The sequence below is a fragment of a genome, unplaced genomic scaffold (genome assembly GCF_019419815.1).
Source record: "Pyrus x bretschneideri cultivar Hongxiangsu unplaced genomic scaffold, Pyrus_bretschneideri_v1 Contig52, whole genome shotgun sequence".
Classification (NCBI taxonomy): Eukaryota; Viridiplantae; Streptophyta; class Magnoliopsida; order Rosales; family Rosaceae; genus Pyrus; species Pyrus x bretschneideri.
The window spans coordinates 2,155,296-2,296,941 of NW_025999790.1; the positions used below are offsets into that span (position 1 = coordinate 2,155,296).

The 141,646-nt window shown below is 37.6% G+C and overlaps 16 protein-coding genes, 1 non-coding gene and 6 pseudogenes across 25 annotated transcripts; 10 read left to right on the plus strand and 13 right to left on the minus strand.

Annotated features, from left to right (window-relative positions):
* The first annotated feature begins 2,199 nt into the window (after positions 1-2,199).
* On the plus strand, positions 2,200-5,316 carry LOC103945585 (F-box protein SKIP5). Of its 2 annotated transcripts, none has more exons than XM_009356179.3 (5): positions 2,200-2,395; positions 3,103-3,247; positions 3,328-3,406; positions 3,952-4,010; positions 4,810-5,316. In XM_009356179.3, exons 1-5 carry the CDS (start codon positions 2,236-2,238, stop codon positions 5,156-5,158), a joined length of 792 nt encoding a protein of 263 aa, XP_009354454.1. In that variant the 5' UTR covers positions 2,200-2,235; the 3' UTR covers positions 5,159-5,316. The 2 variants fall into 2 exon arrangements, with proteins under 2 accessions (XP_009354454.1, XP_009354455.2); XM_009356180.3 differs by having other exon boundaries at positions 2,255-2,395; positions 3,134-3,247.
* Positions 2,694-2,812, minus strand: LOC125470795. Its single transcript, XR_007253192.1, has one exon. It is a non-coding gene; the product is annotated as a U5 spliceosomal RNA (small nuclear RNA).
* A 472-nt stretch (positions 5,317-5,788) lies between the features above and the next one.
* Positions 5,789-12,940, minus strand: LOC103945586 (translation initiation factor eIF-2B subunit beta). Of its 4 annotated transcripts, none has more exons than XM_009356183.3 (11): positions 12,784-12,940; positions 12,292-12,363; positions 12,012-12,166; positions 9,979-10,266; positions 9,575-9,704; positions 8,590-8,697; positions 8,385-8,487; positions 8,159-8,284; positions 7,155-7,348; positions 6,801-6,929; positions 5,789-6,019 (listed from the first exon to the last, which is right to left on the minus strand). In XM_009356183.3, the coding sequence occupies exons 2-10, from the start codon at positions 12,342-12,344 to the stop codon at positions 6,833-6,835; spliced, it is 1,254 nt and encodes a 417-aa protein (XP_009354458.2). In that variant the 5' UTR covers positions 12,345-12,363; positions 12,784-12,940; the 3' UTR covers positions 5,789-6,019; positions 6,801-6,832. The 4 variants fall into 4 exon arrangements, with proteins under 4 accessions (XP_009354458.2, XP_009354456.2, XP_009354457.2 ...); XM_009356181.3 differs by having other exon boundaries at positions 5,789-6,025; XM_009356182.3 differs by having other exon boundaries at positions 5,789-6,112.
* A 991-nt stretch (positions 12,941-13,931) lies between these two features.
* LOC103945587 lies at positions 13,932-15,879 on the plus strand (annotated as a pseudogene).
* A 3,355-nt stretch (positions 15,880-19,234) lies between these two features.
* LOC103956523 lies at positions 19,235-20,333 on the plus strand. Its single transcript, XM_048570408.1, has 6 exons — positions 19,235-19,588; positions 19,658-19,744; positions 19,852-19,891; positions 19,983-20,036; positions 20,117-20,173; positions 20,259-20,333. The coding sequence occupies exons 1-6, from the start codon at positions 19,344-19,346 to the stop codon at positions 20,316-20,318; spliced, it is 543 nt and encodes a 180-aa protein (XP_048426365.1). The 5' UTR covers positions 19,235-19,343; the 3' UTR covers positions 20,319-20,333.
* Positions 20,334-21,663: 1,330 nt separating this feature from the next.
* Positions 21,664-25,840, plus strand: LOC103945588 (E3 ubiquitin-protein ligase DIS1). Of its 2 annotated transcripts, none has more exons than XM_048570425.1 (4): positions 21,664-21,907; positions 22,992-23,218; positions 24,718-25,104; positions 25,311-25,840. In XM_048570425.1, the coding sequence occupies exons 2-4, from the start codon at positions 23,009-23,011 to the stop codon at positions 25,629-25,631; spliced, it is 918 nt and encodes a 305-aa protein (XP_048426382.1). In that variant the 5' UTR covers positions 21,664-21,907; positions 22,992-23,008; the 3' UTR covers positions 25,632-25,840. The 2 variants fall into 2 exon arrangements, with proteins under 2 accessions (XP_048426382.1, XP_009354461.2); XM_009356186.2 differs by having other exon boundaries at positions 21,665-21,907; positions 22,987-23,218.
* A 1,757-nt stretch (positions 25,841-27,597) lies between these two features.
* Positions 27,598-32,662, plus strand: LOC103945636 (annotated as a pseudogene).
* Positions 32,663-33,830: 1,168 nt separating this feature from the next.
* On the plus strand, positions 33,831-34,581 carry LOC103945589 (40S ribosomal protein S25-2). Its single transcript, XM_009356188.3, has 2 exons — positions 33,831-33,992; positions 34,079-34,581. Exons 1-2 carry the CDS (start codon positions 33,990-33,992, stop codon positions 34,400-34,402), a joined length of 327 nt encoding a protein of 108 aa, XP_009354463.1. The 5' UTR covers positions 33,831-33,989; the 3' UTR covers positions 34,403-34,581.
* Positions 34,582-39,096: 4,515 nt separating this feature from the next.
* Positions 39,097-44,554, plus strand: LOC103945590 (probable ADP-ribosylation factor GTPase-activating protein AGD11). 2 transcript variants are annotated; one of them, XM_009356191.3, is made up of 11 exons: positions 39,097-39,526; positions 39,610-39,689; positions 39,794-39,918; positions 40,549-40,629; positions 41,227-41,311; positions 41,975-42,050; positions 42,155-42,318; positions 42,403-42,625; positions 42,908-43,024; positions 43,117-43,212; positions 43,944-44,554. In XM_009356191.3, exons 3-11 carry the CDS (start codon positions 39,870-39,872, stop codon positions 44,223-44,225), a joined length of 1,173 nt encoding a protein of 390 aa, XP_009354466.2. In that variant the 5' UTR covers positions 39,097-39,526; positions 39,610-39,689; positions 39,794-39,869; the 3' UTR covers positions 44,226-44,554. The 2 variants fall into 2 exon arrangements, with proteins under 2 accessions (XP_009354466.2, XP_009354465.2); XM_009356190.3 differs by having other exon boundaries at positions 39,097-39,510.
* Positions 44,555-45,213: 659 nt separating this feature from the next.
* On the minus strand, positions 45,214-48,176 carry LOC103945637 (annotated as a pseudogene).
* Positions 48,177-51,569: 3,393 nt separating this feature from the next.
* Positions 51,570-53,748, minus strand: LOC103945638 (subtilisin-like protease SBT4.13). The gene is given in 2 exon segments (XM_018647028.2): positions 51,570-53,132; positions 53,134-53,748. Coding segments are annotated over 2 exon segments (2,178 nt in total).
* Positions 53,749-60,338: 6,590 nt separating this feature from the next.
* LOC103945639 lies at positions 60,339-64,022 on the minus strand (annotated as a pseudogene).
* A 3,530-nt stretch (positions 64,023-67,552) lies between these two features.
* LOC103945591 (uncharacterized protein At5g39865-like) lies at positions 67,553-69,115 on the minus strand. The gene has a single exon (XM_009356194.3). It carries the CDS (start codon positions 68,750-68,752, stop codon positions 67,931-67,933), a length of 822 nt encoding a protein of 273 aa, XP_009354469.2. The 5' UTR covers positions 68,753-69,115; the 3' UTR covers positions 67,553-67,930.
* A 571-nt stretch (positions 69,116-69,686) lies between these two features.
* Positions 69,687-72,029, minus strand: LOC103945592 (annotated as a pseudogene).
* A 1,106-nt stretch (positions 72,030-73,135) lies between these two features.
* On the minus strand, positions 73,136-76,750 carry LOC103945594 (accelerated cell death 11). The gene is made up of 5 exons (XM_009356196.3): positions 76,590-76,750; positions 75,723-76,491; positions 74,486-74,658; positions 73,687-73,832; positions 73,136-73,403 (listed from the first exon to the last, which is right to left on the minus strand). The coding sequence occupies exons 2-5, from the start codon at positions 75,924-75,926 to the stop codon at positions 73,285-73,287; spliced, it is 642 nt and encodes a 213-aa protein (XP_009354471.2). The 5' UTR covers positions 75,927-76,491; positions 76,590-76,750; the 3' UTR covers positions 73,136-73,284.
* A 1,399-nt stretch (positions 76,751-78,149) lies between these two features.
* On the minus strand, positions 78,150-81,372 carry LOC103945641 (subtilisin-like protease SBT4.13). Its single transcript, XM_048570234.1, is given in 3 exon segments — positions 78,150-80,083; positions 80,086-80,250; positions 81,060-81,372. Coding segments are annotated over 3 exon segments (2,412 nt in total).
* A 4,797-nt stretch (positions 81,373-86,169) lies between these two features.
* LOC103945642 lies at positions 86,170-86,721 on the plus strand. Its single transcript, XM_009356232.2, has one exon. The coding sequence runs from the start codon at positions 86,170-86,172 to the stop codon at positions 86,719-86,721; it is 552 nt and encodes a 183-aa protein (XP_009354507.2).
* A 10,884-nt stretch (positions 86,722-97,605) lies between these two features.
* On the plus strand, positions 97,606-108,944 carry LOC103945595 (flowering time control protein FY-like). 3 transcript variants are annotated; one of them, XM_048570273.1, is made up of 19 exons: positions 97,606-97,826; positions 98,292-98,585; positions 99,004-99,095; positions 99,598-99,666; positions 99,805-99,909; positions 101,196-101,291; positions 101,664-101,746; positions 101,845-101,916; positions 101,987-102,084; positions 103,406-103,465; positions 103,556-103,616; positions 103,699-103,786; positions 103,910-103,973; positions 105,187-105,265; positions 105,877-105,966; positions 106,847-106,935; positions 107,325-107,836; positions 108,049-108,279; positions 108,376-108,944. In XM_048570273.1, exons 2-19 carry the CDS (start codon positions 98,312-98,314, stop codon positions 108,442-108,444), a joined length of 2,232 nt encoding a protein of 743 aa, XP_048426230.1. In that variant the 5' UTR covers positions 97,606-97,826; positions 98,292-98,311; the 3' UTR covers positions 108,445-108,944. The 3 variants fall into 3 exon arrangements, with proteins under 3 accessions (XP_048426230.1, XP_048426231.1, XP_048426232.1); XM_048570274.1 differs by lacking the exon at positions 97,606-97,826 and adding an exon at positions 99,298-99,497 and having other exon boundaries at positions 98,540-98,585; XM_048570275.1 differs by lacking the exon at positions 97,606-97,826 and adding an exon at positions 99,334-99,497 and having other exon boundaries at positions 98,571-98,585.
* Positions 108,945-109,554: 610 nt separating this feature from the next.
* On the minus strand, positions 109,555-111,567 carry LOC125470742 (putative disease resistance protein At3g14460). The gene has a single exon (XM_048570235.1). The coding sequence runs from the start codon at positions 111,565-111,567 to the stop codon at positions 109,555-109,557; it is 2,013 nt and encodes a 670-aa protein (XP_048426192.1).
* Positions 111,568-111,601: 34 nt separating this feature from the next.
* On the minus strand, positions 111,602-113,907 carry LOC103945643 (putative disease resistance RPP13-like protein 1). Its single transcript, XM_048570236.1, has 2 exons — positions 113,534-113,907; positions 111,602-113,450 (listed from the first exon to the last, which is right to left on the minus strand). Exons 1-2 carry the CDS (start codon positions 113,905-113,907, stop codon positions 111,602-111,604), a joined length of 2,223 nt encoding a protein of 740 aa, XP_048426193.1.
* Positions 113,908-118,399: 4,492 nt separating this feature from the next.
* Positions 118,400-124,875, plus strand: LOC103945644 (F-box protein At3g54460). Its single transcript, XM_048570303.1, is given in 10 exon segments — positions 118,400-119,155; positions 119,793-119,893; positions 119,896-122,305; positions 122,394-122,607; positions 122,703-122,984; positions 123,080-123,139; positions 123,245-123,375; positions 123,647-123,761; positions 124,044-124,193; positions 124,547-124,875. Coding segments are annotated over 9 exon segments (3,996 nt in total). The 5' UTR covers positions 118,400-118,619; the 3' UTR covers positions 124,191-124,193; positions 124,547-124,875.
* A 424-nt stretch (positions 124,876-125,299) lies between these two features.
* Positions 125,300-133,543, minus strand: LOC125470762 (PH, RCC1 and FYVE domains-containing protein 1-like). The gene is given in 11 exon segments (XM_048570304.1): positions 125,300-125,461; positions 125,555-125,763; positions 126,205-126,569; positions 127,244-127,414; positions 127,775-129,132; positions 129,135-129,846; positions 129,928-130,119; positions 130,318-130,398; positions 130,672-130,761; positions 131,909-131,995; positions 132,949-133,543. Coding segments are annotated over 10 exon segments (3,258 nt in total). The 5' UTR covers positions 133,018-133,543; the 3' UTR covers positions 125,300-125,461; positions 125,555-125,630.
* A 1,057-nt stretch (positions 133,544-134,600) lies between these two features.
* On the minus strand, positions 134,601-136,021 carry LOC125470763 (annotated as a pseudogene).
* Between the last annotated feature and the right edge of the window lie 5,625 nt (positions 136,022-141,646).

A 141,646-nucleotide genomic window follows, 5' to 3' on the forward strand; every position in this document is an offset into this window, starting at 1 on the left:
AAACTAAACTTTCATTCAATTAAGTCTCAAACGCTTTAATTAAGTTAAAAAGAACAGTCCAATTCTACCAAAACTATATGTAAAACCGAGAAAAACAGAACAAACAGTGGTGCAAAAGGTGTATAATGACACTAAATCCTCAAATTAAAAAAAAAAAAAATAGCAACTGTAAAGTAACAATTAAAAAAACGAAACGCATATAAGTTCACAACAAATTAAAACATCAAGATCAGCCAACATTAACATTAAATTAGCTACAAACCTAGATAAACCAACACTGAATTAGACTAAACTAATAACACATAAGCTTCAAATCAAATTCCAAATAAAAAAATTTGGATAAAACCAACAACAAAACCACACCTTGTTCCTGTTCTGTCTCCCTTCTCTTGCTTTTCTCTTTTGCCTACTCCCCACATTAAGCCTTTTTTTTTTCCTCATTTTTTCTCTTTTGGCTGCTCACTTAACCCCCTTTTTTTTTTTCTCGTCACTTTCCTCGATTTCTAGTCCCCCCTTTCTTCCACATCTATCGTTTTTTCCTCATCTTTTCCATCACTACTCTTGACACTAATTCTCCACTCTTTTTTTATCTCTTAATTATTTCACTCAATCAAAACATTGGATCACATTTTCTCAAGCAGCCCAAAAAAACTGACCGACCCAAAATCAGAAAAACATCCAAACTAAAACATACAATCACCATTGTGAAGCAGCAAACGATAAATTAGAAATACAAAACAAAGGAAAAAAAAAAAAAAAAAAAACCAGAAACACACTAAAACATGCCACCGGTGAACACCATACCTTGGAAAGGGTAGACACACGCAGCTATTCGAGATCGATCCCACCGAAACAAAATTTGTGCGTTTCGACAAAAGGGAAAGAAATCCAAATCTCAACTAATTGGCCCGTCGTCTGAAAATCGAGAGCGCAAACAAAATCCCAAAATAAACCAAAAGCAGGGTTTCCTTGATGGGTATTTTGTCAGAGGGAAAGCGGAAGATTTGAGTTTTTGCATCAAGATGTTTTGTTAATCGAGCCGCATTACATCTTCCGAAGGGTGTAAAAATTAATATGACGAACAAGATCTTCTGCGCATATCTCGTTTCATGAGTTTGGCTTGAAACTGGAATCATTCAGTTACTAAGATTTTGCATATGCAAGTTTTGCATATGTAACCTTTCCAGTATAACAAATATAATCAATCCGTTTCTTGGTTGACAAGAAAAGAGGAAAAGATCCAAATAAAACGTGAACAAGTAGATTAACGCTCTTCTGCAGTAGTGTTCAACGAAAGATCCACTACCACTTTAATGTATTTTTCATTAGTAGTAGTACTGCACTAACTGCAAGATTACAGTAGAATCGGAAGAAGGCGATGATCAATGAGGAGCGACCTTTAGTGTTCCCATGTTCGTTGTAGTACTCGTTGTATGTTTATAGCTCCGAATACATGAGCCTCTATCTCTCTCTTTATCTATCTGTGCATTTCTCCTTCTATATCCCTTTAGGCAAGAACGAACTCACTCGTCGTCGTGCATGAAAGATCATACTGAATGCATTTGAGGGCACTACTCTTTGCAGGACGCATGAGCAGTACTTAGGTGCCTTACCACTCTTAAACTAACATCTCCATTTCCCTTGGATAATCCATATAAAAATAGAACATTTTTATTATTATTTAAGTATTTTAAATTTACATTGTAATATTTAATTAAATTTTTAGAACCCGATCATAAGCATATAAAAAAAAAAACAAAATTGTAATGAAAGTACTACATTGATGTGCAACATCCATTTTTAGAAATTACATTGATCAGTTTTCTATTTCAAAAACCATCTTAATGGGGTAGATTAATTTCAAAAACCACATGTCATAAAAACCCAAAACCAAAGTTAACGAAAGAGAAATCAAAAGCCTAGCACATGTGATCACGCTTATATTGTTTAGTTAATTAACTTAATTTGACAACAAATTGGCATGTGAATTAGTGTTTATTGTAAATTTAATAAGTGTCGCTTCCAATTGAGAGAGCAATTTCGTGTTACTAATTGTCCCAAAAAAAAAAAAAAAATAAAAAAAAAAATTGTCCGACGAACCAAATAAAAAATGAAGTAAATTGGCACGTGTGGGGAGATAAGTGGTAAGTGTGTCGGTTTGTCGTAGTCAACAGCCTTAACATTCCACAGAGATCTCTCTTGCAAGAGTCTAGAGACGCAGAGAGGGAAGAGGCTATGGAGGACGTGGTGGAGGAGATAGAGCAAAAAAGGTGGAAGAGAAGCCTCACAACGACAAAGAGAAGCAGGAGCTCCTCAAAGTCGTCCTCATGCCTTATAAATAATCTTGATGATGGATGTCTGATGCACATCTTCAGCTTCCTCTCTCCCATTCCAGGTGCCTATCTTTTCTCTCTTATTCTCTTCTTATATTTTTCGAAAAGATTGAAACTTTTATGCAAAAACCCAATATTTAATTCCACTTATGAGTCATTGCACCATGCCAGTTTGTGGGTTTTGGTTCAATTGCACTTTCATTGATATTTTCGGTCAATTATGGCATTAGGGTTTTGCTCTGCGGTCTGTAAATTGGGTAATTGTTATTGCATAATTCTTGTGGTTTTATTGGTTTTTAGCGATTTTATGGTCTGAGATATGGTTCTTTTTTTTCCCTTTTTTAAAAAGATTTTTGTGGGGCTTCTCTAAGAAGAGAAATCCCTTGAAAAAATTGGCATATGCTGCTGGATGCGGCGTTGCACACAGTATTTTTAGTAAAAGGCGAAAGAATAGTTCGGTCTGCGTTCACCGCACGGCTGCTTAAAGCATCTGGTATTGTCAAGTTACAGAATTCGTTGTAGAATGTAGAGAATTGGAGATGTTGGCAGAGTATTTTGAATTTTCTAGCAATTTTATAATTGCGTTGTTATGATGGAAAGATGTGGTTGTTCCTGTATATATTTGGCGGGCACTAAAATGGATGTTATGGTTGTCTAAATTTGTCTATTTCAGTTGTATCAAGTTTTTGTGATAGATATTGATAGCTCAAATGCATGTTTCAAATCAATTTTTTTCAACTTCTGTCTCAAATTGCTATTGAGTTTGCAGATCGGTATAACACCGCCCTCGTTTGCCACAGATGGCTTTACTTGGCATGTCACCCTCGCTTGTGGCTGCGAGTTGACCGGTCCGCCAAAGATCTTTTGGAGCCTGGGGTTTTCCCCAACCTTGAGACAGCTGTTGAGGCTGCAAGGTTTGGAAAGTTAAATCTGTCTGTATAAGTCTTTTGTTCATGTGGAGGACTGTTAAACTGTTCATTACTTTTTCTTACAGGCCAGGCGATACTATTCTAATTTCAGCAGGCGGAAGACATCTTGCTTATAATATTCAAATAAAAAAGCGACTCTGCCTGGTATGTCTCCAAGTACCCTAAACTCAATTAGCATGCTTGCACACGCAGTGTGTGCTGTTGTCCTGGTGATGCAGGAGCCAAGTTTAAAATTTAAGAAATTAGAGGCCTTTTAGTTTCTTATGTAATAAATGCAGTTTGCACATGTACTCTGCCGGTTAATGTATCAGGTGTCATAAATTAGTCTTTAGGATTTTCAAGTAGATTAATGTGGATCTTTACAGATTTGTGTATTGTAAGATTTTAAAATGAGAGCGAGTGAAAAGAAATTATGGATCTCTTGTATCCGTGTGAGGCACAGGTTAACTTGGAGGGGTTTCAAGGCACCACCGGTGTGATGCCGAAATATTTGTAATTTCTCTATTAGAGTGGTTCGCATACACCTTTGGTGTGATGCCAAAGGCCGGAGCGCGTCTAAATATCTTCTTGCATTCCTATTGTTTCTGATTATCCTACATCACCTGGATGAAGGATACATTTATCAAAATACTAGAGGTAGATTTTTCCAACTTTTTCTCCATTCACTATCTTCAAGTTTCTTTGTTCAGATTGGTGCAGGTGAGCAACCTGATGAGACGACTATATACTGTTCTCGAGGTTCAGACAGGTATGTGTGTTTTAAGGCTATGCTTTACTTTTTATTGTTGTGCGGTGATTGTGAGAAATTTCTCTCTTCAATGTCAAATCTTTCTTGGAGCCACTTCCATGCTGCTAAATTTTACTTGCAGAAAGTTAAAATTGTGGTTGTTACGACTTTGAGGATAGAAATTTTATTGCCTGAAAAATATCTTAGTAACTTTTTCACTCTTCCTCCTTTTCTTTTTGCTTTGGATCTCTTTTTGATGGTTTATGTAAGGCAGAATGCTAGCAAAATAAGAAATTGATCTTTTGTTTTGTTTATTCTTTTCAACGTTTTGCTTCCTTAAATATCACAAAATACTAGTAGTCCTAGAGGTTTCCACTTGTGATTGTAAGACGATGTTAACTTTTTATTAAAATTAAAATCCTGCTTTTATTTCCTATATGTTTGAATTCAAGATCAGAGAAATACAATAAATTTATCTTTTATTTTTCAAAAAAATCAGCCTAAGGGATGACCTTAGCCTACATTGTATGATATTGGACCATATTGTGGTCCTCATGTTGGTTCCACTTTTCCTACTTTAACTGTTAATTGGTTTTAACGTTAAAGCGGGACTGGTTTCAATTTGAAGCAGTCAGTCCAAATGGCTATTCTTCTTCTTCAGGTTTTTTAAACGAAAAAAATATAAATCATCACGATGGTTTTTTTAGTTGTTACTGTAGCAGTCCGGAAGTGCTCCTGAAAGTATGACCGCACTGTATTTTTCTTTTGTTATTATCATGAGAAAATGGTTTGGCATGCACTGTTCATTTTGTTTGAGCAGTGCATTGGAGCTCCTGTCGACCTGCAAATTGGCGAACTTGACTGTGAAGGCAGAGCTTGGCTGTTGCTTGCTTCATAGGAGCGGAAGGGTGACGATAGAGGGGTGTGTGCTTCAATGCGAGACGAATCCTCTAGACCATCTTTCATGCCCTATTGTGAGCACAGCTAGTGCCCAGACGGTAATATCTTCCCCTGTGAAATGTTCTAATGATGGCGTTTCTGTTTTTCGAACTCGAATTGAAGGAGGTGCCAAGGCTGTCTTGACTAGCGGAGACTTGACCTTGCAGCGAGTTCGAGTTATTTATGCTCGGACGTCAATCTTTTTCTGGTTTGACGTAGAGCACCAGTAATGTCTTGATTTTGTTACCGGGCGCTTGTAAAATTGTACTATAGCATTGCAGTTTTTTCTTTTTTCTGTACGGGACTATGTTCAGTTTGTTTCAAGTGTTGTAATAATTTCCAATTTAGATATTTTTATCTTTAAAAGATACAATATAATCGTCGTTAACGAAATTAGATAATCACTAGTAATAGACTTTCAGTTTGATTGTTCAGCTCGGTAAGAAATTTAAAATGCATGACAGTACGTGATTCTCTTGGATATTGGCCAAATGGTTGTACTTACGTTTCTCTCCTAAAGTAAGGTTATTGTTTAGATTTTACTTGAAAGAAATAACCGTTATCATGAATTTTAACTTACATTATGTGAAAAACGACCTTTTGTATAAGGAACTAATTTTTGCACCACTTTTCTTCTTCTACACATCCCTGGTTTTCCGTCGCTTGATTCTAATTTGATTTATTCGATCCAAAGGTCAGAAACAAACAAGGATGTGTAGGGAAGGAAAACCGAGTGACAATTTGCAAAAATTAATTTCCTTTAGAAATTGTCACTCGGTTTTCTTTCGAGGAGCAACAAGAAGAGCAGGAGCACGAAGAACAATTTGCAAAAAGATAAAGCCTACACGCAACACATCTTGTTATGGGAAACAATATGCCTTTCCATTTGTCCTTCCACAATCGCAAAAATCACCACCGTCTATTCACTTCAGTATCAATACAGCTCTACGTTTCCTAAATGGCCACATACACAAAATTGGCTCTCCTTGTTTCTCTTATGTCCTGTGCATGATGATAACGCTCCCCATGGTTCAGCACGACGATAGTTTAATTTCATTTTCCGCTTCATCCATCCACCACCATTATACTACCTGAAGCTAGAATACAGGCAAAATGTTAGTTCCATATACAGTAAATAAACATTCATGACGGAACTTGAGGCACACGCACACCCAACGGTATATCTGTCAAGATTTAATACACTTCAGACAGTCCATATCTCGAAAATTGTCCTAATTTGATTGCATCCTTTCCTCTCAACCCAAAAAGGAATAATAAGCGAATTTTCGAACACATACAACAGAAGGCACCATTTTTTTTTTAAATAAAAACAAAAAGTTTAGATCAGGTTCCTTACATTATTGTTAGCTATTCTATTAAAATTTTTCAGTTTTCTGATTAGGATTGAAATCAAAATTCAGGAACATCTTTCCACCTGTATTAGTTGGACTAATCTACAAAAACAAAGAAAATGCGGCTTAAGGCGGATCGTGACAAAAATGGAATCAATACATATGAGGATATTAAAACGAGATTTTTTTCTTCATTGAACCCAATGCGAAGACTAACTTAAATTAGCGGAAATAACCAAAAACCATAAGAAGCCAGAAAGAGCATACAACAGATATAAACACTCAAATAAAACTTTGAACATGTCAAACTTTCAGAAGGGTAAAAACGAAAAACAGCCTTTCAAAGTTCGGCGTAGAGAATAAATTTGTGCTGTGTGAATCAATTATAACTGATCCTAGAATTTGAAAGTTCACTTTTTCTGGTACTGGATTTCAAAACGGTTGTAAAGTGATGTACTTTACGTGAATACACCAGACACATACCAATGGTTGTGAGACTAAAATTAGACTAAAAACTTACCCAAGAATATGATAAACATGTGGGAGCTGAACTCAACTGCCCATAGCAGGTCTTCGTTGGACCACCAAATCATCAGCAGAATAATAATCTGCGATGAGCCGGTACACATATGAAGGATTATGCCCTCCCCTGTGACGGAATAACAATGGTAAGTTATAAATTAGCTAGGTAGTCGGGAAATAGAAAACTAATAAGTATGAAATACTCAGAAGAGAATTTTATATGATTGCATCTGACCAAAATATTAATTTTCCTTTTCATTGGTTCCTACAAACAATAGACTAGAAATTCAATAAGTGAAATCTTTAATCTATGAATTCAGTTCCATTTGGTGCATGAAATTAGTTGACTTACGTATCAGTGATAAATAGACTGACAAGCTTTGGTGGCACATAATCAAATGTAGGATTGACAACTTGAAGAAGTGAAGAAGCAGTGCCACTTCCAAAATCCATGCAATCTGAGAACTCTCCAAAATCCAGTAGCTCAGAAGGAGATCTTAACTCATTAAGTAAAACTTCAGGATTGTGAGGATACAAAGGGCACAACTGTCATGTAAACCACCAGGAAAAGAATTGGATTAAAGAAATCGCTTTAGGGCTAAAGTTCAAGAAAAGAGCTGCAGATGAAATGACGCCCAGTTCAATGATTCAATCCAGTTAACAACAACTCCATATACAAAATCCCATAGGATCTGATCCCCAATCTAGTCTAAACAAGCAAAAACAAGGCTAATAAAATACTAGGAAGCAGCCATTAAAAACTTGAATAAGTTAACAACTAAACATTAACAGAGCCTACTTTAGAAAATAACTCAGACAGTAACATGAGTATCACGATGCCTTTTTGGATGATGTGAGAATGCCATGAATATAGAGAAAGTGAATTATTCAAGATAGTTTGAACTGGAATTATAAGAAACTATAGTGTATTGGTCGACATTTTAAACAGTATTACAAGACAAGAAAATTGTTGTATACTTTGCAATTCCATTTTTTTTGCGTGTTTTGAGTCTGAGGACACTTATCAGATAGATGGGACTGAAATTTTACTTTAGTAACTTAATTTAGGCAATACTGATTCATCACAGGTAGATCTGTTTGAGTTTAAATAGTCCTTCTAAGATGCAGATGGGAATCATGCCTTTCTAACCTGCTCTTTCATCTTTCCCTTGTGTCTCTATTTCCTAGAACCCCAAAAGATGTTTATCTCATGTTAATCTATTCATTGAAAATTCTCTAATGGTGGAACCCACTTCTTCAGCTTCGCATCTTGATTTTAAAAGAAACCCAATTTATGAATGACAGCAAGTCTATAGAATCTCCAAGGCACGCCGAACAGTGATTGAATTGACTTACCTTGTGACTGCCGGCAAGTACAACAAAAGGGACAGCATGCCTTTGTGCTGCAAGTGCTACCATATTCAACCCGACAGGTGCTATGACCCCCCCATTGGCCATGACAGCATGAGCGCCAACGATAACCTTTAACATTAAAAAATCAATATGAAGCTGAATGGGTGAACAAGGATGTAGAGTTTCATATTGGGAAAAACCGAAAAAATATACTAAGATCACATCATACCATGTTGACTCGAGATATCATGGCAAAAACAGCTGAATCAGTTATCAGCGTGGTCTGTAAACCTCTTGCAACTAGTTCTCTAGCAAGAAGATGCCCCTGATACCTAATACAAATCAATTAATAACAATGGTTACCAATAATTTATCAAAATTACATCAGTACGGATCTTATTCGCTGTAACAAATATGCAGACTTTTACACTAACCTTGGAGCTCCCTCTGCAACAAATACCCGAAACGATCTTTTTTTCTCCTTAGCGGCACATAGAAATTCCAGTACTGTTCTTGAACTACCTAAAGTTAATATAACCTCACTGCAAAAGAAAAGCAGTTAGCAGCATGATTTAAATAACCACAATGAAACATCAATTAAAATCAACCACAAGCCACTCTAGCAAAATATTCTCATTGAGGTCTCATTTTTTTTTTCATGTTTTGCAGTCTCCTATTTATCAAGATATGCGATCTTTGCAATCTTTGCCCTGTCTAATTCTTTTCTGGAGAAATATGATATTTTTTTTTTTTTTGGTATGAAGAGAATGATGTGCTTACCAGAGAGTGTCACTGGAGTGCATAAGGTTCTGGGTTTCTAAGGGTTCAGGACTTCCGATGTAGGCCTATATCCTAGATACTAATTCAATCCTAAAGATAAACACCAACTAAAGGAATAAAAATGTGCATGAATCAATAAGAAAGAGCCCTCATGATACGGAAATCTTTCCTCAAGAAAAGGTAGCTTAATTTTGCATTTCTCAAATAAATACAAATAAATACAAACAAATGAAATACAATGTGACTGTGACTCAGTCGCAAGGGTGCTTGAAAGATTGATGGACAGATGGAAGCACGTTTGGCCCTAATTAATTTATGTTTAGTAGCTAAACTCGAAAAAATTTTCTACCGCTGCTACGTCGAACACCGAAGAGTTTATCTTAGCACCTCAACCACACTGAGCCTAAAATAAAATCACCAAAAAGTCTAACCACCTCATATACGTGTTAGAAGTTAGAACAATAGCACATAGCAATCTCACGCAAAATCAAACTTAGCACCACTTACTATATTTCATACACATTTTTACATTGAAAATAAGCATATTATGACTGAAGGATGCTTTTCTAGTTGAAAGAAAAAAAATAAACTGTAACAGTGAGACAAACTTAATAGCCAAGGCTTGAGGTCAATACATACTTATGGTGAATGTGCTCTACTGCTTGCTCAGCAATCTGTTCATGGCAAGTGCCAATATCTTGTATAAGTTCATTGACTGCTTCAATAACACCATGCTTCAGCTTCCGACTTTTTGAACTTTTTTCAGCAGCTATGAAAGAAAACATATATCTATAAGTCATATGGCTGTATAATCTGCCGTTAAAAGGTACTAACTTCGATTCCACCACCACAAGCCAGACCACTAAAAAACTAGTTTTTAATTGACTAATTTCCAAACACAAATACCACATTTATGATCAGAAATAAATATCAAATGTGTATATCCTTTAACCTTTTTTTTTTTTGTTTTTTCTAATCAAAAGAGGAAAATGAAAGGTGTATCTAAAGAAGTTTCTCAATGATGCTAAGAATGAAAATCATACATTTGGTTTTTTCTTCAGAATCACCCCCAGATGAAGAAGTGCGAGGAACAGCTGCTGCATCAGGTATGTCCTCAAGCAGTGTTTGCAAAGATGGTGGACGCAGTGTGCTTCTTGCAGCAGCCGCAACAACAGCAGCAGATAGAACCGGATGGTTGTCATGGTCAACATCATCTTCATCATCACTAACAGTTGACATGTTCAACCCAGCCATAGCAGCAGTAGTGAGAGAATGTTCCTCCTCCCTAATAATGTGCAAAACACGCCTCGCAATATTACCCACAGCAAGCTCTGCGATCATATGTGCAAAACATTATTATGAAAATAAAAAAAATAAGCCTCTACGTCCATATTATAAGAAAAAGATTTTGCAGCGTATCTTAAGATAAATATATCTAAATTCAAATGCATACATCATGTAACTTTGCTCTATATGCCTGGGAGATATATCACTTGTTTTCTTTGGTTAAAAGGAGATATCATTTTGTTTCGTAATACATGAGTATTAACTAAAGATACACAAATAAAAATGGCAAAATGCTAAAGTTTTGCATGCACAATGAATTCTAGAAAATTTGATAATTAGACTTGGCTAACATAATCATTAGACCTAGCTAACAAAAGTTATAGTTTCAATAGGATTGCAAGAAAATAAACATTCACGTGCTTTGACCTAAAAATGTCCTTGACAAAAAAAATTAAATGAAGACACGCACAGATGTGCATAATAACCTCCTTCATGCTTCTCTAATATGTACATTTCAAATATCTTTCTAAGAACAAGTTGAGCAGCTAGTTCAACAGCCTGTCCAATTAACCGCTACTAAAACTCCCCTTTATGTGCTGAAAATGATCAAGTTATCCTCACTACTTATCTCTCAAACGAATCTATAAACTTTTATGTAAGTGCCACATAAGCTTCAATAAGGGTTGCCATGTCCCCTCCTTTTTTTCTTTTAAACAACAAATAAGGACTTCATATTAACAAGGAAGAAGTAGGGGTTGCGTTTACGCAAAGCTAGGTGATTATATCTCAAACTTCGTTAAGGTTTATGGGTCATATACAGTAGGAGCGACAACATAACCTAGCTTTCCCTTCTCGTGCAGAGGTATTTTTTTGGTGGGGAGGGCATGCTAGGAGGCATATAGCTCCAATAGCAGAGCACTTAACCCCGCACCCACGAGGAATTTGACACTTGCCCTTGCCAATTCTAGCCGTCCAAACTCCTTGAACAAAAACAAGGACAGAATTTTTGTATCAAAGTATTTGCTTATCTAGAAAAGAGGTTACTATTGGCTTTTCTTCAGGGGACCCACGTGAAAGCTGAAGAAACATTATCTTCCACATTTCTCCTCCTAGGAAATAAAAGTTATTATACATATTGATTGACCGTAAACAGAGAGGAACTTCTCAGCTTTGGATGATTCACTACAAATTGGTCACTGTAATCAACTAACTATCCTTCTTTTTTTTCGAAACGAAAGAAGACTGTAAACCAACTATCCTTTTAACAGGATAATCTGTAGTACACTTATATATTTATGTAATTTGACTATATTCTTCAAAGTCAAATGAGTACTCTATCAAAAGTACCAACTACAGCAACACAAAAGGTAAAAATATAACATTATCAACCCTGATACTCACTACTGCCCACTGCATTTATGCTACTTAAAAAGAAGACAGTCTGTTATTATATCTGCATTCCAAACTTGATAAAATAACAACTCCAAGTCTACTCATATCACTAACAAAGATAAAGTCCAATTTGAAAGGCGACAAAAACATGGTCGCAAAAGTGTTGAAGTTCATATTACTACAATTTGAAAGCTATATGACTCCTCCAAAATGACTGCTACAAAGAACAAATATTTTAAACAGTAACAAGTCATTGAGATGAGATGTCCATCCACAGTCCCGTGTCTTTTCAGACATTACAGACAAAGATGTCCAAGTAACATAAATGACCTTTGTACTAATGGAAAAATTTACCCATTAAAAATAGCAACATTGAACCATCTTTCAAAACACCTACCAACAGGATTTGCAGCAATCAGCTGCTCCCCAACAGCCTTCACAGCATCAATCAATGCTCCAGCTTGATTTGTGTAGGGCACCCGCTGCGCTGAAATTACCGACCGAATTAATTCAGCCGTCTGTTTTGCGGTGGCCAGCGAGCCCTCAATTTTACTGCAACAACAAAATATTCGCAATCAAATTATGAATTATGAAAGATGCCTATTAACCAGTATAGTCTCTTGAGCACGCAGCTTGTGCCAGTATAGTCTATCAAAGTGCGCCAAAGAACAACTAACCGCTTTTTAAGCTTAATAAGGAAATCATTCACAAGGGAATGCACGTCTGGCATGGCTATCACCAAATTTAACCTGCAAATGTTCAAAGATATAAACTTCAAATCATTACATTCAAACAGAACCCTTATTATCCGTCGTCTAGGGCAACCAAACAAAACCCAACAAAGCTCCTCAAATTACAAATGGGAGCTTTTTTTTTAGGTGATTTGTTGGTTTTTATTTGAAAGCCAAATCAGCTGGGAATTTGAGAAAAATAAAACCCAAAGTTAATTAAATCCAAAAACAACAACCCACAATGAAAGTGAAAAACCTGGGGAGCTGAAATACCAAAAACCCACCTAATTCAAAACCTAAGTAAAACCCTCAATTAAACCCCAACTACAAACCTGAATTAAACCTTCAATTAAACTCCAAATTAAACTATTAATAAAACCCAAAATAAATCATCAATCAGGAAAGATAAAAATACAAAAGGGGGTTTAAGAGGTGTACCTGGAGTGAGTGAGAGAGTGTGTGGGCGAGTGATGCTGCGACTGTGAGAGGCTGAGAAGAACAAGGAGATGGGTTCGAAGAAGATGAGGCCGAGAAGAAGGTGAGTTTGCGGAATCGAAGACGGGGGAGGAAAGTAAACCGGAGGAGAGGGAGAGGAGAGAGAGGGACCCCAGAGAGAGAAAACTTTGGATTAGGTGGTGGGGACAGGTTTGGGCTACTGTTGGGCCCTGTTAGGTAGTGATGGGCTGCTATCCAATCTATGAGATTTTTGGGCTACATGGTATAAAACTAAAATTACGACATCATTGATCTGACCGGGAATCGATTTCTAATTCGGTTGATTTTTTAAGAAGTTAATCTTTAAAGATTCTTTAGAGCCATTTAGTAGTGTGATCCAGTGATATTTTTCTTCATTTATAAGTAAGAAATTTTAGGTTCAATTCTCGCCAATTTCAACCACATTATTGCTAGCTCATTATGAGATTAAGTCAACCTCTCTCTTAATGTAGATAATGTCGTTTGTTAAAAAAAATATTTAGAAAATTGACCGTTCTGATTATTAAACACCATTATACACTCGTAAAATGAAATGAGAAAGTAGATGGAAAGATCATTACGCACCATCATACACCATTATATGACTTAGTCCAACAATTTTAGAAGCCAACAGTAAAGTAGAAACATAACTAAAATAAAAAATGATACTATAAAAAAATTTGGGTGCTCCAGATTACTAGGTATTTCGGATGCTTTAACAGTTGTATATATCTTAATTTTTGTGTTTTTAAAATAAAGATCTAACGGTTAAGACATTCAAAATATTAAGGACTCAGAAGCATCCAAAAAAGTCCCATGATCCACATTCTCCTTCCTTGTAAATAGGAGTCATGCCGTCATTGTGTCTTAACAAAATATACCATAATTTCACTGCAACCTAAAAAAGGGAAAAAGTTTATGAGGGAGGAAGCATGACATCAAACATTCATATTCTCTCTTTTTCTTGTGACATATTCTGATTCTCTGAAGAAGAAGAAGACCAATCAAAATTGAAATCCCTGCACCTCACCATTTTCCTCTTTCTGATGATCGACCCTCAAGTCTTAATCTTTATGTTCATAATTTTGTTCGAGAGAGAGAGAGAGAGAGAGAGAGAGAATGGGGGTGGATTATTACAGCGTATTGAAGGTGAACAAGAATGCTACAGAAGATGATATAAAGAAGAAGTATAGGAAGCTGGCCATGAAATGGCACCCGGACAAGAACCCCAATGACAAAAAAGAAGCAGAAGCCAGATTCAAGTAGATCTCTGAGGCTTATGAGGCATGCATCTCTCTCTCTCTCTCTTTTCTTGTATTTCTCGTACACATTCATTTATTTAATTATTCTATAATTTTGTTAGGAAAGAGACGTCTGTTTTTTATTATCAATATGTCATCAATAATGTGTCATATTATATTCACTAATACAATATATCGATAACATATCAGATACATGTTTTGGCAATATCGATTCATACACTCATGTGTGCATCTTCTTTCCCTTTCCCAACAACTCTGCATTTAAAACCAAATACATGGGGCCATGAGCCTAGATTGTGCTTAGTTAGATTGCACTAAATTAAAGGCAGTGATTTTCACGCACAATTTTTCCGTTTTTACACATCCCGGTTTATTTCTAGCATTCATATTGAATAAAGTAGAAAATAATCAAATGGCGTCAATAAACAAGAGTACGAAGAAGGATAAAAAAGATGAGCGGAAATTAAATGCCTCTCTCTGGATAGCATCTCACAGTCTGTGCTCCTTCATTTATATATGCAAGCAGTTAAGATTCAATTTTGTTCTAGCTAGTTGTGTGAATAAAATAACGTAATGGTTTTGTGAATCCAGGTGTTGAGTGATCCTCAGAAAAGACAAGTTTATGATCAGGATGGTGAAGAAGGTTTGAAAGATATCCCACCACCTGGAAGTGGTGGATTCTCATATGGAGGTGGATCCAAGGGATTTAATCCTAGGAACGCGGAGGACATTTTTGCGGAATTCTTCGGAAGCAGTCCTTTCGGATTTGGATCATCAGGACCTGGGAAATCCATGAGGTTTTCATCCGATGGAGGGGGGACGTTCGGGGGATTTGGTGGTGGTGGTGAAAATATTTTTCGATCATATAGTGAAGGTGTCACACCAAAGAAACCACAAGCAGTTGAGAGCAAATTGCCATGCAGCCTTGAGGAGCTGTATTCTGGATCAACAAGGAAGATGAAGATATCAAGGAGTGTGATTGATGCAAATGGGTACCCATTTTTAACACTCTCCTATTTTCTTTCTTTATTGATTCATTTCTTACTAGCTAGTTGCACATGTATAGATTTAGCCAACGTGATATAGTTTCATTCATGATCGTTTGTTGTAAACGATGATATAAAATAGTCATTATGCGCCCTCCCCTTGTTAACTTTTTCATTAAGGAAGGATTGTTGTACGACTATTTTTAAGTGCCAATATCAGCTTCCAATATAAATATCTACGTTATGTCAACCGACTTATTTTGCTTTGCAGACGCCAAGTGATGGAACAAGAAATATTGACGATTGATGTGAAGCCAGGATGGAAGAAGGGAACCAAGATTACATTCCCAGATAAAGGAAACGAGCAGCTAGGTCACCTGCCAGCAGACCTTGTGTTTGTGATTGATGAGAAAGCACACAATACTTACAAGAGAGATGGCAATGACCTCGTTGTGAACAAAAAGGTGACATTGGCCGAGGCATTGGGCGGAACCACGGTGAACTTAACCACGCTTGATGGTCGCGATTTATCAATTCCGGTGACTGACATTGTGAACCCGGGCTACGAGCTTGTCGTTGCCAGGGAAGGTATGCCAATAGCAAAGGAGCCTGGGAATAGGGGTGATTTGAAGATCATATTTGAGATCAGCTTCCCTAAAAGACTGACCCCAGACCAAAGAGCTGGACTTAAACGAACATTGGCAGGTTGAAGAGTTATATATGTTGACCTAAGTTCCATTGTAGATTGCCCAAACAGTCTTAGAGAGTCACATACAATACAAGTCTAATCTGCACTTTTTGTGTAGTGTGTATGATATGTTTGTACAGACACCGACTCCTTACATGTAAAGAGTCATTTCACGATCGTTAATTGCAAATTACAGTCTAACACTAATGCAAAAACAACTCGTTAAATTCACACAAAAAAAAATTTATGCACACATGTCAAACTGTGATTTGCTTGTCGATTATGTATTTTCTCGATATTGTAGTAAGTGATACTCTATTCTTTCATGTATATGGTTCTGTGAGTGATTGATTCTTTGATTTGAGGTTAAACTTAATTACCATGATAAACCCATCAGGATTTTTAACTTTTTATCCATGCAGAATCTTTTAGCATATTAACTAGCTCCACTAATCATTAACATAATCAACCAGGAGGCTTTTTTGGGTAAATAAATTTCAGACGGTCATACCCTCAAAAGTTAATTTCTTTTTAATTTTTCTGTGTCGACAAAGTTTAATGATACCCAATTAATTAGGTTATGTTTGGTGCGAATGATTTGCAATTTGAAAGAAAAAAAAGTTTGAGAAAACTGTTTATATACTTTTGGGAATTAAGACAAGAACAGTGAGCGGAGACCCACTCGCTTCCGTTTTTAGAGAAATTTTTTAATGTAATAGAAACACAAACGGTAAACTACGTATTTTAATAGAAATAATAATAAATTTTATTTTTTAAATTATTAATTTTTTAATACAAATATTTTATTATCTATATATATAAAGTGAGAGCCCCAGTTTGGTGAAGCTTTCAAAAATGCCAATAAAACCCCTTCGTTTTCTTCACAATCAAAGTCCAAAAAATCCCAAAATCGAGGACAAAAACGTAAAAAATAATTTAAATTATATATCAGAGAAACTGTATCTGAAGCATGTATTAAACCGACACCATCGTGCAACTTGACACGAGGAGAAAATGAACGTGGCATCAGATTTCAAACTGCTATGGGCAGTTGCCATTTGATTCCACATTTAATTGATCGCCAATCTCTCAGGTATTTGCTTCCACCCTTTTCTTCTCTTTTGTCTTCTTTGGCATTTGATTTCTATCTCCCTTTTTATCCTGCGTTTTAATTTCAGATTCTGGGATCGCTTCTATTTATCCATTATTTTTCCCAAATTTTTTCCTGTTTATTCCCGTGCAAAGTGCATTGCAGGAAGGCGGAGCATCATATGGCCATTTTTAAAGGTAACGCCCCATAATCTATTGCTTAATTTAAATTTTTCTTCAGGTAAGGTTCAGTTTTCTCTCCTTTTGCAGAAAATCGAAGCCATTGTTTACGTATTTCGTTTACACTTTGTTTCTCCAATATTCTCTTTTTCTACTATTATATCCACAAAGTGAATTGTCAGATAATTTAGAACGCAGGAACAAAGAAGGAAGGAAAACAGGAAAGCCTTCATGTTAATTTTCTTTTACAGGAAAACCCATTTCACTCGCCGTGATCAACAACTGCAGCTTCTTGAAGTAGCCTTTCACTCACCATAAACGACAAGTGCGGCTTCTTTAGCAGTATTTTTATTAGTCTCTTTTCAAATCAAATTCACTGCCATTAATTAACTGTTTCTCATTGATCATTCATTTCTGATCATATTGATGCTATTTGATTATTCATAGATCTGCCAAATACGATATATAGTATAGAGTTGTGCTATGTATTTCTAATTTGTTTTCCATGCAAGAGATTGCATATCACTGTATTAGTTTACAAAGTGTTTGCGAAAACGTCTCAAACTGTGTTTTGATTTCTGGTTTGCTTAATCTATATCTATATATATAAAGAGAGAAGCCTAAATAAGTGAAGCTTTTAATATTCCAATTATGTTCTTACTTTGATAGAGAAAATAATTAACAACTACCCAACAAAGTAGTAATATTGTACAATTTAGAAATCAAAGGCCAAATTGGTGAAGCATTTCAAAATGCCAAGAAAGTCCCTTTGTTATCTACACAATCAAACCTTTAAAAGTTCAAAAAGGTAGGACAAATTGGTAAAAAAAACCATAACCGAACAAAAAAACTGTATTGGAAAATAATAAACTTCAGAAAATAAAAAAATAAAAAAAAACATCATAATTATCCTCTAAAATTTAGCAGTATTGCGGTTTAGACAGTAAAACAAAGAAAAAAGTGCGTCCAGTTCCTCATTTTCTTTTAAGACCCTAAAATACAACATTTTAACTAAAAACAAAAATCAACACTTTAATAAAAACAAATCAATTAAAAAATAAAGTGGAGAACACCATTTTAGGAGATAAATATTAAAAATAAAGTGAAAAAATGGCCACATGGTGAATAACTGCTCTCCATTTTAGGAGAGAGATATTAAACAGAAAAATTAAAATTTGTTATGTTGGAAAAAAAAACAAAACAAGAACGGAATAACTTCTCCATTTTAGGAGAAAATATTAATATCTATATTAAAAAAATCTAATAAATTATACTAATATCTGCATATGGTCTGACTAATTTAGACGGATTAGGATGTTTCAACTAATTTCTATCCATTTTAGGAGGAGATAAAAAATCATGATAATTATCCTCTAAAAGATAGCAGTTATGGAGAGGAGGGAGAGATAAATGATAAAGGCAACAAAAACAAATTAAAAAAATAAAGTCGAGAACATCATTTTAGGAGATAAATATTAAAAAAATAAAGTTAAAAAAAGGCCACATGGTGAATAACTGCTTTCTATTTTAGGAGAGAGATATTAAACAGAGAAATTCAAAATTGTTATGTTGGGGAAAAAAACAAATAAAACAACAAGAACGGAATAACTTCTCCTCCATTTTAGGAGAAAATATTAATATCTATATTAAAAAAGTATCTAATACATTATACTAACATATGCATATGGTCCAACTAATTTAGACGGATTAGGATGTCTCCAACAAATTTCTATCCATTCTAGGAGGAGATACTAATATCTTATAAAATGATATATAGATTAAAAAAATAAATAAATAAATGAAACCAACGTGGGAGAAAGAATGGGGTAAAGGTTGCCGTGGGTTTTCAAAAAACTGTGAAGCTTGCCCACTACAAGCACTAACTTCCCCGTTCGTATAATCCCATTTTTTCTGTTCCTACTTATTTTCCCATATCCAAATTCAAATGTTAATTTTCCCCTCAGTTATACAACTGCTATCAACAGTTGTTGCTTGGTTTTACAGACTCTCACACTCCAACGTAGGATAAAACAGGTATTATGCAACGCCCGATTCATCATTCTTCTTTATTTCAATTTTTTCGCTTTTTTGCTTTGCCGTTCTTCTCCCACTCCCTCTCCCCAGGCGTAGAAAGGAAATTAATCTAGGTGTAAGCTTCTTTTTTTCACTTTTTTCCCTGCATGGTTGTACTCATTTTACACATCTTCATGTAAGCATAATATGTAATTGTATGAATATCCAGGTTTAGCTTCATATGGGTTCTTTTAACTTCTTCCTTTGAAATCTTCATTGTGTGTTTTTTAAAATTTCGGTCAGATTATGAGTTTCACTTTTGATTATCTTAATGTGCTATACGTGTGCTATGGTAATTTTAAAAATTATTTGTTTTCATTCTTAGGATATTTACAAGAATACCCACAAAAAATGAAGAAGGAACCTATTGATAAGATCTCAAACAGACGTGTCTCTATTTTTACACCTGGTTGGGAGATATCTGTCGGAGTAAAAACTACTGATCTAAGTCAACTGATTCTCAAAGAGTGGAAAAAGAAGAAGCATGAGCAGTATGTATCCTAAATTATATACAAATTTGTTACAAGAAATCTAACATTATATATACCTTCAATATATAGGTGGCGCATGAAAAAGGCTGTGGAAGAATTAAAACCTTCAACAACTCCTCAGATCATACGTATTTGGAATAAAGTCCAACAAATAAGGTACAACACCATTTCTTACCTATTTATTTTTAATGGCATTCTCTATATGATTCTACAAATTAATTATCTCAAATTATAAAATAAAATAAAACAATTTATGGGTGCAGAAAAAAGATTAACAGTGGCCAAACAACTTTTCTAAATACGGTAAGTCTTCTCTTATTTTCATACAAAAGTATACTATAAATTCAAATTGCATTCAATTTTCAAATATAAATAAAATTGCATTTTTTGTCAGTTTTACAAGCATCACACCCGTCTCAAAGTACAAAGGTTGAAGTACAAGATTAAGGTAATATTTCTTATTATTTAATTTTGTAAATATTGTTACAATTTGTTACCTCAAACTTGACAAATATATTTATCTTTCAGTATTCTACAAGTAACTGGAGTAAAAGTATTGCCATGAGAAAATTGTCAAACTTAAAGGTATTTAGGTTAAGTTGCTTACAATCTTTATAGTTGTGATTGTGCATTATAGTTAGACTTCTTATTTTATCATCATTGCTTGCAGATTAACCATGAAAATCTAAAACATCAAGTGCAAGCAAATGGGTGGCAAGCATGGCTTTGATTTCACACATAGGCGCTATGTTTACATATGTACATGTTGTCCATATTTTGCTTTGCTTCATATATTAGGAGTTCATCCCTAGCTAGCTTATAACTTTGATTGAAAACTTATGAATCTGAAACATTTTGATTTAAGGACATTAAGTGTTGTCAATATGTATTTAGAAATCAAATTACATGTCATATTTTCATATTTTTTTATTTATAAATAGTATATGTTTCCCATTTTATCTTCGTTGTTGTTTTAAAGAAAAAATAGTAAAAAATGTATGAGAGATTACTCACATATGTGCAAATTGGATGGAATATATGCTCCTAAATTATTCAACAAATGTGGCAATATGACAATATGGCATGCGATAACTCCATTATCACTTTGGAATGATGGGATGATTGTACGGTAACACTATTATCTCATCAACCTTTCTTCAACTCAAGCAATTGGAACTACGTAGCCTGGCCCATGCTCTAATGTTGAACATCTCAGTCCCAACCCAAAATGGCACACCCATAATTATGTACTCACTTCTCTAACTGCATCAACTATCCCATTCACACAACCATTGAACAAATGATCTGCCAACCTGCTCGAATGACGCCAAATATTGCCCATAATACCTTTTTGTCCACCATAATAAAAAAAATGCTGTTGTGCACCCTTCTAATACAGCCACTAATCCTCATGCTACAAAATATATTGATCATTTCATATTTTCCATACAACATTAAATAATTAAGCATATTTTTTTTATTTTTTATATGAGAGTTTAAGGAACCTAACTCTTGATCTTCTTCTGTACAATATATAAGGGTAAAATGGTACTGATGGAGATAACAAAATTCTAACTAGACTAAGTAACTTAATTACCAAAGTCATAATAATGATCAAGCATAGCTCATTTCGTGAAATCAATTTCTATCAGCCAAACAAAAAAAAAAGACACCATAATAATTAGCAAGCAAAAAAAAAAAGAAAAAAAAGGTGGATTGGTTAGTGTACAATTCATAAATTTCATTTTTGGGTACAATGGGCAAGTGCAAAAAGACTAAGTTAGATGATTGAACATAATAAAAAATTGAAAATAATAAGAAATTGTTGTGATGGACACAAACACAATTTATAACATAATCACTTAAGAAATATACGAATATCTAAAACAACACATCTTTGGGGCGCGTAGCACCCGTGATGCAAAAATGCCTCTCGCACGCACGTTAGTGCGTGCAGAGAGGCTAGTTTATATAATAGCATATGATGTAACAGTAATGTACCGATCATATTGAAAAATTTCTTCCGCTTCGACTTTGACAATTGAGCTTTCCACTTTTGTATCTCTCTCTCTCTCTGTCGCTTTCTCCTAAAAGCCACGCTCCACCGGTCCTCCTCCTTTCTTTCTTTCTCTCCCGAACGGCTTTAATTTGAAATTCCTCGAGTTCGCAAACGCGCATTTCCTCGTCTCCCTTTAATATATTACTGCAGCCTGCAGCGGACAATTCTCCATAGTCGGCCACCTACCAAACTTCTCCCTCTCTCTCTCCTTTCTATCTCTCTCTGCAATGGGCGTTTGATTCAACCACGCCATCTCAAAGGTATAAATTTTTCATTTTTCCAGCTTAAATTTGTTGGGTTTTATTTATATTGAGTTTTCTCTAATGGGTTTTTCAATTTGTGGTGACCCATTAGAAATTTATGGAATATAAGGTCGAATAGTTTGATATTATAGATCTGTCTGTGGAATTGACTTTGAATTTCATGTGGGCATGCGATCTTAGTTAGAGTCTGATTGTAGCATTTCGACGAACCCTTCTTAAGTGCTTTGTTTCTGTTCCGATCTGCATTGATCGTTTAGTTTTTTGAATTCGTTTCATGTTTTTGCGAATTTTGAAGTTTTACAATTTTGAATCCTGACGGTTTGTTGAAATTCAGACTTTACTGTACATTTCCTCCAAAACTTGATTTTTGAAAATTTGAACATTGATCTGCTTGATCGTTAATAAGTTGAATTACCCGAATGTATTCAAAATTCTGAGAACTGGGAGGTATGATAGGTTCTTGTTTTTTTTGAATCCTAAAAGTAAAACATAATTGTTATGGAGTTTTTTCACTTTTGTTTAAAAAAATAGGCGGCCAGTCCTGCTCTTTTCCCTCACTTTGTTAAATACACCGAAAGTATGGTGTTATTCGTTATATGGGAAATGCAATATACTTCTCCCCTGTCCTTCTCATGCCACTCAAGCCAAGGATGATGGATACACCATTATCTTGTAGTGTGCTACAACATAAGGGTTAATTTGAAGTTTAAAGATCGTCTTAGAAAATAAGAAGTCATGTTTTGATTATAAATTGACTTAGAATATAATGAAGGCATGTTTTGATAGCGTGTTGACAGAGTTTGAAAAGAAAACCAGATATTCTGATGGAAAAAAGTTTTTGCTTTTAAGGACATATGTGGTTCTTCTCTCTACTTGTGGTTATCCTTCATAAAATAGATATGGTTAGAAAGCTTTGCCCTTCTCTAGATTGGAGCCTTTAGAATTTGGTGCGTGAATTGAACATGGTGTTTCCTACATTAAGTAGCTGTATGTTCGGCTCAGATAAGTAGTTGTGTGTTTCCTATCAAAACATGCCTTTACCTATATATTGAGCTTCTTTTATGTGTTTGGCTTAGATTAGTAGCTGTGTGTGCCAGCATGGCATCTAGTAGTCCATTTTTTGATGACATCCGGACCAAATCTGAGGTAATTGATCCTCCACAAAGTGAAGACATGCTGGATGTTGGAGAAAGTGTCGATGATGCTACTTTAAAGACCCTAAAACCTAATGTGATGGTTTCTAGCAATGTCCGTGAGCTGCTGGAGTGCCCTGTATGCTTAAATGCTATGTACCCCCCAATTCATCAGGTTTGATTACTCATTAATTTTGCTTTATCAAATAAAGTCAAACTCACTCCCTTAGTTTTCATTCCAGTAATTGTTCTACGTCCTAATTGGAGATGCTATAACTGAAGCTAGCGTACCCTTAACTCTTGCCTATGCTAATAATTCATTCTTTTAAAGTGGCGTGAGGTTTTGACTTGTTTAATATAGTTTTGTGGGAGGGGTTCTGTTGGGAAACTGATAGACGAGGTGCTATTGTCTGCAAACTTGCAGACGGGTTTCTGTTGTGCCATATTTGCTTCATTCATTACTAACTCTTGCCAAGTACTTTTTGTTGTGCTTTTGATTATTGAGTTGGATTTTGTTTCTCCCCTCAAATCTATACTGTCTTTGGCACATGTCAGTATTTAAGCAATAAGATATCAGAAGACCCTAATTTAAGCTAAAAAAGGAATTATGTATCTTGGTCTATTTGGTGTTCCTTATCCTACTTACATAAATTCTTTATGGAGTCCTTTGTTTGATGTAAATTTGTTTTCTTTCTTTCTAAAACCGTTTCCTTTGGAAAGTTCAAATTTATTTATTCCTGTGACATGGTTTTTTTTTTTTTTTCTTTTTCAATTTTGTTAGATATTTATTAAGCAAAAAATGTAGCACTTTTTACTAGAGAAGAAAAAGGAACTAAAGGCCAAGGCCTTGGTATGGAAGGCAGTATGCAAGAACAGAACTGCTTTCTGTGCATTTAGTCCTCCGTCTCCCATTAGTTTTGCAGATAGAAACAATTAATAGTTAGATATATTTTCTTTCAATAATGTCTACTTTTGGCGATGTCAGATAAACTTCCATGCATTGTTATATGTTTGATTGTCGTTATGGTAAGTTTAGGCATCGTGGGCTGTTAAGTTTTTCCAGCTTCTCATTTTGCTTACTTTGTGGTTCATGCTTGGAAAAAGGGGTATCTTACTAGAAACCGTTCTACAACTTTGCAGTTTTAATGCTGTTTGGCCTTTTAAGACTACTTTGCTTCCAGAAGCTTCTGGACACATACCATTTGTGGAAAGTAGAATCAGATACTGTTTTCTTAAAAGTCAATTACCTGGAATTTCTTATTCCTTTAAGCTAGAGGATGCCTTCTTTGAGCAGTGAAAAGTTATGGTTCATTTGGATATTTTTGTATTTAATGATAGAGGTCATTTTTGCTCACCACTTCAATGTTTGCTATTGGATGAATCTGGCTCAAAAAAAAAATTGATCTAATGGTAAATAATGGTGGTGAGCAAATATATTATCAAAAATAATGATAAGCGTTCAGTCTTAGAAATTGCATTAGTCGAACAGGTCACTTGGTCAACAGCTTTTCCATACACGTTCACTTGCATCACTTACACAAGTGCTACTCAATGATATCGGAAAATGGTAGCGTAATGTAACAACTAGTGTTGAAAGAAGTTGAGGAAGTGAATGTGTGCGATGTTTAAATTAGATGCCTTTCGTTACTTAATTGGCCTTCTGCCTATTTGCAGTGTTCAAATGGTCACACATTATGTTCTGCTTGCAAACCAAGGGTTCACAACCGATGCCCAACTTGCCGGCATGAACTTGGTAATATCAGGTGTCTTGCATTGGAGAAGGTGGCTGCTTCTCTTGAACTTCCATGTAAATACCAGAATTTTGGTTGCATGGGCATATACCCTTATTACAGCAAGCTAAAGCATGAATCTCAGTGTCTCCATAGACCCTACAACTGCCCCTATGCTGGTTCTGAATGCACCGTCGTTGGAGATATTCCTTATCTTGTTGCCCATTTAAAAGATGATCACAAGGTTGACATGCACAATGGCAGCACTTTCAACCATCGCTATGTAAAATCAAATCCACAAGAAGTTGAAAACGCTACTTGGATGCTAACGGTATTATTTCGCTTTTTCCTTTTTCTTACTGTTCTCCTTTATCCTTCTTCGCTCCCCACCTACATTTTATTTTTTCAGCCAGCTCAAAACCATTTAGCGTAAAAGCTTTGATGAGTAACACCTACACTGGAAAACAAAGAGTGAGAAAGCTGTAAGCGACACAAACGAAGCATATTTAGACGTTTGCTATCTTTTCCAATGTGCAGGTTTTTAGTTGCTTCAACCAGTATTTTTGCCTACATTTTGAAGCTTTCCAGCTCGGAATGGCTCCTGTCTACATAGCATTCTTGCGGTTCATGGGTGATGATAATGAGGCCAAGAACTACAGCTACAGTCTAGAAGTGGGCGGGAATGGGAGGAAGATGATATGGCAGGGGGTGCCGCGTAGCATTAGGGATAGCCACCGGAAGGTTCGTGACAGTTTTGATGGTCTCATTATTCAACGCAATATGGCTCTCTTCTTCTCAGGGGTAGACCGGAAGGAATTGAAGCTTAGGGTGACCGGAAGGATATGGAAGGAACAGTGATAGCAATCTGTCACGTTAAACTCCTTCGGTCGATCTTCTTATGTAGTTAGTAGGTCAGTTGCTTTTCGTGGTTATGAGTCTTTTGTGGCCATGTAATTTTGGGAATTTTAGGAAGCAAACTCTCTTTGCTTGTTCATGCTTTAATTGCGTGAATGGGAAGGCACTCTTATAAAATTTAAAATATGGTCTATACAGATTTAGATTGTTTATGGCATGCCGCAAATGGCACCTTCTTTTTTTAGTTGATACCAATGACACATTTAACGGGTGTGACCTGTAGTCTAATATCTTAGTCGATAGATCTTGATATATCACTAACAAAGTAGAAGTCGATAAATCAATCTAGCACTCTTCTCATCTGAAAAAAGTCTGCTATTCGCAAGTAATAACCTCCCCTAATAAAATTGGTCTTATCCCATAATTATGACTATATAGATATTTTATTGTACAATGGAAATTTGGAAAACTAACCAAATTTTGGAACCTAAATAGAAATCTAGCCACCTTTTTAAATTTATGATAATTATAACCAAAAGTTGATATGAAAGTACTAATACACCCTTTAAATAAAGTTTTCTCAAAAAAACCAAAAAAAAAATGTCATCCATGGAAATTAAACAAAGCAAGATTCAATTAAGATCAGGGATTCGAGTAGTAGAATTGAATAAGTTCAAAGCCACCCATGCTCCTTGAAGTTCCTTAAACAACCCAAAACCCCAATTCAATCATAGAAGAAAACAAAATCCAAAGTTCATCCTTGGAGAAAATGAGAGAAAAAGAGAAGGGACCATCGCATTTTGGGCTTTTCACCAACAATTTGGTTCTAGAGCTGATCTTAGAAGTGGAGGTCCCAATTGAGGGGCTAGGATGTTGAGGAAGGGCAGCAGACATTGAAATGAGTGAAGGCCTCGTTGTAAGCTTGGTGGTGCAAGTGCTTGAACTCAAGGATTACATCATCGTACTTGAAAATTAGAAATTGGAGAGCAGAGGGGGAAGCTGACCAAGACCGAGAGTGAAGGTCGTCTTCATGTGGAGGAGGTCAAAAGTTTTTTGGGGATTCGGAACTAAACGAAAGTTGTGTGTGAGAGTATAAAAGAGGAAGAGGAGGAGGAAGAGAGAGGGATCATGCTGCACGCTATGGCTGGTTGTGCTTGTGTTGATTTATGTGGTTTTGGATTATTGTCTAGAAAGGACAGAGATGACGGTAAAAGACAGCCGAGCCTTTTGTTTTTAGGTTTTTTTATTTTTTTTTTTTTTTAGAAAACTTTATTTTAAGGGTGTATTAGTATTTTCATATCAAATTTTGGTTATAATTATTAAAAATTTAAAATGATGGTTAGAATTCTATTTGGGATCTGAAATTTGGTTAGTTTTCCAATTTTCTCTGTGCATATACAGTTAATTGCACACTTATGGTACCTCTCTTTAAGAAATTTATAGATATAGTAATGCCTGCCTATACAACATGTCAATACAAGGATATCAAACAGAGAACTGTTTAACAAATTAGGTCCCTCAAATGTATACTGGTATTATTGGCCCCTATTGTAGTAACAAACCCACAATTTTACTGGGTAACGTAGGAGACATCTATTTAAATCAAATTTTCCAAATCATATGATATGATTAATGATGATTGAGTTATTACTTACGTATTAATTAACGTGCTTATTTCTTATTAGCTATACATCACATAATTGATAAATTGTCTAAAAAAATTAGTTAAACAGAGAAGTGACACGTCACTTAGTATTCAAGATTTTCCAATCACATTTGTTTATCGTATATTTTACGGTCAGAAATCATTGTAAATTTTTCTATTTAAAATTGAATATAAATAATATTTGACAAAAACTAACTGTACAATGTACGATGAATAGATGTTATTGGGGCATCCAATCCTCACAAAGAGAATTTCCGAGAAAAAACGTACTCATACATACAACTACAACTCATACATACAACTACAAGTGCGGCGTCATCTTATTGGATGCAGAATGTCTCTTCAATCTATGTTATCCGGCACTGCACAGTCCACACTACACCGGATCACATCTCAAGATTGAAGAAGTTTCTAACCCCTCTTTCTCCATTGATTTAGCTCCTCCTCCTCTTCCAACCATCTCTCGTCTCCCTCGCCACCATCTCCACCTGAGCGCCAACCGGAGCTACTACTCTCCGCGCCATCTTTCTACTGTAAGTCCTTTCAATTTCTTTTCTTTTTTATATGTAGATTTTCCAGAGTTGAAATGTGAGTTCAGTTCCATTATTCATCTGATGGGGTTTCTCTTAATTCATGTAAAGAAACAATTTTTATGTGAATTTTCGCATTCCGATTACTGATTAGTAAATGAACCTTTGGATGAATTACATTGGTAATTGGTTCCTTTTGACAGACAAGTGGGATTTTAGAGAATTGTGGAGTTATCCAATCTTATAGCAAGATTGTGACCACGTTTATTTGTTGTAACGATTTTTCAGATGGAATCCATCAACATGGAGATAGGTACCGTGCGGTAAGAATTCTCAACTTTATAGATAAATTCAGTTGGTCCTCCATGTACTAGTTGAAAAATCACGAAACAAACACTGTTTTCCCATAGATGATTTGCATTGACGCTTATCGGAAACATTGATTCTGCATGATCTGCTCTTGCACTATCAATCTACTTAACAGTGCTGACAGTAATAACCAATCTCCATTAATTCACGGCATTGATTGTGTCGTTAAGCATTTATAAATTTCATTCTCTTATCATCATAGTCTTGACAGGTGTTGCCTTGACAAACAAGTCCTGTGTTTATCAAGAAAAAGCTCGAGAAAATTGGATTGGAGAAATATCCGCCCACTTCCACATAGGTGCAACTACTTGGAAACTAAAGTTGGGCTATCAGAGGCTGATAGGTTCTGAAGTTTGTACTGGGAAGCATCCCTTGAACCATGTCTTCTGGAGAATACATTCAATTCCCACTGGTTTGGAGGAATCATCATCAGTACGTGCAGAAATCTATAGCGGAAATGATGAAAATGCAACTGAAGATTCGCGGGAGGAGCCTCTTCCTCAACCTTTAAGAAGTAATGAGGTAACCCGTGCCACTAATTTGTTTAACATTGTAAATTGGGCGGTAAATGGAAAAGTCACCACCCTTAAATTCCATATTTATAATTTTCATGGTCCAAAGTCCAAACCCATATTTTTTGTTCAACTGATTAGTGAAATTAGTTTTGTAGCATAGTTTACTGATAATATCTGCATTGGATATCTACTATCGCAAATTTGCAATGGGGTTTTTATTTTTATTTTATTGATATTTTTATCACAAATCCTGGACAGCATTCCAAATTTATGAATTTCCTTTTCTAGTTGTTTAGCATTCCTGGCTACTTGTGGTTCATACTTTAAATCCTTCAGTCGCTCAGTGAAAGTAAATGAAAATAGAGAGCTTTCTTCTAAAGGAAAAATGGTTAGATTGTTCTGGAAAATACCACCACATGATTGAAAACGTGTTAACTCCAATATCTGCCTTGATTCTGATCGTTCTAAAGTATATGGTTATTGCCCACACGTGAGTGTTATGGACGGAAAGGTATAAAAGGATTTTTAATAGTATTAGAGGGAAGGTTGGGGAAAAGTAAGGTCTTGGACTTAACTTTGGGCATGGGTTTGTTTGGCATTTCCAGAAATATATTAGATATCAAGACTAACTTATCTTAAAACTCTGTATCAGTTGAAGTCACTGTTAGCTGATTCTGAAAGAACAAAGCTCGTCAAAAAACTAAGTGAAGCCAATCAACAAAATCGGTTCCTCAAACGACAGGTTTGTAAGTATCTTGTAGCAATGTCCTTTATATAATTGACACCTAATTCAATATGTCATTTAAGTTCTTCTTCATCATTTTATGAGAGTGGCCATGTTTTATGTTATTGTCATCTTTGCTGATATCCTCATTCATTTGACTGGATTGTTTTGCACTTAGTAATGCACTGTAGCAGCAGTATACATGTTAAATGAACCGAAGAGTAAAGATTCTATCACACAACAGGAAACTGGATTGATACGTTGTTGAGTCCAGCTTTTCAATGATACTCCTTTGTATCAGTAAATGCTCCATTTAAATAAATAAAAACCATATAACAGGAGGAAAATAAATCATAACTGAGCGATGAAGCATTAGTTTGAAAATAGAGTTGTTGGCATGTTTAGCATATGATATAAAGGTTCATGCATTCACAATGTTATTTTAAACTTGAAGGTAGTTGAACTGAATATACTGGAAGATAAAGATGCGCCCACGCCCCACCACTTTCATCATTTGAGTTATGAGAAAAATGTCAGAAAATATATTGCTTGGATTTTTGGTTCGGATTATTTAATCCATATGAGAGCTATTGTCTTAAGTTCATTGAGAAAACTAACATGCATCGATTATAATTCATGGATGCTGTTAAATGGAGACATCTTGGATGTGTATAAGGTTATCTTGTTTGAATTATACATCTCTTCAGTCCGTCAGTATAGATAGTTCTATCATGTGTAATTGATTTGACATCTGATTTTGATTTGTTATTTACACAGTTGCATATAAAGGAGGATGTGTTGGTTAACTTCAAATGTGAACTTGCTGTCTTGGAACTTGAAATTCAGGTTACGTATTTTACTAGTGGTGGTTGTCTGCACGTCTTGCATGAACATATGTCGCCACTAGTGACTTATTAAGTCTCTGTTGATCAGGATTTTTATCACATGTGAGTAATCTAAGTTCCAAGGGAGAGACTCTTTTCATGTTTGGTCTCTTCAGCATTCTACAAATCCTTTTAGTAGTACAAAAATGGTTGTAGGTCGAACACTCTTTGGAAGAGCAAGTAATTCCAGTCCCGATTTTTATATGTTGTTGGGGTCTTATCTGCTGCCAAAATGTGTTTAGTTAGATGTTTATAGTTGCTTGGTTTCAAAAGCCATCTTGATTGAATTTTGTTAAAATAAGTTAAACATTAAGAATGTCAAACATCAAACCATAGGATCTATATATCATAAACCTTGAACTTTTACGACAACCACATTAGCACGTTACTAATAACATACCTACCAGCACCATTTGAACATGGTGTTATCATGCATTACGGGTTCACCTGATTCAATAAAGTTGAAGACTTGTGATGTCATCATTCCTTTAGTTGTTCTAATGGGCAGGCTTTGGTGAAATTAGCAGAAGAAAACACTAAATCTGTTATTCCTGAAGGTTCAAGAAAGATTAATGGGAAATACATTCAATCCCACTTCTTTCCAGTTTAGAAGGTAACTTGCTGATCTGGATTTATTTATTTATTCCTCGTACTCACTCTCATTACTGTTGCTGCTAAATTTTTTATTCTCTCCTGATTACTGAGAAAGTTTGTTAAAAAGCATCATACAACACAACACAAATGATTGTGCACAAAGATAATAAAGTATATATTTTCTTCTCTTTCAATAGCACGATGTTTCCTAAGGTGCATCTTCTCCACAAAATACAGTTGAGCATAGCATGGATAGGTGCCTTGAAATGTGAATTAATATCCAGTTCCCTCTCTCTATCTCTCTGATTTTCCATTTTTCCCAAAAATACATTTCAAATCAAAATTTAAATCCGTTTTCAGATAATCTTTATTTGAATAATCAAAATAAGTCATCTATGGGCTACAATCATCTAGTGAAGAGTAATAAGAAACATAATGTAGGAACAAAGACCACTCGAGTGAGGAGTGACAACTGGAGAAAGGACCACTTAGGAGTTGGTGATTCAGAGCGGAAGCCTAAGGAAGAAGATTGGTTGGCTCTTGGCATTTGGGGATTGAAATAGGTTGTACATGGTAAATGTTGGCAGTGATTACCTCAAGTACATAAAACTCCTGGGCATCTGTCCCTTGGAGTCAACACGATTTTCGTGCAAATGACTGGGATTCTTGAGTTGAGAGAGATTATTTCTGATATCCTGTACGTGGGTTATTCCTTATGTTCTCATCTTTGAGCTTTGGTATTTGGAATTGGGATAAACATTGGCAAGATATTTGGGTGGGGACCCCTGTTTAATTTCAAAATTGTTGTTTCCCAATTTATATTGAAGTTCTTTGAATTGTAACGCGGTTATGTTGATGTTTCCTTGCTTGTAAACTTTCCTTATGTTCTGACAAAAGTACTGTTATATGTGTGAAGCTGTACATGAAAAGTTGAAGGAACAAATAAAGGATGTTGGTGCTGCACAATCCAAGGAGGTTCCCCTATTCTGGTGTGGCATGGCTGAGGTACTTAAAAACCAGATACTGGTGTAATTCCTTTTCCTCTACTAAGGGAGTGTGGTAATGATTAGCGACTCTGGAATACGATAATACGGTTCACTTTGTTGCAAAGAAAATGATGACGGAGTATTTTTGTCTTAATAACAGTGTGTACAAGTTATGGGCACTTTTGATGGATGGAGTCAAGGAGAGGATTTATCTCCGGAGTACACTGGTTCTTTCACCACATTCTCGACAACATTAATGCTGAGACCTGGAAAGTATGTATCCGATCACTCAACTATTCCTCCTCTTCCTCCCTTTCTTCACTCTGACTCGTAGGTTTATATTTGAAGGTACGAAATCAAGTTCTTGGTTGATGGGGAATGGAAGCTATCACCAGAATTTCCTACAGTTGGTGAGGGATTAACGAAAAATAACTTGTTGATCGTGGAGTAGGTCAAGGTCTGCAGTCATGGGATAATATATGTATCAAACAACTGGAATTACTGATTTAGTATGCTAGTCTCTCATTAGCCTTTTTTAAGGTCCTTAATTGTGCTTCTGATGTAGAGAAAAACCTAGCATTTTAACTGCTAGAACAGAGGAAAAAAAAAAAACCAAGGGAAAAAAGAACCGAGCATTTTAATCTAAAACGTCCGCGAAACTGTTTGCTCTGTATTTTTGTGAGTACATAATCAGTATGATGTGTATCGTGCTTGTTACTATTGTATGTTTGGTACTGTATCAGATCAAGAGCTTGGATAAGTTGCATGTTTGGTCTTCTACAAGATAAAGAGGTTACTGAATGAAACCACCAAGGCTGTCGTGATTTCTTTCGGGTAGTGATTTTCACACTTTAGTTTTATTCATTTAATTCAACCGCAATCGTTGTTGGACTAGAACGATTGAATAAACACAAAGAGAATTAGAACATAAACACTGAAAGGAGAGTAAACGAACAAACTGAATGTGGAAAGTTGATGCAAGAAGAAGCTTTAACAAAACAAAGTAAAAGCATGGAAGGGACTGAGTGTTCCCAAGGACTCCAAAATGCTTCCGATTCCTGAAGATGTACGACGAAATTAATCAGTGAAATATACTGTCATGATCGATCTTACAAGAACTTTTGTGCTGCAACGTTCGCCTTCCAGTAAACATTCCAACTTGCTTGATTCTTCTTCAAATCTTCTTCTTCTCCGCCTCCAAAACAGCGCATGGATGCGCTACTCTTCCTCCCGCTGAGCTGGTACTGGTCATTCATCGCTACGGAGGCTGTGGCGACCTTGTTAGGGATGTAGGAAGGCCCCCCGGCATACACAGGGAGCAAGCTATAGCGGGACGGCACGTCCGGGAGGCAGTAACGCGGTATGTTGTTCTCCAATTGCTCGTCCGGAGTGGGCGTGCTGGATGGACCACGCACGACTTTCTCTGCATGAATTGTGAACTCAGTTGTTAGTTTAAAGGTGACTTGATCCCTTGAGTAGGCCTTTAGACTCTTCTAAACAATTTGGTTCTTTTCGCGTGTCACTATTAGCCAAGACCAACATATTGATTGATTGTTTTCGTGAGCGATAATAAATTAGAGCTCGTTTGGATATCTTTTTAAAATGACTGAAAGTGCTTTTAGTAAAAATGTTTTTAGAACTAATCCTTAGTAAAAATATAAGTAAATCCTGAAAAATCACTTAAAGTGTTTTATGCAAGAAACACCAATATGTGCTTCTTCCAGGAAGCACTTTAAGTGCTTTTGGAACCTAAAAACATTTTCTCTAAAGCACTTTGATTTATTTTAAAAGGATATTCAAACGAGTCCTTAGTTGCAATTCAGTTCCCTCAATTACATTTCTATGTATAAAAAAAGTTACAGTTCTGGGCCTAAATATGTTGAACTTTCAGAAATGGGCTGTCACTCAATCAAGGAGACCTCACGAGCCCACAACACACATCAAAACGACGTCGTCAGGATACAACCCAGTGAAACCCTAGGTCATAAAAGCCCCACTCACATCGCTTCCTCATTCAGTCTCTCCTTTTCCCCAGCCGCTGTAATCCGAACCCTCCTCTCTCCTCCCCTTCCCCGTAGCTGTAATCCAATCCCATGGTACGTCCGTATCCAATCATCTTCCAGTTTTCCTACCATCCGTTTGCGTTAATGCCTCTGACAATCTTCCGTTTTTGATATTTCAGGCGCCGAAGAAGGACAAGGCACCGCCGCCGTCGTCGAAGCCGGCGAAGTCCGGCGGAGGCAAGCAGAAGAAGAAGAAGTGGAGCAAGGGAAAGCAGAAGGAGAAGGTGAACAACATGGTGCTCTTCGACCAGGGAACCTACGACAAGCTCCTCACTGAGGCACCCAAGTACAAGCTCATCACACCGTCCATTCTCTCCGACCGTCTCAGGATCAACGGCTCGCTGGCAAGGAGGGCCATCAGGGAATTGATGGCCAGAGGCTCGATCAGGATGGTCTCTGCCCACGCCAGCCAGCAGATCTACACCAGGGCTACCAACACCTAGGTCTCATGCTTTTCTTTTGATGAATTGTCGTTTCGGGTATTGTTACATGTCGTTTTAGACTATTGGCGTCGATTTTGTTTAATCTAGTCTTATGGAAACCTAGAGATTTTCTTGGCTTGATGAATTACTTTCTAGTTTCTACCTAATATAAGCATCAACCAATGCTCGCTTCTTTTTTATTTAGATTGATCTTTTACTTGAATTTCATTGCTATATATGCTTACTTTTCACTTGAATCATGATGAATGGTAATGCTTTTTGGGCAGTCTCAATCGAAAATGTCATATGTTTTCTTGGTTGGTAGGCTTAATTCAACCCCTAACTTCATATTGCTAACAGCAACAATAAAGCCTTTTTCCCAGGGTTGGCTATATGAATCCTAGAAAGCCATTGGTTCGGTTTTGTGTCACGTCTTCCGGTAGATCCAAGTAGTCTAAGTATTTTCTTAAGAGTCTTCTTCCAAAGTCCTTCTAGGTCTTCCTCTACCTTTTCAGCCTTGAACCTCTGTCCCGTAATCACATTTTTTAACCGGAGCATCTGTAGGCTTTCGTTTCATATGTTCAAACAATCGTAACCGATTTTCTCTCAACTTTCCTTCAATTTCGGCTACTCCTTACTTTACCTCGGATATCCTCGTTCTTAATCTTATCCTTTCTTGTTTGCCCATACATTTAACGAAGTATTCTCATATCCGCTACACCTATTTGTGTACGTGTTGATTCTTCATATTCCTAACAAATGAACAAATTTCCCTGCTTCGTCTGCATAGGATCCTCTACTGCCCGTTTGCTTTGTTTTCCGGTTGCTACTGCCCGTTTGCTTTGTTTTCCGGTTGTTCTTATATTTGTAATGGTTTGGGTTCGAGGCTTGAAACAGCATTGCTTTTTGTTTTGAGAAAAAATGTCGTTCTGGCAAGTAATGTAAAGAATCCCATATCCGTTGAAATGATCATCTGCGGATGGTGTTCTTTTTGTTTTTGTATGCCGTCCTGGGGTTGTGGTTGCATATAATGTTTCCCACTTTTCGACTTTGACACGAGCTTAATGCCAACACTAATTAGAGCGTCTGGACCGGGTGTCTTGTTTAATCTAGTTGTTATCGCTGTACGGATTCTTATGAGTTGAATATGGATGGGTAGTAGAAGTGGGGTAGAATACTAATTCAAGTGCAGGTGTCCTTGTAAGAGGTATCGGAAGCAGTTTTTGGTGCTAATTCGCGCTGTAGATTTCTTGTAGAGTTGAACATGGCAGAAAATGTGATCAGTATTATATTATATCCGTACAGGATTGTTATTTAAGTGTTGATTAACGTGCTTATTTCTTATTAGTAACAAATCGTTTGGTTGAAAAATTTAGTCTACGTAGCTTTACTCGTATTTATATATCCTGTCTAAAATCTATTTTCTGTTCCTCATCAATTTACATTTTGTAGAAGACCTTCACTTTAATATGCATTTGGTTTTACAAAAAACAAACTATGATATATTTATTTTTTTCTGGACTACATACTAGAAATCGTATAATGATAGCATTTTCCTGTAGTCTACTTGTAAACGAGATTGGTTAGAAATTATAGGCTCTTAATTAAGATATTTATCGGTAACCCTAACTTGTTTACACGGCCTTTAAAGGTCTAGCAGTCAGGTCCTTGATTTGCTCCCAAGCTCTCTGTGGGTGAGAGTTGCTCCCAAGCCTCTGGGGTTCGACTCTCACCCACGGTACCAATCTAGCAAATGTTGTGGGGTCAAGCAGGGGGGTAAAACTTTAAAAACATTAGTGAACAAAGTTTGCTTGTCGAAGGTATTTGAGTTGAGGGAAATTAACAACATAAGGCGATGGAACGCAATTACGTGAACATCGGTTCATAGGGGACACACTAGAATGAAACTTCATATAAAGCTTTGGGATGACTTCGGAGCAATCACACAGAATACGTGCTTATCTTCACGGTTGATAGGTGCTCGTAACAAGGGTCAAAATAATAACATATTAATTGCATTTTTAATATATTAATAATAAAATAATATTATCATATTGGCTAGATTATTGTCACTTTTATAAATTCCTTCGGCTTTTGGATTGTCAAGCTTTCAAATTTTTATGTAGATGTTTGTACATACTTGTCAGAGATTACTCAGTCTAGGATGTGCCTTGAATCTTCTCGACAAATTGTGCATGACTTCTTCTGCATATGCTGCACCCTCATCTCATTTTCAGTGATCGGGTCATGAGTAACAAGCACCCAAGCCTCAAGCAAAGCAACATCTTCTGCGATCGATCAAATTGCCTTTTCACCTGTTTTTTGGAAAAAAAGAAAAGAATTTGAAAAGTGGAAAACATATATAGAAGATTGTAGTAAAAATATATATAAAGTTGTGATAGGGATATGGAGAAGATGGTTGGGTATTTATAAAATAATAATATAAAAAAATTTCTAGTTTTTTTTTATATATTTTTTTGAATTTTTAAAATTTTTTAACGTTGGAATAATCTTGTCCGTTGATTTTCGAATTGATTTGAAATCGATGGCCAGAGCGTGCCACGTGTCAAACGGTAATATTTTATTTATTTTTATTGTTAGAAATCCACTATTAGAAATCCAACGGTCCAGATCATCTGGTTGTTGGAAATCCAACGACCCTTCATTCGCTACATGTCCAAGTCGTTGATAAGCAGTCAGTGCTCTGCTGTAGCGGGGCCCTCCACTGCAATTTTGTCGGCCCACTCTCCCTTGTGAATTACATGTGGCTGACAAAAAAAAAAAGTTGTGGCTAAGGTCAACACAGGTTTTTGGGGCGGACAGTGGTTGGGCCATCACTTGCCCTTGCTTTATTGGATTGCTGGGGAGAGTTTTGGGCTGGAGGGCAACGTTGTTGTCTTTGTCCTTGTCTTCCACCAACGGATGAACATGCTCTAAGTTCCTATACAACTTATTTATTTTGATCATTAGATTAAATAAATCAAAACAAAAAACGAACATAATTAAACCTAGATGTATAAAAGGCTAGAAAGGTGTTTTTTATCATTTTCATTTTGGTGATTTGCCCATTTTGCATGGCCTTGGTGGAAATGGTTGGCAAGCCAAGAGTCGGGCCTTATTAAGGTCAGTAGGGCTCGTACAAAGTTTACCGCGGGAAGGATAAGAATAAGTCTGAAAAGTATGTAATGGGTTGACTTGGTATAAGATTCTCATAGACTTATGGGAAATGTTAGAGGCTATTAATACCGTCGATAATATTTATTTTTGTACTTGAGGTCTTAAATTTGATTACTTCATTCTATTCTCTTCTTTCTTCTTTAATCTATTTTGCTATGAAAAAATGAAAAAGATTATACATGCATTGGAAGCATAGGAGATTGAAGAGTAGGATAAATTTTTTATTATGCGGGGAACATGGTTTGACATAAATATGGTCTTGCATACTAAGTGTAATTAAGGCTGGAAAAAAATCCCAAAAATCCCAAACCAAACCGAAAAAATCCCGATCCCAAACCAAAAAAATCCCAAACCAAACCGAAAAAATCCCGATCCCAAACCAAAAAAATCCCAAACCAAAATTCCCGAAATTTTCGGTATGTTATCCCGAACCAAACCGAAATTTTCGGTACGGGATTCGGTATTGCATCTCCATTTTTTCTGTATTCCCATACCGAACCGAAATAAATATTATATATATATTATTATTTTTTAATTATAAGAGAATTATTTCAACCGTTCATTGTTTTAGATTTAATCTGTGCCATTCATTTGTTTTTAGGTTAGATCCCCATTTCAATTTTCACTTCTGTTCCATCAAGAGCTTGAAGCGCAGCCACTGTGCCACCAGCCTTCCTTCACCAAAATCACCACCCAGCTTGGCTTATAACTATTATTTTTGCTTTTGAGTTTGTTACTTTATTTATTTTAAAACCTTGGCTTGTAACTATTATTTTTGCTTTTGGGTTTCGTACCTAATTTATTTTTATTGCATGCATGATGCATGTGTAGTGGGCAGATTGAAACTTTGTGCACAAATGGGCAGTGGGTAGATTGAAACTTAATTTATGAAACTATGTCAAATTTGTGCAGTGCGCAGTGGGCAGATTAGTAGTAACAAATTGGCAGTTTGGGCCCAAAAGCATAATATGTCAAATTTTAGCCCAAAAGCATAATATGTCAAATTTTAGTCCAAAAGCCCAAAAGCATTTCGGGATTCCCGATTTGTCCCGAAATCCCGAAATTATTTCGGGATTCCCGAAAATTGGGATTCCCGAAAATTTGGTTTGGGATTGGTATTGAATTTGGGATTCCCGAAAATTTCGGTTTGGGACTCGGGACAAGGGTTTCGGTATGGGATCCCATACCGAACCACCCCTAAGTGTAATAATATAATTGATTAACCACTTATATTGTTATATTTAGTGTTATTGGACCGTATTCTCTGCACACTAAAAAAATATCTCGAGGAGTTGGTGAATCGGTCTTTATCCTAGACGTGTTGTTTCATTTATTTTTTTCTTTATTTATGGTATGAGACTTCATATCTTGTTTTTGGTAAGACTAAACATAAACACGTTTGAATGCTTCTTGAATGGATAATCAACCACCCAACTACCACGAAATGCTTCATTCCCTAGACTTTTTTTTTTTTTTTTTTTTTTTTTGAACAATGCTTGATTTTCTTTTTGCTAAGTGACTATTTATTTTTATTTTATTTCTTTTTGGTAGAAGATACGCCAAACTCTGAATTTATGTGTTTTCCATGGACTATATAGAGGGTCCATTCTCACAGAAAAAATAAGTGTGTCTGATTTACCAAGAGGAAAAAAACCAAAAAAACAAAAACAGAAACCTGTATCTTTGAAATGTAGTTATTATTATTATACAAAATTAAAGAGAGAAAATAAAAGGATTGAGAAAAATATGACATAGCCACATGCAGATCATAGTTTCTATCCTCTTACCCTGAATCTCTGCTTTGGCTTCTTCCCAAATTCCACCAAAAAAATTATTGTTCTTCACATTCTTGGCCTCCCCCCCATTTCTTCCCCCATTTCTCCTGTGTTTTCCCTCCAATATGCCAAAGTTTTGAGCTTCAACTGTTTAATGTCAAGGATTTCTCTCAATCTGTGAGAACCCGTCTGGGTAGATTTTGTTTGGTGGATTGTTTATGAAATATGTATTTTAATGATCTACCAATTTGTCTAACTTGGCTGTGTTTGATGCAGGGAAGAAATTGAAAAGAACCCCTTTTTGTTTCAGATTAAAACATATTCTACTGTTCCTTTGCTGCCCTATATTTCAATCTGTAAGAACTAATTTGAATTATTTATTTCATTATCTGTTTTAATTTTTCCTTTAGTTTTTTTATTAAATGGATATATTTTTAATTTAATGTGGAATTGGATGCAGAGGAACTGCTGATTGATTAAATGGGTGTCCTCAGAAGGTAGCACTTTTTCATGATTTGGGTCTGAATCATTGGAGGATGGAGATGTCTACCCAGCAAGATAATTCTGTTCCCAACAAAGTCTCAGGTATAAATTTTATTTTTGGAATAAAAGAGCGACCCTAAGCCAACAAGGCTCCCTGCTTTGCGAGGGTTGGGAAATGTCTATTGTACGCAACTTTACCTTTGCTTTGCAAAGAGGTCATTTCCACTACTTTGAACTTGTGACCCTTCGGTTACCAAGGAGCATTGCGCCAAGGCTTGTCCTCAAATTTTATTTTTGGAATGATTTTTAATATTTGAGAAGATTTGTCCTGTAAATTCGTTTATTGCTTTCATAAAAATTGAATTAGTTGGAAGGGAATAACATGATTCATGCTCCTAAAGAGGAGAATGTGTGTAAGGTTGAAGAGGATTTATGTGTTTAAATTTTAATGATCACTTGAGTGATTTCAACTGTAATTGTTAAAGAAAAGTAACTTTAGGATAATTTTTCTTGAATGAAACAGTTGGTTTCGGTAAGGTCAACATCTTATTTGGGAAAATTTGCTTCTATTCCTCAGCATCTTGACGCTTATATATGGTTTTGATTTTCTTAATGTCAGCAGTTGTTGATATCAACATTTCTACGATACAAAACTTGATGAATTTATTGCACTGTGTTGCACAAATGAATTATACCGGGGTTCATTAATGAAAGAATATGTTTCATTTGTAGGCTCAGGTTCTTGCCTCTATGATCTCTTATGTTCAGACACACCGGTTTGGAGATGCCCTAGTGATCGACGTACATTATCTGGTACTTTTTACTCTTTACATCAAATACTTGTTTAGGAATCTGTTTGTGTTCTGACTTTGCCAATATTTTCCTCGTCTTGACATGCTGTAGTTAGCTATTAGCGGCGTGTCACAATTCACTCAATCCATTTGAAGATGTTTTTGTAAACAACATGAGTTGCTCCAAGAAACATGTCAAATCTTTCCCATGGATCAGTATAATTGAAAAAAATGACATATAGATATAGTATATAGATAGCTTATGGAAGATCCAATACCTCCACTTGATCTTGTTGCCTTGCCTCTAGTTTACCTTCATGGAGATTGGTCAAATGAAAGTGTCAACATGAAGTTCAAATAGAAGGTTTACGATGTAAAAAGTGTTAGTGGGAATGTGGGGGATACGTCCAGAGAACCCAAGGTGGGATTATAAATATCTAAAAATCATGTACCAATTGAATTAAATCCCAAAAAATGAGTTCTGCATTACCGAGCTCTCTAGTCTGTCTGATATAAGCATTATTTTCCGGGTGTTTTTCCTTTGTTTGTTGTGGTCTCCCTGTGATATTCTAATAAGAGCACATCCTATATTTTGTAACTTCTATAGTTCAATGAACAGGTCCACAAGAAAGGCTGGAGATTTTGTTGCATCAATCTGCCAACAGGTCCTGTGCAGATTGTGGAGCTCTAGATCCAAAATGGGTGTGAGTATCATATTTTCATGAAGAGAAAGTTTTGACATCAATCCTTCTCCAATTTTAATAAAACTGAAGCGAAAGTTATATGAAGTTATTCCAACCTAATAGAACTTGTTTTATTATCTTACCTTGTCTTTTTTCTGTTCACCGTTAATTATGTTAATATCTTTTACAATCTTCTTTTCATCCTATTTAGCTCAATTTTGAGTTAAGTATATATCACAATGTGGACGGTGCAAATTTCATACATGTTCACGGTTTGAGAGTGGGTCCTGCACAGAGGTGGATTGAAGCAAAATTTGTGATATGAGTAATGAGTAATGACACATTTTTAGAGAATGATGCTTAATGAGTAGTAGTTGTGAATTTGATGATTGATCTTACAATTGTTGGTAATATTGATTATCTTTTGCTCAATAATTTGACTATGAGTTTTTCACAACTTATGAGTTCGATGTTACAACAAGAAACTGTAGGTTTTCAGGGTTGCATAATACTGACCATGCGCACAATTATTTGATGTTTTTCAACATGATATTGATGACTAGTAAATGAAATAACTTCATATTTAGAATTTTTGCATCAACCACCTCTTCTTAGATTTACGTAAGTTATGACTGTTTTTGTTGCTTACATTGTATTTTGACTGTACCAATTCGTTCATATCAGATCTTTAACGTTCGGAGTATTTATTTGTATAAAGTGTTCTGGTGTACATAGAAGCCTTGGAGTGCATATTTCGAAGGTGTGGATTATGCAACCTTGTTCAGGATTTACCCAAAAATTGTATGACACAGAAGTTTGAGTATTGGAATTTGGATATTCTAATCTGATCTGGACATATGATAGGTTGTATCAGTGAAGCTAGATGAATGGACAGATGATGAAGTTGAGATCTTGGCAAGTATGGGAGGAAATACTACTGTAAACAAGAAGTACGAGGCTCACTTGCCGGAAAATGTCAGCAAACCAAAACCAGATTCTTCTATAGAGGAGCGCTTTTATTTTATTAGGTAGTTCAAGTACAGATTTTTTTCATTACTTTGTTTTCAAACCTATACGATTCTAATTCTGAGATTTACTTCTTGAATATGCAGGAGAAAATATGAGCAGCTAGACTTCTTGAACTCTGATGAACAGATGTCATGTCCTTTCCCACCTAATAAGAAATCAAGCAATTCAACTGTTAGTTCTACCCAAGATAAGAAACAGTATGAGAAACAACCAACGAAACACCGTATTGGTCAGGCATTTCGTAACAGCTGGGGAAGAAAAGACTCTGAACATAAGACCGCAAAGAAGGGCTACTCAATGCCGATGGTAATGGCCTTTCTGTTTGTTTACTGTGTTGTTTTATCTTGTTATTTCTGAATTGTTTTTATACCCTTAGTCCCTTTGGAGCGAGGGTCTATTCTACATTACCATGCCTATGTTTTCATTATTTGAAAAAAAAAGATAGTTCTTTTTGAAATGCGAACCAGAAATAGTTGTGCCATAGTTTTAACTCATGACAACCACAAAGGATAAAATAAAGTAGGTTGAATAAATTTGAAATTTTTGTTGGTATGGGTAGAATCTCACTGCTTAATGCGTACGTTATAGGCAGGTATGGTCGAATTTGTTGGACTAATTAAGGTGAATGTGGTTAGAGGAACCAACCTAGTTGTACGGGATATGGTGACAAGTGACCCTTACGTCATCCTTGCATTGGGTCACCAAGTAAGTTTCTTCTACTTAAGCTATTATTTATGAAATGAATTCAACATAGTCAATAAACTTAAAATGCAGTTTTCCCTATATATTTGTTGCAGTCGGTGAAGACCCGTGTCATAAAGAACAACCTTAATCCAGTATGGAATGAGAGCCTGATGCTGTCAATTCCTGATCACATACCTCCTCTAAAAGTGGTAAGTTTTACTCGGTTCCTGTGAAAATACTATGACATCAAGTCCGCAATGCACTGTGTGTTACATTGAAATTCAAACTGCGTATTATAATATCTGCAATTTCATGTGTATCGTGTTGAGATTGCTATTTAATGCAAGATGGTTAATTACGTATGGATGCTAAAGATGTGCTCTCTTCATTGTGCAGTGACCTGTTTTATATTTTTGTTTGTGTTTTAAGCAGTAAGTTATGCAGACGCAATTTTGTGCATCATCAGGACCATTTGGCCTATGTTGATAACGTAGGTCATTAGTTGCTCAGATTTGTGAAGTTTTTAACAGGATAACATTTTCTGGTATTACAGTTGATAAACTGAAAATGAGTGAAGAAATCCAGTGGATTTGTTCTCCTACAGTGTGCGTACAGAAATTAATCGTTTATTGAGCACTAATGTCAAAGGAAGCGTTTAACAAATATTTGAAACTCTTTTACCCTTTAGTTTGGGACGGTTGATTGAATCCCCCAGTGCATGCAATTTCCTCTAAATTACAGGAAAGTGTGTAAAACTCATAGCCTACCGTAAGAAACTGATAATGATTCTCTGCTTTTGTTTTTTACTTGATTTATCATTGTTATATGGGCATAATCTATAGTCATATACAAGCATTCCCTTAGTTCGATGAAGATGTTTATGCTTTACATCTCTGTCTTCGATAAAGTTTTCTAGTAATGTTTCTATCGTTACATTCAGCTGGTATATGACAAGGATACGTTCAAAGCTGATGATTTTATGGGTGAGGCTGAGATTGACATTCAACCTTTGGTGAGTGCTGCCATAGCATATGAGAAGTCCTCAATCAATGAGCCGATGCAGCTTGGAAAGTGGGTAGCCAGCAAAGAAAATACACTTGTAAAAGATGGTGTCATCAACCTAGTAGACGGGAGAGTGAGACAGCAGATCACTCTCAGGCTGCAGAATGTTGAGAGGGGTATACTGGAGATCGAGCTTGAATGTGTGCCTCTTAATCAATAGCCCGCATTGGCCTAGAAAGTTAGAAGGAAATGAAATTATGTGACCTTTATGATGCCGAGGTTTGCAACTCACCACGAGAGATGTATGTATGTTATACTGTAGAAGTCATTATATCGATAGCTCTGTCAAGCGAGTCTTGGTTGTATGTTGCTGTAGTTTTTTGCTTTCTAATCTGTGGATAAAAATTTTAGCTAGGTTTTCACTTCATGGTACGCAGATGGATTTGATTTTTTTTTTTTTGGTTCTTTTTTATTCTGGATGGAACTTTTTAAACATTGTCCAGTTTGGGAAATTTGGAAATTCATGAATCGACATCTACTTGACTTAAATTTAGCAAATCAAGATTTGGGATTTTATCATTGTTCTGGTATTTGGTAATCTTCTTTTAAGAACTAAGCACTCAAGTTACGAGACGTACTACTTTGGATATCTGCACACCGTCCCTCTTTTCAAGGCATTGGACTGAACATATCAGAAGAGAATCGAGGCCCACAATTAAGAGGTGTGTGTAGAAAGTAAAAATTGATGTTGGATGTCATTCTCCAACAAAATGATGAAACTTTGTTGCTAATCTAAGCACATTCCTACTTGTAGGCACAGAACTATCCTCTCACCTAACATATTTCCTTTACCCTTCTTAATTTTCCTAAAGACTTCTACAAATTAAACCCTCCAGCTCCTGGGAAACCAGAGAGCAAACGAATGTTGGAAATAATATATAGGCAATACTTTTTATTTTGACAAGACGATGTTTTGATCCAAGTAAAGAGGGATACGAACTTGTGTGCAAGGGCGAGCACACTACCTTGGCTAGACGTTAGTTTCTCTTCAAACAACCATCAAGATAGAGTAGAGAAATCTCAGCAATTCAGAAGGACACCGCTTAAAAATCTAGAGTGTATAACGGATGAAATACAATCAGAAAAGATGTTTTTATTTGTAACAACGAAGCCCCATGGATGAAATTCAGATCAAGCGTAATGGCTGCTTACAAGAATTGGACTTCGAACGCTGTGAGTACCATCCGTCTACACCAGCGATGCAGATATGTGTGATCCATATGGTATACCTCTTCTGGAAACTGTCACGTTGAAGGTCTTTTCCTCATTCAAGGACTTGAAGGAAAGAACTTGAGGCACCACCTTGATGTTAACTCCCGGCTTTGAGATGATCTTTGCCTTGTATGTGGAGTTCACAAGGCCAACATTTGTAACTGCTTTTTGAAACGAAATCCAAAACGAAGAAGTCCCCGCTACAACGTTACCAGCCATTGAAGGGTAGTTGAGATCCTTGGCCAATTTGTTGCCAGTTGCAGAGCAAGGGTGTTCATCTCCTGATATAAGTCGGACACTGTCCTCATGCAAGATCGAGCAGAGCAACTTAATGTAATCATCCTTAGAAGTTTCGTACACAAGCCCCGGATTTAAAGCTTTTAGACGATTGATATACCCAGAACCATATGAAAATACACCAGGTGAGGTGGAATTGTTGGTGCCATTCACAGGTCCAGCCGTAGTCATGATAGATGATTTGATGGCTGCTGGAGACCAGTTGGGGTGGAATGTCTTGATATACGCAGCGACACCAGCAGCTTGCGGGCAAGACATGGAGGTTCCTGATAGTATACTGTATTTTACATGCCTATGGTCTTCCGACCTATCTGTCAGAGAAGCAAGCGTGCGGGCAAGACATGGAGGTTCCAGATAGTATACTGTATTTTACATGCCTATGGTCTTCAGAGCTATCTGTCAGAGAAGCAACAGGTGAAAATGCAGCCAAAATATCAACCCCCGGGCAGTTATGTCCGGCTTGATAATATCACGTAAAATATTATTGAGCCCTCGTGAAGAGAAGGAAGCAACAGTAGGTGCAGCGAGATCGTTTATGACTTCACTTTTTAGTATCTTCGCTTGAGGTTTGTTTGTGGAGTTGAGGTAGGATTGCACCACTTCATAATCTTTTCTGCTAATAGTTGCTGCAGGTAGCGGGACAATGAAAGCAGCATCGGGTTCGGGTTCACTGGCTTCATGAGCCACAATATTAGCAACAGAACGAAGACGTACATAACAAAATCTTTCCCTAACAAAATTAGGGTTCAGGCAGCCTACGTTACAATCCCAGCATTGACTTGAAACATTTTTTCCTTCTATCAAAGGAAAACTTGCTCCATTTAATTTGAAAGCATTCACTGAACTTCCGACAAGCGTCCTTCCATTTCCAAGAACAACCTTGTCAATTATCCGACGATCAGTGCTACTTGCTGCAACTGTAAGAATCCATGGTGCTACACTTGCTATAGAAGTCTCTACAGCACCGTTATTGCCTGCAGAGTTTGAGGTAAGTATCCCTTTCTCCATTGCATGAAAAGCACCGATTGCAACAGGATCGTTCTCAAAAGGCACTCCATAGTCGCCTCCAATTGAAATTGTGATTATGTCAACTCCGTCGCCAATGGCGTCATCAAAAGCAGCCAAGATCCCATCTGAAGTGCACCCTTGAGAACCGCAAACTTTATATGCAGCAATTCTCGCAGAGGGAACTCCTCCTCTTGCAGTCCCTTGCCCTAGTCCATAAAAGCTCACACCCTTTACGGGGTTACCTGCTGCGGTTGAAGCAGTATGAGTCCCATGACCAATCTCATCTCTAGCCGTAGAATCAATATAAGACCGAGCTCGAGTGAGCTTGTTGTTGCAAGTGAAATTATTGCCACCTTTGCAAACACCTTTCCACTTCTTGGAAGCTGGACCAAACCTTCGTCTTTAAAGCTCTCCGATTCAGGCCAGATTCCACCGTCTATCACACCAATAACAACATCACTTTGGACAGTAGGGTTTCGTTTGATCGTCTCATTGAGTCCGATGAAGTCCCAAGATCTTGTTGCTTGAAGGTGGTAAATTGTGCGCGGAAACACAGAGACAACTCCCTTCATGTTAGCAAGCCTTTCTCTTTCTCCGTCAGTGAACTTGGCAGCGAATCCGTTGAAGCTTCTTTTGTAGCTTCTTACCAAGAGATTCGAAGCACAAGCGTTCTGGTTCTCTGGGAGGCTTTTACGGAAATTGAATCACACTCATTTGGTGCTAATTCCTAAAGTACCTAGTCCGAGGAAGATGACCCAGTTAAGACCGATATCGTTATGTAATGTGGTTTACAAACTGATTGCCAAACTGCTGACGAACCGGATGAAGATCGCTATGCCGCAGCTCATTAGTCAAAACCAATCGGCATTTGTGGCTGGGAGACAGATCAGGATAATATTTTGGTGGTGCATGAGGTGTTGCATTCTCTTAATCACCCACATGAAGATGAGGAGGTCTCGTTGGCAATGAAGTTAGACATGACAAAGGCTTATGATCGTGTAGAATGGAGTTTTTTATTGTCAATGATGAATGCTATAGGGTTTCCACCGGAGTTTTGTCAGCGTGTTGCATAGTGTATTACTACGATGTCCAATAGCGTTTTAATTAATGGAGTGTCCACTGGGTTTATTCAACCTCAGAGAGGGTTGCGGCAAGGGGACCCCATGTCACATCCCGGTCCGGGGTCCACCACATCCCGAGCCCGTTCCACCATCGTAGCACAATATTGTCCGTTTTGGGCCCCGACCACGCCCTCATGGTTTTGTTTCTGGGAACTCACATGAGAACTTCCCAGTGAGTCAGTCATCCTGGGATTGTTCTCGTTCGAAATCGCTTAACTTAGAAGTTTCAATGGAACCCGAAGCCAGTGAGTTCCTAAAAGACTTCGTGCTATAGGGAGGGAAGTATGTACATATAAGACACATCACCCCCTCTCTGTTGGTCGATGTGGGATGTTACAATCCACCCCCTTAGGGGCCCGACATCCTCGTCAGCATACTCGCACCACACAGCAGAATGACTCTGATACCATTCTATCACATCTCAGTCTCGACTCCGCAGTAGCACGATATTGTCCACTTTGGACCCTGGCCATACCCTTACGGTTTTGTTTTTGGGAACTCACACGAGAACTTCCCAATGAGTCACCCATCCTGGGATTGCTCTCGTCCGAACTCGCTTAACTTCAGAGTTCCGATGGAACCTGAAGCTAGTGAGTTCCCAAAAGGCATCGTGCTATAGGAAGGGAAGTATGTACATATAAGGCACATGACCTCCTCTCTGTTGGTCGATGTGGAATGTTACACAACAGGATGGCCATGTGTTGGCCAACACTCAAGGGTGACGAAGCCCATTTAATTATGCAAATGTCGAGAACATGTAAAACATGCATATAAAATTTGCGCCGAAACCACGCAACATAAAAAAAAAAAATAATAATAATAATCCATTTAATTATGCATATGTCGAGAACATGTAAAACATGCATATAAAATTTGCGCCGAAACCACGCAACATAAAAAAAAAAAAAAAAAAAAATAATAATAATAACAATAACAACAACAACAACAACAACATCACCCCCTCTTTGTTGGTCAATGTGGAATGTTAGCACAGGTGATAATTTTCCTCCGTAGCTGCCGCAAACACTGCGCCCCAAAATAAAAAGAACTTTTCTCTTGATTAATAACATGTCCGGATGCTTCTGCATAACACTGTAACACTGCCATCACCTTCTGAACCTCATCCTCCTAAGCCTTACAAAAAATAACCGCATCGTCTGCAAAAAAATAAATGCGATATAGGCATTGCACTAGGTGCTACTCGCACCACATGTAAGGATCCCTGTTCCTCCCGTCTACGTAATAAAGCCCAAAACCCCTCAGCACAAATTAAAAATAGAAACGGGGACAAGGGGACATCCCCCAGGGGAGTGATCCTTATATGTATATTCTCATCCCTACCTAGCACGAGGCCTTTTGGGAACTCACTGGCTTCAGAGTTCATTGGAACTCCGAAGTTAAGTGAGTAGTGCGCGAGAGCAATCCCATGATGGGTGACCCACTGGGAAGTTCTTGTGTGAGTTCCCAGAAACAAAACCGTGAGGGCGTGATCGGGGCCCAAAGTGGATAATATCGTGCTACGGTGGTGGAGCGGGCCTAGGATGTGACAATTTGGTATCAGAGCCTAACCTTGGTGGTGGTGTGCTGACGAAGACATCGGGCCCCTAAGGGGGGTGGATTGTAAGATCCCACATCACCTAGGGGAGTGATCCTTATATGTATATTCTCATTCCTACCTAGCACGAGATCTTTTGGGAACTCACACAAGAACTTCCCAATGGGTCACCCATCATGGGATTACTCTCGCGTGCTACTCGCTTAACTTCGGAGTTCCGATGAACTCTGAAGCCAATCCCATGATGAGTGACCTACTGGGAAGTTCTCATGTGAGTTCCCAGAAACAAAACTGTGAGGGCATGCTCGACTCTACCATAGCACGATATTGTCCGCTTTGGGCCCCGACCACACCCTCATGGTTTTGTTTATGGGAACTCACACGAGAACTTCCCAGTGGGTCACCCATCCTAGGATTGCTCTTGTACGAACTAGCTTAATTTCAGACTTCCGATGAAACCCGAAGCCAGTGAGCTCCCAAAAAGCCTCGTGCTAGGTAGAGATGGGAATATAAGGCTTATAGGATCCACTCCCCTGGGCGATGTGGGATGTTACAATCCACCCCCCTTAGGGGCTCAACGTTCTCGTGGGCACGCTCGGCTAGGGATTGGCTCTGATACCAAATTGTCACATCCCGGGCTCGACTCCACCGTAGCACGATATTGTTCGCTTTGGGCCCCGACCACACCCTCACGGTTTTGTTTCTGGAAACTCACACGAGAACTTCCTAGTGGGTCACCCATCCTGGGATTGCTCTCGCACGAACTCGCTTAACTTCGGAGTTCCGATGGAACCCGAAGCCAGTGAGCTCCCAAAAGGCCTCGTGATAGGTAGAGATGAGAATATACATATAAGGCTTACAGGATCCACTCCCCTGGACGATATGAGATGTTACATAATGGGCCCCCAAAAAATTGTAGGTGTTCGAAATCTTGGGAATGTCCTAAATTAATTTTAGGAAACATGTGGTGGAGTAGAATGACTCTAACTTTGGCTTATAATAAATGTTGTAAAAGTTCTCAAAATTGATTAGAAAATTGGGGGTTAAACTCATAGTTTTTGTGAAAAAATTGAAATTTTTAGCTTTATGAAATATTTTATGTCGGAGTTAAGGAAATATTACAAGACCTTTTGGATGTGATCCTACCATTTATTAGGTCCTAAAACTATTTTTTATTGATTTTTAAAGTTGAAAATAGAAAAATATCTTTAAATTTATGGTTTAAATCGTTGATTTCAAATGTTAAACTATGAATTATAATAGATTTTGCACGGAAAATATATTTGAAGAACATCAATATAATAATTTGTTGTTATTGTAAGAGAAATAAAAGAAATAAGGAAGGAAAAAAATTGAAAAGATGGGATCGGTATGAAACTAGCGACTGAATGGGAATAGTCGCTAGTTTTTTAGTTACTCTCTTCAAGGATAATCGTTAAAAAAGTACCGATTGTACTCTTTTCTATTTTTTTAAAAAACATTTCTCCTTTTTTTTTTTTTTTTTTTTTTTTCTTTCCCCATTAGTTCTTTTTTTTTTCCAACTTTACTTTATTTAGATTCAAAATACCCAAAGATTTAGATTTATATCCTTGTTTCGAATTTTTTGATAGATTATAAGAAAACTTTCACCGAATATATATTTTGTATGAAGATGATAGTTTGGAGTTACAGTATGAGAAAAACAAAAATTTAACAAAAATAAAAAATAAAACATAAAATAAATAAAATTAAGGGTTTAGGTGCAGGGAGACGCATCCCAAACCCATGCCTTAATGGTCTTTTTGACTAACTCTGTTAGAATTTTCGTCTAAAATAAAAGGTTTAAAGGGACAAAAAATGCGTTCAGAAATTTTGATGCCCAGTGAAAGATAATGTAACAAAGATTGTGATCTCAACTCAATGAAATTAGCGAATCTACTATTCAATTCCATTTTAATTGGACCCCAAATCTTCACCTATTGATTTTCAAGATCCTTTCAAAATAAAATCTTGGTGTCCAGTGATGAGAGAATTATGCTTGATTGTACACCGGAAATAAGTAAACAAGAACAAATGCACTTATGCTACCATGTGTGGATGTTTCAGAACGTCCAATAACAGTAGAAGAACACTTGTTAGAATTTTTAAAAGTAGCTAAACAAGGAGCTCCACAAATGAGAAATTATATATTACAAACAGATTTTCAAGACATGGTGCTCAAAACTCTGGCCATATATATTTCAACAACTTAAACAGAATGAAGAATGGAAAGATATACAATCACTAAATACGTTTTATTTGCAGCAATGAAGGCCCATTGATGAATTCATGATCAAGCCGAGAAGCTGGTTACAAGAATTGGACTTCGAACGCTGTGAGTGCCATCCGTCCACACCAATGACGCGGATACATACGAACCATATGGCATACCTCTTCCAGAAACTGTCACATTAAAGGTCTTTTTCTCATTCAAAGACTTGAAGGAAAGAACTTGAGGCGCCACCTTGATGTTAACTCCCAGCTTTGAGATGATCTTTGCCTTGTATGTGGAGTTTGCAACGCCAACATTTTTTACTGTTCTTGGAAACTTAATCGAAAATGAAGTTCCCGGAGAAACATTACCTGCCAGCGAAGGGTAGTTGAGATCCTTGGCCGACTTATTGCCAGTACTTGCAGAGCAAGGGCCTTTGTCTCCAGAAATAAGTCGAACTTTGGACTCATCCAAGATAGAGCATAGCAACTTAATGTAATCATTCTTAGAAGTTTCGTACACAAGCCCCGGATTTACAGCCTTTATAGGATTGATATGCCCAGATCCATACGAAAATTCGCCCGGTGAGGTGGAATTGTTGGTGCCATTCACAGGCCCAGCTGTAGTAAGAATAGATGATTTGATAGCAGATGGAGACCAGTTGGGGTGGAATGTCTTGATATACGCAGCGACACCAGCAGCATGCGGGCAAGACATGGAGGTTCCAGATAAGATACTGTATTTTACATGCCTCTGGTCTTCAGAGCTCTCTGTGAGAGGAGCAACAGGTGAATATGCAGCCAAAATATCAACCCCCGGGGCAGTTATGTCCGGCTTGATAATTTCAGGTAAAATAGAATTAGGCCCGCGTGAAGAGAAGGAAGCGATAGTAGGTGCAGCAAGATCTTTTATGACTTCACTTTTTAGTATCTTTGCTCGAGGGTTGGCTGTGGAGCTGAGATATGACTCGACGGCGCCAAAATCTATACTGCCAAAACTTGCTGCAGGTAGTGGGACAATGAAAGAAACATCGGGTTTGGTAGTGCTAGTTAGCGCACCTATTGCGCCGACTCGATGAGCTTCAATACTGCCCCTAGGATCAGAACATACCACAATCTTTCCCTTAGCTAAATTAGGGTCCATGCAACCTAATTCACAATCCAAGCATTGACCTGCATCTTTGCCTTCTATCAACGGAAAACTTGTTCCATTTAATTTGAAAGCATTCACTGAACTACCGACAAGCGTCCTGTTTCCAAGAATAACCTTGTCAATAATGCGACGATCTGTGCTACTTGCTGCAACTGCAAGAATCCATGGTGCTACACTTGATACAGAACCTCCGTCAGGGCCACTATTTCCTGCGGATTGCAAGGTTAGTATCCCTTTCTCAATTGCATGAAGAGCACCGATTGCTATAGGATCCTGATCCAAAGGGGCTGCAGTTTCGGCTCCAATTGAAATTGTAATGATGTCAACTCCATCATGAATAGCGTCATCAAAAGCACCCAAGAGCCCTTCTGAAGAGCAACCTTTAGAATTGCAAACTTTATATGCAGCAATCCTCGCAGAGGGAACGCCTCCTCTTGCAGTTCCCTCCCCCAGTCCATAAAAGCTCACACCCTTTACCGGATTTCCTGCTGCAGGTCGAGGCAGTATGAGTTCCATGACCATTCTCATCTCTAGCTGAGGAATCAGTGTAAAACCGAGCTCCAATGATCTTGTTGTTGCAAGTGAAATTTTTGCCTCCTTTGCAAACTCCTTTCCACTTCTTTGGAGCTGGACCAAAACCTTCATCGCTAAAACTTTTAGATTCAGGCCATATCCCAGCATCGATGACACCAATAATAACATTGCTCTCGACAGTAGGATTTCGTTTGTGCTTCTCATTGAAGCCCAAGAATTCCCAGGATCTTGTTGTTTGGAGTTTGTAAGTTTTGCTCGGAAACACAGAGACAACTTCCTTCATCTTAGCAAGCTTTTCTCCTTCTCGGTCAGTGAGCTTTGCAGCGAATCCGTTGAAGCTTTTTTTGTAGCTTCTGACCAAGAGATTCGAAGCAGAGCTGCTTTCGGTAACTCCTTCGAGAATACCAATGTGGTGAGACAATGGCGAGAACAGCTCATCCTTAGGAAGTGATCCCAAGTAGATAATATACGTCTTTCTTTCTTCCTGATCAGCGGCTTCAGACGGTAAACTCAAAGTGAGCAACAGAATAATGGAGAAAGCATAAGAAAACAGGAGAGCTCCGTGCTTTGCCATTGTTTCTGTTTTGATGATGATAATTGTAACCAGTGACGAGTACTTTATAGTTGGATGAAGGACCACAAAAATCTTGTGTGCATTAACATCCAGATTTTGCTTCCTTCAACGTTGGATATTTTGGAATCAATTTTATTCCTCGACCACAATTTCCATGGACATGAAAATTAATTTATTTCCATACAGGATGAGCCAAATCCAAAGGTCTAATGCAATTCATAGTGTAATAAATTTTGGTTTGGCAACTGTACCATCACCAAGAAGGTCAGATTACAACTATTGTTTGAAATCTTTCCTTTTATTCTTGTCTTCCAAAAGCCATAAATCCATGAATAAATTTTCCATTTCAATTCCATTTTAATTAGACTCACATATGATCATAACCTAGTCTGCCAAATCGTATCCTATCGTATTGATTGTCACGATCCTTTGTATTTGTTATGCAAATATTTCCTTATATTCGAATCTGCATCATTCCCGCAAACATGGTCATATTGGTTAAAATAGATGTACTCTCCCTATATATGCATGCATAAAAGTTCGAATTTCTCACTTATTATTTAAATAGTTAAAATACAATTTCATCATTTATAAAAACATATAATACATCATTCCCCACTTCTGTGCATACAATTATTTTTTCACTAGCAACATTAAAAACCGAAATTTAATCAAAAGACGCATACCCTAGACCTACAAAACTTAAACCGCGGCCCCTATATCGACGTCATTGCATATGATCCTTTAGTTTTGTAAATTAACAAATGCTTTTCTTTGCACAATTTTTTTGCAGCGGATAATCACATATTTAACACAAGATTTGATGGATGAATCTGATATGACATTTAGTTTGATTTTTAATTATTTACGCAAGAATTTTTATTACAAATGATCATTGATATTTATGCAAGCGAGCACGATATTTTATTATTATTCATATTATCAGATAGAGCTCACACATTGTGTGTGGATAATTATAAGAAAATAAAACAATAAAGAAAACTTACATAAAAATTGGTTTAAAATTGATGGAAGGAGAAAAAGTATGGAAACCGAAAAGGTGCCGGCCAAAGGCCTCCGACCATCAAGTTAGTAGGCAACATTTGAGAGTCAAGCAATAAGTAAGAGAATAAGGTATATGCGATAATTATGTTATTAGAGATGAACCCTAAAAGTATGTATTTATAATAGTCGAGATAGAGTCTTTTTAAGATATAGAATCCATGTCAAATCGGGAGAATCCCAGTGGATATTCAATAGTAGATATTACATCCTCTTAAAAAATGTGGTTACATGCGCTGCACTCTAAATCCCTAGATTGTGGGAAATTTTAAGAAGTGTGAATACATGCGGCACGCGCTGTTCTTGTTCTTATCAAGATTCCTGGTGATCGAAATTCAAATGACGAGGCTCCATTCAATGTGGTCATGCAGTGTCCAAGGCCTTGGTGTCTCGTAGGAGTGGTCCCATTGGAAATTTCTAGACCATTCATCCATTTTTTTATGTTTGCGAAGTTTGCTTGGTTTTTTTTACCGAGAACACGTGTGGGTCTTCTATAGTTTATCAACTGAAGTGTTGATTTTTAACAAAGTCTCCTAAATATGACCCATAGTGGGAGGGAGTCCAGTTGCAGGAGCTTCATCATTTCCTGGGATGGTTGTAGCATCAGGGTTTGGTTACCCCTACCAAGAGCAATGAAGATGTCATGAAGCGGTTTTCTCGGCAGGGTGAGGGATGCGTCGGTGAGTGGATTGTTTCCCATTACTGTGTTAACATTAGCATTAACTGAACTTTCTTCACCAGTCATGGTTGTGGTAGTAGAGTGATTTGGTCAGGAAGATCTTGAGTTCAACTCTCAATGAAAGCACCAATTGTTGGAACCAAATTCGCTAAACACCGTGTGTGAGGAAATGCACAAAGTCGTTTAGCCTGTAAAATAACAAAAAACCATAAACAGCCAAGGATTGGAGGTGCTGGCTAAAGGCTCTCAGACAGTTAAGTTAGTAAGAAATATTATGAGACTTAAGCAATAGGTAAGAGATCAATAATTGCACTACTATAGATGAACACTAGAAGTGACACGCCCTAACCCCGATATCCCCACATGATACGCCCCAATCTCGATGTCCCACGGACATCGGGATGGTCACGTACCCGAAGGTGACGCAAGCCATTTATGAATGCAAATGCTGAGAACATGTGAAACATGCATATAAATTTCGGTGGAAATACTAATATAATAAAATAATATTCAACTGCCAACAATGAAAAGATCAGAGCATATTCTAATTCAGAATACAAGTGGAAGGTACTATTACAATGATGTCAAAGCAGAAGAGATGGCACGATGTCATTAGTAAAGGAATGCCTTGTAGCTCAGGTCGTAATCCTCCTTTTTATGTCATGAGGGGACGCAAAACAAACATGAGTGGTCCAAGTTGATATATATATATATATATATATATATATATATAATACTGAAACAGTTAATCAACATACTAACCCCCAAAGTTTTATGAAAACATATAGCATAATAAGTAATAGGTTTTCCAAAAACCCTAGCATGCCATAAAACCTTTCATGAAACATATCCCGTATATAGTGTGCAAACTAGTGGTATTACTATCAATATTTCTCGGCCCGAAACCAATACATATATCTCTCGGCCCAAAGCCATCAACATATATCTCCCTTGCCTGTAGGCCGAACAGTGACCACTAGATACACACAAAATCATTTAACATAGTCTTTCCAAACATAGGTACATATATCTCAAAACATCTTCATAGCATATAGTCATCCATCATATATACTACAAAGAAGTGTGTAAAAGCATGTTCATAAATAGTATATAGTCATCCATCATGTATACTACAAAGAACATCAATTCGATAAAATATGACATATCAAAATATTCTCAGTAAGCATAATATCTCGTAAAACATTTGATAAAACGTAATCATTAAATTATGCTTTTCATGTATGCATTTCTACCATTAAAACATGCATTTTAGAAGGGGTCCACTCAAAGATACTCTGTCGTTGAAGAGCCGTACAAAAAAAGAATGACGGAATCGCTGCTAATAATTGCACCTAGGCACATATAGGGTACAATTAACAAAACTATACTCAAACGATTGAATTTCGAAAAACAGACGTCATAAACTGGTTCAAGATGTCGAAAAACATAAAAAGGGACCTCGGGTATGGTCATGTGTCGCCCCACAGCACTGCTATGGGTGGTCGAAAAATTTGATGGCGTCGCCTTGGACAATGGCCTGTGAGCTTCACACGTCGGCATCGATGACCCTTCACGCATAGGTCTACGCGCTTGGGGTTCCTAGGTTCTTTGGGTTGGGCCGGATTGGGCTTAGGCTTAGGTTCGGTGGGCCTGGGCTTCACAACTGGGCTAGGTTCTAAGGCCCAAAGGCCTAGGGTCCAAGGGTTTTGGGTCAAAAGGCCTTGGCTTGAAAGCCCTGCCCAAGTGTTTTTGGGTTTTAAAAGAAAATAAATAAAATAATTAAAACTAAATGGGTTTGGGTTTGGGGTTAACGGGCCTAAGGCCCGAGTCCTATATGGCCTAAAGGCCTAAACTAGCAAGGCTTTTGGTTTAGGTTACGAAAGCGTTTGGGCTCGGGGTTTCACAAGCCTTGGGCTTGGAAGCCCAGCCCAAAGGTTCTAGGCCCGAAGGCTTGGGTTGGTTTTTCGCTGGGGAAAGAGGCTGGAGCCTTCCATGCTTCGGTCGACGCCAAAACTCCACCTTACCCTACGATTTAACTATGAAATTGAAGGTGGAGGTGAGAGGAAGGGTTTCTTACTTTTGGATCGTTGAGGAATGGCTGGAGATGGCCAGAATCTTACTCAAAAGTCTAGGGATTTGCCGAGGTTCTTTGTGCTCTACAAAAGTGAAGAGGAAGAGAGAAAGAGAGAGAGTTAGCACGGTAATGGTGGTGGTGCTGTCGTCGTCGATGGATCTCCTTGGGTGTGGGGGTGTCGTCGCCTGGAGAGAGAGGGAGGGTGAGTTGAGAGAGATCCGTGAGAGTGAAAAAGAGTGAAAGTGAAAGAGAGAGAGAGAGAGAGAGAGAGAGAGAAGAGTGAGTTGAGAGAGACTCGGGAAAGAGAGATAAGGGTGAGTTAGTGGGCTGCCATATGGTAGTCAAGGAGAGGGAGATAATCTAGAAAGAGGATCCAGATTGGGTAAGAAGTGAGGGACTAAATTGTAAATTCAATAAACCTTTAGGGAAATTGTGAAAATTTAGGGTGGGGTTTAACAATCTACCTCCTTAAAAGAAATTTCGTCCCCGAAATTACAACCTTAACTAAACAAATATGGGTACTGGTTCCTTATCAAATCCTCCGTTTCCCATGTTGCTTCTTCGATGGCATGGTTTCTCCACAACACTTTTACTAATGGGATGACTTTGTTTCTCAGAGTTTCTCTTGTCGGTCGACGATCACCACATGCTTCTTGACATAGCTTGCATCCTAATTTACTTCCAGCAGTTTTGGCTAAATAACATGAGAGGGATTTGGCACATACTTTTGAAGCATAGAAACATGAAAAACATTGTGAATCTGCGCCAACTCTGGTTGTAGCTCCAACTTATAAGCAACTACACCAATCCTCTTTGTAATCTGGTAGGGACCAACATATTGAGGGCTCAATTTCCCTCGCTTACCAAATCGAACCACACCTTTCCAGGGAACTTCAAGAAGACAAAGTCACCGATCTTATACTTACAATCCCTGGAATGTCGGTCCGCAATACTCTTCTGTCAGTCTTGTGCTGCCTTCAGATTTCTCTTAATCAGTTGGATGTTAGCATTAGTGGTATCAACAATTTTTGGCCCCACTAACACCCATTCACCAACCTCTATCCAACACAACGGTGTCCGACTCGTATTCCCATATAGTGCCTCAAAAGGTACCATGCCGATACTGGAGTGATAGCTGTTGTTGGAGGCAAACTCAACCAACGACAGATAACTATCCTAGCTACCCTTCCAGTGGAGAATAGACACTCTCAACATGTCCTCCAAGGTTTGAATTGTCCCCTCGAACTGAGCACCTGACCACAAATCCCTATACCCGTAGTTTAAATTAGTTAAAATAGAATATTTCTTATGTTCAAAATTATGTCTTTCCCACAAGCTTAAGCATAGACATATTGGCTGGAGTGGATGTGCTCCCTTTATGCACCACTTGAGCACAAATCGCTCTACCTGTAGTTTAAATTAGTTAAAGTAAAATATTACCCTTTCCTACAAAAAGTTAAAAAAATACATCATTCCTCGCTTCCATGCATCCAATTGATTTTTTCATTGTCATCCCTAAATACTGAAACTTAAGCAAAAGATGTTTAAACCTAAACATAAAAAACTCAAACTGCCCACATCTAAAAATTCATCATTCACAGATCACGCTTGCCAAAAATTTGACAAATCCAAAATCACTTAGGCGCTAACCAATTGGCAACTTAATATGGCACTAACTACTCTTTTAGGCTTGTTAGATCTCTGTAAAAATTCATATAATTGAATAAACTTGAATGGTTGTACAGGAAATATGTGGAGATACTGATCATACTTTACCCAGTTTCATAAGTGCTACTGTTTGCTGAAGTTAAAAGCAGTGGAAGTGCAAACCCGATGAATTTTTAAATTCCTAACTAAAAATTAAGAACTACTCAAACTAATCTTGCTAAACTGTACTTGGTATGATTAAGGTCTCGTGAAATGTTGCATTAGCTCTACTCTTATCTAACTCTATTTGAGCTTTTGCATAAACTCTTTGTTAAATTCGGTTGTCCAAAGCTTTATCGTTAACATCTTGCTCAAACGCATGTGTGTGTGTGTGGTGAAGTAGAACAACCATGAGTTCCTTATGAAGCAAAAGAAATCAAGCAGAAGGTGGTTCATTAGAAATCTCACCAATTTAGGGTGGAACTCATCATTTGATGCGAGAGCAAGATCCACCTTTCCAATGATATTCATTTTATTTGCACCAAAAGGAAATATTACCAATTAGGATGTGTGGAAATGGAAAAATGTGATGATATATAGCTGGCATGATCTATTCAGCAACTATAATTGCCAAATTCAGATTTCGTAGACAACCTTAAAGAAGTTGGGGCATGTTTGGTGGGCTGGCTTGGATCCCCTGGCCAAGTTGCACCATAAACGGAAGTAAGATCAAGATTTGGAATGTGCTCTTGAGTTCATTATGTTTGTTGTAGAGGAGAGACCATGATACATGAGCTTAGATTCCCTTGAATTACACATAATGTCTTTCATTTCTAAGTTGTATAGCAAAGTAAAAATCCAAGGTCCATTTCAATCAATGAGTTAATAAAATTCTGAAATTTGGATATGAATTGTTACAATAAACTCGTTGGTTAACTGGACTTCAGAAACATAATTTCTAACAAAATAGACATACAATTTTCATATGTTGTTTCAAATTTAATTAAGCTCTCTCATTTTCTTATTGGTAAATTCCTCATTGTTTGGCTTTATTTTATGAACTTGACTGGTATGAAGAATGTCTTGCGTACAATCAGAAATTTTGCTTAAGGCAAAGATTGTGCTACACTACATTCCATGTACAGTAATTGGACTTGTAACCGGGTGATTTCCATAAGACCAGGTCAGCGATGTAGTCACAATTCCTGCCACGAAAGCCTGTTCAGCAATGGTCACAACGGAACTTTTCACCTCGTTTAAGGATTTGAAGTTAAGAACTTCAGGCACCGCTTTGATGTCAACATTTTCAGAATTTTTGGAGACACTCTCCCTCACGTGTAACCCCATTTAGTGGTTCACACGTGGAGATCCACATATCGGCAATTGAAACTCAGAGGTCGGTTCTATGTTAAGAGTCCAGTTAGAGGTCGGATCTATGTTAACAGCCTAGATTCGTTTCCAATGGAACTCAAAGGCTGACTTTCTGTTAAGAGTCTTGGCTTGTTTCCTTCTTGGTGACAAACTCATTGGCTAGCACAGGCCCAAGCCTTAGCTCTGATACCATGTTGGATTTTTGGATCGGTGGGTTCATGGGTCCCCACTATAAGTACACTGATTATGTTCCCAGCTTTACCACCTACCCAATCTGTCAGATGTGAGGTTTTACCACAAAAAACCTCGGTATTAGTTAGAATGGGGTAATCATATTTAAACCCATGGTTTTCTTTTTTACCCACCGATATGGGATTTTAACAAGCAACAGCGTGGGGGTAAGCCATAGAGGTTCCAGATAGTACACTGTACTTTACATGCCTCTCATCGTAAGGGCTTGCTGAAACAGAAGCATTTGGGGAATCTGCAGCCAAATAGCAATCCCTAGGGCAAAAATATCTGGCTTCAAAATTTCTGGTAAAATTATATTAGCACCGTGCAAAGAGAAGGAAGTGACATTAGGTGTAATAGGATCTCTTACAAGTTACGACTCACTTTCTAATATATTTGCTCACTTTCTAATGTCATTTCCTTCTCTTCACATGGTCTGTTAATACAATTTCAACTTTTTTGTTTTCATTAAGTTTAGTGAATTGGTTTAGTTGAGATAATTTATCACCATGGAATAAAAGAGATTACTTGTTTCAATTTTTGTTGAATTTTTTTTTTTTTTAATCTAAAGGTATAACCTTATGCATATTTTGAAGAAGAATTGGTACTCAAAAATTTTACAGGAAATTAATGTAGATTTTTTAGTTTTTCCAGTCAAATGAAAATCAATGAACCAAATATCGAGGGTTTAGAATTCAAGGACACTTTTGAATAGAGTAATATAAAATTGAGTTTAGAGTTCTAATAATTCTTGTTATTCTTCTCCTGTTGGGAGGTAATACATATACAACTCCAAACCTTGTGATGCAAGGAATATTAAAGGAATTACAACCAAAGTAGGAAACACACCTATATTCCTAACTCTCCTAGGATGTTGACTCACACCAACACTCTCCCTCAAGTTGGTGCATAGATATCTCCTAAGCCCAAGCCGTCGAGTGAGTCCTGAAATTTTCTAGCCGAAACTGCATGTGTCAAAACATCTGCTAGTTGTTCATCTGTCTTTATAGACGAAACATCAACCAGCTTAACCTCCAATTTTTCTTTTATAAAATGCTTATCCACCTTAACATGTTTAGTCATATCATGCTACACCGGATTATTAGCTATCTCTTGTGCTGCTTTATTATCACAATGCAACAGCATAGGTCCTTTAGGCTTAAAGCCTATTTTAGTAAGTAGTTACCGAAGCCACAAAAGCTCATAAATACTATGTGCCATTCCTCTGTACTTAGCCTTTGCTAAAGACCTTGCCACCACATTTTGCTTCTTGCTTCTCCAGGTCACAAGGATTACCAGCTACAAATGTAAAGTAGTCTATAGGACAAGAGCAGCTAGAGAAGGATAGTTGAGATCTTTCGCTGATCCCTTGTCAAAGCCTATAGGACAAGAGCTGTTATCTCCCGATACAAGTCTAACTTTGGCCTCATCCAAGGTTGAGCTGAGCAGAGCACCTTTATGTAATCAGCTTCAGATGTTTCGTACACAAGGCCCGGATTTATAGCTTTTACAGGATCGATATGTCCAGAACCATGAGCAAATTCACCTGGAGTCATAAGAGATGATTTGATGGCTGCTGCAGACCAATCAGGGTGGAATGCTCGTATATAGGCAGCTGCACCAGCAGCATGGGGGCAAGACATGGAGGTTCCAAATAATATGCTGTATTTTACTCGCCGCTTATCTCCAGGGGTATCTGTTACAAGAGCAACTGGCGAAAATGCAGCTAAAATATCCACTCCCGGGGCACTTAAATCTGGCTTGATAATTTTTCAGGTAAAATTAAATTTGGTCCCCGTGAGGAGCAGGAACCAACAATTGGTGCAGAAAGATCTTTTGCGCCTTCACTATCTAATATCTTGGCTCGAGCATTGTCTGTGGAGCTGACGTACAACCTGACCACTTCATAATCTTTGGATCTCAATCTGGTTGCAGGCAATGGGACAATAAACGCAACATCATTTCTCAGAACATTGCTTATAATTGAACCTTCTGCACCAGCTCGATGTGTCTCTTTATGTCCATTGAACTGATCACATAAAACAATCTTTCCCTTAACTAAATCACTGTCTAGGCATCCTTCTTCACACATCGTAGCAAGCGATTCCTCACATTTACTTGACGCATTTTTTCCGTATACCAAAGAATAACTTGTTCTGTTAGATGTGAAAGAGTTCACCGAACTCCCAATTAGTGTCCTTCCATTTCCAAGGACAACCTTGTCAATTATTTGGCGATCTGTGCTACTTGCTGCAACTGAAAGTATCCAAGGTGCTACACTTGATACAATACCCAGGGAAGGACCTTGGTTGCCTGCAGATTGTGCGACTAGTATCCCTTTCTGCATTGCATGAAAAGATCCAATTGCTAAGCGTCCCGGTCAAAATCAGAGGCGGCATTGCTTCCAACTGAAATTTTAATGATGTCAACTCCATCGGCAATAGTGTCATCAAAAGCAGCCAAGATCCCGTCCATAGCACACCCATCAGAACCGCAAACTTTATATGCAGCAATTCTCGCTGAGGGAATGCCTCCTCTTGCAGTGCCTTGCGCCATTCCATAAAAACTCACACCCTTTACAGGGTTCCCTGCTGCGGTTGAGGCAGTCTGAGTTCCATGACCAACCTCATCGCTAGCTGTGGACTCAATGTAAAATCGAGCTCCAATGATCTTGTTGTTGCATGTGAATTTTTTGCCTCCTTAGCAAACTCCTTTCCACTTCTTGGGAGCAGGACCAAAACCTTCATTTTTAAAGCTCTCCGTTTCAGGCCAGATTCCACTGTCGATCACACCAATAACAACATCACTTTCAACAGAAAATTTTCGTTTGATCTTCTCATTGGGCCCGATGAAATTCCAAGATCTTGTTGTTTGAAGCTTGTAAGTTGTGCTTGGAAACACAGAGACTACTCCCTTCGTGTTAGCAAGCCTTTTTCTTTCTTGGTCAGTGAGCTTGGCAGCGAATCCATTGAAGCTCCTTTTGTAGCTTCTTATCAAGAAATTTGTAGCAGAGCTGCTCTCTACAACGCTTTCAAGAATACCAATGTGGTGAGACAATGGTGAAAACACCTCATTGTTAGGAAGTGATCCCAGATATACAATATATGGCTTTCTATCTTCCTGATCAACGGCTTCACATGCCGAGTTCCTAGCAAGTAAGAGAATAATGAAGAAAGCATACGAATACAGGAGAGCTCCGTGATTTGCCATTGTTTTTGTTTTGATGATGAAATTCGTAAACGGTGACAACTACTTTATATTGAAATTAGATAGATAATACCTTCTCGTAAGACACTTCTGATACCAGTTTATTCAATGTATGTATTTACTATTTAGTCAATCAATGTATAAATGTATATATTGATTCAATCTATTACATGTATCCAATGTACCTAGTTATTCAATGCACACTACAATTGTATAATATGTATTACATGTATTTTTTATTTATTTATTCTGAATGCATCTTTGTAATTACTAATTACATACACACATCATTTAATTGCCCAAACCTTGTTTTCAAGTTCATGTAGCATGCATTTTGCGATATGTTCGAAGTTCATAGGACAAGACAAAGCTTCCAAATTATAACATCAATAATTTCTACCGTTGCAAGTTCTTTGAATTTGGTATGTTATTTTCAGGCTAATTAACTACACAGAAGTGTACAAAGGTACCAAATAAGGAGAAGAGAAAGCAGATATACTAGCTCTCATCATGACAATAATACTAGAGGGGATCCTATTTCAATATACTAGCTCTCATCATGACAATGGAGAAAGAATAAAAAACCAGGTGAGCTCCGTGCCTTGGCATTGTTTCGATGCTGAAACCACAGCTATTGACGAGTACCTTACAGCAAAATGAAGGACAGAAAATTTTCATCTGCATTAATTTGTATGCAGATTTTACTTCCTTCTACGTTCATATACTAATTTAGCCTTGATCCTGGCCCTAATCATTATTAAAAACGTTGCAAAAAGCCTAGATTTGACTTCTCTTGGTGGCATAAATCTAATCTCCATTAAAGCTGCAGATTTGGTAAGTTATTTCTGTCTGCTAAGTAAAATAAGTGTACAATTTTCTCCCCGTTGATAAAAAAATAAAAACAATAAAAATGAGCAAGGGGACGCAAGGCTTAAAACTATAGTATCTCATATCAACAATTTCGTTTTATTTAATTGACGCATAAAATCTTGTATTTCAAATGCCTTGTAGACAGCTCGAAACAGCTTGAACTTGCACCAAGTTCGACCTATATTCGTATTTCCGACTCGTGAAAGAAACAAACCAAGCAAGACAAGCTTGAACATTCATATTTCCGACTGGTCATGTTCGTGAGATACCAATATAGTCGCCCTATCGTAAGAAGTAAATTGGCTTTCTTTTCTAATACGTGCTATAAACTTCATCTTTGTCGACCTAGCCTCCCACTAAGTTACAAGCATAATAACGAATAAAAAATAAATAATTATGTGATCATTTCAAAAAACTATGGTTGTACTTTTTGCGAATTTTATAGTAAATAGCTCGAAACACCTTTATCTTGGTATCGAGCTTGAATGTTTTAAGCTCACTTGAGCTCGGGTCATACGAGGCTAATTTTATCTAATCTTGAATGAGGATATTTTAGGAAGTTCGGTTAGGTCTAGATAAGAAATGTTTATTTCATTTAAATAAGATGTTCATTGGCTCACTAAGCTTACACTAGTCATTCAAATGTATAGAATAAATCGAAGTTGTACGTACCAAATAACATATTTATAATGAACCATCCATTTATTGATATGTTTGGATAATAACACGATCTTCAATTAGATTGATTCTTATAAGAGTGATCTTCAAATGAAGACTAACAAATTGAACGATTCCGATCGTTGATTTATTCAATCACGATGCATTACTTGCAAATGGGGATATGTTCATCCCCATCATAGGGGATGCAAGTATTATTCATCTCAAAATACTCTTGTTCTTTTGTAAATTCTTCCAAGGAATTTACAAAAGAACAAAAGGGAAACCTAAAATACAAGAAAGGCATTTTCTTGGCTTTTGCAATTCTCATGGAAGCTTCTACAAATGATGCAACATTTTGTAATGTTTGTGTACAAAATCTCACAATAGAACACCCAAGATAAAACCAAGAATTGTTAATCATGTGCTCATCAAACGCCAGAAAGAAATGTTGTCCACATACATCTACCTTAAATCCATAAATCACCGTATGTGACTTATAGCTCAAGCAGTTACGAACATTCACATTTGTAATTGCATGTATAACCTGTATAGAAACCTAGGGTTCTAACTTCTACGGCATCAATTAGAATTATAAGTGTCAACATCAATATTTTCTAGAATTTGGCTGGGCTGTGAAAATAAGTTCGGGAAGAAAAGGGCACGGTGGAAGAGACTAGCCTAAATCGAGACCATGAGCACAGAAAAATTATCTTTTAACTCCGAAAACGTAGCGGTAAATTTTAGGATGCCGGCAAGGTCACCGTCCTTCGCTTTGGTTCCGCTGGAGGAGGGAGGGAGAGAGTAGGAGAAGGAAGGAGGGAAAGGAAAGGAATGAGAGGTAAAGGAGTTCGAGGATCCAAAAGTAGAGATGAGAAAGGGGTAAAGGTTATGTTCAATGTAAAAAGTCACAAGTTCGTCGGCAAGCAAAGTTTGGATGTCCAAAAGCTATATTCTAAATGCCAGCCGACCGAAGAACATAAGGTAAGATGAACTACTCCCATAATTTACAGTTGCACACAGGTCATGAACAAACCTAAAATATAAATGACAATTATGGAATCCAACGAACGAAAAGTAATCATACCTCGGCCAGAAATATATGCAGCAAGAAGCAAACGGGTAAAGAGATTACATAACTAAGACTCCAACAAGCACAATTTTGAAATCAGCATGTCCTAAACAACACAGCAAACACTGACGACAATTAACATGAACCCAACAGAGGAACAAGAACACAAGATCAAGCTCATGATTGAAAAAGGATAGAACGCAACCCTGTTACGAGAGCTCTTATTTAAAATGCAGAGGAAATGAAATGAAAAAAATGCACCAGATCATTCAATTCTCACAGAGATCAGTGAGAACAGATAAGAACCCTCTGTTTGGTATCTTAATATTATCCAGTCTTTCATTGACAGTCTAAGAACAATACTATAGTACTCGTATATCTGCGAGAGTACTGTATACATTTATACAATTTCAAACTCATTCTGTAGCACAACCGAAAATAAGTATGAATTCCTTGTAACTGCATTTCTCCTTTTCTATGGTCTTTCCAATTAGGCAATTACCTACCAATCAGAGACTGCCAAATTAGATATGGCAAATCACAACTTTTATTTCACACCACCCAATATTGATCCCCGCCAAGTACTAAGGAACAGAGGTTCAAATTCCATCAGACATATTCAGGTCAACATATTGATACAACCCTCAAAGATCAGCACATTAAACTACAGATAACACCAAATCATAGAAGTCCTATATATATATCAAGCAATACAAAGAAACACGTATGAACTAGATGAATGTTGTCGAATTCCAAGCAGCAACTTGACTGTAATCACTCACAAAGACCATTACACCAATTCCATACAAGTGAATAAAATGGGAATCCGAACACAAACGCCAAATCCTAATTCTATTTATGTCTAGATCATCATATCAGCAACACATCCACCAAGAAAAATACCCACATAAACATGTAAGCGAAACTCATGGAATGCAAAAGAAATTCAAGAGTGGATAATTAACACATAAATAAATCCAATCTCAATACATTTCATAGTTTTGCAACCCTTTGCAGTGATAGTGGAATACTAATTATTTACATTAGCATTAGGGAGGGCAGAAAGACCTCTCCCCACTGTATAATACAATCAGACGTACCCATACTAATTTGCATTTCGATAATAACCCTATTATTCAAAATGCAGTTCAACGAGTGAATGAACATCCATTCCCTAAAGATGCACAATCAGCCAACCGAAAAAAAAAAAAAAAAAACCACAAATCATTAAGCATTACCATCAACTATTCTCGAGTATTTATTTATGAACAGCGGAGCGTCTAGAGTATGCAGCAAACTGGCATTTGACAATTCAGCAACTGCAATCAGGACATCGAATCAAACCGTTTTCATTGCATTCGGAGCACCTCTTGAGCATTCCTTCATCTTCATCAAACACCTTCCTACTCCCACTGCAATTCACACAAGGCGCGAACCGCGCATCCCCGCAACCTTCGCACACATACCCGGGTTTCCGAGTGGGAATCCCTTGAAGTATTTTCGCCAATTCACCGGTTTCAAACAGCTGTTTGATCACCTCAGCACCTCCCACATACTTTCCCCTTATAAATACTTGTGGCAAACTCACACTCTTCTCACCCAGAACGCTCTGCAACTCTTTTCGATACGCCGAATCCATTGATATGTCTCTCTCATCAACCCAAACCCCAAACCCTCTGAATATCATCCTCACAGCATAACAATCCTCGTATGTCCTCCGAACTCCTCTCAAACTCGTGAAATACACCACTATCCGATCATCGGTGCCTGGCAACCGTATTGACAGGATCCGAAAATCGGGCGCCATGGATTTCGACAAGGCCATTGATTTCGACGGTCGTAGCTTGACCGTCAGGGATTTAGACTCGTCGGGGTTTCGTGACACGGGTTTCTCCGTCTCGAAAAAACTGCAGAGCTTTTTGACCTTCCCTTTGAAGGAGCTGCTGGCGGACCGCACCGTCTCGATGGAATTGTAGAATTTCTTGAAAGAATTGGCCTGGTAATCGATGGAGGCCTGGAAACGGGGCTTTTGGGGGGCATCCATGGGGGTTGGGTACATGCTAAGTGATCGATTGAAGAAGTAGGTGGGTTTGGGCTTACCCGCCAATTCGACCTTATTTTGGAGATCCGCCATCGACCCAGATGAAAACTCGCCGGGATTTGAATCCTTTGATATCTTTACGGGGGGTATTGCAACACTAGGGTTTGAATTCAATTCAAATTCGAATTCGATCGAGAAATGGGCAGAATTGACCGCACAAGTTAGGGCTAATTAGAAATGTCAAAGAAGGAATTGATTATTTTCTGCCAACCGAAGAATCAATGGGTCGATCTGAGGAAAAAAAATATGACCTTGCGGAGGAGGGCGATGGAGGAAAGAGGCGTGTGACGGTGGCGAATGGGAGAGATATAGGTAGGCAGGTAGGAAGAACTAGAAGACGAGGGAAACGGGCGTTTGTTCGGATGTGGGTAATTTGTTGTGTTGTCAAAAGCGACTGTTTCTTTCGTTTATCCTGTTGTGTTTGTTTGTGAGAGAGAAAATGGCTTTTGAAAGAGGGAGAGAGAGAGAAGGGGGGGGGGGGTGGTTGTCTTCAAAGGTAGGCATTTTTATTTTATTATTTTGGTCTTTTATTTATTTTATTTATTTTTTGGTTTTGATTATAACAATGCTAGGCATTTTGATTATGTCTGTTTGGTTAAAAAATATAAAGATTTTATATTTTATAAGATAGAGAGAGGTCCGAAATCATTTGGGTGTCTATGATTTGTTTTAGGGTTCACTTATATATATATATATATATATATATCATGTAAAATCTAATAAATAAAGCGTATTTATACTTTTCATGACATATTTGTTCAACTAAAAATTATTGGTTGGTATAATGACGGTGAGGAAGAGGGTGAAATGCCTTAATGAGTTTTTTAGTCCCAAAAAAGGTAGATTGCAACAACGAAACCATCCAGCTAGTTCCTTTTTGAAAAAGCTAAAAAAATAAAAAAGAAAAAATTATTGGCCACACATTAACAAACAACCGTTAAAAGGTTCGGTTTCTTTCTTTGAAAATTATAGGAAAATAATAAATTACAAACAGATTTTCAAGACACAGTGTTCAAAAGTCTGGCTATATTTATTACAACTAAACTAGAATGGAGAACATGGAAAGATATATAATCAGAAAATACGTTTTATTTGCAGCAATGAAGCCCCATTGATGAACTCCTGATCAAACGAGGACGAGTCTTAGAAGAATTGGACTTCGAACGATGTGAGTACCATCCGTCCACACCAACGACGCAGATACATACGTACGTGATGGTATATCTCTTCCGGAAACTGTCACGTTGAAGGTCTTTTTCTCATTCAAAGACTTGAAGGAAAGAACTTGAGGAACCACCTTGATGTTAACTCCCGGCTTCGAGATGGTCTTTGCCTTGTATGTAGAGTTTGCAAGGCCAACATTTTTAACTGTTCTTTGAAACTGAATCGAAAACGAAGACTCTGTTACAACTTTACCAGCCAGTGAAGGGTAGTTGAGATCCTTGACCTATTTTTTGCCAGTCCTTGCAGGGCAAGGGCGTTTGTCTCCGGAAATAAGTTGAACTTTGGACTCATCCAAGATCGAACAGAGCAACTTAATGTAATCATCCTTAGAAGTTTCGTACACAAGGCCCGGATTTAAAGCTTTTAGAGGATTGATATGCCCAGAACCATATGAAAATACACCGGGCCAGTAGGAACCGTCGGTGCTATTCGCAGGCCCAGCCGTAGTCATGATAGATGATTTGATGGCAGCTGGAGACCAGTTGGGGTGGAATGTCTTGATATACGCAGCGACACCAGCAGCATGCGGGCAAGACATGGAGGTTCCAGATAGGAAACTGTATTTCACATGCCTCCGGTCTTCAACACTCTCTGTGAGAGGAGCAACAGGTGAATATGCAGCCAAAATATCAACCCCCGGGGCAGTTATGTCCGGCTTGATAATTTCAGGTAAAATAAAATTAGGCCCCCGAGAAGAGAAGGAAGCAACAGTAGGTGCGGCAAGATCTTTTATGACCTCACTTTTTAGTAGTTTTGCTCGTGGTTTGCCTGTGGAGTTGACGTAGGACTTGACAACGTCAAAATCTTTGCTGTTAAAACTTGCTGCAGGTAGTGGGACAATGCCAGAAACATCAGGGATGATACTCTCACTTAGTGCACCTATAGCGCCGACTCGACGAACCTCGATACTACCAAAAGCCCATCGACATACCACAATCTTTCCCTTAACTAAATTAGGATCTAGGCAACCTGCATCACAATCCCCGCATTCACTTGACGCATCTTTGGCTTCTATCAACGGAAAACTTGTTCCATTTAATTCAAAAGGGTTCAAAGAATTCCCGACAAGCGTCCTTCCGTTTCCAAGAACCACCTTGTCAATGATGCGACGATCTGTGCTACTTGCTGCAACTGTAAGAATCCATGGTGCTACACTTGATACAGAGCCCTCATAAGGGCCACTATTACCTGCAGACTGTGAGGTTAGTATCCCTTTCTCCAGTGCATGGAAAGCACCGATTGCTATAGCATCCCGATCGAAAGGAGCTGCACTTGTACTTCCAATTGAAATTGTAATGATGTCAACTCCATCAGCAATAGCATCATCAAAAGCAGCCAATATCTTGTTTGTAGCGCACACTTTAGAACCGCAAACTTTATATGTAGCAATTCTAGCGGAGGGAACGCCTCCTGTTGCAGTCCCCGAGCTAGTCCGTAAAAGCTCACACCCTTTACGGGATTTCCTGCTGCGGTTGAGGCAGTATGAGTTCCATGACCAACATCATCTCTAGCTGAGGAACCAACGTAAAACCGAGCTCCAATGATCTTCTTGTTGCAAGTGAAATTTTTGCCTCCTTTGCAAACTCCTTTCCACTTCCTTGGAGCTGGACCAAAGCCTTCATCGCTAAAACTTTCGGATTCAGGCCATATCCCAGTATCGATGACACCAACAATAACATTGCTCTCAACAGTAGGATTTCGTTTGAGCTTCTCATTGAAACCCAAGAATTCCCAAGATCTTGTTGTTTGGAGTTTGTAAGATGTGCTCGGAAACACAGAGACAACTTCCTTCATCTTAGCAAGCCTTTCTCTTTCTCGGTCAGTGAGCTTTGCCGCGAATCCGTTGAAGCTTCTTTTATAGCTTCTTACTAAGAGGTTCGAAGCAGAGCTACTCTCGATAACCTCTTTCGAGAATACCAGTGTGATGAGACAATGGCGAGAACACATCATCCTTAGGAAGTGATCCTAAGTATACAATATATGTCTTTCTATCTCCATGATTGACGGCTTCACACGATAAGCTCACGAGGAGTATGAAAATAATGGACATAGCATAAGAAACCAGGAGATCCCCGTGCTTTGCCATTGTTTTGTTTCGATGCTGAAGATCGTAACAACTGACGAGTCTTATGTATCAAGGATGAAGGTCAACAAAAATCTTATCTTCATTGGTATCCAGATTTTCTTTCCTTTAAGGATGAATATTTTTCAAACGATTTTATTCCTTGGCCACAATTTCCATGGCATGAAATTAATTTCTTTCCATGCAGGATGAACGAATTCCAAATGTTTAATGCATTTAATTAAGCTTCTATACAATTTTGATTTGTCAACTATGACCAAGAAGAAAGTCAGATTCAACCAATTCTTCGAAATGTTTCATTTTATTGTTGTTTCCAAAAGCCGTATCAATGAATAAATATTCCATTTTAATTAGAATCACATATGATCATATCGTAGGCTTCCAACATGAACAAACTTATCTGAATTGGAGTTGTATGAATTCACGCTCCTCCAAATCCTGTCGTATTGATTGTCAAGATTCTTTTGGTTAAAACTCAAAGTTTTCAAACCCTTTTTCATTAATTTTCCTTACAAAAATTTGATTTATAAATTTGGTCTCCCTACTTTTTTTTTTTTTTTATGTTAGAAACTTCATCATTCCTGCAAACATGGTCATAGTGACTAGCGCAGGTGTACCATAAACGACTGTTGGTAGTCGTGATCAAATGATCTTGCCATAAAATCACACGGGTGCGACCAAAAGGATGGAGAGATCGAGGTAATGGGTGAAAGACATCAAAACAATGTCCTCGGTGAAAGACATCAAAACAATGTCGCATCGATCTCTGCTGGGTTCTTGGCCTAGGTGTTGCCTAGGAGCTAAACGGTAGAATGACACCACAGTTTAGGCCAAAAAGATCAAATGATATTGCCGTAAAATCTCATAGGTGCGATGAAAAGGACGAAGAGACCAAGGTACGGGGTGAACGACATTAAAACGATGTCGTTCTGATCTCTGCTTGGTTCTCGGACTTTGGCTCGGCTCGGCTTAATTGCACAGCTCAAGCGGTGGGGTTTAGTAGCTTACTAGTGGCGCATCTTTTGAGTTTTTACCGCGCTTCAAACTCTCCAGACCTTCTAGTTCAAAAAAGTTTACCAACAGTACAGGAAGCATAGAATGGCAGGCAATGGAAAAAGGAAAATTATCATAACTATAACCAAATCGAATAACAATCCTTATAAGGTTCACACTGATATTCGATCATACAACACATGAAACACGGAAATCAAAGCAAATTTGTAAAAATGCATGCGTACGTGCGAAAGATGGAAATCAATCAAATCAAGCGTAGAAACTCTTGAGTTGACTCCCTTGAATGGAATAAGTTGTCCATGTAGCGTATCAGAAGATCCAATGCAGTAACTGTCCTTTGCATCAAAACAAAAGTCGATGCCTCTGATAAAATAGAATACCAAACAAACTGTGTAACCATCAAATCCAACCCTAAAATACCCATGTACATATAGCATTCATAGTAAATTCATGTTAATTATATATGCTCAATATCTGAACGTAAGAACCTGCAACCGGCCACGGTAGCTACCGCTACCATGAGCAGTCAAACCTATCAATCCCAAATCTCTAGCCTAATGTCAATAGATATGAGCTAGTCTGCTAGAAGCCTGGTTTGGAAGCAGATAATATGACAATGATGAGTTACATACAAGAATAGTCTTACCATCTAATTTTAGCCTTTTCAAGAACAGTGACTTTGTAGGAAGGGTGTGCAGTGCACCCGCAACAGCCTTTCTGGTGGCCCATCCGTGGTAGGGGTAAAAAACTTGTTTATATGCTGTCTTAACCGGATCCATGATTGAATTTCCGCTGCCCACGTAAAAAAGAAATTCAAGTTATAAGTAATTGAATCTGCGATAGTAAAATAACAGCTAGCTGCAAAATTATAGAGACATTAAAAAATTAGAGATAGCAGTCATTGATTTAGGGTTTGTTCTTTTGTGAATAATTAATTCAAAGATTAGTCAATAAATAATTATGTGCCCTAAGTAGAATATTTAAATCATGGTACAATGGATATCACGAGTTTAGAACGAGGAGTTTATGAGCTCGTTTGGAAGTAATTTTAAAATGACTAAAAATGAGTTTGTTGAGAGTACTTTTGAAACCATCCTTAGTAAAAATACAAGTAAATCCCGAAAAAGCATTTGAAGTGCTCCCTACAAATATCACATAATTGATACTTCTTGCAAGAAGCAGTTTAAGTGCTCTTGAAACCCAAAAAAACTTTCATTAAAAGTGATTTCAGTCCATTTTAAAAACTCTTAATTAATATTAAATATTAAAAAAAATTCATGATGAACAGAAATATAAATTAAGTGGATATGAGAAAATAGAACATATGAGTGGACATAGAAGCACACTTAAGATGAAAGTGCATTTGCAAACGAAAATTATTTTAGACATGTTAACGAAACAGTGAATTCAGAGAAGATCGAGGCTAGGTTTGAGATAAGTAAAACCTTGAGGCCATAGTTTGCTCGAATATTATCTTAAACATCTCAAGTGAACGCTTCACTCTGATGAGAATTCTCGAACCACTACTGTGGCGCTTAATGGTATTCTGTTGTATTTCCCGGTCAAGCAAATCTTCTAGGGTATTAACTGACATTCCTGCCTTTTCAATCCCACTAACCTGGCAACCACCACATTAATCAAAATTTAATTAGAAAAAAAAAAAAAAAAAAAAACCAAAGAAACACTCACATCAAAGGGAAGTATATATGAACAAAATCAAAAGAAAAATATAAATAATTAAGATCATCTTTGAAATATGTAAAATGTCTTAGAATGCGTATTATGTAACTTAAAAATATATTTGAAATTCAGTGCAGCTGAATTTCAATATCAAAATTACTCACCCTCACCAGAAGATGTAAAAAAAAAAAAAAATAAGTAATTTTTAGATCTCATGCATAAGAATAATAAGAAATATTTAGGAAGTTATATAATTGAGTTTTTTATTTAGTATTTTTGCCTTCCTTTTATTATTTTAACGCAATGAATAAAAATTCATCACATTAAATTTAAAAAAAAAAATCAATAACAAAAAAAGTTAGATGCATTTCATTTTCATCATGAAATTTATATTCTCCTACTACAGCAAAACATGTCTAGAGTTATAAAATGTTCATTTACATTCTCAATTTTACATCCTTGCACAGGAAGTTGCTCTAAGAAATTAAATTAGCTGAAACCATTAAATCAGCATGTGGTTCAATATCTTAGTGTATATGGTGTTGGGTTTCCACCCATTCTCTCCCTCTCCTAAATTATTGTAATAGTTTAAAACCCTCTCCCTCCCATTAATAATAATAATTTTTTATAAAAAAAATCCATTAAATCAAAAGGAAATATGAGCAAATCAATTATATAGTTGAGGAACACTGAATAAACAATAAGGATGTATATAAAATAAAATTTGGTCCCCTTTTATTGTCGTTATAGTATCTTCTAATTTTATTATTTATTTAAAAATGAGTAACTGATTTAATCATGCGTATATTTCCCATGAGTGAAATGCACCTAAGAAATCAAAGCACTCATCAATCACAATCCACCGAACCCTAAGGAACACCCAAGTTTTACATCAAACTTTTGAAATTTAATTCAAATGTAGAAGACAATGACAAGTTTGCAACCTAAATCTTTCCATCACCAAAAAGCATCAAACTCTCAAGTTTAAGAGATGAATAATACCATATCAGAGTACTCTATGTCGGCGAACTTCATAGCGACGCCTAAGTGTCGAATGAGAGGAGAAACGAGACGACAGGCTTGGGTGAACTTGCCAATTTCCATGGTGATCGGTGCCGGAGAGTTCAGCTGAGCGGCCAGTTGTTCGAACTCATCTGCCAGCCTTGTCAGAATTCTCTCATCTTTCCTTTTCACTACCGTTGCCATTCTATAGCTTCTTTTCACCAAGTCTCTGCCCCTCTCTCAGACACTTTTATTTTATAGCAAAATTTGGAAAACTAACCAAAATTTGGACCCCAAATAAAATTATAACCACCACTTTAAAACCTTAAATTTATGATAATTATAATTAAAAGTTGATACGAAAATATTAATATACCCTTAATCACTAAATTCTACTCTTTTTCTAAAATTATAGCTCGAAAACGGAATAAATTTTAGGAATATATGCTCCTCATATTCTCTTCTTCAAAGAAATTCCTCGTGTCCTTATTTGCAGTGGCAATCCAAAAGAGGAGCCTGGTGCAAATGTTTGCAGGGTTTCTCCATCCTCAGTTAAAATCAAATTAACTTGCCGAAAAGAGAAGTACCTTCTTCATCCGGGTTTTGATTTCGGATTTCCGGATTTTGTTGTAAGTCCTCCTCTTTTCGGCCTGCCGAGCTCTCTTCACAGCAGAGTCGGGCTTCTTCGTGGCGACCTCACAAACAACGGAATGTCGAACCGGCCTCTGAAGTGGGCTCACAGCCACATACCTTGAAAATAGTCAAGAACCTGCACCAACGATTAAAAACAGACGAACACAACATGATTGAAGAACACTGATCGGATTTGGAAACGATCTAATTTTGGGAAAACCGTATAGAAGTTACCTGAGGCACTGAGGAATCGTTTTTTACCAGCTTCGACACGGCCTTCGCCAGAATCGTAGCAAAAAAATTCGGAAAGCGGAGGAACGTAACAGGAATGTAATGCCGAGAAAAGGGAGAGATGGGGGGATTCGATGAAGGGAAAGAAAAGGGCATGGAAACAGAAGGAAAAGCAGTCGAAGCAATCCACGATGATCAACGCGTGTGCGCCTTCACTGTGCAAAGCGGTGATATTTTTCAAAATATCCCACTCTACATTTCAAACTTTTTATATTAAAAAAAAAATACACTTATGAAGAATGTAGAATGAGATTTTTTGGTGTGTGCGCCCTTCCACTGTGCAAAGCGGTGACATTTTTCAAAATATCTCATTCTACACTTCAAACTTTCTATATTAGAAAAGAAAAATACACTTATGAAGAATGTAGAATGAGATTTTTTGGATTATGCGCCCTTCCACTGTGAAAAGCGGTGACATTTTTCAAAATATCTCATTCTACACTTAAACTTTCTATATTAGAAAAGAAAAATACATTTTCGAAGAATGTAGAATGAGATTTTTTTACGTATGCACCCTTCCACTGTGCAAAGCGGTAACATTTTTCAAAATATCTCATTCTGCATTTTAAAATTTTTATATTAGAAAATAAAAATACACTTATGAAAGATGTAGAATGAGATTTTAGGAATGCCAATAATATTTTCATTTCGTAAATAAATTAAAATTTCCAATCTGAACGGCAATGAAGAGGCTGTGGCAATTTTGTAAATAACTCAATATCCACCCCAAGTCAGTGTTCACTTGAACAGTGCAATTGGAATCCATACTTTAGACTAAAGTAATTGCACGGCAGACATGTTGACAGTGTTTTAAAAATAAGTAACGCTAATTACATCAAATTTATAGATCAAATATGCAAATTAAATAATATGTTGTCAATAACAAATAAGCGCGTTAATCAACATTTAAGTTTTTTCAAATGGGATGTCATTTATTTTAAAACTAAAAAATATATAATACAAATTTCTTTTCACAGAGTATAAGGTCCCAAACTCCTTTTACTTGTATCATCCAAGAACGCTTAGTATGTTCAGAATTATTTGTTGATTTTCCATAACACTCATGCCTAGGGACAACCCGACAAATATGTCTTTCAGTTAAGAATTATTTGCCGCACGTTAACATCCAACTTGGTTAAAAAGTGCTGGGGGCTCCATGTTTGCTCTAGTGCTATAGTTTTTGCAGCAAGAGCAATCTGTTTGCCCTACATATCAATTGTGATATATGCCTTAGGCCTCATTCTGTAGTGCGACCCTCGATTCAGTTTTTATTAGTTCTATATTAGGAAGAAGTTGTATTAGGTTGATGTTGTGGATAATGGGGCTGGACTTTTGATCTTTGCATTAAAACAAGAAGCTCCACAAATAAGAAATGCTTCGCATAAATTAATAAAATGTGGTGAGATACTTGCATGTAAGGGAAAATGTGATGCTGAAAATTTAGTAGAATATGAAGCCCCATTATTTTCAGTAGAGTATGAAGCCCCATTGATGAACTCGTGATCAAGAGCTATAGTTGGTGGCGCTTACAAGAATTGGACTTCGAACGCTGTGAGTACCATCCGTCCACACCAACGACGCAGATACACGCGTAAGTAATGGTATACTTCTTCCGAAAACTGTCAGATTGAAGGTCTTTTTCTCATTCAAAGACTTGAAGGAAAGAACTTGAGGCACCACCTTTATGTTAATTCCTGGTTTTGAGATGGTCTTTGCCTTGTAAATGGAGTTTGCATGGCCAACATTTTTAACTGTTCTTTGAAACTGAATCGAAAACGAAGTCTCTGCAAGAATGTTAACAGCCATTGAAGGGTAGTTGAGATCTTTGGCCGATATTTTGTCATTCTTTGCAGGGCAAGGGCGTTTGTCTCCAGAAATAAGTCGAACTTTGGACTCGTCCAAGATCGAGCAGAGCAACTTAATGTAATCATCCTTAGAAGTTTCATACACAAGGCCCGGATTTAAAGCTTTTAGAGGATTGATCTGGCCAGAACCATACGAAAATACACCGGGCGTGTAGGAATCGTCAGTGCCATTCGCAGGCCCAGCCGTAGTCATGATAGATGATTTGATGGCAGCTGGAGACCAGTTGGGGTGGAATGTTTTGATATACGCAGCGACACCAGCAGCATGCGGGCAAGCCATGGAAGTTCCAGATAGGAAACTGTATTTCACGTGCCTCCGGTCTTCAAAGCTCTCTGTGACAGGAGCAACAGGTGAATATGCAGCCAAAATATCAACCCCCGGGGCAGTTATGTCCGGCTTGATAATCTCAAATAAAATACGATTGGGCCCCCGTGAAGAGAAGGAAGCGACAGTAGGTGCGGCAAGATCTTTTATGACTTCACTTTTTAGTAGTTTCGCTCGAGGTTTGCCTGTGGAGTTGACGTAGGACTTGACAACGTCAAAATCCTTGCTTCTAAAACATGCTGCAGGTAGTGGGACAATGGGAGAAACATCGGGTATGGTACTGTCAGTTACAGCACCTATTGCTCCAACTCGACGAGCCTCGATAATGCCTATAGGCCAACGACATACCACAATCTTTCCCTTAACTAAGTTAGGGTCTAGACAACCTTCATAACAATCGCCGCATTCACTCGACGAGTCTTTGCCTTCTATCAAGGGAAAACTTGTTCCATTTAAATCAAAAGCGTTCACAGAATTCCCGACAAGTGTCCTTCCGTTTCCAAGAACAACCTTGTCAATGATGTGACGGTCTATGCTACTTGCTGCAACTGTAAGAATCCATGGTGCTACACTTGATACAGTACCCATATAAGGGCCGTCGTTCCCTGCAGACTGAGAGGTTAGTATCCCTTTCTCCAGTGCATGAAAAGCACCGATTGCTATAGGATCCTGATCGAAAGGGACTGCAATTGAGTCTCCAATTGAAATTGTGATGATGTCAACTCCATCAGCAATTGCATCATCAAAAGCAGCCAATATCTTGTCTGTAGCGCACTCGTTAGAACCGCAAACTTTATATTCAGCAATTCTCGCAGAGGGAACGCCTCCTGTTGCAGTTCCGTGCGCCAGTCCGTAAAAGCTCACACCCTTTACGGGAATTCCTGCTACGGTTGAGGCAGTATGACTTCCATGACCAATCTCATCTCTAGCTGAGGAACCAACGTAAAACCGAGCTCCAATGATCTTCTTGTTGCAAGTGAAATTTTTGCCTCCTTTGCAAACTCCTTTCCACTTCTTTGGAGCTGGACCAAAACCTTCATCGCTAAAACTTTCCGATTCAGGCCATATCCCAGTATCGATGACACCAACAATAACATTGCTCTCGACAGTAGGATTACGCTTGAGTTTCTCATTGAAACGCAAAAACTCCCAAGATCTTGTTGTTTGGAGCTTGTAAGTTGTGCTCGGAAACACAGAGACAACTTCCTTCATCTTAGCAAGCCTTTCTCTTTCTCGGTCGGTGAGTTTGCAGCGAATCCGTTGAAGCTTCTTTTGTAGCTTCTTACCAAGAGATTCGAAGCAGAGCTACTCTCGGTAACCCTTTCGAGAATACCAATGTGATGAGACAATGGCGAGAACACGTCATCCTTAGGAAGTGATCCCAAGTACACAATATATGTCTTTCTATGAGAAACTCAAGCCACAAATCAATGAATAAATATTCCATTTCAATTCCATTTTAATTAGAATCACATATGAACAAACTTATCTGAATTGGAGCTGTACGAATTCACGCTCATCCAAATCATAAGGTAGGCTGCCAACATGATCTGTGTAATTTGTTATGATATTATTTCCTTATATCCGAAATTGCATCGTTCCGGCAAAAATGGTCGGATTGATTTAAACATATGTACTCTCCCTATATATGCATACAAGTTCAAATTTCGCGCCCCAACATTCCCCGCTTCTATACATGCAATTATTTTTTCACTGGCAACCTTAAACATTGAAATTTAATCAAAGGGTTAATCTCAGTTTACTACCCTAAAGTTTCTTGGTTTTCAACATTTAGTACATGAAGTTGTTTTCGTCCCAATTTGATACCTTAAGTCATAATTATAAGACACTTTCATACATCTGTTGAGTTTTCCGTCAGAACCTTCGTTAGCTGATGATGTGGCACCCGCGTGGACAGTGATTGGGACGCCACGTATCATTATGGGCCCATGTAAATATTAAAAAATTGAAAAAAAAATTAAATTGTTTTCGTCCCAATTTGATTAGGCCGCCATGTGTCATTATGGGCCCATGTAAATATTATCAGGCCCAAAAACATTTTTTTTTTTTAAATTTTGGCTACTCCTCACCCCCACGACCCCTTCCTCCCTCCCTTATCTCCTTTCTCTCCTCTGCACCCACCTCTACTACCTCACCTTACCCCTCACGTTAATCTCCTACCTCACCCCACCCTTCCCGGCAACCAATTGAGCAAATGCTTACTCGATGGTGCATCCCCAATTTGCTCAAAATTCGGGATCAATTTTCGTTGCTTGATCACTAGAAATCGAGGCAACGGCTGTGCAAACGGGATCTCCTCAGCCGAACCTACATACTCCACAATGCCTCTTACAATCCCGAACTCTGCAAGACAATGACCCATCTCTGCCGCACCCAAAAACCCTTGCGATGACTCCAAATCCTCCAGCACCCTAATAATATCAAACATATTGGACTTGGTTCTTCCCGCCAAATTGGCGTAAAAACTCGACATCTTCCCTAAGTCACAGAGGTATCGGATGGCAATGTTGGCCATGGCGTCCATCATAGACTCTTTGAAGCTCTGAAACCCAAAGCTCTCGCATATCTATGCAACTGCAACTGTCGACACTGCCCGACCAAACTCATTGGCTCCTCCTCCAGCTGCTCTCCTCAGCACATCACTATTGGGTTGATTCCTGTTTCTGCTACTGTCTACATCTCCATGGCTCATATTCAAACCCTCACATCACTCAGCTTTTTCTTCAGCTCTCATATTAATTGACCCGTGAGCGCATTCCGGCAAGAACCCACAATTTCCCCTCCTTTTCCCTCGTTTTCTCGACGGTCAAACAGAAACATATAAACAGTGTTCTAAAAAACACCCTACGCAGCGGCCTAGGCAGTGCCTTGGAACCGAGGCGATTTTGTGCAAAACAGCTGGAAAAATCGGGGTGGTTCTAAGCGGCCGCCTATGCGGCTAGGTGGGTTTTTTTTTTTTTTTTTTTGTGAAATTTATTTAAGTCTAAGTTCTAATTATACCTTGAAAATTTGTTAATTTTATAGAATAGGTGTCTTGTGTATCAACTTAAATTCCGATATGCTAAAGATAAGTAGCTTACATTACTAAATTCCCTTATTTTCCTCCTATTTTCCATTTTATGTTGTTTTAAATTGTGAACTTGTTGTACATGTGTCATCTTACAATACTCCTCACTATGGTTATATGGCATATATGCTTAATGTGTTTTTAAATTTTGGACTTGTTGGATACCCTTTTTGCATTTGATCATTCTTTTATTATATTATTCATGAATTTCATACAAGTATAATTTTTTGTAAGTGTCAATATGCACTATTTACAAGATATACAAGAAATTTACCTAAATCCGCCTAGGCGCTAGGCGCTAGCCCGCCGCCTGACTAGCGCCTAACACTTTTTAGAACCTTGCATATAAAGGGGGAAAGAAAAATCAAGTTGGGCACTCAGAAACCCTAGAAAAAACCCAGAACGCAAAACTCAAAGATATTAAAAAATTGAATAGGAGAGGTGGGTGTGCGGAGAGGGTGGGTGCAGAGGAGAGAAATGAGAGAAGGGAAGGAGGAAGGGGGTTGTGGGTGTAAGTAGCAGCCTAGAAAAAAATTATAAAAAAAAAACAGTTTTTGGGCCTAATAGCTAGGGTTAGAAGATGAGATAAAAAAAAAAGGAAGTTTTAACGAAAAGCTCACGGTACTGTTCACTTTAACGAAAAACCATATTTTTACACTAAAAAGTCAATCCTGGTACTATTCACTTACCCTTTATTTTATCCTTATCATTAAAACTCAAAGTTTTCAAGCCATTTTTCATTAGTTTTCTTATTAAAAAAAATTAGATTTTTTTTTAATTTTTTATATTTACATGGGCCCATAATGACACGTGACACCCAGTAATTGTCCACGTGGATGTCACGTCATCAGTTAACGGAGGTTCTGACGGAAAACTTAACGGATGTATAAAAGTGTTTCATAATTATAACTTTAGGTACCAAACTGGGACAAAAAAAACTTCATGTACCAAATGTTGAAAACCAAGAAACTTCAGAGAAGTAAACTAAGATTAACCCTTAATCCAAAGACGCATAACCCCTTACCTGCGAAACTTAACCCCCTGCCCTATATCAACGCCATTGCACATGATCCTTAGTTTTGAAAATAAACAAATGCTTTTCTTAATTTGTATAATCATTTTGCAGTGAATCACCACATTTTTTACATAAGATTTGATATATGAAATTTGGCACGACATATAACTTGATTTATCAAATATTTAAACAAGTTATTATTATAGATTATCATTGATATGCCCATATATTAACCATAAATGACTCGATTGCATAAGGGATGAAATGATATTGCCGTAAAATCAACAGATGCAACGAAAATAATAGAAAGGTCAATGTATGGGGTGTGTTTAGACCCAAACTAGACATTGGGCCTGGAGCGCAGCCTAAGCCTATGTGAAGCCCCAGGAAGGCACTAGACTTTTGAAGCAAGGAAAGCTGAAGACGGAAACTCAGCCCAATCAAGATATTAAGCAATGTGACAAGATTGGGCGGCAAACCTATGCAACTGGACATGCATAGGGCTTATTACGATAGGTTTTGTAGAGGGCAAAAACACATTTTTAAGGCTAAAACCTTGTAATTTCAAGGAGGTTGAGTGTGAAATCACCACTTGTCTGTCATATCAAGCAGGGGGACTTAACTTAGAAGGAATGAGGTTGCTATAAAAGCTACAAAAGAACATGAAGAAAAGGACACTCAACTCATCTCTCAGAAAAACACTTAAAAGCTTTGTTATTTCCTTTACATTCTATTTGCACCCCCATCCATTCACTTTAGTTATAACTTTGTTGTAGCCTTCCCGCATTATCGATTTAAATTGTAGTCATTATCGAACTCTTTTCCATCCCAAAGATTACCCATATTCTTTAAATTTGTATGAGTGCCCAAGAGGCAGGGACTTGAGCCCAATGACTTTTAGAATGTGTCTAAACTCATTTGTTTACTTTCTATTTCATAGTAGAATGATTTTGAAAATTTTTGGTGTTTTTATTCCCTAACTGTAATCACTTAGCTTTAGCATCTGATTTCCTGATTCCTTAGGGATTGATGAGTTGTTTAGAAGTACCGTTCTAAAAATCCCCCCTAGGGCCTAGGTGCCAGGTTGTTGGCCGCCGCTTCAATTAATCCCTAGGTGTTTGAAAATCTTGAAAACGCGTCTAGACCTGCTTAGGCGCCTGCCTAGCACGCCTAGATCAGCATAGGCACCCGCCTATGTCACGATTCTCACGTATACAGAAAATAGATAACTTTCCTTTTGCAATTTATTTTTTCAATAAAATGAAAGAGAATTGTTGAATACTCAAAGAAACACTTATTATATGTTTGTTCCTCTTGTTTTCAATATGTTTTAATACTATATAATTTATATGCTATTTTATTTGCAATCTATGTGTTCTTTGAAGTATAAATAGATATTTATTTATACGATATATAATAAATCTACTTAAATCCGCCTAGGCGCTAGGCCCCAGTCCACCGACCGACTAACACCTAGTATCTTTTAGAACCTTGTTTAGAAGTACTCTTTTCCTCCTCAGATGTTAAGGTTTAGGGTTGACAACCATTCTTTTAGATTTAGCATCAACCAAGTTATCCTGCAAGTTTCTTAATTTCAAAGTAATGTTCTAAACACTTGTTTGTTCCAAACACTAATCAAATGCTTAAATGTACCAGCACAAACTCTGAATTGATCATTAGGATTGCTATCAAATGACAGACCAAAGCCTTTTTAACCGTATCTTGAAACTTAGAGTGTTGAAGCCACATAGCCTCAAACTTAAAAAGTGAACCTTCTTTTAGGGCAAGTTTTATACAAGGTTAAGCAAATAAGGTTGTGATCCGATCCAAAAATAGGGAGGTTATGCAAATTAAAATTAGGAAATAATTTAACCAACTAGGATTAGCAAGAGATCTATCAAGTCTTTCAAAGATCACAATATGATTCTTATGACAATTAGACCAAGTAAAAGGGACATCAGAAGCATGCAAAGGAATAGAATTTTCATCTCTAAAAAAATTTGAAAAATCAATCATATAATTTGTTCACACTTTGAGTTCTGCCAATCTTTTCCTCTAAAGAAAATATTGCATTGAAGTCACCAATTAGCATCCAAGTTTGTCAATGGGAGTAAAAAAAGAATTCAAGCCACGATTGTAGTTATTTTAGTGGGTAAGAATAAACAAAAGTATCATACTGTTGTAAACAATGAGATTGTATGCCCACATGCCAATAGTATGTCTATCATAGGCCTAATAGTGTAGTTTTGTAAGCTTTCAATGAAGTTGCTCTATATATAGAGCACTACGAGTGATCAAAACACACAGTAAGAAAAGAAAAGTTGGAATAATATAAGTACCCTTCCATTTCTCTTTCATCTGCAATCATTTTGTGTTATAGTTACGAAACAAAATATGTGTGATATATTGCACCCGTTTCACCCTTGCACTTAGCAAAAGTTATTTCTCTAACTTTTGCCTATTTATAACACGTTATCAGCACGACTATCTAACCATTTCTCATTTCCCTTCGCTGAAAGAAAAAAAAATGTTACCTCCAAGGATTTTACTATTCTTCTTCTTCATCTGCCTCACCTGCTGGATATACCCTCACGAAGAACTGCTAGCTCCATGCCTGCTTTTAGTTCTCAACATAACAATTACTTATATCTTTGATTTCTTGTTTGGTGTAGTTCTTAATTACTAACCCAGTATTTATTTATGTTAATTTTATTGTGATTGAAGATGGTGCGGTATCATCGCCCATCTTGAATTGCAAATTTAATTTTATTGCAATTTTAGGTGGTGTGGTATAATCGCCCACCCTGCCTTGCATATTTAATTTTTTCTATTGCTTGAGTGTTGCGGAATAATCTCTCATCTTATGTTATTTTATTTCAATGAGAGGTGTTGTACAATCGCCCTCCTCATTAATCATTTAAATCTCGATCTTGAAGTTTCAAGTGCTTATCATTTTGACCTGAAGATCAAAATGAAAAATTTGTAAGAACCAAAAGTTTTAACAATATATTCCTCCAGAATACGTATTATTGCAAGTTCTTACATACCTCATTTTTCTTTCAGAAAAGAAAATGGCGAACTTGGCAAAACTTGATTTTGTTGCCCAGGATATTATTGAGAAGAACTACTTTACCTGGGTAATGGATGCCAAGATCCATCTGGAGGTAGGAAATCTTGGAGAAACCATAAAGGAGGATAACAGTGCATCCTCTCAAGATCGGGCATAGGCCATGATCTTTATCCGTTGCCACCTTGATGAAGGACTGAATAGCGAGTACCTCACGATTAAAGATCCATTAATTCTCTGGAAGGCACTGAAAAATAGATACAATCACCAGAAAATGGTTATTCTTCTAAGGGCTCATTATGAGTGGACTCACCTAAGGATCCAGGATTTCAAGACAATTGCTGAGTACAATTCTGCAATGTTCAGAATTAGCTCCCAGTTGAAGCTCTGTGGAGAAGCAATCATTGAAAAAGATATGCTAGTAAAAATTTTCAGCACCTTTTATGCCTCCAACGTGCTTCTGCAGCAACAGTATAGAGAAAGAGCCTTTATTGAGTACAACCAGCCGATATCTGTACTCCTTTTAGTTGAACAAAATAATGAGCTTTTAATGAAGAATCATCAGTCCCGACCTACTGGATCAGCACCATTACCAGAAATGAATGATGTTTGCCTTGATGGGAATACCACATCCTCTCGTGGCAATAATTACAAACGAGGACGTGGCCACAAGCGAGGCTGCTGGAACGGGAAAGGCAAGAACGATAGTGTCTAGTTTCACAACCAGGCTCCAAGGCATAATTCAAGCCCGAGCTTCAAGAATGCAAATCACCAGAAAAGCATAGCTCATATGAACACTCCTAGAAATCCTGAAGAAGTTTGCTACAGGTGTGGTGGCAATGGGCACTAGGCGTGTACCTGTTGTTAGTGTTCTAAAAAACGCCCTAGGCGGCCGCCTAAGCGCCTTGGAACCAAGGCGATTTTGTGCAAAATGGCTAGAAAAAACGGGGTGGCTCTAGGCTGTGCTAGGCAGCTAAGTGGTATTTTTTTTTTTTTTTTTTTTTTGTGAAATTTGTTTAAAGTCTAAGTTCTAATTATATCTTGAAATTTTGTTAATTTTATAGAATATATGTGTTATGTATCAACTTAAATTCCAAGATGCTAAAGATAAGTATCTTACATTACTAAATTTCCTTATTTTCCTCTTATTTTCCATTTTATGTTGTTTTAAATTGTGAACTTGTTGTACATGTGTCATCCTACAATACTCCTCACTATGGTTATATGACATATATGCTTAATGTCTTTTTTTTTAATTTTGGACTTGTTGGATACTCTTTTTGCATTTTAACATTCTTTTATTATCTTATCCATGAATTTCATACAAGTATAATTTTTTTGTAAGTGTCAATATGCACTTGTTTACAAGATATACAAGAAATTTACCTAAATCCTCCTCGGCGCTAAGCGCTAGCCCGCTGCCCGACTAGCACCTAGCATTTTTTAGAACCTTGCTAATGTAAGACAAGCTTTGAATAAATTTAATTGATGACTTCACTTGGGGCACCCATTTGTGACACGCCCCGATCCCAATATTCCCCGGATACCAGGATAGGCACGCGCTGGCCGACATCCGAGGGTGACGAAAGCCATTTATTGTACAAATGTTGAAAACAAGGGGTAGATAAGACTTATAAATATAAATAATAATGAATATGCAATTAAGGAACGTGTTCAGAGTATACAACTAACTAGAACACTAAAGGAAATAATATAAAATTGAATGAAACAAATGATGGATCCTACACTGAGAGAACTTGAAGATGTCGATGTAGAAATGCCTGGACGCCGGGATTGTATGCCTCAATTCTAAGTTTTGAAGGGGGCGCAAAACAAACATGAGTGAACCAAGTTGAACATACATATATTGAAAAACAACTACATAGTATAAAGTCATCCATCATCTATACTATAAAGAGGTGTTCTAAATATGTTCTAAATATCATATCGTCAACCATCAGATATTCTATAAGAACACAGGTTATAGGAAAATAGTAATAGTTCAAACTTGCCTCAATAAGCATGTTATCTCATAAAACATAGTCAGCAAATCATGCTTTTCATGTATGCATTTCGACTATCAAAACATGCATTTTTAGAAGGTGTCTACTCATAATACTTAGCTGTCAAAGAGTCACGCAACTAGCGAAGACGGAAACGCCACAATTAATTGCCCCTAAGCACATAAAGGGTACATTTAGTCAAACTCTACTCAAACTATTGAATTTGGAAAAAAGGACATTGAAAACGGGTTCAGGATGTCGAAATTAGCCTAGAAGAGGTCCCGCACGAAACTCGACAAGTCAACGTTGACCTTTGACTAGTTAAAGTTAACGTAGACCTTTGACTATTCAAAGTCAACGTCAACGGGTTCGGGTCGATCAACGGGTGAGGTTAACCCAAGTCAAAGGTCAACCGGGTTTGGGCTTAGAATAAAGGGTTTAGGTTAGGGGATTAGGCCCTAGGATAATTGGTTAATAGGTTTAGGCTAAAGGCTAAGGGGTTTAGGTTTGAAACTGGGTTGGGATCATAGGCCGCCCCAAAGGCCCCTAGGAAATTAAAATGGGAAGTTGGGTTTGGGTTTAGGGCCTTCATAGGTAAGGCCCAAGGCCTTTAATTTAACACACCAAGAATAAAAACAAAAGAAAATAAGGGTTGGGTTAGTTTTCAACGGGTCAAAGACCCTAATTTTTTTTGCCCAAGGGCCTGGTTCGAAGGGGTTTTGGGGCTTGAAAGCCCGGCCTAAGTTCCAATTGTGGGTCGCCAGACCCATTCGAAAGAGAAGGTCGGAATTTGGCCGGAAATTAGACAAACTTTAAACGCTCATAACTTTGTCAATACTCAACGAAATCAAGTGATTCAAAAATGAAAATCGTAGCTCTCGAAGAGATGAAGAGAACACAAGACGTTTAACTGGCCGTGGTTTGGCCAGAAAACGCCTCAAAAGCCTCAAAGGTCGTCGGAAACTGGGTAAGATTCAAATGTATATAACTTCTTCAATACTCAATGAAATTGGGTGAAATAAAAAAGGAAAGTTATAGTACTCAGTGAGATGAAGAGATTGCTACCTTGCATGCCAGCCAACTCGCAGTGGTTTGGCTGGAAAGTGTCTCGAAAAGGGCAGTGCTCCTCACCAAAAAATCTGGAAAACGTTTTCCCGAGTTACTTTGGTGTTTAAACTTTACCACAACAACTCAAATACTATCTAACACAATCACAAGCATGATCTAAGGAGATTTAGGTGTGCTCTGCACTTACCTCGTCGGAGATCTCATGCATAGTGATTGTGCATAGTGCCGAGATAGATATTAAAGGTGAGGGAAAGAAAAGTGAAGCTCAGATGATGAAGATGATGGTGAAGTCCTCCTGATGGCTGTGTGTATGTATGTTTGGGTGTGTGTCTGCATGTTCTTGTAGGAGAGAAGAGCGCCGAGAGTGGGGAGTAACAGAGGGAGAAAGAACAGGTAAAGAAGAAAGAGTGAGGGAGAAGAGAGAGACTTTTTAGAAAAAATAAAAGAAAAGGGAAAAGGAACCAGGGGACAAACAAATCAGGGGTGGGCCCCTTGGTGAAAAATACAAAAATACCCTTTTTGTTCTGTAAATCCTCGGACGGGTTGTTACAATCTGGATTGTAACATCTCACATCGCCCAGGGGAATGGATTTTGTAAGCTCACTGGCTTCGGAGTTCCGATGAACTCCGAAGTTAAGCGAGTTCGGGACAAGAGCATTCCCATGATGGGTGACCTACTGGATGTTCTCGTGTGAGTTCTCAGAAATAAAACCGTGAGGGTGTGATCGGGGCCCAAAGCAGGCAATATCGTGGTATGGTAGAGTCGAGCTTGGGATGTGGTGGGGGCCCGGACCGAGATGTGACAATTTGCATGGTCATGGTGTAGTCAAGTGAGCGGGACATCGTTTTTTTTTTTTTTTTTTTTTTTTTTTTTTTAAACCTTAGACTAAAATATAATAATTTTTTTATATGCCCAATGAAACTCAACTTCAATCTCATTTTCTGTTCGGAACAAAATCGCGTAATTTTGCATTCTGAAACTTAAGATTTGTTCTAGATTCCTGAGATTCTATTGATTTTCTAAAATGAGATAGAATGTGTTTACATGGAAGGGTAAAAAGATAATTTTGAGTTTCATAGTATAATTCTGTAAAAAAGAAACTTATAAATGCTAGTTATAATAAAATTACCATTTTACCCTTTCACATCAATACATTCATCTCTTTTTTAACATTGACAAATTCCCATTTGCATTTCAACTAACTTGTCCTCCTACCTCATCAACTATAATAAGTAGACTGATAGTTCATAAATTTATAACCAACTAAAAAACAACAAATAATCTACAATTTTTTTATGAACTAAGATTATCTCTCATCCTCTTTCCATCTCCTTCCATCCCCTATTCTTACATTTTCCATTTTGTCTTTCTCTTTGTATAAAAAATTAATATAAGATGTTGACGTATCTTAACTGTGACCGTTCAAATAGAAGGGGATGAAAGGGGAGAGAAAAAAAGAAGAGAGAGAATCGTACTCTTTTTTTTATTTCAAACAAATAATCTGCAATTAATATTGTCTTTAATTTACATAGAAGCAATGTTCTAAAACACGGTCTAGGCAGCCGCCTAGGTGCTAGGCGACGGTGCTCAGCCACAATTAACCCGAAATCATTTATTAAATCAGCAAGGACATTAAGCAGTGTAAGGCGGCTGCCTAGGTGAGCTCGGCGGACCCTAGGCGGTCTGGGAAAAAACTTCTATCATGAGACTCACAACCTTCTCTCGTTGTCTGCCTCTCTATTTGCTAAAAGAGAAGTCGAATATAGTGTGAGAGAGAGAAAGAGAGAGGTAGATGAGATTTTTTCAATCGCAAGGATGGGTGCTGGTCGTCTGCCTCTCTATTTGCTAGAAGAAGAGTCGAATATGGTGAGAAAGAGAGGTAAAAGAGATTTTTGCAATCGCAAGGATGGGTGATGGTGACGGATTGTTGAAGGTAAGTCTGCAATTGCAGAAATGGGTGAGGCGGCAGGTTGTAGAAGATAATTTGAAATTGCAGAAAGGTGCGACTGCTTTAGGGTTTTAAGCACTTAGTAACTTTAGCTAGCATTTGTTGCATAGCCAACCTTTTATTTTATTGAGAAGCCCAACAATATGGGCTTACAAAATGATAAAACTTTGGAACTTTACATGTATACCTATATATATTCTTTTTCTTTTTTCTTTTTTTTTTTAAATAACATAGTATCAATGTTTATTTATATATATTATGTGGTAAACTTAATTAATTTATATGATGTTTTACTTAAATATATCTAGTCCGCCTAGCCGCCTAGGCGCTAGGCCCTAGCTCACCATCTGACTAGCGTATAACGGTTTTTAAAACCTTGCTTGTTGTACCCCAAAACATCTGATGGATGTGTATCAAGCCTTCCTCAAAGAGAAGGGTGTTGAGGCCAATTTTCTCAACCAGGCTAAACCAATAGATATACCTGATCCAGTGTTCGATTGATCAAGACAATTGAACAAAACCTACCTGGATGTTTCGAACTTCATTATTGAAAGAGGGAATCCGACTGAATCATTTATGTTTAATGTACTCTTGCTATTTGTACTTGTAGTACAATGCTCGCATTTTCAATTCAATAAAAGTGGTATTCCAGTATGTATAAATTGTTTTTAACTATAATTTCATTACTCTTAGAGCATGGATAGGAATTATGGTTATTCTCAAAACAAGAGTAATGGCAGAGATATTTGTCTTGCAGATAGTGCAACCAGGCATACAATACTTCAAGATCGAAATTATTTCTCAAGCTTGATACTTACAAAAGTAAAGGTAACAACAATATCATGGCAATTAGATGTAGTTAAAGGCTCAGGAAAAGCCTAGATCATGTTTCCAAATGGAACAATAGTGTCCATACAAAATGCGTTGTACGTTACTTGATTTACTCAAAATTTGTTTCGTTTTAAAGATATACGTCTAAATGGATACCACATTGAAACGAAAAGTGCAGAAAATGTGGAATATCAATACATTACCTCCAATTATACCCAGAAGCATATATTGGAGAAGTTGCATGATTTATTAAGTGGATTGTATTATACATACATAAATACAATTGAAGCACATACTGTAATGAACCAGAAGTTCATTGATTCAAAAGTTTACATGCTTTGGCATGACCATTTGGGTCATCCAGAATCCACCATGATGCGTAGGATCATTACCAACTCTAATGGACATCCATTATTGAGTAGACACATTGTCATTTTAAAAGATAACCCTTGCAAGGCTTGTTCTTAAAGGAAGTTGGTAGCTAAATCATCACAACTAAAGGTTGATGTTGAATCCTCGTCATTTTTGCAAAGAATTCAAGGGGATATTTGTGGCCCTATTCAACCACCTTGTGGACCATTTCGATTTTTTGTGGTTTTGGTTGATGCATCTACGTGATGGTCACATGTTTGCCTATTGTCTACCCGAAATGTAGCTTTTGCGAGATTTCTTGCTCAGATAATTAAGTTACAAGCACAATTCCTAGATTACCTTATTAAGTCAATCCAACTTGATAACGCTGGTGAATTTACATCTCACACGTTTAATGATTACTGCACAACACTAGGCATTGATGTTGAACACCATGTTCCTCATGTCCATACTTAAAATGGTTTAGCATAGGCATTTATAAAGCAGCTTCAATTAATAGCTCACATTTTTCTCATGAAAACAAAATTGCCAGTTTTTGCATGGGGACATGCCATCTTACATGCTGCATCATTGGTTCAATTGAGACCCATAGCTAACCACCAATACTCATCAATACAACTCATGTTTGGGCATTAGCAAAATATTTCACATTTATGAGTTTTGGTTGTGCTATTTATATGTTTATTGCACCGCCACAACGCATTAAAATAAGGCCTAAGAGTAGACTGGGAATTTATATGAGTTTTGATTCATCATCTATCATTAGATATTTGGAACCCTTGACAGATGATATGCTTACAGCTCAATTTGCGGATTGTCATTTTGATGAGACAGTCTTCCCGTCATTAGGGGGATAAAAGAAAATTCCAAAAGAACAGCAAGAGCTGACATAGGTTGTATCTACCTTATCTCATTTTGATCCACGAAGTAGTCAATGCGAAAATGGAGTGAAAATGATTATTCATCTTCAAAGTATTGCTAATTAAATGCCAGATGCATTTATGAATCTTCGAAAGTGACAAAGTCACATATACTAGCTACAAATGTGCCTGCAAGAATTGATGTCAATGTTGGACAAAATAAAGTGGCAGTGAATGATTCATCCAGTGCAAGCCTGAAGCGTGGTAGACCTTCAGGTTCAAAAGATTCAACCCCTTGAAAGAGAAAGATAAGGGCACAACTCAATCCAAATGAAATCATTTAGGAAAAGAAAATGAATGACAAATCCACAATTTATGATTCTGAACTTTCTAAAAAAGAAAATGTCCTTGATGAGACACATGTCCCTGAAAAGACAGAGGTACATGAAAGCAAAGAAATCTTCATAAATTATGCATGTACTAACGAATTATGAGATCAAAATGAAATAATCATTGACAACATGTTCACTTTCCCAATAGCCACTGAAGTATATCAAGTGATGATATTGAGCCCCTCTATGTTGATGAATGCAAACAAATACATAATTGGCCTAAGTGGAAGGATAAAATCCAGGTAGAATTAAATTCCTTGGAAATGCGAAGTGTTTTTGGATAGGTAGTCCAAACCCCACTTGGTGTAAACCCCATGGGTTACAAATGGGTATTCACAAGGAAACGCAACGAGATTGCAAGATATATAAAGCACGACTCATTGCACAGGTTTTTCACAAAGACCTAGAATTGATTATGAAGAGACATACTTTCCCGTAATGGACGCAATTACTTTCCGTTACTTAATAAGTTTGGTGGTTTCAAAAAAACTTGACATGCAACTTATGGATGTCATCACTGCTTATCTATATGGAGAATTAGATACTAACATATATATGAAAGTCCCAGAAGGACTTTAAGTTGCCTAAAAAGACTAACAAACCATGAGATATGTTCTCAATTAAATTAAGACGATCATTATATGGGCTGAAACAATCTGGACGAATGTGGTATAATTATCTTAGTGAGTATTTGATCAAAGAAAGATATACCAACGATGTCATATGCCCTTGTATGTTCATTAAGAAATCAAATAATGGATTTGCTATAGTGGCAGTATACGTCGATGATATGAACCTAGTTGGAACTCTTGAAGAGCTCAATAAAACTGTTGAATATCTAAAAAACAAATTTGAAATGAAAGACCTCGGGAAAACAAAATATTGTCTCAGCCTGCAGATCGAGTATTGTGCTAATGGAATTTTGGTCCATCAATCAGCTTACATTGAAAAATACTGAAGTGATTTGGCATGGACAAGGCTTATCCACTTAGCACCCCAATGGTCATTCATTCTTTGAACATTAAGAAAGATCTATTTTGTCCAAAAGTAGATGATGAAATCGTCTTTGGCCCAAAAGTACCATATTTGAGTGCAATATGTGCTTTATTGTATTTAGCACAATGTACTAGACCAGATATAGCTTTTTCAGTCAACTTGTTAGTAAGGTATAACTCTGCTCCAAAAATTCATCATTGGAAGGGAGTCAAAGTTGCATTACAATACCTTCGTGGGACAATAGACATGGGTCTCAAATTCACAAATGACCAGATCCTTGTTGGATATACATATGCTGGTTTTATCTCTGATCTGCACAAAGCCCGTTCACAAACTGGACATGTGTCCACTAATGGAGATACAAGAATTTCATAGCGCTTAACAAGGCAAACATTAGTTGCTACATCTTCCTATCACTCGGAAATACTTGCTTTACATGAAGCAAGTCGTGAATATTCTTAGTTAAGATCAATGATCCATCACATCCGGAATTCATGAAGTCTATCTTTAAAGACAGACATTCTAACTGTCATCCATGAAGATAATGCAGCCTGTGTTGCCCAAATGAAGGAATGATTCATCAAGGGCGATAAGACTAAACATATATCTCCAAGGTTTTTCAATGCACATGAGCTTGAAAAGGCTATAGTTATTGAAGTCAAACAGATCCGTTCCAATGAAAATCTGGCATAGTTGTTCACCAAAGTGCACGTTTCAAGCTAATGCAGGGAATTACGTCAGCTTACCAATCAACTAAAATTTGAAGAATGCGGAATCAATGGGAGATACAATTCAATGGGAGCATTCATGATACATGCATGTTGTACTCTTTTTCCTTCGATTAGGATTTTTCCCACTGGGTTTTTCCTATCAAGGTTTTAACGAGGCAACATAAGCATGTTTAACGCTCTATCAACAGTTCGGGTAAAGTTGTACTCTTTTTCCTTCACTATAGGTTTTACCCAATGGGTTTTTCCAAGCAATGTTTTAATGAGGCAACTGATGTTGATATGTGGGCATCCAAGGGGGAATGTTGTAAATAATAGGATTGTATGCCCACATGCCAATAATATCTCTATCATATGCCTAATATTGTAGTTTTGTAAGCTTTCAATGAAGTTGCTCTATATATAGAGCACTATGAGTGAATCAAAATACACAGCAAGAAAAGAAAAGTTGGAATAATTTAAGTACCCTTCCATTTCTCTTTCATCTGTAATCATTTTGTGTTATAGTTACGAAACAAAACATCGTGATATATTGCACCCACTTCGTCCTTGTACTTAGCAAAAGTTATTTCTCTAACTTTTGCCTATTTATAACACATACAACTCTACATCCTACTTTAAGTCTTTTAAGGTACAATGAATGAATCTACATTGAAAAGCAAAAACATTAACAAAAATAACATAAGAGTTCCAAAGTAGGCAAAGGTCTCCAGATTGGCCAACATTTAGTGCAACAAAATACTTATAAAAAAAAACCATTATAAATACCCCTAGGCACCTTTGTAAAGCACGATTTGGGTTATGTTAAACAACACAGATCTACACGAGGGTCTTAGAGGATCTTCACGTACATACTTTTAGGCCTCCAGTGGTCATGGGACTACCTCAATGTACATCTGTTTGTTTTACTTTCTACATACTATTTGTTAATTTGTGTCTTTTTATGTTCTTTAATTTATTCGATTTAGCTGTGAAAAATTGAGAGAAAATGTGTGGATGTAAAACAAAAGTGTGTGAATAGTACCACCCTTAAAAAAGTGCAATTTAAATGATTAAGAAGGTAAAATATACCGAATTAACTTTTAAAACGGTAATATTAAGAAGACCAAAATTTTAAACATAAATAATGTGTTACCAAAATTTGATCCTTGTATTCTTCTTTTTAAAAATTCGTAAACGGGCGAATTTACTCTCTTAAGACTATCTCCAATGGTTGGGCTAAAAGCCAAATTTTTTAAGCCCGGAAACAGCTTTTCTGTTCCAACCATTATGGGCTAAAATTTTAGCACATAATTATTAAATAATGAAATTAGGCTATTTTTTTCTTAAATTAAATTTAAAATAAAAAAATAAATATGTATACTATCGTAAATTAATTTTATGAACATTTTAATCTAAAATATATTTAAATTCTGATAAATATTGAAAAATCACTAAATTTTCCACAAAGCAAGCCTTCGACTTTCACCAATCTTTCAACCCTGAGCTAACTTTCAATTCATGTTCAACTTATTTTGATTTGTGCCAACTGCACCATCTTCGCTAACAGAAACTCATGCCAAGCATAAAGCAACATCTTCCTCACAGGTCCAATTACAACCTCTAATATGCTCTCTTGCCATATTGAACAATTTGGAAATGGAAAGAAATGGTAGAAAGATAAATTGGAAGAATTGTAGGAGAAAATTGAGTCTTGTGTAGTTGTTTGAACAATACATAGGTATTTATAGAATTTTTGGGTGAATTTTGAGTTAAATATTTTTTTTAATTATTTTAGTCGTTGGATTTAAATTTAGGTTGTTAGATCTTTTTTTTTTTTTTTTACCATTAGATTTGATTATATTTGATCTCAACCATTGGATTCAATGTATTTTAAAATAACATATTCTAAAAAAAATAAATTTGAATTTAGACCGTTAGATCAACCAACGGCCCTTAAACCCCAGCCATTGGATGTCAATTATAGCCGTTGGGATGATGATGTTGGCCAACAACCAGCTAACTGCGGGGCCCACCCCTGTCGGGAAAGCATTGCAGGCCCAGTGCGTGGGGCGTATACGTGTGTGGGCAGGCCGAGAGTGGCCCAAGTTCCAGCGAGTCCACTCGCATGCAGGGGAATTTGGGGGGTATTTGGGAGGTATTTGGCCTAGCTTCGGCATTTGGCTTTTAGCCCAAAAAATTGAATTGGGTTGGAGTGGGTTGGGGGGGGGGGTGAATTGGGGGAAATTTGGCTTTTAGCTCATTGTTGGAGATGATTTTTAAGTGTTAGCTGCGGAGTTGTAATTTCGACCGTTGGATGGAACCAACGGCGTCGATGTACGTAAGCGCAAAACTCAGCCGAATTTGACTGAACATGAACCCCGCTCGAAAAGAGAGAGACCCAACTGAAAAATCAGGGACTGCCCTTACCCCGCTTGAAGAGCACAAGCTCTCGCTTTCGTATTCGGATTCCAGAATGCTCAAATTTCTCAGGTTCCTACTTCAAATTTAATCCCTCTCGGATTCATACTTTCCGTCTCCACTCTCCTTCCTCAAGAAACGAATCCGCTTCTGGCATTCTGCATACATCCTACTGCAGTTCTCAGAACTAAATTCTGGGTTGAGAAAGTTATCAAATCCCAGTAAGTCTCTTTTTTTATAGTTTGGTTTTTATTTATTAATTTTTATTAAATTCCATTATTCAGTATGGTATACTGGTTCAATTCCATTATTCAATTTATGGTTGTGAATTTTTATGTCTTTTTTGCTGTATTTGTAGATTTTTTATTTGTTAATTTATTTTAAACAGATTAAATTTTCGCTCTTTACATGCTTTGTTACGCTCTAGTTGTTCAAGTCTGTCGATTGTTTGATGGGTTTTCTCTCAATTCATGAAAAGAAACCATATCTATGAGAAGGCCATGCTGTGTTAAAACTCTAAATTTCCACCCCTTAGGCCTTCATTGCCTTGAATTCATAGCCAGTCTGACTGCTAATCCCAATTGAATTCGATTTCAGCTCAGCGGAAGGCGTTTAAATTGGTGCAACTTTCCACTTCTCTGTTCTCTAATCCTGGCGTTTTGGTTTTTGTTTTCTTTTCCCTTTAGTACTTTGATTTGGGGCTACAATGATGTACCCTGATGCACAACAGCAACAGCACCCACAACATCAGCAGGAACATCCTCAACATCAGCAGCAGCATTTGCAACAACATCAGCAGCAGCATCTGCAACAACACCAGCAACAGCATTTGCAACTACACCAGCAACATCAGCAGCAAGGTGGAGAATTTCATAGAGGCCCGCCGCCACCGGCCCTAATGATGCGTCAGCCGTCGGCTTCTTCAACTAATATGCCCCCAGAGTATCACAACCAACCTGGGCTCGCTCCTCCTTATGATGGTTCGTACCAAATTATGCCTTTGTCTTTGCTATTTTGTTCTGGTTCTTTTGGGTTGGAAATTAATGGAAAAAAAATAAAAATAAAAGAATTTTAAGTGTAGGGAGGTACCTAAACAAGAATTTGGTTGCAATTTACTTCTTTTTTCTGACTGGGATTTTCAACTTTGGATTTACAGTTTTAAAGCGCCACGGCTTTGAATAAAGAATCTGTAAATTAAACACTTAGAACTGGTTTTGGATCTTGAAGTTCTTTAGATATGCAATTTAAAAGGGTATGCCAGTGAGGCGGAAGGTGTAAACAATATTTGAAAATAGTGGTTTAATTTTTCTAAGAGGTTTAGTGCAGAATTTAATGAATTTTCCTTTTCTTTTTAATTTTTTTATTTATAATGAGTGACAAATGGTTTGTTTGTTGCAGCTCATGCTGACAGTTTTCCTGGAAAAAGGATGAAAAAGCTTACACACAGGAGGGCAGTTGATTATACTAGCACTGTAGTGCGATATATGCAGGTAAAGTTTTCATTATTTTGCATGATACTTTTGTTCATGTTTCTTTGACTTTCCTACAGTCATCATTTCAGCAAGAAGTCATCCTTTGATTTGATGGGTACATGTAATTTGGGAGTGCATTGATTTGTTAATTTTTTTATGTTATTTAAACCCATGTATCTTAAAAGTTATGTCCTGCAATATGGTCTTATCTATGCTTAAGGAAGGGACCAGGGTTTTAACATCTCTTCCGGGCCAGAAAACAGTCCAACAGACATCCCTGCAACAACCCAACCACCCCTGCGAAGCACAGATCAGAACAGAAACCACCACACTAAAATTAAAAATAAACTCCCACCCAGAGGTTAAACTCACAAAAGATCACTACGTTATGTCCATCGGATATTTCTGTGTCATTTTCAGGTGAACATAGCCTTTAAGGATTCTGGTTGTCATTGTCTTGTAAACTTGCAAATTTATATTAGTGATCAAGTATCCTAAAATCATTCATTATTGTGTTCAGATTCGAATGTGGCAGCGCGATGCAAGGGATAGAACGGTATTGCAACCCACACCTGCAGCAGCAATTGATGTCAGTAGTCCTTGTTATTTCTATTTCATTTTTTCTTTGTGTTCAAGAAATTCTTAATTGGAAGCATGATGGTAGTCCAATTGTTGTCTGAACTTGGTTATATGTTCATTTTGCATGAATATTGTGTTTTCAATGTAGATGTTGCCGTCAGTTGCCTACTTAGATAATCCATCCACTAGCTTTGCTGCAAAGTTTGTACACACTTCTTTAAACAAGAATCGTTGTCCGATTAATCGGGTTTTGGTAAGTTTCACTACAATTCAGATTTGGTCAAAAGAAAATCTAAATCCTCTTTCTCTATGTGTTTTTTATGTTTTTCTGTGCATCCTTCATTGAGCATGTTGATGTTTTCTTTTTGAGTTTGGAGTTATGTTGTTTGGAGGGAGATTTGAACTTGGGATCCCTATTTTGGAGGGAGGTGTGACTACCGGCTGGCATATTTCCAAAAACTTTTCAATAATGAATAATCTTATTGTTCAACTATCATTTCTGTAGTATTGTTGTTTGATTGACACCTGACATCAATGACATGTAGACGCTGTTGAGAATAACCTCCCTCTTAAGTGGAGGTGCATGGCTTTTGAAATTCCCATGAATTTACTCATGGTAAATGGATGTGGTTGGACATGTATTGACAGAAAGACATGCATTATTCGCATACTGGGTTCTTGGTATTGTATTGAAATTAATATAGTGGTTATTTAGCTGGTGTATTGACGGATAATTATGGCTGGCTCAAGAGAGTTCCATTAGTGGAACAACTGGGTTAAATTTTGTGTATTTAATGCAAGTCGGTGCATTGGTACAAGGAAGTGGCTACTGATTTCTAGCTGCTTCTCGTAAGCCCTATACAAAGGTGGAGGCCTTGGTCGTTTGAAGTATGACTCAGATGGGAATTATCTGAGTGCATGGGATACAAAAGTGGATTTACTCTTGGGTGTGTTACAGGAGTGGGTTTACTGTTGGGTTACTAGAGAGGATATTTCTCTAGGTTGAGAGAGTGATCCGCACGGTTTTAGGGAGGGTGTACAAGGGGTGTATCCTATTGGATATGAGCTCTGGTGTTAAACACTTGAGCGGTTTTACTTTTACGGTTGTATTTTCTCACTGGTCGGCGCGTAATAGAAGAGTTTTGAAGGATTATAATGGAGTGGGGGTAGCAGAACTATGGGGTAGAGTAAGACACTGGGCAGCCCTCTGGGCATCAGTTTTGAATAAGTTCAGGGATTATTCTCTTTCTCATATAGTGTGGTATATGTTAGCAGCCGTAAAATGATTTTGGTTGAGGTTATGTTACTTGTAAATAGATCTACTTGAGAGGTCTTAGCTAGTTTTGCTAGATGGTGGATTTCTTATCCACTATTTTGTAATTCATGTTATTATTTTAATAAAGTGTTATCATTTCTTCTCAAAAAAAAAAAAAAAAACAAAACAAAAAAGGGAATTTTTTGTGTCATTTTATTGGTTTTGTTGTTGAGCTATCCTTCTAATTTTCGCTGTCCTCATCCTCTCTCTTTTTCTTTTTACAGTGGACTCCTACAGGAAGACGTCTTATTACTGGCTCTCAAAGTGGGGAATTCACTCTTTGGAATGGACAATCATTTAACTTTGAAATGATTCTTCAGGTTAGTAGAAGAATTTTGAGGATTATAAGGGAGTGAGAGTAGAGGAACTATGGGTAGAGTAAGATACTGGGCAGCCCTCTGGGCATCAGTTTCGAATGAGTTTAGGGATTATTCTCTTTCTTATTTTGTGATGGATGTGTTAGCAGCCGTAAATGAATTTGGTACAGCTTTAGTTACTTGTAAAGTAGTCCTACTGGAGAGGTCTTAGCTAGTTGGTGGATTTCTTAGCCACTAGTTGTAATTTCTTCTGTTGTTATAATAACTTTCTATAGTTTCTTCTTGAAAAAAAAAAAAATTTAGACGTCCATTTCTTTTAATTACTGTCCAATGGATGTCAGAATGAGAGCTGATTATTTTTTCTTCAATTTCTAGGCTCATGATCAAGCAATCAGGTCTATGGTGTGGAGTCATAATGACAATTGGATGGTCTCTGGTGATGATGGCGGTGCAATAAAGTAATTACAGATATGATTTTTTTTAATTTTTAATAAGTTCTATTAAATGAAAAGTTATGATAGTTTAACTTGTTCATACATATGGGTGTATTTGTTAGGTATTGGCAAAACAACATGAATAATGTAAAGGCAAATAAATCTGCTCATAAAGAATCTGTTCGCGACTTAAGGTAAATTCTCCTGTTTGCATAATATTATTCATTCTGCTTCAGACATTTGTTAACTGGGCTGTTGTAACAGCTTCTGCAAGACTGACTTGAAATTCTGTTCCTGCTCCGATGATAATACTGTTAAAGTTTGGGACTTTGCACGGTGCCAAGAAGAGCGCACACTGACTGGTAAAGTGCTTTGACTACACAATGGATATAGCCTGAGCTTGTTGAGCATGGGTTGCTAGTTCAATCCAAGTACTTCTATATGATGTTATTGATATGTTGTTATCTGTACAATAAAAGAAATGCATACCCTTCATCCAAAGCTCTAAACACATAGACATCCATTTTCTATGTGAAATTGAATTCATCTTAATATTATATTTTCTCTCTTTATTTATTATTTTAAATACGTTTCCCATTCAGATTTGTAAGGGAAAACCTTAGGATCTAGATTCCTTTTCAATGTAGCTTTCATAATTGGTAACCCTGGTTGCCTACCAGAAATTTTCTGGTTTTGGCAATGGATTGGAATGTTGTGACAGAAATATACTTTATTTCGAAGTGTTAGATTGTTTCTGGGGATTTCTTGTTTTCTACAACAACAACCACCACCACCAAGCCCTATCCCACTAATTGGTCGGCTATATGAATCTTAGAACGCTACTGCGCTTGGTTTAGCACCAAGTTTTCTGTTAGCTCCAAGTACTCCATATCTTTTCTTAAAGTCTCTTTCAAGCTCTCTTTCCAAATACTCCAATTTCTTGTTTTCTGCATTACGTATTTTGACACCCAGTAAACTGGTGTTTATTGGGACCTGTTTGTTTATTTACATTTTGTTGTATTGAGAAGTGGGAGTTGCTATATATTTAGTTAATTTGGGTTAGTATGACTTGAGATACATCACATCAACCAAGTTAAACATATACTATGGCTGGTTGAAAATCACAAGTTTGTGAAATGAAGAGTCCATTTCCTCAAATTTTTGTTAATGGAGAGTATGTTTACCCATTTCAGCATGTGCTTTGAGTATGCGTATGAGAAAAGCTTCTAAGTGGGATCTCGCATTGTGGGACCCCTAGCTGTTTGAACAGCCAATATAGTTGTTTCCCTCCCTCCTTAAATGTCAGGAAGTATTACCAGGGTGTAAAGTTGGGTTAGCTAGACCATAAGACCAAAAGGGGTTTTGACTAAAATTTAACTTCGAATGGCACAAAATCTTGTTTAAAAAGTGATCCCTAGTCTGTAAGTTTGGGACTGCTTTGATGCTTCATCTAAATGCATAGAGCATGTAGCATTCTCAGTACTCGGGATATGTTGTTGATCTATTGTTGGAATACTTTATTGGGTGCAAAGCAGAAAATCCATGAACAGATTATCTTAGATTCACAACTGCATTAAGTTTCTTTGTTTATAAAGTTTTTGACGTCATGTTCTTGGGATTTGCATGCTTAAGAAGTGCATGGAGTAACCTTAGAATTTCTCTATGTGGTTTGAACTCAGGCAGGCCATGGTTGGGATGTGAAGAGTGTTGACTGGCACCCTACTAAATCTCTACTAGTTTCAGGTATTTGCAAAAATTCTCTTCCAAGTTGATATCGAGATCTTATTGTAAGTCAATGTTTGATTACTTCAATATGGTTGGGTTACACTGTAGGTGGGAAAGACAGTCTTGTTAAACTTTGGGATGCTAAGTCAGGGCGAGAACTCTGTTCGTTGTAAGTAGAGAGATATTGCAGTTAAACCTGTAAGTTATTTATTATTTAAATTTCTATTAAAATGTTATGCATGTCTTTGCAGTCATGGCCATAAAAATATGGTGCTCTCGGTTAAATGGAACCAAAATGGTAACTGGGTGCTAACTGCTTCGAAGGATCAACTCATCAAGGTTGGTGGCCAATTTTTTTTTTCTTCTGAACTGTCACTTAAATTGATAATGGATCTCTTTGTTCATTGAAAATTTATAGTTTCCTCCTGTGGCTGATGATATTGTTGCACCCCATACTCTCAGGTTTATGACATAAGGGCCATGAAAGAACTTGCATCCTTCCGCGGGCATCGAAAGGATGTGACTGGTCAGTGAAGTTTCTTCTGATATCACCTTAGTATTTCTCTTATCTTGTCACTAATAGGTGCCACCTTCGATGTTTCCTTAATGCCTTGGTGTTTGGACTTACCTTTTTTGGTTATCCTGATCAATCCATCTTAATATTCTTATCTCTGTGTACATTTTTTTTTTTTTTTGGATAGGAAACACAATGACATTAAAGAGAGAGAAATAGTTTTCACAAAAAATAAAGAGAAAGAATTAGCATAAAACAGTGTAAAAGATGTTCACCAGATCAAAGATCTGGAGAGCTCTAAAACAAAACAAAAAAAAAAAAATTAGCACAGAAACAATGGACACTTATTACAGCTGCATTCCTATTTGAAAGCTTGCAAAGAAAGAACTCTCTCGCAAAAATACTCTACCTGCCCACCCACTCACATTGTCAAATACCCTACTTTGACACTCCACTCATAGAATATCTCTGAGCAAACCCTGATAGAATTGCTCAAAAGAGAACCCTCTCCGACAAATACTCCACCTCACCACCCACTCACATTGTCAAATGTCCTTCTTTTACTCTCCACTCATATTACATGAAAAGCAGCCATCACACGGCGCATCTTCCTAGAACCATAGCCTTCTTCCTCTTGCCATAAAGCTAATGAATCTCCCAAAATAAAGCCTCTCTCATGTTTGATAACCCAACTTAGATGGCCTCACTGAACAGCTTTAACCAGAACCATTGTCTCTGCTACATTCATACATTACCCTTGCTTTTATTAAAAGTAATATTGGCCCCATAAAGAATAGCTAACCTAATGACAGTTCTTTTCAAATGATTTTGTGTTTTTTCTTTCACAAAAGGATACCTCCATTTCGTCCATCAAACTCTTATCATCTATTTTCTCGAAATTTTGCCTTATTGGTCCCAAGTATCCCATTTTGTTCATCCCTGTTGGATTGTTTTTATTATTTCTGGTACTGTTTGGCATTATTGTTGACTCTTATTAAATTTCTCATGGATGAGCGTCATTATGATTATTGTTTGTTGTAACTTGTATTATTAGTATTGCAAAATATTTCTGTTTGGAAAACTTCCTCCCATTTCCCTTGCATCTTTATTATGCACATGCCTCATCGATGGAGCGCCAAAGTTAATGTGCTCAAGATATTAATCAACATTTTATATGTATATATTGTATAATATTTATGGTTGTCATTCTTTGACATTTTGTCAGCTCTGGCTTGGCATCCGTTTCATGAAGAATATTTTGTTAGTGGGAGTTTTGATGGATCCATTTACCATTGGATTGTTGGGTAAATTCTATTCTCAATCCTAGTACCTCCTATGATCTTCAGTTTCCTTTATGATTTACTCTTAATTAAGTGCACATATGTATTTTCTAAACCTTTTAATTTTACATACTTGTCTTTGTTGCAACACGTATGTATTTTCTAGAAAGAAATGAATGGTTTAGAAAGTAAGGAAACCCATATTTTAATTCTATTAGATTATAAGGCAACCCTTTGAACCAAATTAGTCATATAGATATGGAAAGTGTAATCTGTTATCAGGAAGCATATATGTAACTGATCCATCTTGAGGGGAGAAGGGACAGTATCAGTGCTTCTTGGAACTTAAGTATCACAGAAAATGCTGGAAATAATTAAGTGAGGAAAAATAATAGTAAGATATCTTATGAATTAATAATAGTGAAATATAAATTGCTTTATTGCAAAGATGTATTATTGACAAAAAAAAAAAAAAAAAAAAAGACGTATTACATATTTACAATTTATGCCCTTTTAGATGACTGGAGAAAATGACGATATCTTCAAGTTTTCAGTACGAATTACTATTATTATGTTCATATGGATCTTCATTATAACCTGGAAGTTTCTGAAAGCTAAAATATCCTGATGCACAGGCATGAAACTCCCCAGGTTGAAATTCCCAATGCACATGATCACAGTGTGTGGGATCTTGCATGGCATCCTATCGGTTATCTTCTCTGCAGGTATGTATTACTTGTCTTCATAACGTGTTTTCTGTCTTTTTTTTATTAATATCTTCCCCCTTTCAAACTTTTATGTTATAGATGTGAATTGTGAAAATTGCCAAAACTGGAATGCTCCCAAAACCAATTCACTTTATCATTAAGTTTACTTGTAAAATGATCTCCTAAGATGGCCTACCTTTGATTTTCCATTTGTGAATGCAGATGCCTCAAAAGCTATGTCATTAAAGCATTCAATTTTTGACAGAGCACTTTGTCCTAGGATTTAGTGGCAATTCCAAGATGCTCTGATGATTTTTTCTTTTCTTTTTTCCTTTTCCTGTGTTAATGAATCTCAAGGGAACTAACATATAGGAAACTGGATGAAGAATAGAAACTATGTTGGGTTTGTCCTTAATCACTTTGCTGGCTGTGAGGTTGCTGTTATAAATTTTTATGTGAAAGTGGAGCATAACACGTCATAACGTGAGTTTGCTTCTTGACCGTAATGCAATTTCGTACAAAAATTGCTAGAAGTTTAGATCAACGGGAACCACCTATTTTAAAACCTTGTGATTTGTCAGAGGAGGCATGTCTCTGGAATAAGAACATTCTTTGTGCCCTGAGTTGTTTCCCTTAACTTATGGATTGGATCTTATTTGTTTAATACGAGTTGTGTATTTGTCTACTACCTTTACCAAAATCCAAATTCCGTAGTGATTGGACTTCGTTTAGATGTGTCTAATGTTCGGCCAAGGATCAATGAGCATATGGTATTGATGTTTTGGATTTTTTGTTATGGAATAATATTGGTGTACTCTCAACAAGCTAGTGTCACAATTCTCTGAAATACTGTTTTGGTTTGGCAGTGGCTTCATTTACTTTTATTGTTCTTCTGCAGTGGTAGCAATGATCACACTACGAAGTTTTGGTGCAGAAATAGGCCAGGAGATACTGGTCGTGATAAATCTAACACCAGCCAAAATCAAGGTAGTACTTTGCCACCCCCAAATCAAAATGGTAAACTATATAGCCCATTATCTTATCAAATAGATGTCATATTTTAAGCATTTTACGTTTGACTTGTGCAACACCAAGCATGACTCAACATTTCCCTTTAAGGGTATATTTTTATTTAAAAAATAACTAATGTCGTCAGCATTTAGGATATTTTGTTTTCAAGTTTGTGTATGACATGGTCTTAATACTCGATATGCTACGTACAGGGGGTCATATTATAGAGAAAAATGCGCATATAAGTGTGTGCGCGGCGCACACAAAAACCCACCCTCCCACACCCTGCATATGAATTTGTAGTTTAATTAAGGTAAATGTGTCCTGAATTGATCAGCGCATCATGTTATTTTTATTTTTCTCAGGTTATGGTGAGCAAAACCCTGCTTTTGGTGGTCGCATGACTGGTAATTTTCCAGTACCTGAAGGACCACCAACTCCTGGACCCTTTGTTCCTGGGTTGACTCGAAATGAAGGAACTATTCCAGGTGTTGGAGTTGCTATGCCGTTATCTCTTGATGCATCAAATCAGGGGGAGCAACAGCAGCCTCATGCACTTTCGATGGCGTTAGGTGCTCCACCTCTCCCGCCTGGTCCACACCCGTCTCTTCTTGCTGTGAATCAGCAGCAACAATATCAGCAAATTCCTCAACAGATGCCACAACACCAACACCAACACCAAGGTCACCCGCAACAAATGCCCCCTATGTCTATGGCACCTCCAAATATGCCACATTTGCAGCCTCCATCCCATTTACCCTTGCTGCCACATCCTCATTTACATCGACCGCCACCCCAAATGCCACCACTTGGTATGCCATCTTCAGGGCCTGTATCTATGCCTTCATCTGTTCCTACCTCACATTCAATGCCAATGGTATGCCATCTTTTTTCACAGAATTATTTATTACATTTATTCACGTCTTATTTTTATAAATTGGATCCCCCTGGAATATTGTTTTATAAGTTAGATATTCTTACTTCAAGAAATAGTGAAGATTGCATTCGGTTTTAGAACGATCCTTGTTGCCTATGTACTCCTGGAAAATCTCATAGTTGGTGGTAATTAACATTAGTTTGGTTCCTTAGGGAATTCAAGGTACAATGAATCAGATGGGTCACCCATTGCCACAAGGTCATTTTATGGGCATGAACCCAATGCACTCGGGATCTCTGCCTACAAGTGGAGGTTTTCCAAATGGTATGCCAAACATGCAGGGCGCAACAAATGCAAGTGGAGCTCAAATGTATCCTCAGGGTGGCGCCTTCAATCGGGGTCAGCCTGGGCAAATGTCCATGCATCCGGGGTATCCTTATCAGGTAAGACAAAAATTTGTACTTGGTGGTACAGAAATTTTCATAAATCTCAACATTAACTCGGGAAAAGCTAATTTGACCTTGTCTTGCATATTGCAGTCTAGGGGTCAATCTGGTATGCCCCAACCTCCACCGGGGCCACCACTGCACGGGCAAACACCTCAGTAGACCATTTTATATCGGCCTTGACTTTAATCCTCCCGATCTCCTCTCTCCTTTCTCCCCACCCTCTCTTCAGGCCAGCTTGTTTACATGTAAATCCTGTCATACGGCTTGGTAGGTTTTTCCTTCGGCATAGAATTTAATCATTGAGATAACTTGGTCGAGCAAACAGAAATGTTGCACTTGGCGTTGTGCGTCTGCAGGTGGTTTTCTAGTCTGCCATCAAATCCCAGGTTAAACCCGGACAGAGTGGAAGCTCCTCCTAAGATCTACGTCTTCTGTTCGTTTTTTTGTTTATGTACTGCGGCCTAGAATCGACTCAATTGAGATAGCTTGCTTGAGCAAACAAGAGATTTTATTTAAATTGTCTTTAAGGCAATTTTTGGCCTCAAAGTGGCGGCGCTAAGAGAGATTCCGGACACTGTAGAATGTGCCATCCAAATTTTGGCAAGTATTTGCTATGTTGTGACCTTGCTCCAAGTACCCCAATGAACTCCTTTCTGAGTGCTTTTTTGTCCCTCCACCAAAACCTTGATAGTAGTCTTTCTTTTTCCTTGCATAGATTGACCGGCAGTTTCAAGCTTGACATTGCAGAATCGGGTAATGCCGAGGCCACAGCTTTCAGTAGAACCTCTTTACCCGCCGGAGATAAGAAATGTTCCGCCTAGCCATGAACCCTCACCTCCACCATTCCAGACATCGTCAGTACCTTCTTCGAAGCACCGTCCGCCTGCAATCCAAGATGATCTTCATCACTTCCATCAATTGCTTCTTAGGTCTTTTTGTGTGCTCTCCCACAGTCAGACTATTTGCCGAGATTTGAAAGCCATGTAGACAACCATCTTCCTTCCTCCTATTAAGTGCAGATAAACCCTCCCGCATTTTAAAAACAAGACTGGAGAGACTGGATCACCTTGTCTTAATCCCCGACTTGGTTGAATAAGTCCTGAAGGTTCCCATTGACCAGAATGCTATATGTCACAGATGCAACACAGATGGAAAACTAGATTTTTAAACGACATATATCGACTGGTATGAAATTGAAGTGAATGGATCTTTTGCATTGATGAACATAGAATTATAATCAATTTACACAAAACCACTAGTGAGAGTGGATCACAGAATTTCAAAATTTTGAAGCATCTTCGGTTGCTCCTCTTCAAACAAGGTTTGAGGTATGTCACATTCCGATATTTCCAGATTATCGAGAGAGGTGAGATTGTGAAATCTGTTGGGTAGGAACTTGAGATTTGGCAGTCGCTGAAGCTGAAGAGAGGATAAACTGATAGGCAACAGCCAATCCTCTGGGAATGACACCAGTCCTTGACAACCACCAAAGGCGAGGTTGGTGAGACAAGTGAGTCTGTGCAGCCCCCACTCGAACGAAGGCTTGAAGTTTTCACAATCCATGATCGACAATGAAGATAGATTAGTTGGCAATCCACCATCTGGAAATGAGACGAGACTAGGGCAACTTTCTATGCATAGTTCTTGAAGAGACGTGAGGTTGTGCATACGTTTTGGTAGGGACTTGAGGCTTCTACAATCAGAAACTTTAATTGCTTTCAGCATGGAGTTGGGTAGGTCAAATTCCGCGATAGACTCGACAAGTGGACACTCAGTAATTGCCAAATTATTGAGATGTACAAGGTTGTGCAGACCTTCAGGTAAGAACTGGAGGTTGGTGCAGTCATTGATGATGAGCTGTTTAAGGTTCATGACTACGCCGGATGTTACTGCAGGGAGACCAAAAGTACCTCTCGGAAAGGATGTAACAGAAGGACACCCGGAAATCTTAAGAAATTCAAGAGAACTATTATTGTGAATCATGTCCTTTGGAAGGGATTCCAAATTTTTGCAGTTTTGGATTTCAAGTTCTTTGAGTGTGCTGGGAAGCTCACCTTTCGGAAACGACTTCAGAGAAGAACAGCCTTCAATTACCAAGTACTCAAGCGGAAAACACAAGTCATTACTGTTCTGCATCTTCCATTCTGGTAGGAGTTGGAGAGCATCACAACCCTTGATCTCAAGGCCTCTAAGCGTGGAAGGAAAACCTGTTTCCGGAAAGCATACAAGTGAAGGACATCTCCAAACTTTAAACTCCTTAAGAGATGAGAGTTGGTGCAAGCATTGTGGCAACTCCTGTAAGAATGGACATCCTGAAATTTCCAAGCGTTGGAGGTGCATGAGATTTCGCAATCCAATCTCATTAGACAAAGTGACCATCTCGCTGAGATGCACAATCTTCAACTCTTCAAGAGCTGTCAAGTGTTGTAGAAACCCTTCAAGTAGACGTGTTGGCCCGGGAATTTGATGCAAATGCAAGTAGGTCAGCGAGGAAAGTCCAACTATACTTCGTAGTATCTCCTCATTGCACTTTTTAAGTTCCAACTCCCTGATCAAAGGGAGCTTGGGCAGCTCTGTTAGTTCTTGACATCCATTTATCTCGAGGACTTGCAGAGACGGAAATATGCTAGGTAATTCCCTTAGGTTGGGACATGTCCATATAAAAAGCTCAAGGAGGTTAGGGAATTCTCCGCGTTGCTCTAAACGATTATCTGTCTTTGAAAGGCTTGGAAGAGCAATCAATTCCTCACACCACTTAATTCTCATTTTTCTCAAGGCTGAGAAGTTCTGAGAGAACTTTTTGAGCTTTGGACAGTTTAGAATTTCAATCTTTTTCAGGCAACAGAAATCTTCCCGTCCTTCAACCCCAGAAGAAGACCACTCCTCCCAGTTTATCATGTAGTCAAATTTTAGGGTCTCCAACGACGGAAATGGAAGGACAGATGAATGGTAATCCCCATAGAACTCGGCGCCTATACTTGTTATGCCCTCCATCCCTTCAACAATGAGGTCTTTTAGTGAAGGAAGTTGCCCGAGTGCCGGCAGTCGTGTACACTTCCTGCAGTTGATGAGCTTTAAATATAGAATATTGGAGAACAATGGGGACGCAATCCAACTGGGGAATTTTGTGCCTCCATAGTCTTCAATCGTAACTTTTTTTATATTTTTATGAGGTTGCAGCATCTCGAATACAACCATCTCAGATCTTTCATTTCTTGAACCATCCATACTGTTTCTCCTTTTCAACCTTAACTCATTGGCCTCTTGTTCATAAGCATCCATGGTTTCCTTAAAACTCGGAAATCTCGTAACACTACTAACCTCTGATGTTGAGATCGTCTAGGATTCTGTGAACTTGTGGCATGTCAGAAACATCCTCTTCATCTGTATCAGCGAGCGAATCATCAGAACTGTCACTCCATTGGAACACCAAGTGATCAAGTCCTTCCTTGCCCTTCAGATTAGCCTCCATTGCATCTACAAAATTCACAACATTCTGCAGTCCTGAAATGATAAGGGATCCCTTAAGTTGCAGCATGTCGCTCAAGTCTTTAATTCCACAGCCATTCTCCCTACCTACCATAAAATTAGACAAGGATTGGAGATTCTTCAGTCTACACATTTGCAGTGGCATCTCTTTTAATCTGCTTCCGTCAATATGAAGATGGCGTAGGCTTGTCAGGTTCCCCATTTCTGCTGGCAACTTAGTGAGAGAGCGACATTCTACTAATAACAATGTTTGTAAATTGCAAAGCATACTCGTAGAATCAGGCAACCTTTTAATTGCAGTGCGAGAGAGGTCCAGATAGCGTAGATGCTTTAAATTGCCTATTGTGTCTGGCAGTTCAGTAATACGACAAGCATTGAAAGATAGCACTCGCAGATATCGCAACTTTGGAAGTAGATCACGAGGGACTTTGTTAGCCAAATAGCTAAATCCAGTTCCGTCTGTTGGATCCAAATCATCCAGCGGAAGGAAGGTGCGTAAGCACTCAAGTCTGCTGAAGGAGTCAAACCTTGTAGTGAACTCACGTTGGCGGCGAATATATGAAGAATGGCGAGCCTTCTCATATGCTTTGTATTGATTGCTGTCGTCGACTTTATCCTCCAATCTGAAACAGAACTCTCCAGAAACAAATTGAGCTAGCTCTTTCATGAGGTTGTGCATTACAAATCTTGATCGATTGTGAAGTGATTGTTGAAAGAATGATCTGGATACCAGCTCCTGAAAATACTCACTGCCGACATCTTCCAAAGTTTTATTTCCTTTTGGTTGCTCAAGCAAACCTTCCGCCATCCACAACAGAACAAGTGAATCTTTGTTAAATTCAAATTCCGTTGGGAACAAGGAACAGTATGCGAAACACGGCTTCAAATGTGCAGGAAGGTGATGGTAGCTTAATCTTAAAGTCTGAAGGATGTTACTTTCATCATCTGGTAGATCCCATATTTTCCTACTGAACATATCCTTCCATTCATCTTCTTCCCTTCTAGAGTGCAATAGGATTCCAAATCTTTTCACTGCCATGGGCAAACCATCACACCTGTTGACAATCTCCTTACCAATGGCTTCGAGATTAGCATCAATGATTCGATTCTCAAATGCTTGGCTCTTGAACAATAACCAAGAATCTTCAAATGATAAACCTGTCAAATGATAAGCTGGAACCGTACCCATGCTTGATGCAACATCGCTGTTTTGCGTTGTTACAATTATCTTGCTTCCGCTTCTCCCTGCTCTGAAAGGAATCCATGAGAGATCCCAATCATCATTCCTCTTGTTCCAAACATCATCCAAAACAATCAAGAATCTCTTTCCAGCCAATTTTTCTTTCAAACAAACTTGAAGTAGATTCAAGTCATCAAGATCAACATTTTTCATATTGACTGACTCGAGAATTGTTTTCGTCACCCTCACTGCATCAAAATGATCAGACACAAACATCCAAATTTTTAAATCGAAATGCTTGTCCACTCTTTCATCATTGTAAATCAGTTGTGCAAGAGTCGTCTTTCCAATTCCAGCCATGCCAATGACAGGAACTACACCAACCTTTCTACTAGTTGGTTCATCACATAACAAAACTCGAATTATCTCCTCTTTGTCACAGCTCCTGCCGTAAACACATGATTCATCTACCAACGAAGTTGTTGGTGATCTATGTCTAAAGGCTAGAACATTGTCTTTCAACCCAAGAACATTTTTATATTGGGCAATCAATTCCAACCTCTCAATTATCTTACCAACTTATGTTCGATCCCTCTACTAGATGGACTGAGAGAGGTAGAAATACGGTTCCAATTCCATACCTGTTTAGTGGTGGCCGGAGATTCAGCTGCCATCTTACAAGCCAAGGCTTCGCTAGCAAGATCATCTAGTAAGTCCTCGGCATCATAGAGCGCATCTTTAGTCATGTGCAACCACTTCTTCACAGCAACGTTGTAAAACTGCTTCTCCTCGGCATCATTAAGCAGCGTCGTAACAGTCAGAAGAGTGACCTTCAACTTGTCCAGCAAGTCATCGTACTTCCTCCCGCACAGTAAGCCTACAAACTCATTGGAAGCCAATCTGTCAAACAAAACTTGAAGAAAGGCAGAAAGAAAGGCCTCTCCGATGGCCATTGTTCCTTTCCAGGTAAGAAAAGTGAAGAGAGAAACAAAAAGCACTTCTAGAGGTTGATTTCTAACAGTGAATACTTTTGGCTTATGCTTATGCAACTTCATAAGAAATGCTTCTTCTTTTTTTTTTTTTAAGCTTCCTGGAAGTTGCGTTTGCAGCTGCCAGGCCAGGCCAAGTCAACACAATACTTCTATGTACTGATGTTTTTTCTAGATGGTCAAGTCTGTCGGCAAAGAGTCAATACAACACAAATTGTTACAGGGTCATTAAATTAAATTCCCAGAGTATCCCTATTTCTTTGATTTCCCCTCTTAACCTTCATCATCGTATCCTAGTGTGATCGTAATCAAATGGACGCAGTCAGATTGTAACATTCTGTGTAAACGATATTTACTGTATAAATGAACAAACTATATCGTAACGAATGAGTTTCTCTTGGCATCCTTTACATTTCTAGTGATTTTCTATCATTTGAATTGCGGAAGTTTACTGTACGGAAGATTTTATGTTTGTAGTCGACGATCAAATTTTACAGTGATATGAAACTTTCCGATGACATTTTGATGGGGAGTTGAGTTCTAATGGATAGAGTCACCCGAAACGCTGCATGGATTGAGTTCTAATGTTTGTAGTTTTTATATTTTTGGAAATTGTTATTGGCTTTCCAAAAATCTCATTCTGCATTCTAAACTTTCTATATTTGAAAAGAAAAATTGAATAAGATTTTTGGAATGCCAATAACATTTCCCATATTTTTATTTTTTTTATTATTTTGGTTAACTGGAATTTATAAACAGGGCAAAGATGCCAAAGATTACAACGAAAGCCCACAACAAGGCAAACAAGCAAATAACAAAGCTAGAAGTGCAAGGGGAAGAAAGCCGACACTACCAGGAAGCAACTAGCGTCACTCCTTGCACCACCAAAGAAAATTAATGTGGGCAAGGCAGTCCATCTTTATTAAGTACATGAACAAGTGAAGATGGGTGTCTGTCAACCCAAGTAAAGTCACACATCTCCACACAACTGCATTAAAGGAATTGCCAACTTTCTTACACCTTGTTAAGATGGGGGTTTGTAGTTTGACTCCATTAAAGCTTCATGTTTTAATTTGACGAGCACAAAGCTGGGGTTTGACATTAGCATTACACGCTGGCAAACCATCGCACCTTATTGTTCTTTGTACACGAATTACAAAGATTACATATAGAGAATCACAATTTGTTCAAGAAAAAAAATATCAAATTAACCCAGAGAATTAAATTTGGTAAAAAAAAAATTCAAATATTAATAATTTCTTTATGATAACGGGAATATGAACAGTGGTTTTCCAGAACAATAATGAGTTTAAGAAGAAATTTAAAAAAAAAAAAAAAAACTAATGAAAAAAGGTTTTAAATTAATCTTTGCATTTAATAAAAAAAATCATCAACTAACTTTATTTAATGATTATTACCAAAGGCGAATTTGAATTATATTATTGCTAGCTCATTGCTAAACTCATCATCATCCTCTTATTATAGATAATATCGATTGTTCAAATAAAAAATCATTTACTAACTTCCGCCCACCTCCCCTCGTCCTCCTTTCCTTCTTTCCACTCTTTTTTTTTTTCCGTTGTCTTCAGAGTTTGTTTGTTTTTTCTTTTTTCTTTTTAGAATAAGAGAAAGACTTCAAATTGATTACATTTCCCAATTTTATTTTTGTTGTGGTGTTTCCCAATAGTAGTTAAGATGATGAGAGATTTTTCAATGTACTCGGAACACAAGGTGGTACACCAAGTGTCTCTATACAAGTGGTGAGATTCTTGTGTTAAAAAATTAATAACATAAAAAATAAAATTTCCCACCATTTACATAATAACACATGTTGTACCACTTGTGTTACGAGCAGAAGGACAATTTTCTCCAACCCAAGCTAAAGAAATTGGATGGAGAGCTACATTTAATTATTGTAGGTATGTACAAAATGTGAGGGAATTTTAATTTGGTAATTGAAAACAACTTTTTAAATATAATTACTGAAGACATAATCGGTAAGATCTCACATTGACCAAGCCGCCCCTCCCTATAGCACGAGGCTTTTTGAGAACTCACTGGCTTCGGATCACATAAAAACTTCAAAGTTAAGTGAGTTTGGGCGAGAGTAGTCCTAGGATGGGTGACACCCCTGGGAAGTTCTCGTGCTGAAACCCAAAAACAAAACCGTGAAGGAATGGTAAGCCAAGAGCGGATAATATCGTACTACGGCAAAGTCGAGCTGGGATGTGACAATTTGGTATCATAGTCACTCTGCCGTTCGATGCAGATGCGCTGGCGAGGACGCTAGGTTCCCCTTAAGTGGGGTGGATTGTAAGATCCCACATCAACCAACGGAGAAGGGGGTGATGTGTCTTATATGTACATAGTCCCCTCCCTATAGCACGAGGCCTTTTGGAAACTCACTAGCTCCGGATCCCATAAGAACTCCGAAGTTAAGTGAGTTTGGATGAGAGCAGTCCTATGATGGGTGATCCCCCCTCAGGGAAGTTCTTGTGCCGAAACCTAAAAATAAAACTGTGAGGGAATGGTAAGCTCAGAGCGGACAATATCGTGCTAGGTGGAGTCAAGCTGGGATGTGACATAATCTTCTCAAGATTTTGATCTAAATGGTTCATCGTTTTAGGTGTAATAGGTGTTTTTACAAGACCAAAAAGGGTCTAAATTTCAAACCTTATGAAACTGAACTAAGAATTAGACACTATTTATAAAACTTAACCAATAAGTAGACACTATTCATGAAACTAGACCAACAAGTAGACATTATTTATGAAACTAGACTAATAAGTACACACTATTTATCAAACGAAACCCAAGAATTAGGCACCATTTCTAAAACTAAACCAATAGGTGGAAACTATTTATGAAATTGGACCAAGAATTAGATGCTATTTATGAAACATGACAAAGAACTAGGCACTATTTATGAAAGTGGATCAATGACTAGACACTATTTATGAAACCATACCAAGAAAGAGACATTTATGAAATTGTACTAATTATTATACATTATTTATGAAACTGGACCCGATTAATAGACACTATTTATGAAACATGACCAAGAACTAGGCACTATATATAAAATTGGGCCAATAAATAGTGTAGTACCATTCAATTTCGTAAATAGTGTTCAGTTTCATAAATAATGTTCAATTTTGTAAATAGTGTTTCAGTTTCATAAATAGTTTAGTTTCATAAATAGTATTCAATTTCATAAACAGCGTCTTTGATGGACGCACAAGTCCCACGCGTCTAGTCTTTTTTTTATAATTTTTTTATATTAAAATTATGTCATTTTCATGAAAAATTAAGTTCTTTTATTAAAATATAAGGGTTTTTCATTAATATTTAATTCTTTAAAATCCCAAAATAAAAAACCCTACCAACAATCTAAACACCAATATATATATATATATATATATATGAATTTTCATAATGTATTTGGAAGCGGATTTACGATTTATTGAGCAACAAACTATCATATTCTTGTTCTTCAAAATATATTCTTCCGTGCATGGAGCTCAACTTATCTTCTTAGCACCTAGGAGTTTGCCTCGTTCTACGTGCACGAAGGCCACCTTGTCTTGTATGCCTCAATATCCCTCTCTTCCTCTTTTTACTTGCAATCCTTTTGTGTTAGAGTTACAAACTAAATAGTGTGATAAATTGCACCCGCTTCACTCCTGTCCTGGGTAAAAGTTACCTCTTCAACGTTTGTCTATTTATAACAAAAGGCTCCTTTTTTTTTTTTTTTGGTCGAAACCAAAAGGCTTTTTGGGTCTTTGAAAATGGCAAATCCTAAAATTTATCCACACATTTGGAACCAAAAAGCAAGGATTGTTGTGGCTTATTTTAATCTAACAGGGGAGATAGGAACACAACAGAGAGAGTAGAGAGAAATGTGTTTCTAGAGTTGTGTAGATAATGTTATTCCCCTACACAGTGCCTTTATTTATAGTAATAAAGGAGGGAATAATCATTCTCCTCTAAGGAATACAAGTCCTGATAGGAAAAAAATAACTAGTATAAAATCTAATCTAGGATTTACACAATCACACTCAAATACAATGTTTATAACAGGGACCAAATTTTTCTTTATTTGATCTAGACTTTTTTTTTTTTTAATAAACAATATTATCTGCAATAATGTAGTTCAAATTCGTTTTTGACAAAAGTGTAGTACTAATTGGCAATTCATCTAGAATTAAAATTTTCTTCTTTAATTTACTGTACTTCAAATTTAAATTATTTATCCTTCATTTAATTTAATTTAAAATATAATATCGTTTGTTTTTTTTTATTCTTAAATGGATACATATAATAAAAATTTGGGTGCCAATAAAAGGCCAAAAACAAAAATTTGGGTAACCACAGCGCAGCACGGAGTCGTAAGTGCCAAGTAAAAATCGAAACCACGTGCGTTCTTATTTTCTGGGGAGTAAAAAGTCGGCCAAGTAACTGAACAAACCTCCAAAGCGGGCCACCAGGAAAACCAAAAAACCAAACCTCCGCCCGCAGTTCCAGTCCTCATCAAATCATCGCATCCCCCTCCTCTTCGATTCCTAATTCCCTTCCAATTCGAAATTCAAAACCCTAATTTATCACTCAATGTCCCCTTAATTCCATGCCCTAATCCTCTTTTTTTTTTTTCTCACTGCGATCCCCAATTCAGTTCCATGGAGGACTACACGTCGTCCTTCTCCGACCACAAGCTCTGCGGCTTCCTCTGCGCCGTTCTCACTGTCACTTCCTCCCCGGTCCGCCGCCAAACCCCATCTTTCGGCACCCGCTTCCGAATTTCCCAATCCGACGTCAATTTCACTTCCCAAAACGGCTTCGTCCTTTCCCCCATTGACCCAGTTCCCCGCGCCGATGTCTCGGCTGAGGAGCCTAAGCAATGCGAGGTTCCGGTGCGGGAATTGGGAAGGAAGAGGAAGGTCCCGGTGGTGGCGGAGAGGAAGATTGGGATGAGGAGGAGCGGGAGGAGCATAGGGCTGGTGCACGGGAGCATTAGCGTGGTGCACCAGCTCCACGCGTTGGTTGTGAACAAGTGCTTGAGGATCGATGCTCGATTGGTTCGGGTCGAGGCCGGAGACAGTGGAGAGGTCAGGGCTGTGGTGCTGGTCGATGTCTATCTCCCTATTGCAATGCTGGCTGGTTGGCAGTTCCCGAGATCAGGCTCCGTTGCCGGAGCTCTGTTTCGACATTTGAGGTAAATGTGTATATCCATTTGGTTTTGATTAGCTATTTCCCAATTGTTAAACCGAAGAGGGAGAGGGCTGAGAACTAAGAAGGGTAGAAATGAACATTATCGTATCAAGTATCTACATTTTTGTTTCGTAATTTTGTTATTTGCTGGTATAGAATTGGCTTGCATTTCTACAATGTTGGTTCTGGTTCCAACGCTATGCAGCGAATATTTGGACTTTTTATACGCAGCATGATTACACACACTTCTTTGTGGATTCATGTGCACCCTCTCATGCTTCTTTCAACAGAACTATCACTTGTAAATAAAAAGCATATACATGTCATCATTCTTTTTTAAAGATTTCCACTTTTCTGTTCTCCGGTTTCTATGTTTTGTCTTTTCTGATATTTAGATGCTGGTACAGAACACTGGCTGGTATGTGTAGAGTTAAAAAATTTCATGTTATGCCTTGTTATGAATCCTGGTTATTTTTGTATGTTGCAGTATTCCCAGGGTACACTTTCATTTTCTTAACTAAGAAAATGGTTGTTGCCGCTTTGAATTTTGTTTTCTTTCTTGTTATTTATCTGTGTGGTTAGTATTACACAGGCATCTATCATCCGTCTCACCCTAACAACTTCAAAAACATCAATTGCAGTTCTGACTGGGAAGAGAGAAGTGCAATGCTCATCAACGGAGATTATCTTGAAAGTACTCTAGGAGCTGACAGAAGCATATGGAATCTTTCAGATTGTCATGTTTTGGTTGCAAGCTGCATCATGACTTCACTGATTCTTCGAAGAAAAGGCTCTTTGAGCTTCATGAAATTTTTAAGGGCTTACCTAGTGTTGCAAAGACAAGAATACCTGTTTCTTCTAGAATACAATCATGTGACGACTCTTTCAGCTCTGGTATTTGGGAGATATCTGATGACATTTTACTTAATATTCTAGCTGCACTAAACCCAAGTGACCTTGTTGGGGTGTCTGCAACCTGCCGCCATCTTAGACTGTTAGCCATCTCAATCATGCCATGCATGAAACTTAAACTTTTTCCTCATCAGCAGGCAGCCGTAGAGTGGATGCTACAGCGTGAGAGAAATGCTGGCATCCTGCCACATCCTTTGTACTTGTCTTTCTCAACTGAAGATGGATTTTCTTTCTACATAAATGCCATCTCTGGGAAAATAGTCACTGGGGTTGCTCCCACTGTGAATGATTTTCGTGGGGGAATGTTCTGTGATGAGCCTGGATTAGGCAAGACTATAACTGCTCTTTCCCTTATTCTAAAGACACAAGGAACACTGGCAAATCCACCAGACGGGGTATGTGTTAACTGGTGTACACATAATGGAGAGAAAAGAAGTGGTTATTATGAGCTTAATGGTGATTATGTTGCTGACCGGAGAATGCTCATGGAAAAGAGGGACACTGGTCAGAATTCTCAAAATTACATTTGGGATTCCAGCTACCAACGATCCAAAAGAGCTAGGCTAGTTCTTCATGATGAGAAAATGGCAGGATTTATCAATTCATGTCCTGGACCTACTGGTAAAGGAATGGAAACACCAGCAGCTGCATATTCTGATCCAACAGTGGGTGGGATTCGATGCACCAGGAGCTTGAGCAGCATCAGTAAAAATCTTTTTCCCACATTTGAAGGTGCATCTAACGAGGCAAGCAAAAGCTCTAGTAAAAAGAGGCCTAGGAAGGTTAAGGCAGATAAGCATGATTATAACGACTCCTGGGTTCAGTGTGATGCTTGCCACAAGTGGCGGAAGCTTCCAGTTAGTATTGCTGATGCTAGTGAAGCATGGTTTTGTAGCATGAATGCTGATCCTTTCTACCAGAGTTGTAGCGTTCCTGAAGAAGCCTGGGATAATTGTCTTCCAATAACACATTTACTGGGATTTTGCACAAAAGGAACCGTTGGAGGAGAGGAACAAAACGTTCGTTTCTTCGTTAGTGTGCTTAAAGAGCATTATCCCTTGATAAATTACATAACAAAGAAATCCCTAATTTGGTTGACTAACCTTTCTCCTGACAAGCTCTCAGCAATGGAGACAAATGGTTTGCGAAGTCCTTTCATAAGCACTTGCACGGCTCCTGGTGAAAATGCTCATGGGTTTCAAAAAATATTTCAAGCATTTGGTCTCAAAAGAAGAGAAAAGGGTGTTAGTAGGTGGTTTTACCCACGAAATCTTGATAATATGAGTTTTGATGTTGCTGCTCTCAGAATTGCTCTTTGTTCACCATTGGATTCAGTCAGGCTGTATCTTTCTAGGGCAACCCTAATTGTTGTTCCATCAAATTTAGTTGATCATTGGAACACTCAAATCCAGAAGCATGTAAGGCCTGGTCAGCTACGAGTTTATGTTTGGAATGATCATAGGAAGCCTAATGCACACAGTCTGGCTTGGGACTATGATGTTGTCATAACCACATTCAACCGCTTAAGTGCAGAGTGGGGTCCTCGGAAGAAAAGTGCGATGATGCAAGTGCATTGGCTTAGAGTCATGCTAGATGAGGGTCACACCCTTGGCTCAAGTCTTAGCTTGACCAACAAAATGCAGATGGCAGTTTCTTTGATGGCTTCAAACCGTTGGATATTGACTGGAACTCCAACTCCTAATACACCCAACAGTCAACTCTCACATCTTCAACCATTGCTCAAGTTCCTTCACGAGGAAGCTTATGGGCAGAATCATAAATCATGGGAAGCTGGGATTCTTAGGCCTTTTGAAGCAAAGATGGAAGAAGGACAATCACGTTTGTTGCATTTACTGCAAAGGTGTATGATTAGTGCAAGAAAGGTAGATTTGCAGGCTATTCCACCCTGTATCAAGAAAGTTACTTATCTTGATTTTACTGAGGAACATGCAAGAAGTTACAACGAATTGGTAGTTACAGTGCAGCGCAATATATTAATGGCTGACTGGAGAGATCCTTCTCATGTGGAGAGTCTTTTGAATCCAAAGCAGTGGAAGTCTAGAAGTACAACTATTGGAAATGTCAGGCTATCGTGCTGCGTAGCTGGGCATATAAAAGTAACAGAAGCTGGTGAAGATATTCAGGAGACAATGGATATTTTAGTTCAGAATGGTCTAGATTCCGTGTCGGAGGAGTATGCTTATATAAAATATTATCTTGTTTACGGTGGCAACTGTGTTAGGTAATCTAGTTGTTGACACCCCCCACACCCACACCTTTGGGAGATGAAATATGTCTACTGATTAGAGATCATGTTTTCATTTTATCAGGTGCAAGGAATGGTGTCGGTTACCTGTCATTACACCATGTAGGCATCTTTTGTGCCTCGACTGTGTTGCTTTGGACAGCAAACAGTGTACATCTCCTGGCTGTGGCAATTTATATGAGATGCAAACTCCTGATGAATTAGCCCGACCAGAAAATCCCAATCCTAAATGGCCTGTTCCCAAAGATCTTATTGAGCTACAACCCTCATATAAACAGGCAAGCATGGCTCTCAAGACAAGTTGAACTATTTTCATTTTTTAGTTTCTTTTGTTTTACTATTTTACTGATGTAGGGCCTTTGGCTTTATGCAGGATAACTGGGATCCTGATTGGCAGTCAACATCTAGCAGTAAAGTCGCCTATATTGTAGAGAAATTGAAAGCATTGCAGGAAGCTAACAGCAAAGTTCACTGCCCTCCAGATGGCAATAATAATTCCTTGCACACTGAAAATTTACTGTCTGAGATAACCGATTCAAAAGGATCGGTGCAAGTCCATGACTTTAAAATGAGTACCAAGACCCATGATACAAACTTGGAAAAAGTGTTGGTATTTTCTCAATTTCTTGAGCATATACATGTCATTGAACAGCAGGTGACTATTAAATACTAAATTATTTCATGAATTTTTGCTGCTATATGATTCTGGCTGTACAAGTAATGGATTTGAACTAAATACTTTTTTGTCAGTTGGCGATTGCTGGTATTAAATATGCTGGGATGTATAGTCCAATGCACGCTAGCAACAAGGTACATATTTTCCCTCTCATATTATATATTCTCTTGTTTGTTGTGTGCTCTTAGTTAATTTGCTTTTCTTTTTGTGTGCAAAATTAATATCCTTTCCTTGTTCAGATGAAGTCATTGGCCATGTTCCAGCATGATCCAAGTTACACAGTTCTTTTGATGGATGGAAGTGCTGCATTGGGTCTCGATTTGAGCTTTGTGACCCATGTATTTTTAATGGAACCAATATGGGACAGGAGGTTATTATTCTCAAATCCCTATTATCATGTTCTCTTCTTTTTTCTTTTTTTCTTTTTTGAATCGAATGTATATATGAAAATAAAAAATAAAAGTCTGACTGCTTTACTCAACTCTGTTTTGGAAAAGAACGTTACTTTCTGTTCTAATGCGGTTTTTCAAAAATCAAAGCTTTTTGTTACATAATGGCTTCAATAATTCACAATACAGTAATCAATAAATTTATATTTCCATATGATATTTAATCTATTCTGTTCATTTAAATGTTATTAGCATGGAGGAGCAAGTTGTTAGTCGTGCTCATCGGATGGGTGCTACTCGTCCAATTCATGTGGAAACTCTAGCAATGCGTGGTACAATTGAAGAGCAAATGCTGGAGTTCTTACAGGTAAACTCATAGCAGTGGTTTCGGTTCATAGTGTTCTAGCAGTCGTTTAGAAGACTTAGCACGTGTTTGATTAATTCTCATAGATGATTGTTAAGAGTATAAAGTGCAACTACAAAATAAATATCGTATATTTCATCCACATACATGTTTTAGCTGAAATTTATAACTTTGGGGAATATAGGTAAATGTGTGGATAATGTATTTGTGAGGAAACAGTTTCTCTCTCTTTCTCTCTCTCTGTGGCTAGTTCTCGTGTAATATGCTTCCTTCATGTTGCTTCAGGATGCTGATGAGTGCAGAAGATTTTTAAAGGAAGAGGCTGGGAAATCTGAGCCTACAGGGGCACGAACTCAGCGTTCATTACACGATTTTGCTGAGAGCAATTATCTGTCCCACCTTAGCTTTGTGCGGACAAATTCTAAGATGTAAAAGGTTGGTGCATGATTTATCTTGATCAGGGTAGTTTTGACTTTAACTTAATTTTTCATTTTCCCAAGGGTGTTAATCTGGATATGGGCTTTTCATCAATCGTACTTGCTCTCTCTTTTATTAAAGTTTGCATTTCATTCCCCCACCAAAAAAATTCCCTCAATAGTCTTTGCAATTCCACCACTTAGTGGGAAAAGCTTTGTTGTTGTTGTTGTTGTATTCTTTGCGATTCCTCTTTCACATATGAACTATCAACTGTCGAGTGAAATGTCTTTCAATGCAGAATGTTTTGTTTTCCTGGTTTTTATTCTTTTTAATGGTTTGGTTTTCTCATACATTTTGTTTTTCGCGTGCAGGAATGTAGGAATGTGACCATCTTGTACATGTCATCAATGGTATTTTTGACAATTTTAGCATTTGAATTGCGATACCATTTTTGCTGGCATCGGCTTGCCAACGCTGGTTTCTTTGGAGCAGTACAAAAATTGAACTGACTTACAGATCTAAGGACCAGGTTATGCGGGCACATTAGGAACAACTGGTTTTTTTTTTTTAATTTTTTTTTCCGCAACAAATGCCGACTTGGCGTGGGAGCATCCTATCATTTTTTATTTCAATTGGAGCATTGTATAACTAATATGTCCGAGAGAAAGTAAATTATTTCTAATAATTAGATTTAAATTTATTTTATGGCCCTAACAAATACTTCGTAGCTCGATTACGTTTTTACTCTTTCCTGAATTGCGTATGCTTTGTCATGCGAAGAAGTGATTCTCTTGTAACCAATTCATTGTTTTAGTGGCGTCGCCTGACAAAAAACTGGTGGTGATAAAATGGGGCATATTAACAGAAAATTGCATCTTTCATATGAACAGAACCCTTTCAGTACATATTTTGGCTGTTGACACCCATTACGCCAGCTGCCGAGACATTTTATTTTATTTGGTTCTATAATTGAAGATGTCATCGACACTCCAAAAATCAAGCTATATGAACAAAAAGATTAAGCGACCGCAATAGTTCAAAGATGAGTCGGCGATCAGAAACTTTCTTCGTTTCAATTCACGGTAACCAGGCACAAGAAAGGAGATTGCCGAAACCTGTTAAACTGTAACTGAATTTTCTGAGCTTTTTATGTAAATAGTTCTCGAGTAAAGGATTTACAAGGAAAGCTATTTCGGAATTTGAATCCAGCAATCAACGTACTTACAAAGAATTTACACAAGCCTGACTGACCTACTCTGACCGCTTCCCCTCCGGAAAACAAATATCTGCGATGAGTTGACGATACATTTCTCAGGGGAAAAAGAATAAGAAGGATAAGAGCCAAAATTCAAGGGAAGAGAAGAAATTACCGCATTTACCTCCTTAAAATGAAAAACTAAAGGGTCAATGCGGGTAAAAACCCTTCTCGCTTGTGTTTTGACTGACATTAGCAGCTCAATGAGCTAACCCTTCTCTCCCCATCGGAATACTGGATTTTTCAACCACCGGAACATTGTACTGCTGATATACTCTACCCCTATTTGCCGCCCACCACTGTTCTGCTTGTTTCTCGCTGAACCGCTTTCGACTGAGAGAATTGAGGCACTTGAAAGTTAGTCATCGTCAATTAAATATGATTGACAGTGTACGTTAAATTATAGTTTGGAACATGCAGGCCTCGTAAGCGAAGGACATAACATTTAGGATCCCTTGAAAGTAACGTTACTATTAGGAGAAGTAGAAAAATGAATAAAAGATTAACATGACATGTGAAATACGTATCGACATTCAGACTTAGATATCAGCACGAATCCGTACTAAAATTTGGACATAATATGTGCAATATGGAAACCCTTTCATTAGTTTCCTGGACTAGATTAGACAGCTCCTCATTTGTGATATGCAACTAAGATGCACGTGATGACACCATTCAATCCACCTTCGAAAACACAAACACATTTATTTTCGATACCTCAGGACCTTTTTTTCAAATTTGGGTGCATGAAGTAATCTGAAAAAAGGGGCATACCTGAAACGAACACGCTTGAGATCTTTGACACCTCCAGGCAAGGAAACAAGGGTAATATATACACCAGGCTCATCTTGCTCAACCCACTCGTCCCCTTGTGCTATTTCAGTCTTTGTTCCTCTGTTTTTATGCCTAGCTGTTGCTTCTGAATGTGTCACTTCTGTGTGATTCGAAGTGGCCCGTGGCACATCAGAAATCATTACACTGTCCGATACAACTGAATAAGGTTCATGGAAATTCAATGGACTGCTTGTTTTCTCAACGGCTGTAGTAGAAACTTCATGAGTGGGACTGGAAGAGTCTAACGGACGAGTATCCATGTTTCTTGCCATTCCAATTGGTAACCTTTCAGCCATTTCCTTTAACTAACATAAATGAAACAAGGTACTAATTCAGACTTTTTTATCGAACAGTATTATTTCAGCTACTGTGATGCTTTCTTGCATAATGGGGTTTCGAAATGTCACGACAAAGAACTTAAAATGTTAAAAGTCTATCCTTAGATTAAACAAGTTTGAAACAATCAATGCATAATATGAGATTAGGACTGTAATGCACTTCTGAAAGGGATAAAGTATGCATTTTTTCAGTAGTAGACATGAAACCGACATAATAAATCTAACTTCCATGACCGATCCTGCATTTATATTTCCATATTAGACACGTCACCCTCAAAACTTGAATTTCAGTACAGCAGTCCTAAATAGGATAATCTACCTGAGGACCTAAATATACTTAAAAAGTGTAAATTGTTAGTTATATATCTATTAGCTGTTTATCATTATTTCCGTATTATTGATGAAGAACTGTAAACTTGATCATATGCACATAGCACCTAAGTAAGGTTGCTGTTTGTTACGAAGTTCCATACATCCTCACTGATACAAAAAACGCATTGATTTCATCATAACATTCTTTTCTTTTGCATTTCCCACGGTATGTTAATATCCAGATAAATTACTGCATGCTCTTGAAAAATCAAACCGACCACAACTCTATTTCGAATACTAAACTGTTTAAATTCAGAATGCATACTCACTGTAAACATAAGAATGAAACCTACTTGGGCTGTGAGCGACTTAATTACTTCCTTCGCTGCTTTGCATTTCAGAGTTTCTTCCCCTGCTACTTTCAGAGCCTCCTTCAACTGTTGGGTAGTTTTATCCATCTCAATGTCTTGAAGTTGAGCCTTAAGAGTAAGATCTTCAACCTACACCAAAAAAAAATAAAGAATAAAAAGGTAATCACCATGGTAAACTAGAATGAAGGAGATGAAGAAAACATAAGAGAAATATTTCAGCACTGCTCATTGCCCTAAAATTATTGTATACAAAGTACTGACACACAAAGTAGAGAAAATGCCATCGACATCTAGCAGTCCTTGTCCCTCTTAGACACTGAGATATTGCAGAGTTGCATACAGAATCAAATTGTTACTCAAACAGAAAGGCAAGTTATCCTCGGGAAAAAGTAAATTTGCTTTGACCGAAATGCAGGGAAAACTAGATATTGAACAGAAAAGTGAATTTTCATACAGTTATTGACATTCAAAAAAAGACCAGCAACATACCTGAGCTTTTAATTTTAGAACTTCTTCACTCAGATTGACATTTATCCTTTTAGCATCATCCCCAACTTTTGGAAAAGTAAGCCCTGAAAGAGCTGGGGTTGGTGTTGTGGAACGAGGTGGACTAGATCGTCTCGATGTTGGTGATGTTGCTCGAGATGCAATTCTGGATCCAGGAAGCGAAGCAGAGAAAAACTTTTTGGATGATCCAGGGTTGAAAGATTTAGTCCCATTGAGTGCGCGACGCTCATAAACTCCATTTGCAATGGGAGTAACACAATTGCTGCTGAAATCCATTTTCTTGTTGCTTTTGGAAGATCCATTTTCCATTTCTTTAACATTGTTTTCAATCAGTTCGTTGAATCCCTGATTCATACTTCCCCTTCTACTGATAGCAGACCCAGATGAAGAGTTGGTTTCAGTGGCCTTCCTAAGTCTTGCAAAACAGTTATCACAGACACGATAAGGTTTGTTTGGGTTTGGTGCCATGGAAGCCTTGAGACACTTGTTGCTGCTGCATGAATGGCATAACACAAGTCCACAATTATAACAATTGTGTCTTTTTCTTTTAAAATTAAATGGAAGGCGACAGCCAGAACACATTGATTGATCAATACCAGAGACCCATTTGTGAAGACAGATAGCAGCAGTAAAGTTAGCGCCACAGACAATACTCTTGACTTGTTTGTCTTTTAAAGCTTCAACTAATGTTGGTGAAAATTTGTCTTCTGTATCCCCAAGACCTAATCGACCATTTGCACCCTTTCCCCAAGTGTAAACTTCAGTTCTTGAAGTTAAAACTGCAACATGATTAGCACCACAAGCAATTTCTTCAACAAAACTCTTCATTAGCTTTCCCTCTACACGTCTTGGAAGTTTCCCATCAGCTTTAGGGACCCCTAATTGACCAAAAACAGGGCTTCCCATAGTGTAAACATGGCCCGTAGTTGTAAGTGCAACAGTCATGCTTTGTCCGCAGGCAACTTTACAGAAGTTGGGTTCAACCAAAGCAGCAACACAAGTGGGCACAAGTCTTGCTTCCTTATCACCATGTCCAAGTCGACCTTTATCTCCATCTCCCCATGTAAAAAGCTTTCCAGAAGAGCAATTGCTGGAACTTGATGACCCCACCATAACTTCAATTACTGCTGCAGTGTGCCAAACACCACAAGCTACTCGCACAGTGCGGAGACCTTTAAGGGAATCAACCTCCCTGGGCACCGAAGTGCTCTTTCGATCCCCATGACCTAGAACACCAAATGTGCCATCGCCAAAAGTAAACAATTGCCCAGCAGAGGTCACAACAGCTGTGTGCCATGGTCCACATGAAACCGATGAGACATGAATTCCTCTAAAGGTCCATTTAGCTTTTTTGGGACCCATTGACTTGATTGAGACCCATGACCAAGGAGTGCAAAATTGGAATTACTGCCACCCCATGTGTACATGTCACCAGAAAGTGTGACAGCACAAGAATGGTATTCCCCACATGCTAATAATTCAATATTCATGTTTTTCAGAGCATCTATGAGTTTTGGATGTGAAACATCAGCATCCACACCGTGTCCAAGTCTGCCTCCTAATTCTTCACCCCAAGAAAATACCTCCCCTTGCTTGGTTACAAAAGCAGCATGCCGTCCACCACAAGCTATGCTTTGGACATCAAGCACTACGGCAGATTCCAAGACTTTAGGCACAAAAGAATCCATCTTACAACCAGAAGAACTTCCAACTCTATGTGATCCTCCACCCAGAAAGCAATCACCAACACCTTCCCCCCAAATGAAAACATCCCCTAAGGCTAAAGCATCACCTTCATCATGACCAGAGCCTTGACTTGATGAGCTAACAGCACTTGATAAACTTACTCTAAATGCATCCACACCTGCACCCCTTGTTCGTCCGTTCATTCCATCTGAGCCTCCTGAAGAGGGGACTGAGCCACAAGAAGCATCTGAAGGGAAGGGAATTTTTGGAGGCAGGGCATACAACATGACATCCGATAAAACCTTCTCTAAACCAATTTTAGGAGGGCTTTCAAATGCAGCATGAAGATGAAACGGTTCCACGCCATCCTGCAGCAGTGACAAGAAGACTATTTACTTCTATATCACAGTTTAGGGACGGCAATAACAAGAGAAACAAAAATAGATCACCTTCTGAGAACTATCACCACTACAAAATGGAGAGCTCAATGGAGAAATTTGTTGGGTGTGTGATCTAGGACTATTTGCCTCAGATGTAACTCCACTTCTTGATTCTGCTCTCCGCTTCTGGTGAAGGCCACGTGATATTAATGCTTTTAGACCAGTAAACCAAACTTCAGCTTCATCTTTATCCTTGCATATCTGGCATAAGCAAGTGACATTAAAAAAGGTAAATGAAATTTATGGAAGAGAACAAGGGGTACGATACATAACTAATATATAGAAAAGTTAAAAGTAAATAAGTAAATGGATTGGATAAAAGAAAAGAAAGTTGAGCATGGAGAACAAAATATCTAAGAATCAGATGCATCAGAAATCAACAACGAAGAAGATGCTTACCAAATCCAAAGACCTATCATTATATATAAGAGAAAATGACTGATATTCCTTTTCAGGCCGAGGATACCTCTGAAAGGTTTGCTGCAATAATATCAAAACAGAATGTTCAGTTACATTCATAACTGAGAAATAAATGACAAAGAGAATTAAACAAGCCAACATTAAAAATCCTTATCAACAGGAAACCAAATATAATCTGGAGGAAATATAGTTCTAGAAAGAACTAAAGATATATCTACAGGAAAACAAATAAGTGATTTATACTATTTGTATGTTCTGGTCATCTATAACTAGCATACTATTGAAGTATTCACCATTGAAGAGGTGTAGGAGACCACAACATTAGAAACTTACAGTGCGCTGACCAGGTACAATTCTCGAGACTTGGCTTAGTTTAACATATTTCTCCTCTTTCCCTGAGTACCATATTAGAACAGATTCATCCTGAAAGAAGAAACATGGAATAACATTCAAAATCCAAGAAAAAAATGGAATCGACGGCAATATTTCTTTGCCCAATACATCACTCGAAACTGCGATAAATGACTCATAAAAATCATGTTATTAGATCTCATAAAGCTTAACAAAATTATCATAAAGGAATAATAGTATTTTAAGGCTGTGTAACAGTAGAACTTCAGATAAAGAATTTACTGCAACATCAAGAAGGTTAGAACTAGACATAAGCAAGCACCCAAACCTTATTACTAATGATGATAATCCTATATTCAACTGAAAACAAGCACCACGTAGCAGATGTAGTAGAATGTGAATACTGAGCAGTATGAAAAATATGTTCCACACTGTCTAAACCCTCTGAGTGAACCAGTTGTTCAGGATTTTTACTTTATTAATCATATCAAAAGCATATATGATGGTTTTCATGGTGTTTGTCTATATGTAGCCTTGGGATCATATTAAAAAGTAAGCCATGGATGCCCTGGAGACCAGTCTTTCTCTGAACCCAGCGAAATTACTTTAAGGAGAGGTACTAGCAAATCTGATAGCCATTTCTTGGTTAGTTCTCATAGGGGTATCCTTCTCGCTACATTCCAGTTAACTGCAACCATTTTTCTTTAAAATGAAATTTTTTTGAGTTGTTTCACCCTATGAGCCCTGCCTAGCTCACTCTTACCAAATTGTTCTGGAATATGAAAGATAATGCCTAAGGCATATAGAAACTGTAGATATTTTGCTTCACTTACTGTGCCCTGCCTACTTTACTCTACCAAGTAATTTTTTCTTGCTAGACTATCAATCCGGACCCAAGTCACCATCTAGAGGCATAACATGCCAAACATATGATATAACTAGAGATTATTGCTCTATAGTCTATATACAATTCTAAAACATTATAAAGCCATCATATACTTCACTGCAAATCCCTTTTGACATACCGACGAAACATAAACTTAGTGAAGCAAGAAATAGATAATCAATATAAACAAGCATGAATGCAAGACCAGTCATTCGTAAAAACTCTGATTCACATTTCAAAACTCCAAGAAAGAACAATAAGCAATTTAGAAAAAACAAACATGCAAAATAGATAAAAGAATGCATGTTGCTCTTCAAATACAGTTGGACATACATTGGACAGCCTGAAAGGACAAAATTTGGGTTTCCCTCTGCGTCCATACTTGAGCAATTGTGCCCCCTTTTTCAGAGCAGTGATGGCCTGTTTTGGAATAAGCAGAACATGAATTAAAAAAAACTACACATGTTCTCCAAACTGATAACTGTATGGAAAAGAACAATATTAATAGCACTGCAGAACAAGATGAATCAGTGTGGATTAGAAAACAGCGCACAGTTAATTACAAGAACATCCAACTAAATGTATGAATATTAAACATATTTAGCACATCTGAGATGCATTCCCTGCCTTCTGCAAAAGGCATATGTTACCACATCTATCTATGTTACGTCAGAAAATTTATTCTCTTGAGCAAAAACTTATCAAGTCACTTCTAATACAGCATCTGTGTATCGAGGCATATGACATAGCTATTCGTCCAGTTTAATTTTGTCAAAGCACCAAGCTACACCTCTTAAGTTCATCAAATATTAACGAAGATCTTTATTTGTGGCAAAATGGTTGCGGCAATAAACTATCGTTGTTCTCATTCATTCTTTCTCATTTCTTTCAAGTGCACACACACACACACACACAAAAACATGTGTGCATAAGCATAGGAAATAATCAATACAACTGTCTATGTAACACGGCAATGTAGACACGAACAGTGAGTGATCTCCTAAGTGCACACACAACTTCTTACATATTCAATAAGGCAATTCAACAACAAATGCGGCATGAGATTATGTTGCAGAATAACAGTTGCTTCGGTGACTATAAGTATTGTCATATTTAAGTTTCTTTGCATTGCATTTTCTCACCAACACAGCTAAGCTTACAAACTATAAGAGCTTGCAAATTTTAATAACAAATTATTGGAAAAAACTTATCAAAACCACGAAACACTAATGAAATGAATAATTAACAAAAAATAGTCACTAATGACGCTTCTAATTCATTCATCAACTGCAATTTCAACTTCAAATAAAAATAAATAAATTTAATCAAAACAAATAAAAATAAAATAAATTCCAAAGCGAATGAAAGCTCACCAAGTCAATGTCCCTTTCGAGTGGGCCCGCCTTTGCCTGATCCGCAGTCATCCTGTCCATACGCAGCATCAACGATTCAATCCCCCTTTCCCTTCCGAAACCCTAACCTCCACCGCCACCACTGCACCTCCCATTGCCTCCTTCCGCAACTCCAATACTCTCGCCCTCTCCCTCGCCGGAGACTCAATCAGAGCCGTCGATTGAACTTCTCGATGGAGATCACTGATTCGGATTGAAGTTCATTCACTTCTGAATTCGAGGCAGCTCGGAGAAGAGGAACGAATAACAAGAACGGCGGCGGAAAAGCACCAAGTTTGTCCCTAAACGACGAGGCAATGCGGCCAAAAGTGGTGGTGGCAGCGGTAGTGATTTCCAAGATTCTCGGCGTCGTTTACTTCGAGGCACAGTGTTTGTATGGGAGATTAATTCGGGCAGTGCGCCACAAGGAAAGGGACCGAATATGCGGGGAAAATAGTGAGAGAGAGAGAGAGAGAGAGAGAATCTGAGTAGTGAAGGTGTCGAAAGTGATTGATTGATCCGGTGGGACTGTGGACACCGGCTTTGGCTGCTTTTTTTTTTTTTTTTTTTTTAATTTATAATCATATTTTGGTGTTTCTATTTTGTAGCTATGAAGTCAACTACTGACTATTGTGGTCAACAGCCATTCACAAATTGCCACGACTGAATGGGACAGAGGGGAACACTACTTTTTTTTTTCTTTTTTGGTTTTGTTTTTCTTGTTACCTTTTTTATTACCTTGTGTTTGGACGCTTGGATGGGAAATTTTGTGGATTTAATTTTTTAGAATTTGTGAAATTTTTTGGTTGTTTAATTTAAAAGTATAATGAGATTTAAATAAGAATTTGATAAGAATGTAGAGTTGCTAATATATAAATGAGACAATAGTTTTTAGTTAGCAAATGTGCTAGTGGTGATACTGGTGGGTGGTGGTGGTGACAACAGTAGTAAGAGTGGTGACGGTGATCGTAGAGATGGTTGCAACGATCATATAGGTGATGGCGGCCGCTCTCGAACCAATTGATAGGGAAAATTGTCTCATTAAACCTGTTTATATTATGATTAAATAAGTAAATACGTCTTAACCTCTAATAAATGCAAAGTAAATCCCCTCAAGGGATCTAATGGCATAAAAACATAGATAGATTGTTGGTGTTAAAACTCAGTTAGAGCCCAACTAGGCTCAACACATGATACGCCCCGGGTGTTGTTTTCGGTCCTAGTGTCACAAGGTGGCTTGGGCGAGAGAATATATAATTTTTTTTCTCCAACAACCCACTTAAATGGATTTCCCTACATGGCTACACATTCAAGTTTACAAACAAAAGTTGTCCATGTTTGCACAATCTCCAATAGCACTACAAATCTAAATGATCCTGAAAATGAATGGTTAAGATTGAAAGTAAAAAAAATAAATTTTTTTTCCTCATTTCAACTGTTAGTAGTCAAAATAGAAGAATCTCTCAGGAAGGAACTCTAGAGATCAAGTTTTTTCTTTCTGCTATTAATAACTGATTTACGTCATAGCATGTAATGTGAAACCCACATATATTAATGTTTGACAATCCATCCACCATCGTTCCTACTCGATACTTCCACAAAAAAAGGAAAAAAAAAAACTGATGAAATGCTCATGAAGTGATCAAGTCATTATATTTTGTTCTTGTTCTCTCTTATTGAAGTTGGATTGGTCCTCCATATCCATACTGCTTCTGCCCTTCAATATGTGAGGTCTAAGCTTGTTCACATCTGATAATTGCATTGGTTTAACAAAAAACTTTTCTGCTCCTTCCTCCAAGCATCTGATCAATAATAACTCATCAACCCACATGTCAGATCATGATCATATATATAATTATATACAGATATATATATATGTGTGTGTGTGTGTGTGTGTGTGTAATGAATTAAGTGTATACGGAGAAATATTAAAATATTCTCCTAATTACCTGTTGATCCTTGATGGCTCATTCTCTGAGGACATAATAACAACCGGTATGTCTTTAAACACATTAGATCCCTGCAAATCAAATCAATTTTTATTAGTTTTCTGAGGAAAAACTATCACCTTCGATGGATCTGCTAATTGCCTTAGGATTTGGAACAATCAAGAATTATTTGGAATTCAATTTACAAGATTTGAAGATCAATATTTCTCTACACTATAGATGCACCAAATTTAATCATTCAATCATAGAAAATGAAAGATTCTCCAAAAGTGGGATCTAAATTAGGGTTTTGAATTTGCATGCAGAGCGAGAGGATTCTCCCAAAGGGGGAGCATAGCAAAATTTTCATCTAAAATATTTGGATTTTAATTTTAATTTAAATCATAATGATTCGCTGAAGATTTCGGTCCTGTGTTTTACCTTAATCTTTCTGAGGAGATCATAGCCAGTCATACCTGGCATGCAGTAATCTGTAATGATCAAATTTACATCAACATCTTGGTGATCATTATCTGGAGAAAGAGAGTGAATATCTGCAGCACTTTGATCACCTTGTTCATGCAAACGTAAAAATTCCAAAGCCTTGCTTCCAGAATCAACAGCTGTAACTGCAAAATAATTAATGCAACAAGAGATAAGCCCTAAAGATTTAGCAATCAATTAAACAAAAGTAAATAAACATAATCATATTTTACATAAAATAAATCAAAATCTTATTTGTTTTTAGGTAAAACGATAGTGGTTTAATAAAAATTTAAAGAAAAGTACAAACTTTCTTATTTCTAAGGTACAAACTTCAAAAAAAGGGTGCCCTGGTTAAAATCCGAAAGGTTCTCAAACTAAAAAGATAAAAGCGAAAAACAAAGCCAGTTTGGCCATTCTAATAACATATCATACTGACGTATCGATAAGCATGACAAGCATGCAAAGCAACAAAGTAACGCATCCAAACTTTGAAATCATCGTGCTTATTGATCAAATTATATGTTTACCTTGGTAAGAAGAAGTCTTGAGAAGTCTCTCAATTAACTTTCTGTCAATAAGAGGCTCTAATCATCAACAGCAAGAACATGAAACTGTTGAGCCTCTGCAGCTGCCAAACCCATAATTCCAATCTTGTAATCTCAAAAGCAACACAAAAAACACAGAAGGAAGAAGAACGAGATGAATGTTATGGCGATGGTGAAAGGAGAGAAAGGGTGGGTGGGATTTAAATGGGAACCTCAGTAGAGAGAAGCCATCGGTAGTAAGAGAGAGATAACTCCTCTTGGAAATCTGTGTTGAAGAAAGACCGACACGGATTTCGTTCAGCGTCTCGGGACCTAATCGGTTTATTTTTTTGTGAACAAGCAAAGAAGGTTTATTTTTTTCTTTTCTTTCTCTATTTGAACTCCTTCGCGTCCTTATTCCGCTCTTATATATTCCTTTTCACGTTAAGTGAGGAGTTATGTCACGATTCTCGTCAAAAACGCTTTTAAACCACATTATTAATAACCCATTATGAAGTTTAGCTCATTTCCTTATCCAAGTAATATGTAAATAATATTATTTAATCAAAAAATGAAAAGAAAAAATATTTGGAATCGTTCATTTTATTCTCATTTGACCTTTTGAGGAAATTGACCATTTCGGTCCAGTCTACGGTTGTGTTATATACTAAGGTTATAGACATTTTCTCTATGTACAATTACTGTCATGGTGCTTTTGTGTGTTTAGAGAGATTATATTCACACTTTCCAAATTACTTCTCTCATACCTTTTTAATTTTTTAATATTTTCTACACACCACTAGCACTTGATAAATAAATATTAAAAAATTAAAGAGGTGTGGAAGAAGTAATTTGGTGTGTGTGAATATAATCTCCCGTGTGTTTATTGTATTACCATTCCTCGAAATACCGAATAGAATTTTTAACAATTGCAAATAAACATGTTAATAATAGACAAAAATGAAGGAAGAAAATCAATCTTTTTTCAATTTACATAGCGAAAGTAAGCCAAAAATAATTTAGAAAATTATGAGCTGACACGTGTACTTTTATTCACAATTTATGAGAATGTCCTTGTTAAGTTGATGAATCCACATCCGTTCTAAGCATAATTCAACCACTAGGAAGACTTAAGTTGCTAACTACAATTTTTCCAAGCTCAGTGTCCATGATAAAAAGATAAAGCAAGAGAACTAAAGGTAGAATTAATAACTATTTTCTACTTTTAAGCTTTCCTAATTGAAGACATACTATTTATTCAAGGAAGCAAAATCACATCACCCTAGGATTAGCTTTTCTTTCACAAATGCTTCCCATCCATGCTTGATTTACTCTTTGGTCTCAGTGGAAAGGGATGGTGGCCCTCGACAACGTTGGGGAATTGTCGAAGGCTCTTGGGTTAGGTTCACCAGAATCTACGGAAGAGGTGTAGAGATAAAAATAAAGAAAACGTTTTTTCTTTTCGTGGGTTTTAGTTTAATGCTAATTTTTATTTGCTACCAATTGAGGGCAAATTTGGGAGTTTAGTGAAATTTTTATAAGTTGGCAAAACTGACAATGAAAAACAATAGAATTATGGTTTTTTTATTAGCACCTCACATATTGTTGAATACATCTTATATAAATATGTATTATTAAATCACTCATATATCTTAACATGAAATGACTATTTAGCCCCCAAAAAATTTGAAAGAAATTGAATAAACAAATTATTTACTAGTATGAACCCTAACTCTAAATTGGTTGTCTAAACCCGAACCCTAAAATCCTAAAACCCCTCATTGACAAAAACCCCCAAATTGATAGAAACCTAAACCCTAAAAATAAAATAAAAAATGTTATGAATTCGTAACCAGACATACTTCATTATGGATTTTGAAAGAACTACAACATTTTTTTTGTTATCAAAATCTATAACTACTCCAAAACAAATTTTTCGATTTCTCAAAAAATTAAAAAAATGAATAAATCCATTATAATATAAACAAATTTTCTCTTAGTGGTAAGCTTAGCAGTTGGCACTGCTTTCTTTTAGGTTTTGTATAGTAAAAAGAATTGATATCATTATAATCTTCCCATTATAATTTTGAAAAAAAAAATTCATCCATGTCCTAACATTCTTTTTTGGGTCAAAATTTTGTGAGATTGACTCTAGAGGAGTAACATAGAGGATACAAATTTTGGATTTGAGCTCTACCAGTAAAATAAACCAACAATTGAATGTCATGCAGTCGATCTCATAATTAGCATTTACATGTTTAGCAAGAGTCTTGAAATTTGGAGGTGTGGTGAGAATGAACAATGAGAGAATGTTGAATGTATGTGAAGAATGATGGTTGTATGTAGAAAGTTATGAGTTATGACAATCTCAAAGACCATCTTAAGCTAAAATGCTTTTCCCAAGTTAAAAGTATTTGAAATTGGACTAAGGCTATTCAAATGGATTCATGACCTGTCACCTTTTGCATATGGTTCAATATCTTAGTAGATAGGGTATTGGATTTCTACTTATGTGTCCTCCGAGTTCGAAAGGAAATTGAATAAAGCAAAAACGGAACCAAACTACAAAGATGAAAATGCAAGAAAAAAAAAAGGTGAAATTTTGAATAAATTTGTGCATTTGGCCTTTTAATAATCACCTCCTATGAGAAATTAAGACTAAAATATGTATGCTTTTGTTATTTTTTTAACTTATTACATATGGGGTTTTAATCCCTTATTTGACCTGCACTAGGTAATCCGAAGTACCAAGATTCTTGTGTCACACTCGTGAGGTACCAAACCAAAATTTTCTTTGGTTGGTGCCGGTTGATTTAATTTCCTTCGCCACCATCGCTTGGCCCTTCCGCCGTACTCCTAATTAGTGAATTGTATTTGGCTGGTGGTGGAATTTGATGTCCTTTGCCACCATTGCTTGGCCCTTACTCACTAATTCTGATTAATGAATTGTATTTGGCTGGTGGTGGAATTTGATGTCCGCCACCATTGCTTCGCCCTTCCTCACTAATTCCGATTAATGAATTGTATGTGGCTGGTGGTGGAATTTGATGTCCATTCCCACCATTGCTTGGCCCTTCCTCACTAATTCCAACTAGTGATGTGTATTTGGCTGGTGGTGGAATTTGATGTCCGCCACCATTGCTTGGCCCTTCCTCACTAATTCCAATTAATGATGTGCATTTGGTTGGTGGTGGAATTTGATGTCCAACACCATTGATTGTGTCACACCCCGATCTCGACATAAGTCTAAGATCAACACGTGACGTCACCAAATATCCGTATCTCTAACATACCCCGTCTCCGAGATATGTACAAAACATAATTCAATATTCGAATCGCGTTGTAATTTTCGTATATTCTATCCAACCTCCTAGTTAGACTGCCTACGTACCATCAACAGGGATCAAGCCATTCGTAGTTCGTCAATTCACTACACTCGAATATTCATCACATAAATCGCTATATCTCAACAATATACTATAATGCATATCATGCAATATTTCAAAGAACAAACGACGAAGCACAATTATATTCTCTAACCATATTGATTAACAAGTCTAATTATAAAGCCAACAATCACAACCAACATCATCCCATAATCTCACCAAACAATAACACGTACAATACACTGAAATGCAGGGCTAGAGTGACACTGTTCGGCCGAAGCCTACATCTCTGGTGCTAAAATCGAATCCAAGGAATCAACAAGTCAAACGATAACTCAATGAAATCCATCAACATCAGGTTCCGGACCACTCAACGGAACCAAGACACCAAAGGGATTCCGGACCACTCAACGGAACCAAGACACCAAAGAGATTCCGGACCACTCAATGAAATCCAAACCAAGATACGATTCCGGACCATCACTCAACAGAATCGCAGAGTAGAAGGGATTCTGGACCATCATTCAATGGAATCCGAGTGGATATGATTCCAGACCATCACTCAACGGAATCGCAGAGTACAATGCATATAGAACCACTCAATGAAATATAAGTTGGATACGATTCCAGACCATCACTCAATGGAAAGTACAATGCATATAGAACCACTCAATGAAATATAAGCTGGATACGATTTAGGATCATCACTCAACAGAATCACGAAATAAAAGGGATTCCGGACCATCACTCAATAGAATCCGAACCAGGATACGATTCCGACCATCACTCAACGGAATCGCGGAATAGAAGGGATTCCGGACCATCACTCAATGGAATCTAGACGGAGCACCTCTCAATGGAACCCTAGCAGATACCCAGTTCCGAACCATCACTCAACGGAACCGAGTGGAAGGTCAAGGGATATAACAATGGCTCGAAGAAACAATAAAAGAACCAAGTACTCAATTTAGAAGGGTTGAACAAAACAAAAAGTGAAGTAAGAAATCAATATGTGAAACAAGTGTCGAAGCAACAAACCCCAAGATAATGGGTTAACGGTCCACTACTAGCCCTCACATTTCATCACATCAAGCCAATCATACAAATCAAACCACACATTCCACAACAAGTTCAATACACAAATCAAATCACATAACATAAACAAGCATATCACAATATAAGGCCATTAGTATGTAAATCGAGGTGCACGTCAATCAAGGAGACACGTCATCACGATGAGCCCAACAAGCTCCTAAAATCTCAATCGCACTCTAAGATTGGCAACATGCAAGAAGAACTCATGCTAGTTGACTGAAAAGTCGACCATCGATCAAGGTCGAGAGTAAGGTCCACAACCCTAGAAATCTAAACCAGAAGATCCGCTTATTAGATTTATGATCCGTAACTTTCCAAGGTCCATATTATGCTTCTAGAATAACATACTAAAATCTCGCTACGATCCGACGATTGGATCTCCGCCAATCAAAAATTCAAATGGCGATCAACATTTTATTTTACGAACTTACAAATCCAATTTGGGAAGATCCATATGTCAGTTTCCCGATCTATCAGTTCCTATAGTCTTAAAATATTACGTACTATAATGTATCAAAGTTTGATGATGATCCAACGGTCAGATCGTCGATTCATACAACAGTCAAGTGATGTATCGTAATGGAACTACGTTCAATCAATCAAACCACATCATACGGATATCAATTATGAAATTTGCATCGTCGGCCCACTGGCCACTCGCCACTGCACGTTCTGCAGCGGGTGACAGTTGGCCACCCCGACTCGCCGAAAAATTCAACTATTTTTAAAAATTACCAAATTTTACACACAAGTAGAGTTCAATGAGAGGAACATCTTTTATACCTGGGCTGAAATCCAATTCGTCCGTGAAGTGCTCGGAATCACCTCGGACCCGCCTGAACCCTAGAATTTGGGTGTTCCTCAAATCGTCGAAATCGTAGCTCCGCCGCCCCAAACTTGTTTGAGCTTTGTTCCAGGGCACAAGGGGAAGCTAAAGGTGGTGGTGATTGAGAGTAAACGTTTCAGAAATGGTGGATCAATGGCAAGGTGTCACTGCACCCACCGGTGCAGGTTTCACCAAATCGAGGCTAATTTTCATCCATTTTGGGGTGAGAACTGAGGAGGGAGGCCCGGTGTGAAGTTTCCAGGTGATGTCTTGTCATAGTTCATTGGAATTTGGCCGGGAAACCATCTATTTCCATGGTTCTAGCCGGTCGATTTGCATGGGTCCAGGGAAACCCGATTCTCCCCCTTTTTTTTTATATTTTTTTTCTTCCTTTTTCCCTTTTTTTTTCTCTCCTTTCCCTCCTTTCTTTATTTC

Bases quoted from the DNA above. Each gene is read 5' to 3' on its own strand.
- LOC103945585 (XM_009356179.3), top strand. From the start codon at position 2,236: ATGGAGGACGTGGTGGAGGAGATAGAGCAAAAAAGGTGGAAGAGAAGC. The intron at 3,407-3,951 runs GTATGTCTCCAA...TTCTTTGTTCAG, and splicing joins TAAAAAAGCGACTCTGCCTG to ATTGGTGCAGGTGAGCAACC. The intron at 4,011-4,809 runs GTATGTGTGTTT...TTGTTTGAGCAG, and splicing joins TGTTCTCGAGGTTCAGACAG to TGCATTGGAGCTCCTGTCGA.
- LOC103945586 (XM_009356183.3), bottom strand. From the start codon at position 12,344: ATGCCAGACGTGCATTCCCTTGTGAATGATTTCCTTATTAAGCTTAAA. The intron at 8,488-8,589 runs GTTAGTGTAAAA...GATTTGTATTAG, and splicing joins GTTGCAGAGGGAGCTCCAAG to GTATCAGGGGCATCTTCTTG. The intron at 7,349-8,158 runs GTAAGTCAATTC...TTTACATGACAG, and splicing joins TACTTGCCGGCAGTCACAAG to TTGTGCCCTTTGTATCCTCA.
- LOC103956523 (XM_048570408.1), top strand. From the start codon at position 19,344: ATGAGTTTCACTTTTGATTATCTTAATGTGCTATACGTGTGCTATGGT. The intron at 20,037-20,116 runs GTAATATTTCTT...TTTATCTTTCAG, and splicing joins GGTTGAAGTACAAGATTAAG to TATTCTACAAGTAACTGGAG. The intron at 20,174-20,258 runs GTATTTAGGTTA...CATTGCTTGCAG, and splicing joins GAAAATTGTCAAACTTAAAG to ATTAACCATGAAAATCTAAA.
- LOC103945588 (XM_048570425.1), top strand. From the start codon at position 23,009: ATGGCATCTAGTAGTCCATTTTTTGATGACATCCGGACCAAATCTGAG. The intron at 23,219-24,717 runs GTTTGATTACTC...GCCTATTTGCAG, and splicing joins TGTACCCCCCAATTCATCAG to TGTTCAAATGGTCACACATT. The intron at 25,105-25,310 runs GTATTATTTCGC...TCCAATGTGCAG, and splicing joins ACGCTACTTGGATGCTAACG to GTTTTTAGTTGCTTCAACCA.
- LOC103945590 (XM_009356191.3), top strand. From the start codon at position 39,870: ATGGAGATGTCTACCCAGCAAGATAATTCTGTTCCCAACAAAGTCTCA. The intron at 42,319-42,402 runs GTAGTTCAAGTA...TTGAATATGCAG, and splicing joins GAGCGCTTTTATTTTATTAG to GAGAAAATATGAGCAGCTAG. The intron at 43,025-43,116 runs GTAAGTTTCTTC...TATTTGTTGCAG, and splicing joins TCCTTGCATTGGGTCACCAA to TCGGTGAAGACCCGTGTCAT.
- LOC103945591 (XM_009356194.3), bottom strand. From the start codon at position 68,752: ATGGCGGATCTCCAAAATAAGGTCGAATTGGCGGGTAAGCCCAAACCC.
- LOC103945594 (XM_009356196.3), bottom strand. From the start codon at position 75,926: ATGGCAACGGTAGTGAAAAGGAAAGATGAGAGAATTCTGACAAGGCTG. The intron at 74,659-75,722 runs GTATTATTCATC...GGTGGTTGCCAG, and splicing joins ACATAGAGTACTCTGATATG to GTTAGTGGGATTGAAAAGGC. The intron at 73,833-74,485 runs GTTTTACTTATC...TTACGTGGGCAG, and splicing joins GAGCAAACTATGGCCTCAAG to CGGAAATTCAATCATGGATC.
- LOC103945642 (XM_009356232.2), top strand. From the start codon at position 86,170: ATGATCTTTATCCGTTGCCACCTTGATGAAGGACTGAATAGCGAGTAC.
- LOC103945595 (XM_048570273.1), top strand. From the start codon at position 98,312: ATGATGTACCCTGATGCACAACAGCAACAGCACCCACAACATCAGCAG. The intron at 101,917-101,986 runs GTAAATTCTCCT...CTGTTGTAACAG, and splicing joins GAATCTGTTCGCGACTTAAG to CTTCTGCAAGACTGACTTGA. The intron at 103,974-105,186 runs GTCAGTGAAGTT...ACATTTTGTCAG, and splicing joins GCATCGAAAGGATGTGACTG to CTCTGGCTTGGCATCCGTTT.
- LOC125470742 (XM_048570235.1), bottom strand. From the start codon at position 111,567: ATGGATGCTTATGAACAAGAGGCCAATGAGTTAAGGTTGAAAAGGAGA.
- LOC103945643 (XM_048570236.1), bottom strand. From the start codon at position 113,907: ATGGCCATCGGAGAGGCCTTTCTTTCTGCCTTTCTTCAAGTTTTGTTT. The intron at 113,451-113,533 runs GTTGGTAAGATA...TCTAGCCTTTAG, and splicing joins AGTAGAGGGATCGAACATAA to ACATAGATCACCAACAACTT.